Source organism: Girardinichthys multiradiatus, chromosome 10, assembly GCF_021462225.1.
Source record: "Girardinichthys multiradiatus isolate DD_20200921_A chromosome 10, DD_fGirMul_XY1, whole genome shotgun sequence".
Classification (NCBI taxonomy): Eukaryota; Metazoa; Chordata; class Actinopteri; order Cyprinodontiformes; family Goodeidae; genus Girardinichthys; species Girardinichthys multiradiatus.
Genome location: NC_061803.1, coordinates 2,653,918 through 2,798,096, shown reverse-complemented (window position 1 = coordinate 2,798,096; position 144,179 = coordinate 2,653,918). Strand labels below are relative to the sequence as shown.

The window sequence follows — 144,179 nt, the reverse complement described above, 5'->3', positions numbered from 1 at the left end:
GAACCAATGGGAGACCCATCAAAAACAGATATTCATTACTGAACAGCTGCACGTCAGTGTACATTCAGGCAGTTAATTTTTTCGTATGAAACAAAAAATGAATGAGAAATTGGATAACAAACCATTATCCAATTTGTTCCATGCCACTTCATCAGTACAGACCGAGTGTCTGCGTAGTGCAGCCTGTATAAAATGAACTACAACAATTAATTTCCCTTTGGGATGAACAAAGTATTTTTGAATTGAAATTAGATAAATTAATGTTATCATTGCCCCATTGCTGTGACATTTGAATAACATTTATGTAAATTTTGTAGTGGCGATTTCTATGACATATATTTACTGTGTCTCTGAGTTGGACACACATGCCAAAGATTTCTTTCTCCATGATTCCTTTGGAAGTCTGATTTAGTAGCAGATTGCGTTATATATTCCACAGCTTTAGATGCATAGACGAGCAAAGCTGTGTTGTTATTTACTTAAAGTATATAATCTTTATATGCCATTTTTAAGCCAGGCAGATATGTAAAACAGTGAGATGGGTAAAAGGTATAAAAAAATGCCAACATATTTTCCTGCATGGACATTGAACAACTGGACCACAGATTTAGCATACTATTCCCTGTTCCTTGTTTTTCATTTATAGCCACAGCTGGAGGCCATTTTCAGCAAAGATCGTTTCCACCTGCTTACGTGGAAAATCCTCTTCTATACACCAACGATGATGCCTTTCATGTTGTACTAATGGCATGAAATGATTTGAACTTCCTGCCTTGTAATGTGCACAGCTGAAATCCTCTGAAATTGTTCACAGAAAACTGAGTTTTCCTGTTTGATTTTATCCTGCTGAGTATAAGCAGGAATGTTTTAAATTTTGGAGCTTATATATGGTGCACATCTAGGCTTTATTAGCTGCATGTATTATATTTTTCTTAATTTTCTCTACATTCGTAGATCATTAGAAAGGAAGCTGACAACACACTGAAAGATCTCAAAGTTATTTTTCCCTTGTTTATCATTCTTAAAAGCATGAATCTAGAATAATGAAAGAATAGGTACACGATATTATATCATTTTTACACAGGAAATCACTCTTGATTACGATCCCTTTAATTTCTGAGCGTTTTGTTGGCCACTTCAAAACACTGACTTTGTTGTCCTTTAAGCCACTAATTTGGTGGTATGCTGAGGGACTTGTCCATTTGGAAGACCCATTTGTTTCCAAGCTTTACCTTCCTGGCTGATGTCTTAATGCAACGATATCAAAGTTTTATTCTCTCCTAACTATACCATTTATTTTGTCAAGTGCATCAGTCCCTCTTGCAGCAAAACACTCTTAAAACATAATGCTGCCACCCCCGTGCTTCACAGTTAGCATTGTATTCTCAGGGTTTCGAGCTTCCCCCTTTTGACCTCAAATCTAATGTAATGTATAGTTTGATTTGTTATAGAGTTGGTACTTAATTGACAAAATGAAACATTAACTTCTTAGATAGTTGCATAAGTCACTATAAATGTGTAGCAATGGACTGTTATCAATTTATTAAAAAAGCACCTGCAAGTAAAACATTATACTGCTACACTGCTCTTTAGTTACTCTCCTCCTTAAAAAGATACAGTTTGGCAGAATTAACATGACTTTATGTGTTTTTATTTGTTCCTGCTTATATGACAACAGATTTATAGTAAAGCCCTCAGAGGTTTACAGTACTTATCGCAACCAGAACAATTACTTGTGTCAGGCTGAATTTATTGACATAACTAACAACTTTTCAAAGCTGCTCAGGGCTCTTCTGTTTGTTCTTGTAATCAGTGATAGACTCATTCATCAAAGCTGTCATGATTTGATGTGTTGAAGGAATCAAATGTGGGAAGACATTTAATAGGTGTTGATAAGAAACTGAAAAAGAAAAAATCTTTAGAAATCGAGGAGAACACAGCTGGAAACATGGGGCAACAGCAAGGAGTAGAAAAAGGGTTAGAAACATGAGGATCTGACTATGAATGCATGATTCTAGAGAGAATATATCATGGGGAGAGTTATTCTTGGGATCACAACCAGACTACTTCACAGAGTGGACACAGCAAGACTGAAGACTAACCTGACTGAGAGAAACTTAAGGAAAATAAACTCTGAAGGGATGATGAAACCACGGTAATCTTAGAAAGAAGCTAAAGAGAACATGAACCCAACACAACTCAAAACAAAAAGTCCCAAGACTTAACAAACTATGTCACTGAGTGGTCCTTCAGTGTGTTACAAATGTGTTTAATCTATTGCAAAAACAACTATCCCGAGCCACATCTGAAGGTGGTCTTTGGGACACAGTCTTGAATGTGTTTTCAGTATGTTCACCACTTTATTTAGTGCTGCCTAGCCACAAACTGATCACTCAGGTAGTGTCAGCAGTGAACAGGTTCATTGAAAACATTGTTATTTTACTGTTCGAGGCTGAGATGCTAACATGCGTAAAAATGGCAGCACATGTGGAAATGGTGAAGAAAATAAAGATTAAAAGCCGTTATTGAGGAAGATGGGTTTTAAACTAATTCGGTCAATGCATTAGACCCATATCAGACACCAGAGATCAAATCTAGTCTGAATTATGAGTGCTTGGCCTGTGGAGAACATTTCCTATGTCCATAAGAACTGCTTGATGTTGTCAGTTTATATCTAGTTGGCATAAACTATCCTTTATTTTGTGCCCTAATGGGACATTAAACAAATTGTCCTAAACAAAGGAAAACATGTCTTCGGTAAACTACACTGCACTAAGCCTAAATTCAACATGTTCAAACTGTCTAAAACTATGAAATTCAGAGTTACTGTCAAAATGTTTTGTACACAATGTATATCCAAGACATAAGATAATATTTTCAAGCACTTTGGGTTAACAAATGGAAAAGTATTGCTAGGCTTACGCCTCAAAATAGCCCAAGCACCAGACTGGTGATGTCTAGAAAACCATTAACCACAGACATTCTGTAGACATAAATCATTTAAAGAGAACGTCTTCATCTTAATAATTTCCCTTTTAACCATCCCTATTTGTAATGAAGACCAGTTTAATTTTTATTAAGAGTTTCATCTCATCTTTTCATCTCTGGTTGCCACAATTTGCAGCTGTTCAGAAACTTCATTTTGTTAAAAAAAACAACCTTTGTGGCATCCCTCCTGGAGCAGTGTCTGGTTATCGCTCCGTTCTGTGTGTCCTTTAGAGCAGCAGACAGGAAGTTAGCTGACGTGCTTTTTTGCATCCTGTGTATTTTTTCTTTATTGTTGCCATTTATCAGTACTGATTAATACACCCCAAAACAGAAGTTTCTCTGGTTATGAAGGATAGTAGAGGAGTGAGAACCAGTAGTAGGTCCAGTATTTGTTTTGTGGAGCAGTAGAGTTGAGTTGGTCCACGACCATCTGGAAAAGTTCTTGTGTGACTGACAGCTGCTGACAGCTGTCACATGTTTGTGTTTATTCACCCTATATGTAGGTCAGGTATACCACAGTCACTAGTTGCCATGGGAACTGGACAACACAGGCGCAATCTTCTTCTGGCCACGCTCCCACATTCGCACCTCATGGCAGTTAACTCTTTCAGATTAGATCTGGCAGATTATATGAGGATATTAATATAAACAGGGAGCAGGCACGTGAAGCTCCACTTTAGATCAATAATCCAACTCACATCTGGTCAGAGCAGCTTCTGCCACCATTAAACCAGATGTGCAGAAGAAAAGTAAATCCTAATCCTGCACTCTGACCTGGAATATCAGATCTACCCATGAATGCTCAAATGAAGGGGTTGTCCCCACCTGTCGCCGTTTCTTATTGTCCTCTCATAAACAAATTTGCACGGTGCACGGTGATTGGATGCAGTGGGCTGGAGATGCATGTGGAATCCTGATGAAAATGCCTGGGTGCTTTTTGGGGGGAGGGGGGGGACTGAGAAGCTGCAGAAGAAAGCTTCCTATGTGCCTGAAAGAGCAAGAGGAAGGAAGGAACGGAGAGAGAGCAGAGAGGGAGAGAAAACAGACTTCCCCACATGATTCATCAATGTCAACCCCCACATCCCCCTACTGAGTTCATACATGTGCATGTGTGCGAGTAAAAAATGCCACACATAGGTGGAAGTATTTCGTCACGGCATCACATGACCCCTCCATGATGAATGGCTGCCCTTTCTGTTCATGACACTGATTGTCTTCAAGCCACTGCGAACCACAGCGTACCAATGCTTTCCAACGATACGGCTTCCGCCTGCATCCATCCCACTGGCCCATGCCTTCCTGCTGTGGATGTGTACACAGGCCTCCTTTGTCCTCACAGTGTCCCAGTTTTTATGTCTGTCCAGGCTAATGAGGTGAAAAATTAGCTCGAGGCCCACCAGGGAAGCTTTTAGGGTCAGTAGCATGCAAAGCTATTTATTGTGTGACACAGCTGCAGACTAGATGCTCTGAATTATCATACAGGACTAAAGCACAGAGTCTGAAAACTGATTTTAAGGCAGAGATGGCTACCTAAGAGAGGACATGTCACCAAAGCTCTGGTCATGCTTAGAGGGTTTGCTTGATTTGATCTTCATTTCTCTTCTTTGCACTACTTTTCATACTTCGCAGCAATTTCTTGTATTCTCAGTGTATTTCTCTTGTGTTTTAGTTTCAGACTTAGATAACCTTAAGTTCCTCGCAATAACCTTTATTTTCTTTAAACCCTTTAACATTTCCTCACCTTATAACCACAAACTTCAGTATGTTTAATTGGGATTTTAAGTTGCAACCAACTGCCTCCAGAAGTCACCTGTGTGTAAAATAATCTCAGTATAAAAGCAGATGTTCGGTTGCTGGCCTCAGAGGTTTTCTGGAGGACATTAGAGAACAAATAGCATCATGAAGACCAAGGAACGCAGCAGACAGGTCAGGGAGGAAGTTGTGTTTCAGTTTAAAGCAGAGTTAGGTTCTACAAATCCTAAGCTTTGAACATCTCACAGCACTCGGTTTAATCCATCATCTGAACATAGAGAGAGGATGGACCAGCTGCAGGCCTGCCAAGATATGGACGTCCACCTAAAGCAGCCAGAAGGCCCATGGCAACTCTGGAGGAGAAAGAAAGCCAAAAGAAGTTGTTTATGCAGTTTGCTACAAGCTATTTAGGAGATAAAGCAAATGTGTGGAAAAGGGTGTTTTGGTCAGACAAAACCGATATTAAATAATAATAATAATAATAACACATAAACAGGGACATTAAAATGCAGATAAAACATAGAATTAAAAGTACTGAGTGCAATAAATACAACAACAAATAAAAACAGGATATTTAAAGAGAGATCATTAAAAACATTCGGCAAATAAAGGTTTTCAAGCCAGTTTTAAAGCCCTGTGGAGCCCTCAGATGTGGAGGCAGAGTGTTCCACAGCTGAGGCAGTGCAGGAAAAGGCCCTGGGAATGTGAAGAAGGTTGGTGTTGCAAGAGCAGCGAGAGCATGATGGACAGTGAAGGGTGAGGAGGTCTTTTAAGAAAGATGGCACATTACTGTGCAGACAGCAGAAGGTAAGCAGGGAATTGTTGTAGGTGATCCTGGCAGAGACAGGGAGCCAGGGAAGTGAACAGAGAACAGGGTTGAAGTTTTTAGCATAATGCAAAATGCTATGTGTGGCTGAAAACATAGCGTAATGTGCAATGCATCACCCTGAAAACACTTTCTCGACTGTGAAACATGGTGGCGGCAGCATCATACTGTGGGATGCTTTAATTCAATAGGAACAGAGAAGCTGGTCAGAGCTGATGGGAAGATGGATGGATGTAAATCCAGGACAATCCTGGAAGAAAACCAGTTACAAGCTGCTGAAGACAGTGGGACGGATTAGATCAAAGTACATTAACATTTTACAATGGCCTAGTCAAAGTCCAGACCTAAATCTAATTGAGGATCTGTGGCAGGTTTCTAGATGTGCAAAGCTGGTAGAGATATTCCTCAAAGACATCCAGTAATATGAGAATAGAGGTTTTTGTTTGCAGTGTGCCCTCTGCTATCCAAGTCTTGACTCCAGATCGCCATGTCACCACTTGTTTTCTTATTAATTTCCCTGTATTCACTTCCCTAATTAGCCCTCCCAGCAGTGATATACTCTTTGATTGCTTCCTTGTTATTCAGCTGATGTCCTGTTAATTCTTGAGGGTGTCAGTCAGGCTTGTTTTCTCTCCAGTCTGGTTTCCAGTTCGTTTAGTGTTTCCGCTCCGAGATTTGCTCCTCTGACTGCATCTTTAGTTTGTCTTAATAAACTGGCTTACTTCTGCACGCTTCCTGCCTCTTAGTCCGGGATTTGAGTCCTTCTTTGCTTGCCTCAAGCTGCTAAGTTGTCTGCATTTCAGACGTAAAACCTGTAAAGAGAAATTGTCCTCCAGACTATAAAGTATTTAAATGGCCTTTTCTCACAGCTAACACTGGCTGGAGGGACTGCTTCCACACTAACAAAACATTCTCCGAAAGATGTGTTTGGATGGAGTTGAATGCATTTCAAACCCTAAATAAAATTATACTCTAAGCTGTCATAAGCTGTTCTATAAACAGCATAAAGCCTGGTTGACAAACAGACGAGTGAGCCCATGTTCTGTTGAGGCCACAGCGTGGCACTTTCATGAATGACTGAATGAATGCTGTGCAAACTTTGCAGCTTCTTGTATTTTGGTGACTCCTCACATTGTTATGAGATTATTGAGTGATATGATGATTATTATGTAGTGTGGAGTAGCACACAAGTTTAACAGGGTTGTTTAAATTAGAGGCGAAGAAGTGATGAAGTAGAGAAGGTTGACCACAATCAGCAACTTCAGGCAGGGGCTTCTATGAACAGAGACAGACGGGTTAGGTCCGGTGCTGATAATCTGGATCTCAGTAAAGGTAAAAGGTGATTGATTAACTAGAAGATGCTCAGCTGCTGCTTGAGATCCACATAAAAAGCCATATGGGCAGTGGTGGCGGTGAATCAAAGGCTACATGGTTTTCAAATGTCGGTAGGGTTAAACCTAGATCTGGATCAATGTTAGGAAACATTAAATGATGAGATTATAATGTAATATTGTGATATTGAGTGGGATTAACCCACCTTTTCCTCCCTCTTTCATCATTTTTCTATCATCACTATGACCCCACTGCTCTCCTTAAGTTTCAGCTTCTCAGTTACTGAGATCTAAATCAGGTGTGGGTATAGAAAGCAGTCAAAGTACATCTAATTGGCCAAAAGTATTATTTGAAAGCAGGAATATAAAAAAACGTTGAATATTATGAAATATTATGGTCTATCAAGTACTGTATTCCTGCAGTCCTTTATGTGCGATATTGCACATTAAAAGTTGTTATAATGGTTGCAATTAAATACATACTGTGCAGCTCTAACAGTGTTGCCAGATTGGGCGTTTTCACCCAGTTGGGCTTCATTTGAATACGTAGGGCTGGAAAATATGGCTTCGGGCTGGTTGCAAAACCTTTGGCTGCTTTTCACAACATTTGGTGGGTTTCTAGAAAGTATTTCTAGGGAAATTCTATCAAAATAGTTGTCACGATATACCACAAAAGTACAAACTTACACATTTCAATAAAATGTGTCCTTGCATTTATATCATTACTTCATTTATTTTGAAATGTAGAGAATCTGTCGAACTTGACATCATCAATCAGTCATTGATTAAACAAGTGCCACTATAAACAAGCTTTGACTTGATGCTGAGAGACAGCATCATGCTGAAAGTGGGAAAATACAAAGAAACATACAGAAAGGCATAGGAGGAGGATCTGGACCTAAAATCGTGGACTGCCCCTGTCCCAAAAGATGACTCGAAAGCTCCCTGCAAATATTGTAAACAGAAATCCGAGCACAACTTCATAATTTAAAAGAACATGGTGTCGCATTCTTTATTATGAGGTTCAAGAGGGGTTTAGATTTGGGCTGGTTTTTGCTCAGTTGGGCAGGTTTTACGTTGTGTTTGGGCTGGAAATTGTCAGTCAGATATGGCAACCCTGGGCTCTAATCCGAACCATCGGATTAGAGCCCATGTGTCTCTGGTTGTATGTTTAGGATCCTTGTGCTGCTGGAAGATGAACCTCTGTCCCAGTCTCAAGTCTTTTGCAGCCTCTACCACCACCATGTGTCCCAGTAGAGATGGCCTGTACTGGACAATTTGCAACACATAGCATCACAACTGGATGACAGACCAATGGAAAAAAAAACTTCGGAAACCTTGATTCCTGTAATCCATGTGCACGTTACTACAAGACGTACCACCTACCCAAGCATGAAGCCCCTTTTTAAGGGAACAGTAATTGTTTCCTATTGGCTGTGGCCTCTTTCAGCAGGATAATTTACCCGGCCACAAAGCAAAAATGGCTCAGGAATAGTTTGCGGAGAAAATAACCAGTTGGAGGAGCAGACTTAGTCTTCAAATTCCCCAGATCTCTGTCCAATCGAGTGTCTCTTGAATGTGCGGGATAAAAAATGTCATCCAGGGACTCCCTACCTCACATCCAATATGACTTAAAGGATGTTTTCTTTCCAGCTAATCAGTCTGCATCCAAGCAGGAACTGATGTGCTGTGTGTGGTTTTATTCTGCCATGTTTTCAATGATATTTAATCTATCCAGAAATCAGCCCAATATCCCCCCTCAGGTCAAAACATCCTGCAGATTGTAGACCTGCAGCTCCTGAAACTCATCCGAAGGCTAAGTCAGAAAGGATGCTGGCTGCCCTCCTTTCCAACAAAATGACTCAACGCTCACGTCCAATCACTGTCACAGCCCTACTGCAAACATGAAGGTGACATGACAGCACATCCATCTGGCATCAAATGTGAACTCTACTGAGCCGCTCAGATTTCATCTCCACCACTGTTGCAGTTTGGCTCGCTTTGACTGACGTGTAATTTATTTAAAATTCTCCACATCTGGTTTTAAAGGCAGTTCAGTTGTGGACAGTGAGGTGCCCTCTAAATATAAAAAGTATTTTTTCACTCAGACAGGAAACAGGACCTGAATCAGATACAGCAACATCAAGCTATGAGTCATCAAAATAAGGGAGTCAAAGAATGAGATGAACTCTATCAACCCAATGACAGAAATACAATTTCCCACTCTGAGCTGTTTATGCTGTGTGCAAACAAAATATCCACACCATTAACATTTTCCTCGACCTTTTCTGTGTCAGAATAAACAAACTATTGTCAAACAAAGCCATGCACAGCCTGCAGCTATCAGACTGGAATAAAAATCACCTGCAAACAGCTTCAGTTCATGGAAACAGAGCAGGGCTCCTTCTCCCAGGCTGACAGGTTGACTTTATCCACGGAATCAAACCAGACACACTCCTGTGCTTAGAGGGCCATCTAGTGGTGATGAAAGATATTTGCAATTGAATGCTGAAAACCGTTAATCCATGTTACAGAAAATAATATGTATCCATTTAATATTCTATTATTATTATCGTTATTATTTTGGTTAGGGTTTTAGGCTTTAAAAGATACAAACACTAAATTTGCATCCCTTTGTTTTAGAACACAGGAATAGCTTCTATAATTTTTTTTAGTTGGTTGGTTGTTTAATTTTGTTTTATGTCGTTTTCTTTTTTAAACTGCAGTCATTTTTTGTTGTTTTGAATGTGCTCAGGTGAAAGGTCATCACAAAAATAAATGTATTGTTCCCCTGAGCACGCTACTCAGTGTTTTTACCTCCTTTCAATCAGAAAATTAAAAAAACAAAACCTACTGGTTTGTTATTTTTATATCGATGCTTTGATGTATTTATATTTTAATGGCACCTAAATAGGCAAATGGCAAAATTTACCCTAAATTCATGCAGTTATCTTCATACTAGACAGTATGATACATAAACCAGATAACATTAATTTGGAAACATTTTCAAAGCTGAATTGGTTGTATGCAGAGTTTCTAATAAAATAACAACTAAAGGAGCTAATTTAATGTTATGGGAACACATTAAAAAACCTATCAAATCCCTGCTTTCTCTCTTTCCATCTTTGCTGGTGTTCTTATGGGTCTAAATGCCAAAACATTGTAGATTTTCTTGTCTTGTCATTTCTTTAAAGCATGTGTGTTGTTTTAGATGTTCTTATGTTCAGAATAGTGCATGTGTATTAGAATCAGAGGTGTGAATTCACTGTTGAGCTGCGTCAGGATTTCACACATTATCTTAGCATCCTGGCACCTTGGTGTGTCTGTTGATCAAATTGTGCATGCTACAGTGCCATATGTATGGTAATGTGATGATTATTGTCTTACAGCATTGGGCCTTCCTATGTCATTGGAACGAAAGCAGACAAGCAATAATGTGGCAGAGGTTAATTATAGATTCATATCTTTTTAATCTGCCTTTTATGGTTTGAGCAAAAGTCCTGCTTTCTGGTCAAGTGGCTGTATTTTTATTTTAGTTGTATGAGGAGGAGAATCTAAACACTTGGTTTTAAATCGGCACTTTACAAACATTTACCAGAAATTATTATTCCACTGAAAATTAAAAAGCAGCACGTCATGCAAAAGACGTTTACACATTGGTGAAGATTAAATAAGCCTTTCACTGAAGCTTTGGTAAAATGTGCCAGAGTGGAGAAACCAAAACAAGTAACGCTAAGTCGTTCAATTCATAAAGGCTAAAAATGCCTGAAACAACAGAAAGGTGATCGTTGAACATCTGATGCTTTTCCAGTGAGAGCAAATGTTTCTTTATTTAAGGTCCAAATGTGAGCTCTTCTGCTGAAATATAATTTCTTGCATCTATGCAAACCCTAATATATGTTTTGAAATTTTTTTTATTAATTACAAATCAATCCTGGAGGTTGTTATGCGGTCTTTTCCACTATAAGCTTGAATTGGGCCCCATCTCTAAAGTACAGGCACACACCATTAACAGTGCTTAATGATGCCCACTGTTTTATTTGGTGTAACAGAAATAATATAAAATGAAACGTTTAACCCAGAATAACACAGGTCTTTTTTAGTAGTAAAACACATCAAAATGTATAAAAGAAAAACACAGTCGGTCAGTTTAGAAAATATCACTAAGTGCAAGTCTGAAAAACGTAATATCAACATATTAACCTTATTGTTTTAAATATACGCATAAACAGTCTTGCAAAAGTATTGACATTTCGTCACAAACTTACATGTATGGGATTTTATGTTATAGACCAACACAAAATTGTGCGTAATTTGGAAATGGAAGTAGAATAAAGTAGAATCACAGATAAACGTCTTGTGGGATTTGTCTCCACAAACTTTGCAAATCTAGAAAATGAAAAGTTTCCACATTTGTTGCCAACAGCTCAGACTCAGTCAGGTTGGATGGAGAGTGTCTGTGAACACAAATGTATCGGTCCTCCTGCAGATTCTCAATTGGATTTAGATTGGGACTTTGACTAGGCCATTCTAACACAATAATATGCTTTGATCTAAACTATCCCATTGTATCTCTGGCTGTATGTTCAGGGTGGTTATCCTGCTGGAAGGTGAACTTCCTCCCCAGTCTCAGGTCTTCTGCAGCCTCTTACAGGTTTACTTCCAGGGTTGTCGTGGATCAACTCTGACCAGCTTCCCTGTTGCTGCGTAAGAAAAGCATCCCATAATATGATGCTGCCACCACCACCATGTTTTACTGAACAAAACGTGGGGGTTCGGCACGATGTGTATTATTTTTCCTCCACATTCTGCTTTTCATGTCAGCCAGAAACTTTTCTTTTTGTCTCATGTGGAAGAAGAACCAAATATCCTTCTTTCACATGTTTGCTGTATCTCCTACATGGCAAAGGGTAAATGTAACTCCTTGTGGTTTTCTTTCAACAATGGCTCTCTGCTTGCCTCTTATTGATAAAGTTGAGATTTTTAGAGTGTACAACAGATTCTCAGACCTGAGGTATGGATCTCTGCAGTTTCTCCAGAGTTACTATGGGCCTCATGGCAAGTTCTCTGATTAATGCCCTGCTTGTTCAGGAGGAGGTCCATGTCTTGGTAGGTCTCCAGTTGGTCCATCCTCTTTTCATGTTCAGATGATGGATTGAACAGAATTCTTTGAAATGTTCAAAGCTTGGGATATTATTTTAGAACTGAACCCTGCTTTAAACTTCTCCAGAACTTCCTCCATATCTTCAGATGCAGATCTGTCTGCTGCTCAGCGTAGTTATAGATTTTACCTATATTTTTATAAGTCAGCTCTGCCCAGTAATAAGATATATTAGCTGTAGGCCAGTGGGGTCGGAGGTATCTAGACAACGGAATGAGAGACCCATAACTACAAAACTAGACTAAAGGTTTGAAACAACTGACTCAATCTCCTAATGAAAGAAGAACCACCGTTTTGTTAAGATTAAATCAATCAGAGTGATTTTTGCCAATCTACATGCTGTTCAGGTTGCTGTGCTACATTTCATGTGTGCAAATGGCAGTAATTAGTAAGTAGGTTTATTGGCAAAATCTGCAAACTACCAACTGTTTGCAATAAACAAATCAAACCAGCTTTTGTCCTCCTCAGGAGTCTGTATACAGGCGCTGATAGCTTCCTCTTTCTGCCACCAGGTGGCACCCTAAACTATGGTTTCTATTGCATCTCTGGGTGCATTCAGGGCCTTTGCTCTCTTTTTGTGACATTTTCTAACTTGGAGGGAAGAAATTTTCTTAACCTTTAGAACAATTTCGTTGACGCAACAATATTTTTACCATGCAATGAAATCGTCAGCGGTCCAAGAGTTTGAGGAGTTCTGTCTCAAGAACGTCTTCATCTGAAGAATCAGGTTTTGCTCTTCTTAATATTTTCAAACTATTTGTTACTTTTTGTTCTATTGGGTGAAAATGGCTAAGCTGCTTTGTTCATTTTTTTCTGTACAACAAGCTGCAGACTGCCTGCAAAGTGACTGTTTTTATTGAGTTTATTTAAATCCAAATTCCTTGTGTTTGATGTGATTTAATTCCATGCACTTGCTTTCAGACATCCACTTATACAGTTTTATCATATCCTCTTTTTTGCATCCCTGTATCTTTGTCTATCTTGGCCAGGTCTCCATTGGAAAAGACGTTATTTTATCTCAGTTGGATGCTACTTAGTTAAAGAAAGGTCACATAAATAAAATAAAATCTTTGTCTATCACTTTTAATCCTATCAGATTACATTTAAAGCTGCAAAATGTGAGATGATGTGAAAACGTTGCGTGGGTGTGAATACGGTGCACGTAATGTAAAGACAATGAATCAAGTCTCTTAACACTGAAGCGAGATGGATGATGGGCGGGGCCTTTTCACAGGGTCAGGGGCCCCTTTAGGTCTCCTCCAGCGTCTTGGGATGAACTCGCAGATGTCACTTGGTGATAAAAACGGACATATTTTCGCGTCACAGATGCAACATCAGTGAACTTTATGCTCCATTTCCCTCCCCCCGTGGGTTTGGTGTTGTGTCGGTCTGTGGATGGTTGAGAAGGAAACTGAACCGCAGGAAAACAAAACAAAAAAGATCTCTTGTAAAGAGGGCACCCCCCTCCCTCTTCTTCTGCCTCTCAATGTGACCGCCCACAGCACGGAGCCGAGCCGAGTCGAGCCGAGCTGAAGCAGGGAGAGAGAAAGTTGAGCTTTGTGAATGAAGGAAGCGGCGGAGGGTGGAAAACAAACTTTACCACTTTATTTCTCCAGCCTGCGTCCATCTTCCTCTCAGCCACCAAAGGTGGACTCAGAAGAAGCGACACCGGACCGGCAGGAGCTGAGGAACCGCAGTAAGTTAAGGATCTTGTTTGCAGGGTTCCAGAGCAGATTGACAGGGTTTTTTTCGACTGAAAGAAGCATGCATAGCAGGCTGGCCGTGACTGGAATAACTCGAAGGTGGCAGATAATCCAGAGCCAGAATGGGACCACATCTTCCCAGATAGCGACGTTTTTCTGTGTCTAAACCAATAAAACCGCCTAAAGAGACATTTAAAGGCCATTCAAGAGATTTAAAATCGCACCTTGTCTGAAATGCATGCATGCAACTTTTGTTTTCAGGCTGCGTGAGCATTTCCTTCATTTCTCACATATGAAGCTTTTCCACATTTCAGGCAAAGTTTCCATTTGCTTGCCAAAGTGTTTCGCAACGTTTCATGACTCATGCATAGGACGTGGATTCCCACTGTCAACATCAGCACAAAACCAGAGACTACTTAAATACGCTATTGTAGGTATTCTAACAAAACTTTAATCTTAGATTTGTATGAAAATGGCTTTTAAATGATACCAGAATCTAATGCGAGTGAGATCAATAAAGTTCAGTTATTTCAGACAGTAGAACTCAAATTATTTAGCTCCATTAGACATAAATTGATATATTTCACGCACTTATTTCTCTTAATTTAGATGAGAATGGTTTAATGAAAACCAATTATTCAATTTATCTGAAATTAAGATTTTACAAGTGATAAAAAATTATTTTTAACTTTTAATGTCACAGGGAGGTCTGCTGACTTCCGTTGTTCAGCAAATAGTCATTTACACCCAACGTATAATGAGTTAGAACAACATCATTTTTCTTTGGGATTAATAAAGTATTTTTGAAATTGATTTTGAATACAAGAAAGGGCAGTGGTGATTTCTAAAGGAGCTGGCTGTTCAGGGTGTTGTATCCAAGTATTTTAATAGAAAGTTGAGTGGAAGGAAAAACTGTGGTAGAGAAAAGTAAATGGACTGATCGTGCATAGCACGTTTAGAGCCTACTGATCACCAGCTGCACTTTTACATTGCAAGTCTCATGCACCCAGACGCACGCACAAACAAGGGCACACCAATACTTGTGGGGTAGAAGGAATCAAACTTACAACCTGGCAATTGGAGATTACTGTTCAGGAATAACTGCAGTCTTGAGAGGATTCTGAAACAAAGTTCATCCAAGAGTTTCATGGAGATTCACAAAATGTGGCCTGGGCCTGGGGTCAGAGCTTTAAGAGCCACCACACAGATTTATGCAGGACATGGGCAACAACTGCACCATTCTCTGTGTGGTCCCAAGCTCTCTGGTCAGATGCAAGTAAACTTAGCATTTTATTTGGAAATCAAGGTCCCAGAGTCTGGAGAAAGAGTGGAGAAGCACACAATCCAAGTTGCCTGAGGTCCAATGTGAAGGTCCACCTTCAATAAATAAAACTTAACACTGGACTTCAAGCCCAGGTAAGATGTTTCTGGTGTTGCCTCTTGTTCAGAAACTGGTTTCCGATGCTCTGACTCCAGCTACAGTCCACACCTTGTGAATCTCCACCAAACCTCTTTAAATGGTGTTTGCTTTATCTCTTTCTGATCGTCTCAAGGTTATTATCTTCTGCGTTTGCACCATTTTCTACCTCACTTTTTCCTTCCACTCAACTTTTCATTAATATACTTTGATGCATTACTCCATGAACAGCCGGCTTCTTTACCATAACATTTTGTGGCATAACGTTGTTGTGGAGGACGTCAGTGACTGTCTGCATGACAACTGTCTCTGATTGGCCATAACATAACATTTCTGTGTTTTAAAACTCCCTTTTTATTGGTCCGATGTAATATTATAATTATGAGAAATTGAACTATGAGCTTTCATTATATGAGCGGTAAGGTTTAAAATAAGATGAGACCTTCGGGAGGAGATTTTAACTAGATTTTAAATGCTATACACTTTTAAATTGTGACTTGCATACACACACATTAAAAAATGTGAATATAAAAATCGCATTATATTTATGCCCAAAGGAAACAGGAATTTAGCGATTACTAATTAAAACGTTTGACACTTTGATCAACCAAAAAAGTAAAGTATGAATTAAAAGATGCCTCAGTTTGTATTACTTCACTGGAATTGGGTAAAGCGGATTTGGAAAATTGTGGCACTTAAACTGGGTATTTTTCCCTTTTAAATTAATATTCACAAATTAAAAATTGGATTATTCAGACTTTTTAAGGTAAAATTGTACTACTGTGACATTTCAAAATAAATTCTGGTCACTTCCTGCTGAGACATCTTTTGAAAATGAAATGTTAAATGTTGTTTTATTTATCAATTTAATTCATTTACAAGTTGAGCAGTCTTGGAGAAGAAAATGAAAATGCAGTTTGAATGAAATTTTTTAATTTCATTTATGAGTCAAAAAATGCAGCTTCATTTTGAAAATGAAAAAGCATTTCTGTTAATACATTTTAATTTGAATATTGGGACACATTTGCTTCCATAATTTGCAGCAGTTCGATTTTGGTTCTGCAATTTCTGGCGCCCCCACCTGGTTCAGCTCAGACTCTGGGGCATTCATTACATTCAGCTGGATCAGCTGTTCGGGATTTATGAATATATATCTAAAGAGATACAACAGCTGCCGATCCCATAAAACGTTAAAGTTTTACCCATCCTGTCTTTTCTGCAGTTCCTACCAAACAGACAAACATGGCGGCCACAGACTAAATAAAAAGCAACATACCTAATTATACGGTTCTTCCTCTTAATCTCTTGCTAATGGTTGTTTTTATGATGTATCTGCCACCTTTTTTCTCTCTCTTTAATATAATTAACAGTTTTATTTGAGTTTACTTTTTAAGTTATACTTTTTGATACTTTACTTTTAACTGGTGTTTTATTTTTCAGAAGCTGCTGTGCCATTGAAGCTTTCTAGAAAAACCCTAGAAGATGTTTCTTACTTTAGCTGTTTGTTTCTGCATGATGGTGTTAGTCAGTGCAGACCCTTGTCTCATTATCAGTGAGATCAACGCTGATAATCCAAGACTGGACACCACTGAGTTTGTGGAGCTGTACCACACGAGTGGACAGCGAGCCTCCCTTGATGGCTACACCCTTGTGTTCTATAATGGAAATGGAAATATAGCCTACAAAGTGTTGGACCTCAAGGACCACAGCACGGATGACAGAGGTTTCTTTCTGGTGGGCTCAGTGGACTTGGTGCCCAAGCCGGCCATCCTCCTGCCTCCAAACACAGTCCAGAACGGCCCGGATGCCGTAGTTCTCTACCGCACCTCTGCTGCCCGCTACACAGAGAAGATGAACGTCACGGCTGTGGGGCTGGTGGATGCTGTGGTCTACATGACCCGCCGCTCTGGAGGAGCTGAGTTCCTGGCTGAGATCCTGACCCCCGGGGAGCAGGCCTTTGTTGAAGATGAAGCGGCGCACGAGGAGGATGAGTCAATCGAGAGGTGCTTGCTTTCTGAAGATCAGTGGGGCTTCCAGTTGTCCCTGCCATCGCCAGGGCAACGAAACAACTGCACCCCGCCTGCCGCCCCATTGGCCAGCCCCTTCATTAATGAGCTGAAGCTGGGTGGAGGACAAGTTGACGGGTTGGTTGAGCTGACGGATGCTTCAACAGCAGGTCCTGTTGTGATGGTAGTGTGGGATGGAAAAACGGACCAGGTTAGTGTCAGCATGGATGTGGACACCTCCAGAACTGGACTCACCTACTTGACCGTAGGCAAGAAATACATGAAAGGTTAGTTCTCTGAATAATTTAATATCCCTGCAAACGTCAGTTCTTTGGGATGTGGAAGTGGGAATTATCCAGTATTAAAGGCTTTGCTGTAGGCATGGACTGGTGTGAGAAGCTCTTTGTATGATAAGTATATTGGTACTAAAAGTAAAAACAAATGTACAATATGCTCTTGTTTCTTTCATTTACAACTAAAAACCAATAGGTTTTGGTTCTCTGATGCAAAAATAATCTAAAATATTAATGACTGCAGTTATAAAGGTATCTGTACCATTTAAAATTGAAATATTTTCATGCTAGTGCATTCAAAAAGACTGTCTAAGATTAAATCAGAATAAAGGTTGTAGTTCAGATTGGATTTCCAACATCTTCCTATTAGCTAATTGCCGGAATAACGGGAGAATTTCTTAATCCATTGTTTTCCTGGAAAACACATCAATAGACCCAGGTGATGTCATGACGTTGTAAGCTGCTGATTCATTCAGTCACAACGTTAGTTTAAAATGGAGGAACACCTAAGAATGTATTTTAAGGAAACATCTCAAACACTTCTTATCCTTTTGTGATTTCTTGGAAAATCCAAAGAAATCAGCCGACATATCAGGAAGAGAACTGTGGAGCTCCATACGTCTGGTTCATCTCTGGGTCCAACGTACAGATGCTTAAAGAATTATGTATATTATAAGAATTACATAATTATATAAGAATAAACAACGTGGGAATGTCCAACCATCATACAATTCAGGAAGGAGACGGGTTCTGTATCCCAGAGATGAATGGGTTTTGGTCCGAAATGTGAAGATTCTGCTGAAGCTGGTGAGAGAGAGTCATTACCCACACTAAAATGAGTCCTGTGCCAACATGGGCTGAAAGGCCAATCAGAGAGGAAGAAGCCATTACTCCAAAACAATGGTAAAAAAAAAATCCAAGTTGCAGATGCACCCAGTTTTTGGAGACATGTCCAAATCGATAAAAATAAAATCATAGTGTTTGGACATAAGGACCATCGTTACATTTGGAGGAAAAGGGGAAGCTGGCAAGTATAAAGTACGGAGGTGACGGCATCATGTTGTGGAGGTGTTTTGCTGCAGGAGGAGCTGGTGCACTACACACAATAGACTGCATCATGAGGAAAGGGCAATTCTACTAAATGCTGAGGAATTCTTTGTAAATTTCAGATTTTTTTTTTTTAATCTCTAAAAACCTCTTTGTCTTATTACTCTACATGTAGGAAATAGAAATCACTTATTTAATCCTAACGGAGCTCAAAGAGGAAAGATTTAGCCTGATTTGATGTCAGTGAGAACAAAAGGTTATCTGTCTTTTTATTAAGTAGCAGTAAATATGTGGTTTCTGGTGTCTTACACTAAGGTGAAAATATACAATTAAAAACCTGCTAAATTAAGATTTAAAATAATTATTGGGCAGAATATAACACCTTTTTGCCATCCTGCTCTTTATCAAGCTGATACCTGCTAGCTTACAGAGGTTGGACAATGAAACTGAAACACCTGCCATTTTAATGTGGGAGGTTTCATGGCTAAATTGGACCAGCCTGGTAACCAGTCTTCATTGATTGCACATTGCACCAGTAAGAGCAGAGTGTGAAGGTTCAATTAGCAGGGTAAGAGCACAGTTTTGCTCAAAATATTGAAATGCACACAACGTTATGGGTGACATACCAGAGTTCAAAAGAGGACAAATTGTTGCTGCACGTCTTGCTGGCGCATCTGTGACCAAGACAGCAAGTCTTTGTGATGTATCAAGAGCCACAGTATCCAGGGTAATGTCGGCATACCACCAAGAAGGACGAACCACATCCAACAGGATTAACTGTGGACGCAAGAGGAAGCTGTCTGAAAGGGATGTTCGGGTGCTAACCCGGATTGTATCCAAAAAACATAAAACCACGGCTGCCCAAATCACGGCAGAATTAAATGTGCTCCTCAACTCTCCTGTTTCCACCAGAACTGTCCGTCGGGAGCTCCACAGGGTCAATATACACGGCCGGGCTGCTATAGCCAAACCTTTGGTCACTCATACCAATGCCAAACGTTGGTTTCAATGGTGCAAGGAGCGCAAATCTTGGGCTGTGGACAATGTGAAACATGTATTGTTCTCTGATGAGTCCACCTTTACTGTTTTCCCCACATCCAGGAGAGTTACGGTGTGGAGAAGCCCCAAAGAAGCGTACTACCCAGACTGTTGCATGCCCAGAGTGAAGCATGGGGGTGGATCAGTGATGGTTTGGGCTGCCATATCATGGCATTCCCTTGGCCCAATGCTTGTGCTAGATGGGCGCGTCACTGCCAAGGACTACCGAACCATTCTTGAGGACCATGTGCATCCAATGGTTCAAACATTGTATCCTGAAGGTGGTGCCGTGTATCAGGATGACAATGCACCAATACACACAGCAAGACTGGTGAAAGATTGGTTTGATGAACATGAAAGTGAAGTTGAACATCTCCCATGGCCTGCACAGTCACCAGATCTAAATATTATTGAGCCACTTTGGGGTGTTTTGGAGGAGCGAGTCAGGAAACGTTTTCCTCCACCAGTATCACGTAGTGACCTGGCCACTATCCTGCAAGAAGAATGGCTTAAAATCCCTCTTACCACTGTGCAGGACTTGAATATGTCATTCCCAAGACGAATTGACGCTGTACTGGCCGCAAAAGGAGGCCCTACACCATACTAATAAATTATTGTGGTCTAAAACCAGGTGTTTCAGTTTCATTGTCCAACCCCTGTAGATTACCGCAGGCTAGCTACTGGACCAGTTAGCTGCAGATATGCTGTTCATAGCTTTGCAACTGTCATTTTAAACCTTTGTTACTTCTAGCTAACAGTGATTGGGGCGCTCTTTTAGTTTTCACACCTTGGGTGCCTGGAAATATTTCTAATAGTCTAATTTGTCTGTCTGGCCTTTTTCAGCCAACTTATTTGCAATGCGCAGCAACAGTTTGTGGAGGGGCAGTGCTGTGCTGATACCTCACATCACTCCAGCACTCCTCTGGCATCTTATTTAATTCTCTTTAAACCATAGTTTAACCATGGACACGGACTTATGCTTGCTGAGTCGTTTCATTTGTAGATTCATGTGATTGTAAACTCTTTGTTCCTGTTACTGCTTCTCTTCAGGAGATGACCCTGGCGCTGTGGCTATTTACGGTGGCAGAGCTGCAGACTTTCCAGTGGGAAGCCCGCTGAGCCAGACTCAGCCTCTCGATGCGTTCGTATTCGCCGGTCCTGGAAACAAGCCAAGCGCCAACCTCACAGAGACACTCATCCCAGGCAGGCTGCCATACCAGCTCAGCAACAGGCAAGAACTGTTCCAGAAAACAAAACTGGGTTTTTTGAAGGGTTCTGTGGTTATTTGTGATGATTCATTTTTGTGAGTTGAGCAACTCATGAAGTGGTCGACATGTGACTGTAGTTCCTCTTCGGTTTATAGTGTCCGCCTCCTGCTCACTGCAACCCAGTGAAAATATATTTATGCTGAATTTGAATCTGTAGCAGCTCTGGTTTAAAATAAAAAGGTTGTCACCACAAACGTCCGATGCTGATGTCATCAATTAGAAGTGCTGAAAATGAGCCACAAGTGTTTAGACAGTCTGATCAATTCTGTACTTTTCCACGGCCTTGCAAACGTTCTCCGACCCCCTCAAACCTTTGCTTGCATTTTAGAGTTATAACCTCAGGCCCTAATGTATTTTACTAGGATTTTATATGATAGACCAACACAAACTGGTGCATAAATATGAAGCAAAAGCAAAAAGATATACGTTTTCCATTTTTTTTTAACAAATAATATTAGAATATTGTGAAGCCACCCTGAGTCCAAGCTTTGTGGAACCAGGTTTTGTTGCAGTTACAGCTGTTGGTGTTTATCAGTATGTCTTCGTCCGGTTTCCACATCTGGACACTGAAATGTTAATTTATCATTTCTTTATCTTTGGAAAACAGCTCAAGCTCAGTAAGAAGGGACGAGAGCATCGATTTTCAACAAATAGTCACAGATACTTATTTGGGTCTGGACTTTGACTAGGCCATTCTTACAAATGAAAATACTTTGCATTCATCTTCCAATCAACTCTATCCCTGCTGAAGAAATAAAACATTCCCACAACATGATACTACCACCACCATGCTTCACAGTGCAGATGCTGTGTTTAGGTTGATGTAACTTTTCTGCCACACGTAATGTTTTGCATTTAGGCCAGAAAGGCCAGTTTTGGGTATTTGCAAAACATTACGTGTCTTTGACCTGAGCAGTGGATCTCTGCAGCTCCTCCAGAGTTACCATGGGCCTCTTGGCTGCTTTTCTGATTAACGCTCTGCTTGCTTGCCTGATCTCGGGAGGTTTGTAGCTGTGCCATAAATTTTGGTGGTTTAAATGATTTTCTTCGTTAGGTTTTTTTAACCTGATGAGAGGTTTTAGAACCTCGCTTTAAACTTCTCCACTGCCTCCTCCCTGACCTGTCTGCTCAGTACCTTGGTCTTCATGATGCTGTTTGTTCTCTAACAAACATCTGAGACCAGAAGCTGCATTTATACTCACATTAAATTGCACACATGTGGACTCTAATTACTGAGTACGTGACTTCTGAAGGTATTTAATTGGCCTGTATATTATTTAGGGATATCAGCGTAAGCGGTGCTAGAAGCCACACTTCACAATCAAATGTCAGTTTGTAAAACAATTTGCAAACCATGCATCGCTGTCCTTCTACTTCACAGTTACTATATCAGAAATATGTTGTTTTTGTTTGTAAAGAGACAAAATGTGTGAAATACTTCCCCTCCATATTTAGCAGCCCCTCCCTTGTTATTATGTACTAAAGGCCTTAAAACAAAGTATTCTGTAGTACAGCAGGATCATCTCAAACTGAACATTATGTTGTAGTTCTCCAACAGTTTGTTTTTGACCTTTGACCTCCTTTATCATTGTTCTCACTGTGAATGGTGGCTGAACATCCATCAGTAGCCATTTTCTCATAGAGATGTCCTGACTTGTGAAGATCACTAATTGTCACTAACAGTTTTATGATCATGGGATATGTTTTCTGCCTCGGTCACAGATAAGACTTTATACCCTGAACTATCTTACACCTACATTCTTCTGCTTTTATTGTTATTGTGCTTTCAGTGACAATAAGAAAATTAGTTAATTTCCTTTCTACACCTCAGCAACACTCAGGAACAAAACTAATAAATCAGATTTTCTGTCAAGATTTAAAACAACTGCCTGCCACATTGTCTCATTCCTGGATCTGGGTTTAATATGTTACCTTGGAAAAGTTGCAAAGAAGTATGCAGGTAAAATGGATGCAAAAAACAGCGTTTGTACAGTGCAGAGGAACTTCATTTAAAGAAAATAGGATTCCTATTCTGTTTTATTAGAGTCTAACTTGATATTAACTTCCAAAACCTAAATATCTGCCTGCAAACATAGAAATAATTCTTCAGCTATTTTAAAAATGTACCTACATGTAAACTATTTTGAATTACAGATAGTTGATGTAGGCCCATACATCCTTTGTTTTTTTTATGTTGGACGCAGAAACTTGTCAGAGTCCAAGTTCCTGGTTTAGTTGGTCCATTGTCCATTCCAGCTGTTTTTCTTGCCATCCAGGTAAAGTAAGATAAGATATTTTACTGTCAATTAAATGTTTTGCTCCAACGTCTAGCAAGCAAAGAAAACAGAAATAAATCCAAAATATACAAAGTAAATAACCGAAATAGATGAATGTGGTTAGATAGTACAAACAAATCCCCAAAGCTATGCATATGCACATACACACAAAAAAACGCATTTAAAAAGAAAAAACGTCAAATTAAACCATTATTTCAACTTTTAAAAATTTTCTAGTTAAAGGAATAAAAGGCTTTTTAGTTAGTTTTTGTTTTTTGCTAAAATACCTTTTAAATCTTGTCAGACGGGGAAGGCTGAAACAACGAGTGAAGAAGGTGACAGAGGTCATTACAGACCTGACCTATATACAGAAATATGTTTGAGTTAATGTGCCATACATTGCTTGTTTTGCTCTTGATATTAATTTCACCTCAGTCCGGGTCGTTATGGCGTTTTATGATTTCAGTCTGCGAGAGGGAGGCTTCTATCTCAGTCGCTGCGGTGTGGCTACCTGGGCCAGAGATCCTGGTGTTTTCTGGGAGGCCCCACAAACTCCAGGGTTGCCCAACAAGTGCCCCTGGCCGAAGATCTGCCCTCACACCATTTGTAAGTGTTTTAACATCTCTCTGTGGTTATGTTCAGGTTTGCTGCAGCTTTTATGGATTTCTTCTGTTTCTGCTCTTTAGTCACTCTAAAATGTTTCAGTTGATGAGCGAATTTTTTTATATCAGACAAGATAATCTGAGTAAAAACAAAAAACTGTTTTCAAATGATGATTTCATTCAGAAAAATCCATCCTAACCAACCTGGCTGTGTGTGAAAAGTAATTGCCCCCCTAAACCTAATAACTGATGGTGTCTGTCTCTAAAGCAACAGCACAAATCGTTCTCTTCCGTCACTGTGGAGGAATTTTGGCCCACTCTTTGCAGTATTGTTTAAATTCAGCCACAATGAAGGTTTTTGGGACATGAGCAGCCTGTTTAAGGCCATGCAACAGCATCACAATCTAATTGAAGTGAGAACTTTGACTAGGCCGCCCAAAACCTTCATTTAGTTTTTTTAGGCATCCACAGGTGGACGTGCTGGTGTCCAACGTCCTGCTGCAAAACCCAAGGTCCTGAACTGATTTTCTGGTAAAGAGCAGAATTGACGGTTCCATCAGATCTGGAAGAAGCAAAGCAGCTTCAGACCATCACACCACTACTATGTTTGGTTGTTCTGGGATCTTATGTGACCTCCTGAATGACTCCTCAATGCTCTCTTGGAGTGTTATTGGTAGGCGGGCCACTCCTGGGAAGGTTCTCCCATTTCATTTCTTTCTCTAGTTGTGGATAATGGTTCTCATTGTTGTTCTCTGGAGTTCCAAAGCCTTAGAAATGGCTTGGGAACCATTTCCAGACTGATAGTTTGAGGCATGATGCGCTGCTTTTTTCATGACCTCCTGGATGAGTCGCTGATTGCAGTAATTCATTGGAAGGTTCACTACTGTTTCATGTTTTTATCCATTTCTTGATTATAGCTCATAAAAGATTGTAGCATCCTGAAGCCTTTTTGAGGTCTTTTTACCTCCTTCGTGTTGTCAGAAAGGTTCTATTCATAATCCTATTGGTAATCAGGCCGAGGTGTGGCTAGTAAAACTGAGCTACTTCACAATTAATTCAGGATTTAACATCTTCACACACGGCCAGGTTGGTTTTGATAGCTTGTTTTCCCTTAACAAATGATGTCATCATTTTAAAAACAGTTGTTATATTTACTTTGGGTTTCTTTGTCTGATATTAAAATGTGTTGGGAGGAGTGCTGGTATGTGGTCCAATAAGAAAACCAGACCCTCACATCAGATGAATAGATCTTTCTCTGGCAGGTTGAGCTGTTTACCTAATAATCACATTTATGGATCCTCATTTTACCGCTGATATTATATTAAAAACATACAGCAAAAACAGAAGTCAGTTTCATCAGTTATCTTTTTCCCTCAGAAGTTGGCGAATACATTCTGGTGATGTGGTTGGTCCAAATGACGTATTTTAGTTTTAAAAAAATCAAACTAATTAGGATTTTAACAACAGGAAGCATGATGGAGTGGCTGGTGTTAGGTTTCAGTCAATAAAACTACTAAATGATAACCAAGATGTTTTGGGAAAGTTTATTCTTACTCATCGCTGGAAAGTGAGAAGTGAGGAACAAAAACAAGTTGTGTTTTGAAATCGAGGAACATTTAGGCTTAACCTCAGAAAATGTTGATAATGCTTGATTTGCTGCTTTAAAAATGATTATATTACAGATTATTATCAGACGAACATTATTATTAACATTATTATTTGTATTACTAGGAAAACTAAGTATTTTAACATATAAGTTTAATAGTATACAAATTGTGTTTTAATGAATCTGCATTCAGTGGAGAATAATTCTGTCCAGGTTTAGCTTGCCCTTATTTTGCATTTAGTTTTTTGTCTGTCTTATTCTAAGGTAGTTCTAGTGCTGAAAAAACAGGAAAATTTCTCTTTTCTTGTGTTTTCACAACCAACATATTTACTTATATTATTTTAAAGAATCTGTTCAGTATAAAATTCTCAAGCTTTGGTTTGACCACTTTACATATTTTAGATTTTGCACAACTCTATTCCAGGTCCCTTAGATAAGTCTTTATCAACCATCATACAACCAGATGACGACTCAGCAACGACATCCTGTCTTATTTCAGAATAAGAGTCTGAAATAATGTTACAGACTATCAAGGTTAAAGCACTTTAAAATCTGCATTGATAGCCATTGAAATCTGATAGCAGTTTGTTATCAGACTTTGTGGCTTTTTACTGTATAGAAATATCCTTTATTGTCCGTCACTGAGAACATTCAGGTGTATCAACAGCAACGTTGCAGGCAACTAGAATAATAGCAATACTAACAAAAATAAGAGAGTGTACAGTAATATCGTGAGCTTGTGTTACACTCCAACAGATTATAACCAAATTATCGATCTTGTAAGTGAGGGATAAGTGTAGTAGGTTTCTGTCAACCTACTGACTGGCAGTGCACAGCAACGGGTGGGGTTGTTTACTCCAAGCTTTTAAGGATACTGTGGCAACTCTGAATTGCTAACTAGCTCTTATACGTTTAGATAAGGAACATTTTATTTCAGCAGAGTTTAAAAAGACAAAACATTTTAATCAGTTATGTCCACACAATGATCTTATTCATTAAGCAGCATCACAGCTGTAATGCTGCAACAGTTTGTTTACCTCATGACCTTTTCACTCCTCTGGACTTGGAATATCAAAGGTAATGATAGACCCACAGCTAGAAAGACAAACAAACAGGGAAAACTTTTGAGTTTTTCTAAAATAATCTGATGTAGCTGTGCTCATACTGGTGGTGGTAATGGAGACAAGAGAAGGCAGCCCCAAGCCATGTTCTCATTGAGCACCCAGATACCCTGGGGGTAAAGCTCCTCCTAGGCCTCACCATGTTGGTCCTCAGGCTGTGGGATGGTTTTGTCTTGGTGGGAATGGAGCAAACAGGCCGTGATCTAGTTGATTCAGGCCTCTGGCTATCTGCCGGTTGTGTTTCTGTCCTTTAGGGCAAGCAGGACACAACTGGTGGTCTTATATAACAGCCTGTTGGTGGTGCTTTACATAACACCCCGCTGGAAGTAAAAGACAATAAACATTCTCCACCTTCTTAGGCAGTTTTAAAAGTTATACCCTATATACCATAGTTGTAAAAAGTATAATGCTACCCTGCCCCACCTATCGCTAAGAGCTGTCAGTCAGCTGTGTATGATGACTGTAGATTGAAACAGAAAGTTAAAACTGTAAGAATATCTCATATATTTAGTTCAGCTGACGGGCTCAGGTGTTTGGCTAATGCTGGCTTTAAATGTTATCTTAATAAATCAGTAGCATTTTGTCTTTGTGCTTTAAAATATCTACAGCTAACATTGATTTCAAATGGTGTCAATCAACACCTTCAGCTGTGCTCTGTCTCTTACTCTGCAGTTGTGCAACAAATAATGTGTTTTGTCCCACACCTGGTGATGCTTAAGTGCAGTTTTAATAGCAGAAAAATATGGATAAAAAAGTTAAAAGTCGAAATCAGTTTGTGTTCATGTTGTGGCCTCTTTCTGCTCAGTTTTAGCTCCTGTTACTGAGGAGACACTTTAGAAATGTGGAGCAACATGACCATGTTGTTTTCAGTGTGAACGTGTCACAGCCTCTTGGGGCTGCTCTCTCATTGTTATTGAAGTCTTTTCTGTTGTGCACAGAAATATTCCATGAAAAGGATATTGTATTATTTAAAGTTGATGCACCGATCGGGTTCTTATTGGCAGATTTTTCTTTCTTAACATATTAATTAAATACAACCGCAAAGTAGTTTTAAATCCACAGAAAAGCGTTTTGCTATATGCATTTTTAACTGATGCTAGGTGCATCAGTCAACAATTCTGTTTCTTGATGTGTTAAAGGATGAAAAAAGTGGGAGTTTTTAGATTTAAACAAATGATGAACAGAAAATGACATTTTTCAGTGTTTGACACCAAATAATTTGGTGCAACATTAAGTATTTAGTTTATGTTCAGATTTAGGTGTCGCGTAATCTTCTTGCATTTGTTCAACTTTATTTTCTAGTAAATAATTAGAATTGTAAGCTGTTTTAGGTTTACATTGAAAGTGTTCCTGTTCTCGATCAATTTTCCATTTCATTGTCCTTTAGTGATTCCTGGAGGTACAGATTCACCGCCTCACCTCCCACCTCGGAGCAGTGGTGACTTCCTGATCAATGAGCTGAACACTGACACACCCGGTGCAGCCGAGGACGGAGAGTACATTGAGCTCTGGCACCCATCAGGTCTCAGGGTCTCCTTGCAGGGCATCTGGATTCTGCTGTTCAGCGCGCACAACAACAAGCCGTACCGCGAGATCAGCTTGAGCGGGCACTTTACCACCTCCAAAGGGTATTTCCTGCTGGGCAGCGACAGGCTGGTGCCGGCTCCATCACTTCGCCTTCCTCCCAACACCATCCAGAACGGACCGGACGCCGTGGCGCTCTACCGTAGCCTGTCAGGCCCACCGTCAGCCACTCAGAGGGGGATCCCAATGAAAGGCCTGCTGGATGCAGTGGTCTACCGGCAGAGGGGTTCCGATAGGGAGGCACAGGAGCTGTGCAAAGCTCTGACCCCAGGACAGCTGCCATTGTTGGAGGATCCAGATGTTCTGCCCGGAGATGAAGCCCTCAGCCGCTGCGGAGGCCTCTACCCCTTGGACCTGTCTGCTTTCTCGGTAACTGTAAATTAAAAACAACAGACTTGTGTTTTTTTCTTACAGTTACATGTTTCAGATCATCAACCAACCTTTAATATCCAAATTAAACTGAATAAATACAAAAAGCAGTTTGGAAGTGATGGTTTTTTCAAGCTAACGAAAAAAAAACCATGTGAACATTGGGCCGGGTCATCACTGATTAACCAAAAAAAGAGTTCAGTTCCTCCATCCACACCTAAACCTGATAACACCCAGATTAGTGGAATCAAGAAATTAGTTAAATAGAACCTCTATGACAACAGGAAGTAGGCTATAAGATCTGCAAATTTTAATCAAAAGAATCTAGGACAAAGAAATAGCCGTTGAGGTCTTTCACTCTGGGAATGGTTAAAATGCCGTTTCTGAGAGAGAATAACCGTGAGAACCATTATCCACAAATGGAGATAACATGGAACAGTACAGAACCTTCCTAGGAGTGGCTGGTCTACTATATGTTCTCCAGGAGAACCTTGATGACTCATCCAGGAGGTCACAGAAGAACCCAGAACAACATCTAAAGCAAGAAAACCTTAATTATCCCCAAGACGTTTGGGAGAATATTCTGTGCACTGACGAGACGGTTTAAACTCCAGCTCACTTGGGTTCTGCAGCAGGAAAACGATCCAAAACACACCAGCAAGTCCACCTCTGAACAGCTCCTTTAAAAACAAGGCAACATTTTGTACCGGCCTAGTCAAAGGCTAATCTTAAATCTGACTGAGATGATGAGGCGTGGACCTTAAACACACCATTCATGATTGAAAACCCTCTAATGTGGCTGAATTGAAAGAATTTTGCAAAGAAGAGTGGGCTAAAAATTCTCCCGCTGCGACATAACAGTCTGATTCCCATTTATCGCAAACAATTCATGCAGGTTGTTTTGATACAGCCAGTTTTTAGGTCTAGGGTGAAATTGGTTGGTCAGACAGGGACAAGTTTGTTTTGACAGTTTCTTTTAACTCAGAATTTATTTCTATGTAAAATTTGTTTGATCATCTTCTAGTCTCTGGAAAACATCAACCTTTGTCTCACCTCTAAAGTTAAGATGCATTAATCTATGTAGGTGGCTCCGCCCACACCTCTGCGGGAAAACATCTGCCCCCGTCCTCCTCCAGCGCCTGAAGGTGTTGTCATCAGTGAGGTGGCCAGTGGGCACTGGAGCAATCAGAGCCAACAGACGGCCTTCGTGGAGTTGCATGGGCCGCCCATGACAGAACTGAGGGGCTTGGTGCTCTCTGTGTTTGATCAGGACCTCAGTGGCACCGTCGTTGCTCTTCCTTTAAAAGGAGTTATTGATCAGAATGGGTTTTACGTCATTGGAAACGTCACTGAAGCAGGTGAGAGGAGTGGGGGACCTTGACTTAGAAGGATGCCAGCTGTCAAAAATCAACATGTATACAAACTCCTTTCATTTGTGTCTTTCTGCATAGATCAGATGTTCCCTGACGGCAACACGGTGCCGGCACGAGGAGCAGTGGTCCTGTGCTATGACTTGTTTAGTGTCTGCAGAGCCGGTACTGCTCTGACCAACTCCAGCCTCAGAGATGTGCTGGTGTTCAGTGAAAACCAGCGGCTGCTTTCCTCTCTGTCCACCACCAGGGGGAGACAAGTGATGCCTGCCCCAAGGTGAAAACAGACATATTACAATTTAATGGGAAATATTCTTTAATTTTACCATTAAAGTCAAAGTTTAGTCTGATATATATATATATATATATATATATATATATATATATATATATAATATATATATACAGTACAGACCAAAAGATTGGACACACCGTCTCATTCAAAGAGTTTTCTTTATTTTCATGACTATGAATATTGTAGCTTCACACTGAAGGCATCAAAACTATGAATTAACACATGTGGAATTATATACTGAACAAAAAAGCGTGAAACAACTGAAAATATGTCTTATATTCTAGGTTCTTCCAAGTAGCCACCTTTTGCTTTGATTACTGCTCCGCACACTCTTGGTATTCTGTTGATGAGCTTCAAGAGGTAGTCACCTGAAATGGTTTTCACTTCACAGGTGTGTCCTGTCAGGTTTAATTAGTGGGATTTCAAGCCTTATAAATGGGGTTGGGACCATCAGTTGTGTCGTGCAGGAGGTGGATACAGTACACAGCTGATAGTCCTATTGAATAGACTGTTAGAATTTGTATTTTGGCAAGAAAAAAGCAGCTAAGTAAAGAAAAACCAGTGGCCATCATTACTTTAAGAAATGAAGGTCAGGCAGTCCGAACAATTGGGAAAACTTTGAAAGTGTCCCCAAGTGCAGTCGCAAAAACCATCAAGCGCTACAAAGAAACTGGCTCACATGAGGACCACCCCAGGAAAGGAAGACCAAGAGTCACCTCTGCTGCGGACGATAAGTTCATCCGAGTCACCAGCCTCAGAAATCGCAGGTTAACAGCAGCTCAGATTAGAGAACAGGTCAATGCCACACAGAGTTCTAGCAGCAGACACATCTCTAGAACAACTGTTAAGAGGAGACTGTGTGAATCAGGCCTTCATGGTAAAATAGCTGCTAGGAAACCACTGCTGAGGACAGGCAACAAGCAGAAGAGACTTGTTTGGGCTAAAGAACACAAGGAATGGACATTAGACCAGTGGAAATCTGTGCTTTGGTCTGATGAGTTCAAGTTTGAGATCTTTGGTTCCAACCACCGTGTCTTTGTGCGGCGCAGAAGAGGTGAACGGATGGACTCTACATGCCTGGTTCCCATCGTGAAGCATGGAGGAGGAGGTGTGATGGTGTGGGGGTGCTTTGTTGGTGACACTGTTGGGGATTTATTCAAAACTGAAGTCATACTGAACCAGCATGGCTACCACAGCATCTTACAGCAGCATGCTATTCCATCCGGTTTACGTTTAGTTGGACCATCATTTATTTTTCAACAGGACAATGACCCCAAACACACCTCCAGGCTGTGTAAGGGCTATTTGACCAAGAAGGAGAGTGATGGGGTGCTGCACCAGATGACCTGGCCTCCACAGTCACCGGACCTGAACCCAATTGAGATGGTTTGGGTTGAGCTGGACCGCAGAGTGAAGGCAAAAGTGCCAACAAGTGCTAAGCATCTCTGGGAACTCCTTCAAGACTGTTGGAAAACCATTTCAGGTGACTACCTCTTGAAGCTCATCAACAGAATACCAAGAGTGTGTGGAGCAGTAATCAAAGCAAAAGGTGGCTACTTTGAAGAACCTAGAATATAAAACATATTTTCAGTTGTTTCACACTTTTTTGTTCAGTATATAATTCCATGTGTTAATCCATAGTTTTAATGCCTTCAGTGTGAAGCAAAATGATTGACCACATAAGCAGCAAAGAGTATCCCTTGATCTTCGGGTAACTTGGTCTGAGCAAGAAGTGGTTTAACAACAAGTCTCACAGAACCTCCTGCAAAAGATACAACAGTGATGGGCGAGCTCACCGAAAGTTAGAAAATGGCGGTCTTAATGTGGCTGAGGGCTGGATGTATGTCAGTGTCTTGTAAAAATCTGACGATTCACATCAGGAAGCACTTGTTGTAATTAAAGTCTGCCAAACCCTGTAGAAATGTTCATTCAAAATGGTCACAATGTAAGAAATTAAATGAAAAGATCTTCTTTTCTATCTTAGCAATCTTACCCAGCCGTTGTAAATCTGCATGCATCTGTATCTGATGGTGTTCCTGCATGTTCTGTTTGTGCAGGTCCGTGGGGAACAGTCCCATCTCACTCAGCCGGTGTTCATGCTGTGAGGTCAGGAACCCGTCCTCGTGGACTAGCTCGTCCCCCTCGCCTCACAGCAACAACCTCTGTCCAAGCTCCGCCTACTCAAGTCAAATCGATCTCTGCCTTGGACCCCTGTCCACCGACTGGCCAGAGCAGTCGAGAGGTAAGGACCCGTCAACTTATTGTTTACAAAGAGACATTTACATAAATAATAGACTGAAAGGTTGACAGGAATGTGCATTAACTGCTTTGTTTTAGAAGGGAAAAAGCATTTAGACCTTCTGTACATGTAGTCTTCAGATTCTCACTTATCAGAATAGGAGAAACGTATTTTTGCACCAGAAAAGAAGAGATTTGCTTCCTTTTAGTTCTCGAACACGTTTCATGTTGATCATCTGAGCTTTCGTCCGAAGCATAATCCCTGAGCCTTTTTCAGCCGAGTGCTGAAATGTGCTTTAAAACCAGAAATAACCCAATTTTCCTTCCCTTCAATCACCTAGAAGCACTAAGCAGAGAATTAGTTTGCATGATGAAAATATCTTTGCTCTCATTTAATTTGTATGTATTTTTATATAAGAACAGGCAGCACTTTGTTTCATCTCTTTTTATTTCTTACAGCGAATAATTTCTAAGACCAGAATAATTAAAACTCTTTTTTTTAAAGCAGCAACATTGTGTGCAGTGTGCATTCACCGCATTCAGCGGAGTCAGGGCAGGAGGCAGTTAGGTGTGTTGAACTGCATTGTGACTGAGTCATCTAGGCTTGCATGGACATGAGATGAGGAACTTTAATTAATGATGGAATAACACGACCCACCCAGTTCTGTTATTTGTTCCGATTAAATTCAGAAGCACATTGCAGATGTGTTTTTGTTTAAATGTCAACTTTGTCTCAGGCTGAAGGAGAGCGAGAGCAGGGGGAGGCTGTCTGAGGTCACTTTTTAGATGCACATTTCCACCAATCAGGTACAAGAAAGAAGAGGGACATAAAACAGACAGAATTATTCTCCTCTTCCTCCTTCTCCTCTTCCATGCTGACTTGTAATTTAGTGACTCTGCGGAAGCTGAATATTAAAGCCAGGATGCGTCTGGAGTTCTGTTTCCATTTGGTCAACCAGAATCTGGTCCCGTTTTAAGGAGCAGTGGACAGAGGGCGACATCCTCTGTAGAGTTAGTGGTGGTGGAAAATTAAAGGATACTGATTTGTTACTGTGAGCATTTGTGTCCTTGCTTTAACTGTTTCCTAGTTTAAAAAATCTAAATCTCCTCCTTCCTCTTCTATTTTCTTCTTCAACTAAAACAAATAAAATCACAAATAGACATTTTAGTGTATTTTTGGCTTTCATGTTCATTTAGTCTGTTGTTTCCAATCCACGCTGGTTACATGGAGACATTGCTCTTATCCTTTAATTATAAAGTTTGCCTTTTAATCCATCACCCTGGTTCCATTGGTGAACAGATTGGTCTTTTTTTTATCTTCTGCCCTAAAATGTTAAAATGATTAAAGTTATTTGTGACTCGATAAGTTGACCCTCACAGACATTTCCTCTCGGTTTTCCCAGACTGCAGCGATCTGAATCATGGAAAGAAGATGGCCGACGTGGCCGACTACTTGGAGCAGAGGTGTCACTGTGGGATCTCTGCACTGTATCTACAAGGTGAGGCACTTTCACTTCTCTTCATGTAAAAGATGAGACTGTGGACTTCAACAGATGCAGATCATGTATTTTCAGCTGAATTCATCAAGTCTGGAAAATATTTTTTTTTTATAAAATCAGCTGTACCATCATGGGTCTCCCACTAGCGATTCCTTTATTTTTTATAGTATATTTAAAAATTTTTTTAGTTAAAGTGGTAAGATTTAAATTATCCATGACTTCTTATGGAGCAGCACGGATGCCCAATATGGCTTAGGGTTATTTTTCAAAATGGCAAAGACGAGAGAAGATGTGATTGAAAACTTCATTTTCAAGAAAAGGCTTCCAGAAAATGGCTATTTGCCTGAACTCGACCATATCTACAGTCAGAGCAGTTATTAAAGGCTGTAAGTGGCGTCTCTTAAGCAGATGATTAATGGACATAGATGTAGTCTGAGAACTTTGAAATCATCTCTTGGTGTCTGGTCACCACAGCAGCTCGAAGTAGTCTCTCTATCTCCATCTGATTTTCTGTTCTACTGGTTTACTCCGACATTCAGAACAACATGCTGGCAGTTCTGCCTTGTCTATGGCAAACCATTTTAACACTTAATAACCAGGGAGGATTATTATACCAAATTACCTAGAAATCTGTCTTCTTGTAAAAATAAACATTTGAGATATCCACTATGCCCTTCTTCTTAAATATTCCTAAAATAGACAAATGTTGTCACATTTTGCATTTATCTCTGAGGTTTACAACTGAACCTATCCACAATTCTTCCTATCTAAAATGAACATTTTGGACAGCTGAAATTAACTTTTTTTACTATAAGAACTTTAGATCTCTAAAATTCAAATGGGAATTAGAAATAAGTGAGTTTTTAAATGAAATGTTAAAACAGCTTGCCATACAGGCTTGCTGCTCATGTGTTTTGGTCCACTTTAAGAGAAGCAGTGTGAAAGTGAACCGAACCAACTAAAGGTGTGAACTTTTTCAGCACTTCTGGCCTGATCGAAAGAGTCCTGGTAAGAAAGAACCTATTAAGACTGCAGAGTAGCAACTTTGGGTCACCAGTCACCATAATGAACCATTAGATGCTGTCTACATCTCAACATTTCCTGTTCTACCATCACAAATATAAACATGAGGAGTTTACAGCTGCAGGCAGTTAGGTTGGATGTGAAACAAGGGATAAATAAGTTTTTCCACTGTTAAGTAAGGTAGAGGTTATGTGTTGCTGTGGGCCCATTTGTCTCCCATAAACCCTGAAAACTTTGTTCACTAAGCCCTCAGTGTTTATAAATGCGACTTGCTTGGACCGGGAACACGTCCGTATTCACACTTTTTTTAACTCAATTGATCCACTCAGAGGTGTACAGTTTTTATTCCAGCCTGAAATGGGGAAATTTATGGTCCGGGTTGGAAATCGGTGCAGTTTTTTTATTCTTGTTGCTCTTGCGAGATACACGATCTAAACATTATTGTTTTTCTTCTTATGATCCGATCTGTTGTTTTCTTTATATACAGGTCCTTCTCAAAATATTAGCATATTGTGATAAAGTTCATTATTTTCCATAATGTCATGATGAAAATGTAACATTCATATATTTTAGATTCATTGCACACTAACTGAAATATTTCAGGTCTTTTATTGTCTTAATACGGATGATTTTGGCATACAGCTCATGAAAACCCAAAATTCCTATCTCACAAAATTAGCATATTTCATCCAACCAATAAAAGAAAAGTGTTTTTAATACAAAAAACGTCAACCTTCAAATAATCATGTACAGTTATGCACTCAATACTTGGTCGGGAATCCTTTTGCAGAAATGACTGCTTCAATGCGGCGTGGCATGGAGGCAATCAGCCTGTGGCACTGCTGAGGTCTTATGGAGGCCCAGGATGCTTCGATAGCGGCCTTTAGCTCATCCAGAGTGTTGGGTCTTGAGTCTCTCAACGTTCTCTTCACAATATCCCACAGATTCTCTATGGGGTTCAGGTCAGGAGAGTTGGCAGGCCAATTGAGCACAGTGATACCATGGTCAGTAAACCATTTACCAGTGGTTTTGGCACTGTGAGCAGGTGCCAGGTCGTGCTGAAAAATGAAATCTTCATCTCCATAAAGCTTTTCAGCAGATGGAAGCATGAAGTGCTCCAAAATCTCCTGATAGCTAGCTGCATTGACCCTGCCCTTGATAAAACACAGTGGACCAACACCAGCAGCTGACACGGCACCCCAGACCATCACTGACTGTGGGTACTTGACACTGGACTTCTGGCATTTTGGCATTTCCTTCTCCCCAGTCTTCCTCCAGACTCTGGCACCTTGATTTCTGAATGACATGCAGAATTTGCTTTCATCTGAAAAAAGTACTTTGGACCACTGAGCAACAGTCCAGTGCTGCTTCTCTGTAGCCCAGGTCAGGCGCTTCTGCCGCTGTTTCTGGTTCAAAAGTGGCTTGACCTGGGGAATGCGGCACCTGTAGACCATTTCCTGCACACGCCTGTGCACGGTGGCTCTGGATGTTTCTACTCCAGACTCAGTCCACTGCTTCCGCAGGTCCCCCAAGGTCTGGAATCGGCCCTTCTCCACAATCTTCCTCAGGGTCCGGTCACCTCTTCTCGTTGTGCAGCGTTTTCTGCCACACTTTTTCCTTCCCACAGACTTCCCACTGAGGTGCCTTGATACAGCACTCTGGGAACAGCCTATTCGTTCAGAAATGTCTTTCTGTGTCTTACCCTCTTGCTTGAGGGTGTCAATAGTGGCCTTCTGGACAGCAGTCAGGTTGGCAGTCTTACCCATGATTGGGGTTTTGAGTGATGAACCAGGCTGGGAGTTTTAAAGGCCTCAGGAATCTTTTGCAGGTGTTTAGAGTTAACTCGTTGATTCAGATGATTAGGTTCATAGCTCGTTTAGAGACCCTTTTAATGATATGCTAATTTTGTGAGATAGGAATTTTGGGTTTTCATGAGCTGTATGCCAAAATCATCCGTATTAAGACAATAAAAGACCTAAAATATTTCAGTTAGTGTGCAATGAATCTAAAATATATGAATGTTAAATTTTCATCATGACATTATGGAAAATAATGAACTTTATCACAATATGCTAATATTTTGAGAAGGACCTGTATTACTATGCATATTATTCAATAGACATTTTAAAGCCCTGTGAGTTATTTTGAGCTTGTCTACCATCTAAAGTGTGTGTTGCTTTTGGTATTAGTGAAAAAGGTGCAACATTACAAAGGAACACAAAGGGAAATTGGTATTTTCCTACACTTATTGTTTTCTCAAACTTCTTTCTGAGGAAGGGCATTAAAATAAGGTCAAGTGCTAAAATGATTAAGAGATAGCTAGGATTTTTTTAAACACTGAAATAATATGACCAATTAACATTTTACCAGCAGAGGATAACTCCATTTATTCTAAATCCTGGAGGCTGAAGCTAACTGCTGGTTAGAGAAGGGCTAAGACCAAAACATACTTCCACCTTCTTAAATAACGTCAGTCTCTTAAACAGAAGTATACATTCAAGACTGTGTGAAAAAGTGGAAAAAAGTACTGGGTTTTCATGAGCTGTATGCCAAAATCATCCGTATTAAGACAATAAAAGACCTGAAATATTTCAGTTAGTGTGCAATGAATCTAAAATATATGAATGTTAAATTTTCATCATGACATTATGGAAAATAATGAACTTTATCACAATATGCTAATATTTTGAGAAGGACCTGTACTGTGTGATTTGCGCCATCTTTGGCTGGATGTTGTATTGCCAGGGTCGCCTGTTTTTTAATATACTGAATATTTAATAACATGGAATTTTTCCCTCACTTATAAATAAATGTGCTCAAATTCTGTTACTACAATAAAAGCCACAAAATCCCTGAAGAACCTAATTTACCTGCAGAAGCTTGTCTTCCAAGGAAGCGTTTAGGTTAATTGGACTACATTTATCTACTGAACAGTTCAAGTGCTTTTAGACTTCTCGCCTGGCAGCATCTTTTGTCCCTTATTAGAAATAAATCTCAGAAATGTATTTCCTCTGTTCACAGAATGCTGAAACTAAAAGCTCCTTTTGTTCTTCTGTCTCTGTTGAAGGAACCAATTTTTCCTGTGTGTCCGGATGGCTGCGAGTGTGGGGGGACATCCAGGCGCTGTCCGACCACCAGAAGGCGCTCATCATCCAGACCTCCAGCATGAACTCCTCTCCTGCTCAAGCTGAGGCCTGTTCTTCTCCTACCACAGACCGTTACACAGGAACAGGTCAGAACACATAATGAATATCTGTCACTCCCGGCGTCGACAAAGTCTTGATTAAAATGCAGCGTTGCGGTTTATTTATTTGTATTTGGAGCAAACCACAAATAATCAGCCAAATTAACGATTTAACAGTCTGTGCTCCGCTATGGAAATCCTCCTCAGCATCATCTGCTCTGAATCTAGGCTGTAAACACACAGGCAGCTGATTTCATAGCACTACATGTTAAACACAGAAAGGCAGTTGTTATTGTTGAAAAGACGAGGCTTTGTTTCATTTATAAAGGTGTATCATCAAATGCTTTGATGGCTTCAGCATTTATCTGCTAACAACATTTACATATCATCAAAAAGTTCTTAATTTCAGTTCCAAAACTAAAAGTTATATGTTATATAAAAACATTACAGACACATTGATATATTCCAATAATTAGCTCCTGAAAACCCAACACTCAGTTTCTCCTGAAGTTAGAAAATATTACACAGAAATCTTAGCCTCTGTACCTCACTTTTTCCTTCCACCTAACTTTCCATTAATATGCTTGGATACAGCACTCTGTGAGCCGGCAGTTTCTTTAGGGTGTGATTGACTTTCTGCTGGACAGCTTTCATGATTGTGTTGGACATAACGTTTCATTTCTGGGTGGAAGTGCTTGTTTCTAATGTAATATTTTATGGCTGCAACTAATGATTATTTATGCTAATTGATAAATCAGTTGACTATTTTTTTGATTAACCGGTTAATAATCGGATAGCAAAATGTGCTTAATAGGAGGTTTTTTATAGGATTTGGACCTGTACCTTTAAATGCTAAATGTATATATTGGATGTAGTTGTGGCTTAATTACTCTGAGTGGGTTGTTCTTTTAGAGTCTGTATCCTCCTGGTAACGATTATGCAATTACTAAATTAGCTGTAATTAACCAATTAAGCCCATTAATTGTTTCAGCCTTATAATATTTACATATTTGTTTTTTTTAACAGAAATATATTCTATAGGTTAATATTACTATGTGTGTTTATCAATCTATGATGTTTAACTTTTTGAATTTCATTCAGACTCATTTTTTCATGGTTTTCTCATATATTCATGTGCTCCTGACAAACCAATGAGATTATGAGAATAAAAGCAGATGGAAATAAATAAATATTCTTTACGATGTCTGTGTTGCTGTTATGCTGAATAATTTGGTTTATCGTCCACCCAGCATCATCGCTGGGCTTGCAGATCGGGCTGATCATAGCGGTGCTCCTGGTGCTCGGACTCGGAGGTGCTTTGTTCACATTTCTCTACAGGAGGAGGTGAGGACCTGGAATCGTTGTGCCTTTATCCTCATGCTGATCACCATTCAGCACCTCAAAACATTTAAATGTTACTAATCTCAGCTGGCAGACTGAAAACATGAAGGGCGTATTATAAATATATTTATTTATTCACTTTGAATAATAAAGGCTGCAGAGCTTGTTTCCTCGTGTTTTCAATGCTGTTGTTTGTTTTCTCAGGCGTCCTCTAGACTATTACACCATGGAGCTGAGCGAACACGCAGAGGGGCTGTCAGACCTATAATCCAAGCTCTGAATCAACGAGTTTGCGTCTGAAAGTTGAAGTCTGGACTTCAGGAAAGCGAATGATGGATGAGGATGATCAGAGGCTTGTTTCAGGTACATGTCACCAGTGCTGCTGCAGGCGACCCTCTGTGTGCCGGCAGGGGATCACTGAGGGAACTGACTTTGTAAATGTTCGTGAGCGGTGCATTCGGATGCGGTTTGCAGCATTTTCTGGCTCCAGCAATGCCGGATAATAACAGATTTTTCTAAGGACTCATATGTGACCTTTGCCTTGGAACACTGGTGGTTACTGTTTGTAAGGAAAATTAAGAAAGAAATTGCTCGTTTTCTTATTATTTGAGTCATAAATACTCATTTTGATGATTTATTTGTTCCACTTTGCGTAAACTTTTTAAACCACAGACTTTTGAAACAACTATATTTTGCATCATCATTTTTGAAGGAAACTCCTAAATGAAATTTGTTCTGCTGACATTTGTTCTTAAAGACAGTCCTGCTTTCTCTCCTGTCTTATTTTAAATTGCAGTTAATCCAAGGTTTTGACTGTCCCTTAAATGTGAATGGCTTTTAATGTCACATGTAGCCTTTAACCACTTTTTATATGCTTGCTTAAAGCAAATTGTTTACACGTTCCTAATTAAGAATTAGAAGAAAAATGTGCAAAGCTGATAAATACGTTTTTTAAATGATGAGTGTTTGCATTTGGGAATAAGGTTGCTTTGTATTCAGAACTGAATTCCTGATGGTTTACATGTAGGGATGCACCGATTGCTCAGCTGTTTATTGGAATCGGCCGATTTTCTAGCTTGAAAAATGTCCGGTCTTTTCCTCCCCATCAGTGAACACAGCATAATAATTACATTTACATAAATATCCAGAGGTGAACTTTAAAAAGTTCTCCAACCTGGTTTTATTGTAGAGAAGAAATTGGCAGCAGCAGTCAGATGTTTACATACACTCATGATGAAAATGACAACTGGAAATTTTTTATGCATTTGAACTTTTATCAGGGTAAAATTATTATGCACACACATCTTCAGTGGTTTTTGTTTATTTAAATACAAAAGTCAACTTTCTATATTTCCTTTTTTTCATCTGCAGAGGTCTGCAATAAACACAAGAGATATAAACGCTCCTCCACTAATATTTATTTTATTGTCCCTTAGTAAGTTGCATCTTGACCACACCATTCCCAGGTTCTGGATATTTGACCCCTTGGGGTGTATTCACAGCAGCCACATTTGGTTCACTTTAAATGGACAAGGGTTCATTTACCCGTTCGTCCGGACATTGTGTGCAGATGTGAATACAATCAAGCAAACTCAAGTGCGCACCAAACAACTGACTGAAACGCACTCGGACCGCTTGCAAATGAACTCTGGTGTGGTTCGCTTCTTGTGTAAATAGAAACCAGCCTCGATCTGACCCAACTACAGCTCTTGACCCTCACAATGATATAGCAGCATTAATGACGGCACAGATATGCAGAACAGAGGTGCTGCATGCAGCACATCTACAGTTGTTTTCCTGCATTTCCTGGTCTGTGGTCTGTCCCGCCTCCATCATTTCTGTCCAATGGGAGCAATGATCGTCACACCTGTGGCTTTATAGTTATAGTTCGCTTAAAAAAATTAAAATGTGGAAGCAGATCGCACCAAACGAGAAACATAAAGTCCTCTTTTGGTCCGGACCAATCAAGCGGACCAAAGGACTATCCTGGTGTAGATACACCCTTATTTTGTTAGGAAGTGTAGTTTAGTTATTTGGGTTGGTTTATCCACAGTATTGTTTAGATCAGGGTTTTCCAAAAGCTTAATGCTAACCTGGTTTATCTATTTCAGAACCAGATTTAATGTGTGTGTGAGCCACATATGGCTTCTTCTCAGGCTGCATGGTCACCATGTTCATTTTTCACTTTGTTAAATTCATCAGTACCTATATCAGCAAAATAGCCCCACAGCATGATGCTGCCACCACCAAGCTTGACATGTAGTGTAGTTGTCAGAACTTTAGAAGCTTTATCAAGGATTCCTCCGATATACTTCTTGTCATTTTAGCCGAATAGCACAACCGTTGTCTCAGCTGACCATAACTTTTCCCCCCATTGCATTTGGCTTCTTTATGTGGGCAACTGCAGCTTTCAGCCGTTAGCCGTGTAAAACTGGCTTCCAGCAGTTTCCTGGTTATGATCCGCCTGGACCTGGTTCTTGGGCGGTTCCTGATCCTTCTGATGGGTCAATCTGGGCCAAATGGTTGAAACTTGGTTCCAACAGGACAATGAAGTTGTTGTCGAGCAAATAAACTGTTTAAATGCCCCAAATTAAGGAGAATTATGAATTTATGCAGAGTACTGCAAATGTTACTTTACAATCAGAATCAGAATCAGAAAAGCTTTATTGCCAAGTACGTTTTTGGACATACAAGGAATTTGTTTTGGCGTAGTCGGTGCAATACAATACAAATTAAACAGTATAAACATATCTACAATATAATATAAATATATGTGCACAGTTTTAAGTGAGTGAGAGTAAATATAGAGCGGTATAAGATGCAAGAGCAATACAACAGTGCAGATGATCATTGTGCAAGTAAAGCAGGAGTCCAAGCTGAGCGTTAATGTAACTCATAGAGTTACAGGTTACAGGTGTCCTGTCAGCAAAAAAAGGGGGGGTGTGGGGGAAAGGGAGAGTGTCAGGGTGGTTTCTGGGCTTTGTTAACCAGGCTGGTGGCAGATGGGAAAAAACTGTTCTTGTGGCGTGAGGTTTTGGTCCGGATGGACCGCAGCCTCCTGCCAGAGGGGAGAGTCTCAAAGAGTCTGTGACCAGGGTGGGAGGGATCAGCCAGAATCTTCCCTGCCCGCTTCAGGGTCCTGGAGGTGTACAGTTCCTGGAGCAACAGTAGACTGCAGCCAATCACCTTCTCAGCAGACCGAATGACACGCTGCAGCCTGCCCTTATCCTTGGCTGTAGCAGCGGCGTACCAGATGGTGATGGAGGAGGTGAGGATGGACTCAATGATGGCTGTGTAGAAGTGCACCATCATAGTCTTTGGCAGGTTGAATTTCTTCAGCTGCCGTAGGAAGAACATCCTCTGCTGGGCTTTCTTGATGAGGGAGCTGATGTTTGGCTCCCACTTGAGATCCTGGGAGATGATGGTTCCCAGGAAGTGGAAAGATTCCACAGTGTCAATTGTGGAGTCACAGAGGGTGATGGGGGCAGGTGGGGTTGGGTTCTGCCAGAAGTCCACAACCATCTCCACTGTTTTTAGAGCGTTGAGCTCAAGGTTGTTCTGGCTGCACCAGTCCAACAGATGGTCCACCTCCCATCTGTACGCGGACTCGTCACCATCAGAGATGAGTCCGATCAGGGTGGTGTCGTCCGCAAACTTCAGAAGCTTGACAGACTGGTGACTGGAGGTGCAGCTGTTGGTGTACAGGGAGAAGAGCAGAGGAGAGAGAACACAGCCTTGGGGGGAACCGGTGCTGATGGTCAGGGAGTCAGAGACGTGCTTCCCCAGCCTCACGCGCTGCTTCCTGTCAGACAGGAAGTCAGTGATCCACCTGCAGGTGGAGTCGGGCACACTCAGCTGGGAGAGCTTCTCCTGTAGCAGAACTGGGACGATGGTGTTGAAGGCAGAGCTGAAATCCACAAACAGGATCCTGGCATAGGTTCCTGTGGAGTCCAGGTGCCGGAGGATGAAGTGAAGGGCTAGGTTGACTGCATCATCTACAGACCTGTTGGCTCTGTAGGCAAACTGCAGGGGGTCCAGGAGGGGGTCGGTGATGTCTTTTAGGTGTGAGAGCACAAGGCGCTCAAAGGACTTCATCACCACAGAGGTCAGGGCGACGGGTCTGAAGTCATTAAGCCCTGTGGTCCTTGGCTTCTTGGGAACAGGGACGATGGTGGAGGACTTGAAGCAGGCTGGCACATGACATGTCTCCAGTGAGGTGTTAAAAATATCTGTGAAGACTAGAGACAGCTGATCAGCGCAGTGCTTCAGGCTGGCTGGTGAGACAGAATCCGGACCAGCAGCTTTCTGGGGGTTCTGTCTCCTGAAGAGTTTGTTGACGTCCCTCTCCTGGATGGAAAGAGCCGTCCCCGGCGTGGGTAGGGGGCTGGTGGGGGGGAACTTCAGGGTGGGGGTTGGAGGTGCCAAGGCCCCTCTTGAGGTTGGAGAGATGGGGGTGGTGGATTGTGGCTGCAGGTGTTGGGGGGCGTCGTGGGGGATGGTTGCATGACTGTCCCTTTGTCTTTCAAAGCGGCAGTAGAACTCGTTCAGGTTGTTGGCGAGGCGTCGGTCGTTGATGGAGTGGGGGGCTTTCGGCTTGTAGTTGGTGATTTGCTTGAGCCCTTTCCAGACAGACGCAGAGTTACAATATAATTTTATTAAAAATAAAGTAAAATTTTGAATTAAATCAGAAAAACATATGTGTGCTGTCATAGCTCCAACAGAGAAAGCTGTATTATGTTACATCAGGCTCACCAGGCCTAAGCTTTACAGAAATCAAAAATTGGACCCGACCCAGCAGCTGCAATCGGTGCATCTCTACTGAGAAACCCCTCTTATGCCTTTGTGTGTTATTCCATCAGCTGATCACTTAGTCCCATAAGAACTACAGCTTGTGTCTTCTTGCCTGCCTGATTAATCTGAACCAGTTTGCTTCTATCTACATTTATTTTATTTCTGTCGAGATCTAATCTGAATGTCTGAAAGTAGCCTTGAACCAGTGAGTTCTGCTGCTTTCATGTATTTGGTCCTGTTACACCTGAGAAATTATTGCAAATTAGGCCACTCTTTCTATTTGCAGCAATCATTATGTTGACTTTTTTATGTTGTTTATGACAATTGAGTAATTTATGGAGAATTTCGTTGTTGGGTTTTCATGTAGTGGATGTAAATTATAAAACAGAAGACTTTAATTTCTTGTCAAAATGTCAAATTGTTCTGACTTCATGCACATTTATCAGACCTTCATTTAATTTTGATCTATTTTTTTTTTTTTTTTTGCTCACATTGCATTGTCAGGCCTAAAACAATACAAACTGTTGCTCTTCAGATATTAAAAGATTGATTCTCTGCAACTGAAAATGTCTCCACTGAACATGTCAGTAAAAACACTGGAAAAACATCTTTGCATCATCAACACGTCAAGAATGAAGGGTTTATTTTCTCTCCAGTGTTTCACACATTAAAGTCAAATACCTTCACTGCTGTCATTTGTTTTTATTTGCTTATTTATAGTTCTAGCTCTCTTCTGAATTACAGGTTTGTTTCACTAACACATATGTCATTACATATGATACAGATGATTGATTTCCGTATATCTTATTTTTAATGCATGAAGGTCATCCTACTGTACATTGTCTGCCCTCAGTACTTGTTTGGGGCTCCTTTTGAATTAATTACTGCATCAGTGCAGCGTGGCATGGAGGAGATCAGCCTGTGGTTTTGCTCAGACATTTAGAAAGCCCAGGTTGCTTTGCTTCTGGCCTTCAGCTTGTCAACATTGTTGGTTCTGGTGTCTTCCTATATATAACAGCCTATAGATTAACCATGGGGTTCAGGTCAAGCCAATTTGCTGGTGTTACCATGGTGATAAATTCAAATTTATAGAAAATGATCAAAGCGTGCAGTTTGTAGCTTATTGACAAAATAAATTACTTGATAAAAAAAGAAGATTCTTCACTTATTAGTCATGTTATGCATATATTGCATACAAATGCCTAGAAAAATTGCTAAAGCTAGGATCTTTAATCACCTGTACATTTTAAAAACATTGGTCAATTCTTATTTTTTTTTTAGCATTTTTGGCTAAAGTTATTAAGAGCCACAGTGGTGGGTCTGAAGAGTCACATGCAACTCTGGAGCCACGGGTTGCAGAACAGCTGTAGTCCAGGTTCTGGGTCCATCTGGGTGTGGTGGATCTTGAAGCTTTTACTCCACCCACAGTCCACTTCTGGGCATGGTTATCCATGTTGCTTTTCTACAACACTTTTCCTTCCACTTAACTTACAATGAATATGAACAAGAATAAACACTTGATACATATCACTCTGTAAGGAGTCTCTGAAATGTGTATTGATTGATGAGTTTTTCTTCCCTGCCAACTTCTTATCTCCAAGCAGCAGAAGGTGTTGAAAACCTCTGCACCTTTTCTCGTGTCTCCCCCCTGATGTACCTTAACAACGTGTCATTCTGACTGGCAGCTGTGGTATAACACCAGATGCAGAGGCAAGTACCTGATTAACACATACAAATAAAGCGTGGTTAAGCTCTCTGGTTAGGGTTCATGTCACAAGGCGTGCAGGACTACAAAGCATGCTTCTCTTCTCTCAGTTCAACCTTCTCTCACCGCAGCACAGGAAGCCAGACAGGAAAATGCTGCAGCATGAAACTCTCCAGCAGCAGAGCTGCTGACTTCATTCTGACTTTAGCTGCTATTTCTGCTGCAGCTACTGCTGCTGCTTCATCCTCTGGACTTTTTGATTATGCTCGACTAGATTCAGATGTTTCTCCACATTTTTCTTTCTTTGTGTGCTTTTACCAAGTTTCATGGAGTTTCTGTATAGGACATCTGTGGGGTCGGCATTCTTCTCAGACTTTTAGGCAATTTGAAGGAATCTATGGTGAGTTAAACAGTTATTTGCCTTTATACCTTCAGGGTTTTAAGCTTAAAGTTGCACGTTAAGCCCCGAGTGTCTCTGAGTATTTCTGCACCATAATATTTAACATGATGCAATGAGTATTACTGCTTCTTATTATACCTTCTGTCCTTCCAAAGTTTGTAAGCATACTTCCTCTATTTCTGCTACAGTAATATTATGCAGAAATATTAAGCTAGTAGTTTAGTCTTAGTATCTGAAGCTGGCATGCTGTTTCCTGCTCGTCTAAAGGCTCTGACTCTCTTTGGTTTCCTTTGCGTGACTTTTCGTGATGAACAATGAACCACAGAGGAAGGTTTTCTCAGTAAAGCCCCAAACATAGTGAAAAAAACGCAGTTTAATCAACTTTGACTTGTTTCACCGAATGCAGATTCATTTGAGCAAAAAGCTAAATTTCATGCATAAACCTGTTAAATGACAGATGTGCAGAGATGGACAATATGATGTATTAATGATGTTGGCATGAGTTTGATTGATGCTTCAGACTGTTGAACTGCTATCTTATACTCATCATCATTATCCATGGTGTCCCTACAGAAGACACGTCCCAGAGGAGATGTTCAACTAGTACATTTAACTAAAGCATCTGTTTGTGTTCATGATTTTCATGACAATGAGGAACTGAAGGACTTGTAGTGAATTAAAAGTTCTCCTTAGATTTTCACTTTATGCATTTATGGAGGTCATATCTGAACCTGTCTGAGGTGGAGAACAAATAGCTTGGGGATATTTTCAACCACTCAAAGGACCAATCCCATCACTAGTAAACAATTATCCCACTATGCTTGTGAGTTGGTAAGGCAGTCTCGGGTTTGAAAGACTGTCTGACATTAAAACAAATTAAACTTTTCCTGTTTTATTAAATTATTTCTATTTGCTAAACACCGGAATAAAGAGAGAGAATATTTTATAGAATTGTTAATTTATCATAATCCAAAGTCATCTCCTCAGTATTTGGTAGAATTTCCTTTCTAACTAAAATGGTTCTAACTTGGCTCAAACATTCCGGGTTTCCTCCTTTAAGCTTCTCATAATAGTTTGCAGGAACTTTGGCCCATTCTTCTTAACAGAACCGGTGTAACCGGGTCAGGTTTGTGTGCCACCTTTTCAGCTCTGCCAATAAATTTCCTCTTGGACTGGCATTAGGGCTTTGTGATGGCTACTCTAGAACATGGACTCTGTTGTCCTTAACCCACTTCATAACTTATCATTGTTCATTTGGAAGACCCTTTTATGTCCAAGCTTCAACTACCTAATCATATTTTTTTCATCATGATTTGCATTTATTCTGTGATAAAACCACAGAACATGATGCTGCCGCCTCCATACTTCACAGTTGGGATGCTAATCTTAGGCTTGCAAGATTTCCCCGTTTACGTTCCAAATGTAACAACTGCCAAATACTTCAAATGTAGTTTCATTACTACTTATTAAAATACTTAGGGGAATATATGAGCTTATATGTGTAACTTTGGCCTTGTGTGGGTCAGAGAAATGCCACAATAAATTCAAACGTGCGGCTTGTTCTTGCTTTTAAAATTCATTGCAGTTTAATATTTTCTCCCTGGAAACAGAACGCATTAAAAGAAAAAATAACCTTAAAAGCCCCAAACTGACGTTTATGTTCCTGATGATTTTTGTCCCCTTTTTTATGGTAGAACATTCCTATTAGACTTTAGAAAAATGTCACTAGAAATGTTTTGTGCAGAACTGAAGCTTTGAGTGGCTGCAATAGACGACTGTAAATAAAAGTCAATGTGAAAAGGCTGGAGGAAGATAAAGAAAGCTTGAGAGAGCTGCTGGTGAATAAAAGCAGCATTGAGAACGTTTAATAGTGATGTAACATTTGGTGGCTGGTGATAAAAGATGAAGCTTAATAAATATTAGCCTGTAAGAAAATAGTTTATAGCCTTAATATTTGCATTTATTTAATGTTTGTTAATGCATCCTCTAAGTATTAAACTAGAGTGTTAATATACTTTCCTTTTAAATCCTAGGATTTAAATATTAGATAAAATACAAAAATCCTCAATAAACACATCTTAAATAAAGAAATACATGATTTTTAGGACACTTAATGACAACAACAACCAGCATGTCTAAACATGTAAAAAAGACCATATTTTTCATGCAAGTAAAAACTGAAGCAGGAGTCAAGTTCTCCTAATGAAATATATTTAACTGATTGTCAACAACTCTGTAAGGAAAACAAGAAGCTTGTTCCCTCAGAGAAAAACGTTTAATTAAAAAGTCAAGATTAACCTTTATGCAAACACTTGAAAATGGGGTTTAAAAGTGAAAGATGAGAAGATCACCTAAACTGGATCACCTAAATTTGTCCAGACTGACGGTCTGGACAAGGAGAGCCTTAATCAGAGAAGCAGAACTAACACCGTACACCATCATCACACTGAAATATGGTGAGTTCTGTTCAATCCATCATCTGAACATGCAGAGAGGATGACAAAAGAGAGGCCCAAGAGACTCACAGTAACTCTGGATGAGCTGCAGAGATCCACAGCTCAGGTGGAAGAATATCTTAACAGGACAGGTACTAGACACACACCTTTTGACAAGAGGAAAGCCATGAGAAGTCTTGTTTACAGTTTGCCATGTAGGAGATGTGGCAACATGTGGAATAAGGTGATCATATGAGAAAAATAACTCTGAACACACAATTCTCATGGCTACATGTGCTGGCAGCATCATTCCTGTAGAAGGGACAGGGAAGCAGGTCAGGGTTGATGGGAAGATGGATGATGCTTAATCCAGGACAATCCTGAAAGAAAACCTGTTAGAGGCTGGGGTGAAGGTTCACCTTCCAGCAGGACAACCTCCCTAAACAGATAGCCAGAGCTACAATGGCTTAGATCAAAGCCTATCCATGTGTTTAAATGGCCTAGTCAAAGCTCAGACCTAAATGCAATAAAACATTTGTGGCAAAGCTTGAAGATTTCTGTTCAGATATTTTCCATCCAACCTAAATGAGCTATTTTGTAAAAAGAAAAGCGCAAAATGTCAGTCTCTTGATGTGCAAAGCTGGTAGAGACATTCCCCTTAAAACATGAAAGGTGGTTCTGCAGAGTATTTAATATTAGCGAGCTGAATGCTAATAATGTCTAAGACATTAAAACCATGTATCATTTTCCCTTCACTCATCAATTATTGATTTTTCAGAAAATCTGTCAAGGTTTTCAGGTGTGATGGGGCAAAATGTGAAAATGTTCATGGGGTATAAATACTTTTGCAAGGCGACGTAAATACGGGCTCCATTATTCATTCATTTGTGCATTGGTAACTCAGAAGGTTTGCAACATACAGAGCAATAAAAGAGAAGTCCATTATGTTTTCTACTGAAACCAGGGTGGAAACAGACCTAATCTGTTGACGTATGAATGATCATGTACATTAGAGAGAAGAACTGCAGAGAAAAGCTGCCTCTGACTAAAAGAAACCAAGCAAGCTTGTAAACTTGGATCAGACCAAACCACAAGACACAATGCTCTTTAGACAGACTAGACCCAAGAGAAGATGTTTGAACATGAAGCTTACAGCTATTACTGGCCCTTGAAAGTAGACAATACAACAAAACCTGCTCCTGGTAGCCATGGTGATGTGCTAGCAGCTTTGGCCTGTTTAAAGCCACAGAGTTAAACCTGACAGTTGCTGATCGACCATTACCTCAACCAACACTCAGGCAGCTGAAATCGGGTCATACAACAGTAAAAAGTTCCAAGCGATATTTATAAGAGAATGACATGATGCAACTTCCTGACGTTCAGCCCTAAACTGAGCTGAAATGTTGCAGCTGGAGCTGCCATAAGAAGCTCAAATGCTCTGCAAGGTCACTGAATATGGTACCAACATAACGAGGAGCCATCCAAAACACCTAAGCTGTGGGTCTCTGCAGCTCCTCCAGAGTTGCCCTGGCCCCTTTTGGCTGCTTATCTGATTAATGCTCATCTTGCAGCTGATTTTATTCAGGGATGTCAGAGTGAAAGGGGCTGTTTTATTGTCCCGCAGCTAAACAGTCTTGCATTACTTTGTGTTGATCTATCACCTAGAATCCCAATAATACAATACGTGAAGTTTGTGGTTATGATGTGACGAAATGTGAACATCTAGGGGTGCGAATATTTTTGCAAGGTACTGTACAATATCACTGTAAAGTTTATATTCATGAACATTTTATTAAGTCTCCATGTCCATATTGTTGCATTTTTGACAGGCTGAATGATTATTACGTTTATTTATTGTTTCTGTTTTATTTAATTGAATTCATCTCACACAAGGAGAGGAGCACTGAGGGCAGAAAACATCAAGATTCCTCGTGTTGTCATGAACAGGAAGGAACATTATGATTCAATCATGGACCGTAGCAAGCGCATCATGTGGCAGGACGACTGCTACATGGACCTGCAGTCTACGTCCTGCTCTGCATCATCACAGACAGAAACGCAAAGTAAGAAAATCAGTGCTCCGTTCTTCCGTTTTGTATCTGTTTATCTGGGCAAAATTCAAAGCGACAAAGGCTTATGATTTAAATTAGAAACAAATACTTTCTAGGCTGCACGGTGGCGCAGTTGGTAGCACTGTTGCCTTGCAGTAAGAAGGTCCTGGGTTCGGTTCCCGGCCGGGGGTCTTTCTGCATGGAGTTTGCATGTTCTCCCCGTGCATGCGTGGGTTCTCACCGGGTACTCCGGCTTCCTCCCACAGTCCAAAGACATGCCTGTTAGGTTAATTGGTAACTCTAAATTGCCATTAGGTGTATGAATGAGTGTGTGCATGGTTGTTTGTGTGTTGCCCTGTGATGGACTGGCGACCTGTCCAGGGTGTACCCTGCCTCTCGCCCATAGACTGCTGGAGATAGGTACCAGCTCCCCCGCGACCCACTACGGAATAAGCGGTAGAAAATGACTGACTGACTGACAAATACTTTCTCTGTTTATTGAAATCAGAGAATGTTTTCGAAATGTTCTAATTAAACTAACTGATAATAGCTTTTATTCTTACTTCCTTCTTACTAAGGGTTATTTCAAGCTTTGCCACATTTATAATCAAAGTCAAGTAACCTTGGGGTTGTACTCATCCTTCTTCTTCCTCCAGACACTGCAAGTGGACTTTAAACTAAGTCAGTTTTTTGTTTCATTTTAGATCTACATTGGATCCAAAAGCATAAAGACCAGCTCCAGAGCTTTGCTTCACATTCCTTCCTGGAGGAAATAGTAGGACACCTCAGAAATCTGGATATCCTGACTTCAGCTGAAGAGAACAGCATCAAGGAAGCAGGCCAGTTACAAGACCGGATTAAAATGCTCACCACTATCATCACGGGCAAGGAAAGCCAAAGCTCAGATGCCCTGCAGGCATTCATAGAGAGCTCAGATTCAGAGGTTGCCCAGCTTATCTTAAACTACGGTAAGACTCGAAGAGTGAAAACAAAGAAACCTGCTCCCAAATCAAAAATGTGAGATGTTGGACTGACTCAAGTTCATTTTTTCCATAGATTCCATGGTGAAAAAGCACAAAGAGGTGCTTCTACAGCAATATGAGAAGCACAGAGACAGAGATTCAGTCAGCTGCCCCAAACTGAACATCTCCTCAAGAACTTTACTGCTGGTCGACGGACTTTCTGACTTCCAACAAAAGGAACACGACTTGATGCAGGTGGGAGTGACTCGAGGAGGGAGAAGAAACCATCTGAGGCAGCTGGGGCTCGCTAAGCTCTTTGAGCCCCTCACGCGGGTCAGTTTGCCTCCCAGAGTAACACTCACAGTTGGGGTGGCTGGTATTGGCAAGACAACCTGGGTGCGACACTTCATCAGACAATGGTGCCAAGGGACCATCTGTCCAGATATACACTTTGTCTTGCCGTTGACGTTGTGCGAGCTGAACTCACTAGAGAAAGTTTCTGCAGAGAGACTGTTGAAAATGACTTTCCCTCATTTGCAAGTTCCCAGTTTGGTTCTGAGCAACGCCTGCAGGACACTGCTCATCCTGGATGGTTTGGATGAGTTTCGCAGCACTTTAAATTTCTCTGATGCGGCTCCTTGCAACGAGCCAAAGAAGGAGGTTTCCATTGACGACCTAGTTACAAATGTCATCCGAGGAAATCTGCTCCCAGATGTAGCAGTGTGGGTGACGTCGAGACCAGGAGTGGCCTCCCTGATCCCAGGGGGACTAGTTGACCGGGTTACAGAGATCCCAGGATTCAGCCCAGAGGACATCCAGATCTTTCTGAACCACCACTTCTCTGAGAAGGATTTTGCAAGCAGAGTATGGGCTCACTTGGAGTCCCAAAAGATACTGATGGTGATGTGCTACATACCATGCATTTGCTGGATGCTAGCAGAGACTTTGCTGTACATTATGCAGAGCGGGAGACAGGAAAGCCTCCCTAAGACCTGTACTGAGCTGTATGCCCATTGCTGCTCGATGAAAGCAGAAGTAGGTGAACCAAGAGGCAGGGAGCCTGTAAAATCTGAGCAGGTTCATGCAACTAATCGTAAACTGCTGGGCAACCTTGGACGTCTGGCGTTCTACAGCCTCCTGAAACACAAATACACATTCAGCGAGCAGGACCTTCGGGCCTATGGGATAGATATACTTCTAACTCAAAGCAGTCTTGGTGCTGGAGTTCTCATTCGAAGGGAGTCCAACATACACACCACTTACAGATTCACACATCTGACTCTGCAGGAGTTTCTTGCAGCTACATTTTATCATGTTTCCTCCAAGCGGGCCATCTTTGACCTGTTCTCTGAGAGCACAATGTCCTGGCCCAAGATTGGCTTCCAAAACCACTTCAGAAGTGCCTTTCAACACTCACAGCAAGCTGAAGATGGTCATCTGGATCTGTTTGTGCGCTTCTTGACAGGCTTGCTGTGCCCAACAACGATAAAACCTCTGGCTGGACTCTTGGCTCTCGGGAAAGACGATGGAAGTCAGAAGGATTGGGCTGCAGGGTTTTTACAAGGCCTCCTGTCCAGCGTGGGTTCGGTGGTGTCCCTCCGAGCAGTCAACCTGGCCTATTGTTTACAGGAGCTGCAACATACAGAGCTGCTCCGGAGTGTCGAGGAGGACCTACGGCAGGGTAGCCTGGCTGGAAAACTGACGCGGCCACATTGTGTGGTGCTGGGCTACCTCTTGCATGCTTCTCCAGAGTGCAGTGAACAAACCAACCTGACAGGGTGTCTGAACTATTCGACGGTGAAAAGCTTACTCCCACAGCTGCTGTACTGTACCCATCTGAGGTCAGTTCTTGGGGTCAGTTTCTTTCAGATAGCTAAAGCTCAGAGCCAGGATTGCTGAAGCTGCTTGCTTTCTGTTAAACAGGCTGGAGAATAATAACTTCAAAGACGACGTCATGGAACTGCTGGGAAGCCTTCTGAGTGCCAAAGACTGCCACATCCGGAAAATTAGGTTGGATCAAATTCAGAGAATAATGGATTGTTGATCATTACAGTGCTGTAGGAGGTGATTGTGGGATTGATGCCACTTTTCTTCCCTTCAGTTTGGCAGACAACATCATCAGCAACAAAGGAGCCAAAGCCCTGAGTCGAGCCCTCTTGGTGAATCGAACACTAACGTCCATCAAGTGAGAAACCTTTTTAGCTTTAACTGAAATTAAAGTTACTGAAGGATGAGATTCTTGTTGATTGTTCAGCAAAACTGTTATTTAAGAGATGGAAGTACAAATGTGTTATTTTTTTAATGTGTCTTAATGGATAAAACTCCAATATATTTACTTTGTAATGTCTGGGTCAATTATTCATACTGCCTTAAGGGTTGTTTTATTGCAAATGCAAACATAATTTATTTTATTAGGATTTTACAGTTAACCCCAAAATGATTCATACCCCTGGCATATTTAGCTCAAAAACAAAATTAATATTAATGTCTTGAAGCGACTGAGGGATAAAACACTGATAATTCTTCACATTGTTTGTCCTATTTCCAGTCAGAAATAAACTTCTTTGCTGAATGAAAATAATTTTAAATCTTAATTTGCCATGGGTATGAATCATTTTGGGCTTAACCATATGTAGCGCATTACTGTGAAGTGATAGGAGAAGGATAAATGGCTTCCAATTTGTTTTACAAATAAAAAAAGTGAAGTGTACGTTTGTATTCAACCCCCTTCACTCTGATATCAGTAAATAAAATCCAGTGCAACAAATTGCCTTTAAAAGGGGAAAGACAGGAGAACATGTCATCAAAGTAAATAAGATGTAAACTGATCTTTAAAGATCAGGAAATGGCAACAACAAAATAATGATTGAAGTCAGAAAACTGACAAACAATCTGGATGAGGATCCAGTTTTATCTTCTATCACACAAGCCAAGGAAGATGATCTGGGAGGTAAAAACATCTCCAAAGCCCATCAAAATTACAATTTATTCAAAGGCTTTTGTAGCATATTTACCAGGGGTGCCGGTAGATGTATAACGTTTAACCTCTCATTTTAAATTCAGCTTAAAGAACAACAACATTGGATCAAAGGGAGCCAAATTCCTGGCGGAGGCTCTGAAAATGAACCAAGCCTTGATATCAATCAAGTGAGTATAATGGCAATTAGCTTTTTGTACATTTATACATTAAAAACACAACAAAACACACATTTGCCATTTTATGTCCCATCCTTAGCTTCCAGAACAACTCCATAGCGGAAGAAGGAGCTCAGGCCATTGCAGAGGTCCTTCAGTGCAACCGCAAACTGGTGTCTCTAAAGTACGATTTCTCCTGCTTATTGTCTGTGTTCATCAGATGTTATTCCATGTTTCTATATGTGAAATATGCAACATATTTCCATGCATGTGTTCTTTCAGCATGCGGAAGAATACAGTTGGAGCGGGTGGAGCCAAGAAGTTTGCAGAAGCGCTGAAGACAAACCGAACTCTTACAAAGTTGATGTAATCACTTAAAATATTTTCTTTCCCTCCTTTTATTTGTAAAATCATGTATTTCTTAACCCTGAGCAAGAAGGTTTACATACAGACATGGTCAAAGGTTTACATACTCTCATCATCTGCATGAATGTCATTAATTTTGAGTTTTTGATAATGATGCATAAAGAGAACGATAAAGATTCAGTGGGCCATTAAATCTAGCAATCGATACGGTGTCTTAAATACATTCTGGTGTTAAAAATTATATCAGTCGCATTAAAGAAATAATTTTACTATCAGTATTAAATCTATTAAAACTTGAACTGAAACTCTTGCTTAATCAGTGAGCCCTAGTGGCACATTTTACTGAAAGAAACAACAGGACTAAATTATGAAAATGTATTTATTCTCAGGCTAAAAATATTTATGTTTAAAAGAGAAAGCGACTGAAGGAGAGCAGCAAACCAATCACCTGCTGGAGGCACTATGTGTCTTCTGAGACACATAGTGTATTAAAAACGTTGCATTCAGTTTAACACTTTAAAAGTTAGAACTGATCATGAATTTACGACTCTTACGATTGTCATGTTGGAACAACCTATTTTGTCCAAGTTTCACCCATGAAAGCCAGTTTAGGAAAGGTTAAAGCAGGAGAACATTTAGCTTCTGAAATGGAAATTAACGATTTTCTGATTGTACCTAAATGCCAGGTGTGTGACAGAAGACTGAACAATTTAAATGAGCTCCACCATTTCTGTTACGCAGAGCGGTCAGACATCCAGCCAGAATTATCCCAAGACCTCACGACTGCTTCTCACATAGTTGTGGAGGTGTATGTATGATTTTGTTCATGTTTGAATTAGTGAAAATCCACATGAACTCAAACTTGAGTATCTAGTTCAAAAATAATTCAAGGTATTTGCTTTATCATTTTTCCCCCCTGAGAAAAGAACAGTTTAGATGCATTATTAAAACCACAATGAGTGTATGTAAACTTCTGACCACACCGTATTTTAAATTAAAGACAACCCTGCATAATAATATTTGGTTATACAAAAATGCTGTGGAGGTAAAATCTGATGTTTAAAAAGGAAATACATTATATTTACATTCATATTTACATGACAGTATGTTTTACTGAACAGCCAATTAAATGCTGACCTGAGGTTTTGTGGAGCTTTCGAAAAATGCATATTTCCATTTATGATCTTCATGAAGCATGTCGCTAATAAAAAGGTCAACTGGAAACGGGTCACCAGTATTATTACGCTAAAAAAACTGTCTTTCTTTACGGTATCTGAAAAGAAATGAAACAAAGTGGAGATTTTGCCTTCAGTTTCTCATTTCTTACAGATTTCAGAAAACTTTATTCTGCCTCTGAGGTAGAAAGAAAAAGGACCATTCATCTTTCAGTACACGGTTCAGAAAACCAGCCTCTGTAACATTTTCACTAGTATAATATATAGTATATAACTGAGTGTGCAGGCACCATTAAGGATGAAATGAACATGTTTTGAAACAATATATGCTGCCTTTCAGTTATGGTCTTATTCCACCCTGGCTAACATTACGTGAATATTTTCTTTTTGAAAACTACAGAAAAATATTATTTTTTGTTATTCCTCGGAGGTTCATTTGTTACCTCTGTTGTGCAGACTCTGCAGCAACCAGCTTGGGGATAAAGGAACAGTTGCTCTGGCTGAAGCTTTGACGTTCAACCACACTTTGCTGTCACTCCAGTCAGTATCACATTCTCCATAACCTCGTAACCAAAGAGACCTTCTGATAATGTATTGTGATGTATGAAAACTGCATTCATTATAGTTTTATTTAATTGTTTTTCCTTCACAGACTTCAGAGTAACTCGATCAGCAACAAGGGCATGACAGCCCTGACCAAAGCTCTTAGACTGAACCGGGGTCTTGTCTCTTTGAAGTAATAGTTGGATTTAATTCTGATTATCTGGATGCTAACATGACGCCAACCTCACCAAAATGTCCATAAATCTTTTTTATACATGCAGTTTAAGGGAGAACTCGATTGGAGTGGAAGGAGCTAAGAACATGGCCCACGCCCTGCAGGAGAACAACTCTTTGCAGAACCTCGAGTGAGTGACACTCTGCAGCCTTTACATTTATCCACCAGTCAGCTCATAATAATTATCACTTTTATCTAATTAAGGTTGAGTTCACACTGCAGAACAACACGAAAAAGCACTAAGAAGACAGATAGCGTTAAACAATGATGACTCTGGTGCTCTCTGCACAGTTACGCCTGAACTATGGGGGTGTCTCTTTCTTGTCTTGTGTCATTGTTGTATCAGTAACGAGTGTGTGTGTGTGTGTCTGCATCCCAGTCTCACAGCAAACCTGCTACATGATGACGGGGTTCAAGCAATTGCTGGAGCAATCAAGTTTAATCAAGGGCTTACATCTCTCCAGTAAGTTGAGTTTACAAAACAAGCAACACATAAATCTCTGACTCATTCAAATTTTATATGACCACTAACACTTCAGAATCAGAATCAGAAAAGCTTTATTGCCAAGTACGTTTTTGGACATACAAGGAATTTGTTTTGGCGTAGTCGGTGCAATACAATACAAATTAAACAGTATAAACATATCTACAATATAATATAAATATATGTGCACAGGTTTAAGTGAGTAGAGCAGTATAAGATGCCAGAGCAATACAACAGTGCAGGTGATCATTGTGTAAGTAAAGCAGGAGTTCAAGCTGAGCGTTAATGTAACGCATAAAGTTACAGGTTACAGGTGTCCTGTCAGCAAAAAAGGGGGGGTGTGGGGGAAAGGGAGAGTGTCGGGGTGGTTTCTGGGCTTTGTTAACCAGGCTGGTGGCAGATGGGAAAAAACTGTTCTTGTGGCGTGAGGTTTTGGTCCGGATGGACCGCAGCCTCCTGCCAGAGGGGAGAGTTTCAAAGAGTCTGTGACCGGGGTGGGAGGGATCAGCCAGAATCTTCCCGGCCCGCTTCAGGGTCCTGGAGGTGTACAGTTCCTGGAGCCACAGTAGACTGCAGCCAATCACCTTCTCAGCAGACCGAATGACACGCTGCAGCCTGCCCTTATCCTTGGCTGTAGCAGCGGCGTACCAGATGGTGATGGAGGAGGTGAGGATGGACTCAATGATGGCTGTGTAGAAGTGCACCATCATAGTCTTTGGCAGGTTGAATTTCTTCAGCTGCCGCAGGAAGAACATCCTCTGCTGGGCTTTCTTGATGAGGGAGCTGATGTTTGGCTCCCACTTGAGATCCTGGGAGATGATGGTTTCCAGGAAGCGGAAAGATTCCACAGTGTCAATTGTGGAGTCACAGAGGGTGATGGGGGCAGGTGGGGCTGGGTTCTGCCTGAAGTCCACAACCATCTCCACTGTCTTTAGAGCGTTGAGCTCAAGGTTGTTCTGGCTGCACCAGTCCAACAGATGGTCCACCTCCCATCTGTACGCGGACTCGTCACCATCAGAGATGAGTCCGATCAGGGTGGTGTCGTCCGCAAACTTCAGAAGCTTGACAGACTGGTGACTGGAGGTGCAGCTGTTGGTGTACAGGGAGAAGAGCAGAGGAGAGAGAACACAGCCTTGGGGGGAACCGGTGCTTCTGTGAAGCTGCTCTTCAAAATGATGCATTTACAGCATCAGAGCTTTTTAAATATTATTTAGCTGAATGAATATGTCTCTAAAAACTGGTAAAAGTATTCACCCACATTAAAACTGCTTTATATTTAAATTTTATGTCAGAGACCAACACAAACAATAATATAAACTCATTCATCTCCTTGGGTTGAACCCTGCAGAACCAGCTTTTGCTGCAATTACATCTGCCTGTACTTTATGGGTAGGTCTCCTCCAGCTTTGCACATCTACAGGCTGAATTTCATGTCCATTCTTCTTCACAAATCACCTCAACTCTGTTAGATTGACTGGAGAACGTCTCTAAACAGCAATCATCATTTCTTATCACAAATTTTCAGTTGGATTTAGATTTGGACTTTGACTAGGCCATTCTAGCACATGAATATGCTTTGATCTAAACCATCTCATTGTATCTCTGGCAAACTCCAAAAGTCTATCTTTATGACGTTCTTTAAACAGTGACTTTTCTGCGTGGCTGTTTGATTAATATTTATCCAGTTAACAGATTATCCCACCTGAGCTGTGGATCTTTGCAGCTCCTCCACAGTTAACAGGGTCCTCTTGGCTGCTTCTGTAATTAATCCTCTCCTTGCCCAACCTGTTATTTTAGTTGGATCTCCATGTCTTCGTAGGTTTTCAGTTGGTCCATCCTGTTTCCATGTTCAGATAATGGATTGAACAGATCTCTGGGATTATAACTTGGTATTAAATGACACACAGGTGGATTTACTAGCTAGATGACTTCTGAAGGTAGTTCATTACACTGGATTTTTACTTAGGGGTATCAGAGGAAAGAAGGCAAACACCTTTCAGGTTAAGATTTTTGAAAATAAGCGTATCATGTTCCTTCTGCTTTATAATTATGAGCGAATTTGTTCCAGGACCTAAAATAATTAGATCTTTGTGGTTGTTGAAAAAGGAAATGTTTAAAGTGTGTGTATACTTTTGCAATGCAGTGTAAGCAGATACACCTTAAGACTGGAAGCCAGTCCTGAACAGCTGGACACCTCAGGTCTTGTAGTAGATTTTCAGGTCTCTATGCTTCAGTACAAGACAAATATCTATGTTCATTACATGGGGAATACTATTTTGGTCTGGAGTTTGAACTTGTTAAACTGTAGAAGAATTAATTGATAAGATGTGCCCTATAAGGTTATTTTTTTTATAGAAAACTCCTAAAGAAACTAAAATCCTGAATTGTTGCAAAATAGAGGACCAACACTGCAAAATGCTGCCATAGTTGACCCAAAGTGTCTATTTTTCTCTTTCTTCTACAGCCTCCAGTGGAACTTTATAAAGTCAACCGCCACTAAAGCTCTGGCCCAGGCCCTGCTCTCCAACACCACCATTCAACTTCTGGAGTAAGAGCAGTTTTATAGAAAAATCCTCCATCAGCACTCACCTCTGACCCTCACAGAATTGCTCTCTGGCTTTACACTGATTAGCTATGAACTTCCAAACAGTATCTCCAAGAAGAAGAACGTACCAACATCAGTGTGAGCAGAAGCCCTTCTGTCGGTCGATCAGTGGTTCTGTAAAGTTTCTAGCTACAGAACATATCTTGTGTTTTCTTCTTTGGCTGCAGTCTACAAGAAAACACCATTGGGAACGAGGGTGTGACTTACCTCGCCGAAGCCCTGAAAGTCAACACGTCTCTGCGTACCTTATGGTTGGTGAAACTTAATTATGCCCATATATGGGCATAATTAGTATTAGAACGGTTCAGCATGTTTGATGAAGAGCTACATGTATTCAGTGTCTTTTACGCCATCTGCTTTAGTCTCCAGGGAGTCTCAGCAGGGACGAGCGGCGCTGTTGCAATGGCAGAAGCTCTGACGTCCAACCAGACTCTACAAACATTAGAGTGAGTCCGAGGTTTCCCTCGCGTCTGCTTCTTTTATCCTTTTGTTCCTTCATGTCCGTTGCTGCCATTAGCAGGTAAATATTTCTTAATTAGGCTTTAATGACACTTGGATGAGCAAGACGAGGTTAATGTCCTTATTTTTGGGACCATTTTCTTCTTCAGATTACGTGTTTTTTCATGCAGTGAAACTTATCTGACTGTATTAAAGCTTCACGAATTGTTTGTTTTGATAATGGAAACTTTCTTCACTCAGTAAGGCTTCACAACAAAGAATGTTCCTATCACCATAACCTGGTACTGCTTAGCTATGGTGTGTTCACTGATCTGGAAAAAACTTCAGATGTTTGAGTTTCCTACTGGCTGTTCATGGGTCAGAACCGATCAAGCTGAAAATCTTCCAGTTCTGGTCACCTGCTGGTCTTTCAGTGCATTTCTGATTTTACTCACTTTGTGCTGCAAATATTTCACTGTCAAATTGAGATGTCATTCCCATATAAAACAAAAAACAATAAAACAAAGACAGTCAGATATATACTCCTCAAAAAAATAAAGGGAACACTCAAATAACACATCCTAGATCTGAATGAATGAAATATTCTCATTGAATACTTTGTTCTGTACAAAGTTGAATGTGCTGACAACAAAGTCACACAAAAATCATCAATGGGAATCACCTGCAGAACTACTCCTTTATTGAGTGTCTTGATAATCACCAAAGATTTCCTCCTGTTGTCTTTTCCATTTGAACAACAGGATGTGAAATTGATTGTCAATCAGTGTTGCTTCCTAAGTGGACAGTTTGATTTCACAGAAGTTTGATTTACTTGGAGTTATATTGTGTTTTAAGTGTTCCCTTTATTTTTTGAGCAGTTTATATATTAAGCTTGATCAGTTTTCTATGAGTTTTTACAGCTCTAAAGAAATGTATTTACAAGAAGCAAAGCGAGAGCAAAAATGTCGCTTTGTGTTGAAGCGCCTGCTGACCTGAGGTGTAGACTAACACTGGAACTTAACGAGCTCGTTTATCTATCGGCTGATTAACAGACATACAGCTTGTAGTTCCTAACTGTAGTTTCACCTTAATAAGAGGGGTTCCACACCATGACTTTCTAGTAAAGGAAAAGTCTAGGAGACCTATTTCAGCAAGCTAAAGAAACTCCTTTTCTAAAATTAAAAATTAAAATCAGAAAACAAACCCCCTTGTGGGAGAATGTGATGAAAATATATTTGTTGAAAGATAAGCTGTTAAAAATATAAGGTGGTGTGAAATAGAGCGTATTAGGAAGCTGCTGCTTGTTAAGATGCAGTTAAAATGTCTTAACATCTGCTGTAACAACATGAAGGTCACTGATATACCTCAAGGCTAAAACAGCTTATCCACTGTTTCCAGTGATATGTTCTGTTCCTTCAGCATATTTTCTGCTCTTTGTTTTCAGTCTGCGTGGGAATGCTGTGGGAATGAAGGGGGCAAAAGCCTTAGCCAATTCTCTGAAATGCAACAGAAGCCTTAAATCATTAAAGTAAGTCTGAACTATTTGTCATCGTGTTGAAAATGGACCCTTAACTTACAACATTCTGACATTTCCTCTGTTTTATTCCATCCTTTTTCCTGGTGTTGAATCAGGTATTTCTTATTATTATTTGCATTTTTATAAGAATTTCATTATAAAGTCCTGGTTTTTAAAATAGATATAGAACAAACTTCACAAATTTTCTTACACAGAACCAATTGAGATTTTAAAATGCTGTTTCTATAGAGGTTCTGGTTCTATTAGTTTAAATTGGTACATTTAAAGTTAACATTTAGTCTCTGAGTTAATGCAAACACGTCCAAGGAAGTAAATAACTTAAAGTGACCAACCCTGCTTCTGCAAAGCTGTCTGCCGAGGGTGGCTCCTCTTCTTCTGCGGCTGAAAACTTGTCATGTTTCTTTATTTGTAAGGAAAGCACTACAGAAGCTTGGAGCAGAAATCAGAGTTCAATTCAATTCAGTTCAGTTTATTTCAATAGCGCCAATTCAAAACACAGATTGTCTCAGGGCACTTTACAAAGTCAGTTCAATTGAATCATTCAAATTTTCAGTTGGGTACAATTAATTCTAACTATCAAACAGTTCAGTCAGATTCAGTTTATTATTCAAATAAGTTCAAAAGGTTTTCTATCTAAGGAGAACCAGCAGATTGCATTAAGTCAACGACTTGCAGCATTCACTCCTCCTGGATGAGCATGTAGAGGTGTGTGTCAGCGAGGAGGCCTACAACCTCGACCCAGTTACACCGGTTCTGTCAGGAGGAATGGGCCAAAACTCCAGCAAGTTATTGTGAAAAGCTTTTGGAAGGAAACCGAAAATGCTTGACCCAAGTCAGACGGTTTTAAATGTAATTCTACTAAATAATGAGGAAATTTATGTCAACTTCTGAAAATGAAGAAAGTAACAAAACAATTATCTACCTCATTATTCTGACATTTAGCAACTAAAAGTCAATTTGAATAAACAAGCAGGTTTTTATTTCTCTTACTGTAATCAGTCTAAAGAAATACTTTAACTAGATCTTCCAGTAGACAGGTTTTCAGAGAAAGTATCATGTTTGTTAAAGAGCTAGATGTCTCAAAAATATGTGTATCATAAATGATGTGTTTGGGTTTATCGTGAAACCCAGAAGCTGTAATTTCTTTTAGTCTGGCTTGTAAAAAAGATTTAAAATGTGTGAAAATCTCGCATTCCTGAAAAGCAGCAGGAAGCTTGTACTTAGCTCTGAAAAGAAATGATTTGAACTCTTAATTAAATGGAAGAAAGTGACTTATTCTGTGTCCTCCCAGTCTGCAGGAGAACTCGTTGGGAATGGATGGAGCCATTTTCATTGCTACAGCTTTAAAGGGAAACCACCAACTAGCATATATCAAGTAAGTTTATATATTCTGGGTAATAGCCAACGTGATTGCTCGTTAATCAGAAAACATAAAAGTCTTTTCCCTCTAGTTTGCAGGGAAATGGAATCGGAGAATCAGGAGCAAAGGTCATATCAGATGCAATAAAAGCCAGTGCTCCCAGCTGCGTAGTGGACATCTAAGCAAGAATAGAAGACTGAAGAAAGTCAATAGAAGAAGGCTTTTAGTCATGACTCCCACTGTGCAGCATTGTTGGAGATAACCCTCTGGTCATGGTTTTATCATGGATGATAGTTGGTTTATATGGCTGATGGCTTCTGGGAATCAGAAGACTGGTGTTTCAGCTGTGAGCCATGTTGGCTGGACTTTTTGGAAAGATCCAAGTATTTCCTCCCCTGGATATAAGCATTGTTGCCTGAGTCCATAGGAAATGCTACACATGGAGCTCAACATATAAAAGATGAACAAATGTGTTCGTTGCACTTCGTAAACTTGGACAAATAAAACATTTTTGTGTTCACTGCATTTTTCTATATACTGTATATTTTTATGCATTATAGATGTAAATTGCCACATTAAGTAAGCTAATGATAGAAAAGAGGAAAGGATACAGAGTTATTTATGTTCAGCAGCTTGAGTAATGTTGCTTCTTCTCGTCTGGTATAAAGAAATAAAATGTATCAAACAGACAAAACCAGCATTTTTTTATCCATTTCTGCAAACACAAGTTAAAACATAAAACTATAATGATGTTAAGATTCAAATTGTATTGAAAATAGTATTTATGAATTTTCAAAACTTTTTCCAATGTGAGCTTTTTTGTCTGTTAAATAGGTAAAGACCAGTTAAAGATTGAGTAATTTGCTTTGTAGCAACTTTTTCCTTCTATGTCTCCCAACATGCCAATCTCTTATTTTTACAGCTCTGCATGAGTGCTTTATAATACACGTTTTGATTTAGTCTTACAAACAAATGCACTGAAAGGAGTGCACTGTAATGGGGGAACTGTGCATAAAGGTAGGCCTGATCACCCTGCATGAAAGCAAAATAATCTGGCATCTGCCTCAGGGACTCTGCTCCCCTTTATGCTTCTCCTGATTAGACTTGGTGAGTTGCAGCTGCTGGAGCACACCTGCCAGTCACATCCTGCAATGAGAGGAGGTGAGGAGAGACAAACATACACACACCAACCTGCACAGCCCTGTGGATATGACACATAAAATACATCCTGCTGTTAACTGATCCAAACGGTTACTTTATGACACCTTAGACGCCTCTGCCACACACCGAACGTGTTCGCTCCAGGTGTCACAGTGGATAAATACATCATCCAGGTGGGCTGCAGTGTTAGTGCAGAGACAGGACCCTATCTAGAAGCTGCCTGTGGAAAGGTATGACAAAATGTCCAAGCCGGCATTTTTGTCCTGAGATTTATAAACCATGGGAATCTGTTCGAAGCTTTTAGTCATCACTATGACTTGTTAGTCATAAATATGCTTGTTGACTGATAACATCAGATGTGGATCACACTGTAACACTGGTCCAATGGGTCTACGACAAGTCCTGTCACTGCTGTCACCAGTACTGAGTTCTTGAGTTCAAAAATGTTTTCTGTTGTGTGTTCAGTTAAGCTGTAAAGCAGTGATGATATTTTCCCTCTTGGCAAGGAGGCAGAACCTGTAGAATCCATGAGCATCTTCTCTTAATATGCGTTCTCCAAAGGTGAGCAATGGTGATCAAAATTCTGATTAATAGCTTTGTAAATCTCAGCGTTGCTACATTTACTGCTTGTTGTCAGGCTCATGGTCTAAAATGTATGAGCAGAGATTGATGAAAAGAGAAAACATGAATAATATCTAGTATATCAGTAAAGTGTTTAGTTTTGGTTTTGCCTTCAAATATGATACATTAATTATGAAATATTATCATGGCCTTCTGGGTTCATAATTGTATTAAAAAAATGTCTTTATTGTTTCCATTATTTGTGATTTGATTGAGTTTGACGCTTATTAAAAGTGTCTTTGTCTTCACAGCTTTGGCTCAAACAGCTGATGGTGGGCTTCAGGACTTCGTACACTGACGGCTATTCTTTGTCTCTGTCCACACTCATAATGGCTCTAATCATTGTCCTGACCTTTAGGTGAGCTGTCTGGCACACTGTATGCAGTCCTTCATATTTTAGTCGATCTGGAAGTTCTTAAACACACTACAAACGTTTTCCCCTTCCTTTAGGCAGAGGCTGTCCCTTAAGTTACTTTGATGGTACAACTTAGCCAGCTATGCTCAGCTAATTATCAGAACTTTGGGTACCATGAACCATGTACCATCTTTGAGCACATCGGGACAACACAGTTTTTGTTTACATCCACTATAACAAATTGTCTTGGAGGTCAGAGTTCAGATCTGGGAATGCTATTGCAACCATGAATTTTGAGTGGATTTTAGTTGCAAGTTGTAAAACCGGTGGGATTTTGTCATTCTTGTCATGCTAACTACTAGTACTGCTACTAGCCAAAAAAATGTTCTCTCTATTTTATGGCTACAGTTGCGGAAGAATTCGGAAAAACACTCCAACTATTCGGTTCTATCTTATATTCTTTCTGTATTTCTGGAAAATAAAGCAATTTAACTGCAACAGAACCGAACTTTGTTTTACTCATTAAACAAAAGATATCAACAAAAAAGCATTTCAATCCTGTAGAGACTCACAATAAGAAATACAAAATTTTATTAGAGAAGTTATACAATGGATGTCTATTTGTTTGGCGCTCAGACCCCAAAGGAAGACATGAATGCTGATAATGCATGAACTGATGAACGTCTTAGGATTTGAATTAGAATTGTCTTCCCCCAGATCTGGTACTGGTGATGGAGAGGAGGCCTGATGGTAATGGAACTGAGAATCCGATGGAGACGATGGGGTGGAGGAGGGTCGAAGCTTGACTGACAGCTGGGAGATCCATGATTGGGAGACTTTATATGCGGAGCCTTGAAGGATCATTCGCTGAGAATTATTGCAGACTTGAAGCCGATTGGTTGGCGCGGAGACGCACGGAGAAGCCATTGGGTGAAGCGGAAGAAGGGGTGAGTCTCCCAGATTGAATTTTCGTCTTTACTCCATTTTCTAGCTCAGGACAAACATAAGAAACCTGAATACCTCTAATTGCCAAAAGCTAATCTTACCCCTCTGGTTTAATACTTTCAGTGAGCATCCCAAACCATGACACTTCCACCTCCATGCTTCCCAGCTATTAGGAGGTTCTTTTCCAGGAATGCTGTACTTGGTTTAACACATCTGGGCATGTAGGCGACTGTGGCTCAGTAGGAAGAGTAGTCGTCTTGCAATCAGAAGGTTGTGGGTTCGATTCCAGCTTTCTCCTGCCATATGTCGATGTGCCCCTGGGCAAGGCACTTAACCTCAAGTTGCATACCGATCTGTGTATGAAGCGTTAGTGAGTGCAATTGGGTGAATGTGGCGCTAGTGTAAAGCGCTTTGAGCGGTATGTATGACTGGAAAAGCGCTATATAAGTTCAGTCCATTTACCATTTCAGATTTAGTGTATGCCAACAGGAAACTCCACTGCAGCAGAAACTACATCCATGCCAACCTGTTTCTGTCCTTCATCCTGCGCGCCGTGGCTGTCGTTGTTAAGGACACAATGCTGGATTGCCACTTGGGGAGAGAAATTGTCAAACATGCTGACGTAACTGAGATACTCAGTCATCAGGTGGGTCTCCAGAGCTTTGCTGCCATTATTCAGCACACACTCTTTTTTATATATGGTATTCCCCTCAGCAGATCACTCTGAGGAATGTGTTTTAGTCAGCCTCGATTCTCAGGATGTTAGCCTCATCTCAGCAGACCATTTGTCTGCTCTTTGACGATGGGCTTCAACATTTACTGTGTTACAGCAAAGAGTTCTGCCTCCTAGATGCAGTTACACATCTGTTTCTTTATTCTAACACATTCTTCCTTTCTCCTAGCTGGGTCAAACTCCTGATGAACTTATACAAGGGATAGAAACATGTTCATACATCATTTATGTTAACTCCAGATACCACACACTCTCAGATCATTTTTTATTTTGTCCTGTCCTCCAGGCTGCCATCGTCTGCCGGATTGCCCAGGTTATGATGCAGTACTGTGTCCTGGCCAACCACTACTGGTTTTTTGGAGAGGCGATATATTTGTACTCTGTTCTCATTTCTTGTGTGTTCATCAACAACAATAAATACCTGCCTTACCTCTGTCTTGGCTGGGGTATGTAACTTTGTCTTTGTCCAAAATCGTCCTTAGATATTTCATGGAGCTAAAATGTTCCCCGTCACCATTTGCTGCAATCTTCTTCCCATGTTTCCCTCACATCTAAAGTACATTAAGGTTCATTAGAACTAACACTATCACTTACAGGTCCTTCTCAAAATATTAGCATATTGTGATAAAGTTCATTATTTTCCATAATGTAATGATGAAAATTTAACATTCATATATTTTAGATTCATTGCACAGTAACTGAAATATTTCAGGTCTTTTATTGTCTTAATACGGATGATTTTGGCATACAGCTCATGAAAACCCAAAATTCCTATCTCACAAAATTAGCATATTTCATCCGACCGATAAAAGAAAAGTGTTTTTAATACAAAAAACGTCAACCTTCAAATAATCATGTACAGTTATGCACTCAATACTTGGTCGGGAATCCTTTTGCAGAAATGACTGCTTCAATGCGGCGTGGCATGGAGGCAATCAGCCTGTGGCACTGCTGAGGTCTTATGGAGGCCCAGGATGCTTCGATAGCGGCCTTTAGCTCATCCAGAGTGTTGGGTCTTGAGTCTCTCAACGTTCTCTTCACAATATCCCACAGATTCTCTATGGGGTTCAGGTCAGGAGAGTTGGCAGGCCAATTGAGCACAGTGATACCATGGTCAGTAAACCATTTACCAGTGGTTTTGGCACTGTGAGCAGGTGCCAGGTCGTGCTGAAAAATGAAATCTTCATCTCCATAAAGCTTTTCAGCAGATGGAAGCATGAAGTGCTCCAAAATCTCCTGATAGCTAGCTGCATTGACCCTGCCCTTGATAAAACACAGTGGACCAACACCAGCAGCTGACACGGCACCCCAGACCATCACTGACTGCGGGTACTTGACACTGGACTTCTGGCATTTTGGCATTTCCTTCTCCCCAGTCTTCCTCCAGACTCTGGCACTTTGATTTCTGAATGACATGCAGAATTTGCTTTCATCTGAAAAAAGTACTTTGGACCACTGAGCAACAGTCCAGTGCTGCTTCTCTGTAGCCCAGGTCTGGGGAATGCGGCACCTGTAGCCCATTTCCTGCACACGCCTGTGCACGGTGGCTCTGGATGTTTCTACTCTAGACTCAGTCCACTGCTTCCGCAGGTCCCCCAAGGTCTGGAATCGGCCCTTCTCCACAATCTTCCTCAGGGTCCGGTCACCTCTTCTCGTTGTGCAGCGTTTTCTGCCACACTTTTTCCTTCCCACAGACTTCCCACTGAGGTGCCTTGATACAGCACTCTGGGAACAGCCTATTCGTTCAGAAATTTCTTTCTGTGTCTTACCCTCTTGCTTGAGGGTGTCAATAGTGGCCTTCTGGACAGCAGTCAGGTCGGCAGTCTTACCCATGATTGGGGTTTTGAGTGATGAACCAGGCTGGGAGTTTTAAAGGCCTCAGGAATCTTTTGCAGGTGTTTAGAGTTAACTCGTTGATTCAGATGATTAGGTTCATAGCTCGTTTAGAGACCCTTTTAATGATATGCTAATTTTGTGAGATAGGAATTTTGGGTTTTCATGAGCTGTATGCCACAATCATCCGTATTAAGACAATAAAAGACCTGAAATATTTCAGTTAGTGTGCAATGAATCTAAAATATATGAATGTTAAATTTTCATCATGACATTATGGAAAATAATGAACTTTATCACAATATGCTAATATTTTGAGAAGGACCAGTAGTAGCACCAGAGTGACACATTTGCATGGCAGCAGAGGAGTTAATGGAAATTATAGAAACATTTACTCGGCATCCTAGTTGTTTTCTTCCTTGTTTTGCTGTTTTCTTGGTGATTTGGGGTGTTTTCTGTCATGGTCAGGTATCCCTCTTCTTTTTGTGGTTCACTGGGTGGTGATGAAGGAACTGAAGGAAAACAAAGAGTGAGTAACAATCTTCCTCTGTGTAACAGCTCTGTGTGCCACAGATAAGGAGCTGGAACTCTAACTCTAACATGTGTCTTTTCTTTCCAGATGTTGGGCCGTTAATGAGAACATGAACTACTGGTGGATCATTCGCTTCCCAGTTCTTTTAGCCTCACTTGTTATGATGACTTATGCAAATCATCTCCCTTGTGTTCGGTGATGTGCACTAAACGTGTCATTATCTAACACTGTTTACTCCAACAGTGACTTGTAAATGTATTAGTAACCTTCCTGTGTTGATACATTACAACCACACACTTTAATGTATTTATTTAGGATTTAATGTGACTAAAACAGTGTAGTGTGTAGTTGACTGATGGTAGTTGACTGATGGTTTTCAAGATTTTTTACATATAAAAATCTGAAAAGTGTGGTGTGCGCTCATAATTAGGCAACCTGAGTCTACACTCTGTAAAAGCACCTTTCTTCTTGATTTAGATCCCGCAGCATGATGCTACCACCACCATATTTCAATATGGGACTGGTGTTTTTAGGGTGTTATTTTTTGCCTGAAGACCAAAAAGAGAGTCTTGCTCACATTATTTGATGTCTCCTCAATGGTTTGGCACAATGCAAATGGGACTTCTAGTAGCTCTCATGCAACAACTGCTTTTTGATGTTTTTAACTTAAAATGCATATTTTTGGTTTGGCCGTTACTTGATCAGAATAAGACAATTTATTGCTAATCTCAAGAATTACACTTGACTTTGTATTGATAATAAATAATTGTATTTAGCTTATTTAATTAGTTATATTGTCATGGTAATCAACATTGTATTAATTGTTGTGTGAATTACTTTACTCCTGTCTAGTTTAAAACTTTTATTTTATTTTATTTTATTATTTATTTAACAAGTAATTTTTTATCTAGTTTTTTGATTACTATTGTTTTTTATTTATTTTATTAGTTGTGATCTTAGTTTAAAACACATCAGGATTTTAGAATTTATGCTTCTTAGAGTTTGTTTTGTCCACCTCAAGAGTCTGTGGATCTCTGCAGCTCCTCCAGAGTAACTATGGTCCTCTTGGCTGCTTCTCTGATTAATTCTCTCCTTGCCCAGCCTGTCAGTTTAGGTGGACCTCCATGTCTCGGTAGGTCTGCAGTTGGTCCATCCTTTCTCCATGTTCAGATGATGGATTGAACAGAACTCAGAGATGTTCAAAGCCTTGGTGTATTGTTGTGGAACCTCACCCTGCTTAAAACGTCTCCACAACCTCCCTGACCTGTGCTGTGTTCCTTGGTTTTTATGATGCTGTTTGTTCTCTAATGTTCTCTAAAGAACCTTTGAGGCCGATATCAACAATCCTGTTATGGCCAATGGCCGATACTTACTGATATTACACTGCTCTAAAAAATAAAGGGAACAGTCAAATAACACATCCTAGATCTGAATGAATGAAATATTCTCATTGAATACTTTGTACTGTACAAAATTGAATGTGCTGACAACAAAATCACACAAAAATGATCAATGGAATCCAATTTATGAACCAATGAAGGCCTGAATTTGGAGTCACACACAAAATTAAAGTGGAAAAACACACTAGAGGCTATTCCAACTTTGATGTAATGTCCTTAAAACAAGTCAAAATGAGGCTCAGTATTGTGTGTGACCTCCACGTGTCTGTATGACCTCCCTACAACACCTGGGCATGCTCCTGATGAGACGGCGGATGGTCTCCTGAGGGATCTCCACCCAGACCTGGACTAAAGCATCCGCCAACTCCTGGACAGTCTGTGGTGCAACGTGACGTTGGTGGATGGAGCGAGACATGATGTCCCAGATGTGCTCAATCAGATTCAGGTCTGGGAAACGGGCAGGCCAGTCCATAGCTTCAATGTCTTCATCTTGCAGGAACTGCTGACACACTCCAGCCACATGAGGTCTAGCATTGTCCTGCATTAGGAGGAACCCAGGGCCAACCGGACCAGCATATGGTCTCACAAGGGGTCTGAGGATCTCATCTCGGTACCTAATGGCAGTCAGGCTACCTCTGGTGAGCACATGGAGGACCATGCGGCCCTCCAAAGAAATGCCACCCCATACCATTACTGACCCACTGCCAAACCGGTCATGCTGAAGGATGTTGCAGGCAGCAGATCGCTCTCCACGGTGTCTCCAGACTCTGTCACGTCTGTCACATGTGCTCAGTGTGAACCTGCTTTCATCTGTGAAGAGCACAGGGCGCCAGTGGCGAATTTACCAATCCTGGTGTTCTCTGGCAAATGCCAAGCGTCCTGCACGGTGTTGGGCTGTGAGCACAACCCCCATTTGTGGACGTTGGGCCCTCATACCATCCTCATGGAGTCGGTTTCTAACCGTTTGTGCAGACAGATGCATATTTGTGGCCTGCTGGAGGTCATTTTGCAGGGCTCTGGCAGCGCTCCTTCTGTTCCTCCTTGCACAAAGGTGGAGGTAGCGGTCCTGCTGCTGGGTTGTTGCCCTCCTACGGCCTCCTCCACGTCTCCTGGTGTACTGGCCTGTCTCCTGGTAGCATCTCCAGGTTCTGGACACTACGCTGACAAACACAGCAAACCTTCTTGCCACAGCTCGCATTGATGTGCCATCCTGGATGAGCTGCACTACCTGAGCCACTTGTGTGGGTCGTAGAGTCCGTCTCATGCTACCACGAGTGTGAAAGCAGCACCAACATTCAAAAGTGATCAAAACATCAGCCAGAAAGCATCGGTACTGAGAAGTGGTCTGTGGTCCCCACCTACAGAACTACTCCTTTATTGAGTGTCTTGCTAAACACCACAGATTTCCTCTTGTTGTCTATTTCATTTGCACAACAGCTGTGAACTTGATTGTCAATCAGTGTTGCTTCCTAAGTGGACAGTTTGATTTCACAGAAGTTTGATTTACTTGGAGTTATATTGTGTTGTTTAAGTGGTCCCTTTATTTTTTTGAGCAGTGTATATAGATTTATATATAAACATCAGACATTAATGTCAGCCCAGTTTTACTTATGGGACTGATACCAATATGTTAAAGACTAACATGGGCCAGTTAATGGAGATATTTTGTGCATTCTTAATTTAGTTAACAAATGAAAACCATGTATCATTTTCCATCTCCATTATACTCTACTTTGTGTTGGTCTTTCTTTTAAAATCTTAAATACAATGATGCTTGTGGTTGAAATGTTCCAAAATGGAGGTTTTACGGGTTTGAATACTTTTCTGTACTGGGTATCAGAATGAATATGCTGGTCTGGAATGTGCAGATCTCCATGTTGTAATTGTCTGACCAACAGATCAACCTTTTGATTTTCTGGGGGTAATATTCTCCAAACTACGAGCCAACATCCACAGTAGATATCCAGATTACAAACCACGGCAAGTTGTCTCAGCAATACTTAATGTCCTGCAGAAACAACTGGTTGAATTTCTTCTTAAAGAGGTCAAAGTCTGTTCAGAATAAAGTGTGAGATAAAGCTCAATGTTTGTTTGACAAAATGTTCTGTCCGGTTTGATTTGTGCCTTCAAACTTGCCAAGGCTACCCTCACCCTCATTCCTTTGTTCAGGATTCATGAGGTAATTTTTATCTTCGCCACACATGTACAGACAACAGGGGTTCTACGCTACATAAGGGTTCTTTACTCTCTTTATCAGTTCATTTCAGGTAGGTGCAGCTAAACATGAAAGATTATGGATTCAACAACAGAATCTGACCATCTGTGTTTTTTCATCTGGAAAAAAGCAGGATTTTTGATGAGTTTATTTCTCTACAGGGCTTACTAGTGGCTGTGCTCTACTGCTATGCAAATAAAGAGGTTTGTGACTACAGCTTTTGATTTAATTTCAGAAGTTACTGATTATGAGTTTAAAGAAAACAGATGTTGCCATATAAAGTTCCAATGCATATTTTTCTAAGCAAAAAACAACATATGACAAACCAGTGGTGGTTTTTCATTTGGGGAATATGGGCAATTGCCCAGGGCGGCATTAGAAGAGGGACCCACCAGCAGCAGATTTGTATTTTTCATTTCTCATTTGCATGTGCAGTCAGACGGGAGTTGGCGCCCCACCCAGACTGTGTTGAGAAGGCATACCCTGTCTGCTGCCAACATTAGAGGAAGCAGGTATCCCTGCTGAGGCTGCGAAGAATTTTAGAGCTACGTTTAGCTATATGGAGGAGGTGGATACCCAGGGGGGTATTTATTCAACACCCACCACTGTGAAAGACTCATGAGTTGGCAGGTTTTCAGGTGTGAATTCAGGTGTACTCAATTATTTTCGATTGGAGGATTTTACACAACAGATCATGATAGAAATGTTTTTTAAATCTAACATTAAAAAGTAGATAAACCACACAAATTATTTCCCTAGTTCATTATTTTGTCAGTTGGCAGATCTGGAGGATACAGATTTGTGATCTCTACATGCCAAGAAGGACACACTTTGCCAATGTGTCAAGGTCCTTCTGTGTTTGTGTTTTGGTTTTCATTCGTGTTTACTCTCTGATCATTCCAGGGTCAATAATTATTGTAGTTTAGGACTTCCCATACTTCACTCTTTTGTAGTTTAGTTTCTACTTATAACTTACGTTCTGTTCCATTTATATTTTGATTTATACTCTGTTCGTGTTAGGGATTTCCCCTTTTGACTTCCTTAGTTCCTTGGCCTTTAGTTTGATGTTCATTCCCAAAAACAGCATTTCAGCAAAAATACTTTATACCAACTATCATGCATGGTGGTGGAGTGGTGATGACAGTTTCTTTAGAAGCACAAAAGCAGCATGATTTATTTGTTGCCCTTACATTTAAAACATTGCTCATTTCTTTATCGTTTTTGACCAAACGTATTTGAAACCACAGTGGAGGGTCCAAGGAGCCACTTGTGGCTCAGACACCTGAGCTAGACATCTTGAGGTCCTTGAGTCCATCATGAACTCATCTGTATACCAAAGTATTCTGGAGCACTTGAATCTTATTCAAAACTGGGTCATGTATTTGATGATAGTATATTGTATATAGAAGATTCCTCAATAACTACAAGAGAGACTGTTAAAGTCATCAAGAAAATGACTTGATCAAGTTATTGCTGCTAAATATTGTTTTACTACTGTTTTTAATCTTGAGTTTTAGATCATTTTGTCCTATGTCAGCCTTTTAATGGCTTCCTTCTTCTCTGTTTGCAGGTGCAGACAGAACTGAGGAGGAAGTTTCGCAGCTGGAGAACAAAGACAGAGATTGTAGTGCAGTGACTAGCTGTGCGTAACTCTCAAGTTGATACTTTCTCCATTGCCACACTCCCAGATTGTAATACGACTGTTGGAATAATTTAATGTCAGGTTTAACCAACCTAACAACGACCCCTGGCAAAAATCATGGAATCACCAGTCTCTGAGGATGTTCCTTCAGGTGTTGAATTTGGTAGGAAAAAACAGATCACAGACATGACAAAAAACTAAAGGCATTTCAAATGGCAAGCTTTAAGAAATACTAAAAGAAATCATGAAAAATAATTGTGGTAGCCAGTAACATTTACATTTTTAGAACAAGCACAGGGAATAAATTATGGAATCACTCAATTTTGAGGAAAAAAATATGGAATCACCCTGCAAATTGTCATTACAAACAACACCTGCATCAGATTAAATCTGCTCGTTAGTGTCCAGGTAAAAAGGAGTGATTACACCTTGGAGAGCTGCTGCAACAAGAGGACTGACATGAATCATGGCTCCAACACCAGAGATGTCACTTGAAAAAAAGGAGAAGATTATCAATCTCCTTAAAGAGGGTAAATCATCACGCAGTGTTGCACAAGATGTTGGTTGTAGCTGTGTGTAAAACCTGGACCAAGTACAAACAACATGGGAAGGTGGTTAAAGGCAAGCATACTGGTAGACCAAGCAAGACATCAAAGCATCAAGACAGAAAACTTAAAGCAATATGCCTTGAAAACAGAAAATGTACAACAAAACAAATGGGAGGAAACTGGAGTCAACGTCTGTGACCAAACTATAAGGACCCGCCAAAAGGAAATGGGATTTACATACAGAAAAGCTAAAAGGAAGCCATCACTAACACCTAAACAGAAAAAAACAAGGTTACAATGGGCTAAGGAAAGGCAATCGTGGACTGTGGATGACTGGATGAAAGTCATATTCAGTGATGAATCTCGAATCTGCATTGGGCAAGGTGATGATGCTGGAACTTTTGTTTGGTGCCGTTCCAAAGAGATTAATGCAGACTACTGTCTGAAGAAAACATGCAAATTTCCACAGTCATTGATGATATGGGGCTGCATGTCAGGTAAAAGCACTGGGGAGATGGCTGTCATTACATCTTCAATAAGTGCACAGGTTTACATTGACATTTTTACACTTATCCCATCTATCGAAAGGATGTTTGGGGATGATGACATCATTTTTCAAGATGATAATGCATCTTGCCATAGAGCAAAAACTGTGAAAACATTCCTTGAAGAAAGACACAAGGTCAATGTCATGGCCTGCAAACAGTCCGGATCTCAATCCCATTGAAAATCTGTGGTGGAAGTTAAAGAAAATGGTCCATGACAAGGCTCCAACCTGCAAAACTGATCTGGCAACAGCAGTCAGAGAAAGTTGGAGTCAGATTGGTGAAGAGTACTGTTTGTCACTCATTAAGTCAATGCCTCAGAGACTGCAAGCAGTTATAAAGGCCAGAGGTGGTGCAACAAAGTACTAGTGATGTGTTGGAGTGTTATTTTGTTTGACTGTTTTTCATGATTCCATATTTTTTTCCTCAAAATTGAGTGATTCCATAATTTATTCCCTGTGCTTGTTCTAAAAATGTAACTGTCACTGGCTACCACAATTATTTTTCGTGATTTCTTTTAGTATTTCTTAAAGCCAGAAAGTTGCCATTTGAAATGCCTTTAGTTTTTTGTCATGTCTGTGATCTGTTTTTTTTCTACAAAATTCAACAACTGAAGGAACATCTTCAGACTGGTGATTCCATGATTTTTTCCAGGGGTTGTAGATCCCCTATGTCAGCAGCCAGGGTAATGCCGGATGATTTCCCAATCCTTGACAACTCACAGATTTTTGGACGTGTTGTTAGGACAACTTCTCCACCAGCTGATGCTTTGTTGGAGGAACCTCCGCTAACAGAAGGTGAAGGAAACACTCTGCAGCTCAGTGATCTGAGGGAGAATGGACAGCGGTCTGCAGGAATTCAGGTGTCCTTACTCATTCATCTGAAAGACCCTTTGGAGTTGCACCCTCATGTTGTTAAGACAGACTCAGAGTGAAAACAGCATTTTAATCGTTGTAGGTCTATGTCTCATGTTATTTTTAATTTGTGGTGAATGTTTTAAAATATTTACATTGTCAAGCTGTGTTTAATTACAATGAGAGCTGCTTTGCGACTCATTCGAAGTTTAAGAGTGGTTCTAAAACATTTAACAATCACAACCTCAGAACATCCCAACAGGAGTCTAGCAAAACTTTTTACAAGACTTTTTACAGTCTGTGGTGTTACATCATAAAAAAACATTATTTTAGCATTGCACGATTCAAAGAAAATAAAAATTTCCAAGTCTGACGTCAGAAGATTTTAAGAAAGTTCCCAGAAATGTGATGATTCCCACCAATCTTTAAAATTAGCAAATAAAACTGTGTAAAAAATTTCTTTGCACATCTGATAGTTTGTATCTCTTCCCATCTTTTTAGAATGCTATACAATATAGTTCCAAATTCAGAGAAAGCATTATTAGCTTATATTGCTAATACCAGTTAGCCTGGACACTGAGTGCAACGGTTAGCAAATCCCACTGATTATCCAACTTGAAAATAATGCCATTCCTAAATTGAAGTTCTGACATAAAAGGCTAAATAAAGCACACATATAGCCACCAGCCCTGGTTTCAGGTTTGGTGTTGGGTTCTTCAGTTTGTACAGAAGGTTCTCACATTTTTTCCACTGTGCTCATCTTTTGAAAGGTTTCTGATAAAGCAAGGATAATTAAGGGTAGTCGTCATGCAATTTGAAAGTTGTGGGTTTGATTCTAGCTTCTTTCTTCCACATGTTATCATTTCAAGTTACGATCTTCATTATCAGTGTATCAATGTGTATTGTTTGTTAGTGTCACATCCGAGTAAAGAACATCTAGTAACAAGTCAAAAAACGGTTGGATTTGCTATTTGTTTTGGTGCCACTTACTATTTGCAGTAGAAGCCAGTACCAATATATTTCCATTAATTAATACATTCAAACACAAAAGGAAACTGTTCACAAGTAGATATTTTACAGCACTATGTGTGCCAGTGGTGTTATGAGATAAAACCCGTCAGAAGTAAATAGTTTATGTGGTGATTTGGTCACAACAGGCTTCCGTAGCACAGGGTGCTTCTGGTCATGTGCTGTACATTAGATGTTCAGTGTAAAATAAATGGAGATTTCTCCTAAATTGCAACCATATAGTCCTCCTCATTTTTTCCAAGTAGAATACCTCCATTCATGACAGTTTATATCAGCAACTTTCTCTACATTGTACATGCACGGCAGCCATATTGCATTCATAGACTTTCCCAGTCTGAATCCTAATTTCAGGGGGTGTTTTTGTTCTTTTTCCAGTAGGAACTCCCAGATCGAAATACGAAGAGATCTCACAATAAGCTAATTATAGGCTTATTTTAAGCGTATTTAACCCCCAATTCATGGGGGTTAAATAAAAACTGAGACTCTTAAACAATCAGTTTAACGTTAAGTTAAATCTCTGGGTTTTGAATTTTCATTATGGTGCTTTTATATTTGAAATGTAATTGGTGTCTATGCCAAGCTTTGTTGTTCGGAAATCTGCTTTTTGAACTTCATTGCCCAGAATCACCTCGGTCCTGCGTCATGACGTCACGGTGATCTTGTCGTTGGAAGCGGCGGAGGCTGAAGCGGGAAGAGAAACATTCGCTGAAACAAGGAAAGTTACGTGCAGCGCTCACACAGCGTCAGAAGAACCGGAAAGATGTAAAGTTTTATAAAGTCGTGAATCCGGAACATTCTTATGTAAAAGAAGAGGAGCAGCTTTGTTCTCCCCGTTCTTCCGTTAACTGGCTGTTTGTTTGCTAGCTAAAATAAACGGAGTGAAGCGTCAACAGGTTGCTCGTTTGCAGCATCTTTCAATGGCCTCAGCAGGTAAGAGTTAACATGTCATCTCTCAGGTAAAGCCTCATTTCTGATCCTGTTGACGGCAGATACATCAGCGGCTTTGAAATGGTCTCCTGTAAAAGATGTGACAGCTAGTTATTTATGTTCATAATGTGAAGTCTGTTTTGATTCGTGCAGGTTGGCAGCATCCTTACGTGAATATATTCAAACATGTTAAAGTTGAGGAATGGAGAAAGTCGGCCAAAGCTGGAGATGTGTCCTCTTATATGGTAACTCCTGTGCTGCTAAATTGTTACAGTTTACATCCACTTATCATGTATATGAGGGTCGTGTTTATTATTAACTTTTAATGATTTACTCTAACCGTTTTTTTTTTTATCCATCTTGAAATTATTATGTAATATTATCAATACCTTTTAGAAACATTTGATCACTAGAATTGTTCTTTGAGGAGACAAATGTGACATTCAGACCTAAGAATACAGAATCAACAGTCTAGCAAGGTGGTGGTACCATCATGCTGTGGGATTGTTTCACTGCCACTGGCTCAAAGCAGATGGCATAACACAGACGGAAAGCCTCCAAGTTCCTGAAATTTACCTCGGAACAACCGCTACATGATTGAAACTTGGTCACCACTGGGGGTTCCAGCTGGGAAATGATCACAAGCACACTGCAAAACTGTCTCTGGAACGGATAAAGCATCAAGCTTCTTGAAGAACATTCTTTCCAAGAGCTCCAACCTCAACCTCGTTGAAAACATGAGCACCATGTTTAAAACCCAGGTCAGGAAATTAACCGCTGCAAATAAACTGCCAGTTCTACCAGGAAAAGTGGTTAAATATCCACCCAGAATTACATCAGTTTGTAAGTTTGTTGCTCATGTTTGAGGTGCAACCTGTAAAATCTGTGAAGTTAAGATGTCCACCCATCCATCATGGAAAAAATGGTTTGAAATAATCAATAAAAAAGCTGAAAATAGATTGGTTATCTCTGCAGAGGAGGAGTGTATGTACACCTCTGTTGAGATTATGATTATTGACAAATTAATATTCATCAAGAATTATAATTAAAAATCATAATTTAAAAAAAATAAGTTTCTTAACCAAAAATCCTCATTTATGAATCAAAGCCAGAGATGTCTTCTGGTGTTGTAATTGTGGCTCAACGCCTTTGATAATTACAACCGTTAAATACTCAGTAATAATTAATAACTATTACTCGATGTCACTGTTTAATCGATCATTTCTGCCGAAACGTGGGGAACTTTAACCGTATTTTGACTGACGAATCACTCTTGTAGAAAATAAACACAAACGACTTCTCTTTACGTGAATATTTATTAAATCACAGCCTGATCCCCCTCGCTATGCTGATCCAATAATCTTCACCTAATCAAACATGCAAAGTTCTACACAGAAGGGTAAAAAAATATCTAAACAAAATAAAACAAAACAGCAGTGAGTGTGTATGAGATCAACCAGCAGTTATGGCAAAAGAGATAATCTGACAGGAATATGGGTTTGGGAGCGCAGCCCGCCAGAAAGTGTAGCTCAGTGAGATACAGGCAGTCATAAACCTTCCCCCCAGCAAGGTTGTAAACCCAGAGGACAAAGGATAATAAAACGTTTGGCGGCAAGCCAGTAAGCAGTAAAGTTGGAGACAAAGAAAAGGGTGAATTTCACCATAAGGTTATTATAGCGGTCCAGTTTCACAGCGCACTTACGTTCAGGCGTTCGCACGGTAAAAACACAACTTGAGAAGCGCGGCGGCTTCAGAGTCCAACAGCAAGTTTCAAAACAATGGCCTGCACATACAATTTAGAACACATCAGACTATAAGTGGCAAATCTAATCGCACTAAACCCTACTCTACCCTGCCCACGCTATTCCTAATAAATAAATAAAAATAAAATAAAGGATGGGTTTTACTTGCTGAAGTTTTCCGTCTGGGGCGGTGAGTGAGAGAGGGGGAGTTGCTGCGCGTCCGCAGTTAAACTCCAAGAAAGCGGTCAATCTCCGTCCTTTGACCTCCTTGGCAAAAGGGAAAAATATGATCTGACCGTCAGCAGTCGACTGGAACAAAACAAGGTGGCGATCCGTCTCCTTGAAACCTCTAAGGTTTTTCTTCTGTTACGTGTTAAACTCACGTCTTCAATCGGCAAAGTGAAAGTTCTGGCCTTCTTATTCCAGAAACCTCTTTCATGAATTTTTCTTTTCCGTTGGCCATACGAGGAGAATAAATGAAATCCACGTGGGACCTCTCCTCCAGAATGATGCGCTTCAGTTGCTGGTCCGGTTTCCAGCGTGAAAAGCAATGGTGGGCCGTCTCATACTCTGTTATATAGTGGACTGTGGCCTCAGAGCTGCGACGCCCCCGTCCTATCAGCCGCAGTGGCCGCTGGGATTTGTAGTAACGGACTGTCCTGGGATACAAAATGGCCGAAAACGACGCAAGGCCTGGTAGCGTCCAGCAACGTGCAAATGGTCCAACACCTCAGACTGCAGCTGTATGTTGACTCCAACATTGGCCTCAGCACTTTTAGGCTTTAACTGTAATTTAAAAGCATTTCTAGCTTGACATGCAAATCTGCATAAGTCACCTGTCTACTTTCTTGTATATATTTATTGTAATAACTCTTTTTGTTTCTTAGAAAGCAGCTTTTATCTTAAAAAGATGTATTATGATGACCACTCAGATCACACTCCGGTGACTTTCCATTAACAACTTTGCAGGACAAGACATTGAAGTGTCCGGTGTTTCGGATCAAGGGTCCCGTTCCCACCAACAGCTACATCCTAGTACCCAAAAACACCGAGCACTCTCTGGGGCTGACCGGGCACTACTTCTATCTTCTCTTCAGGCCCACTCCTGGGAAATACTTCATGGTCCACCTTGATGTCGCTGTGGAGGTACCAGACCTAACTCTACTGGATTAGTCTGATAAATGCACAAGTGTCTTTAGGTTTTAGTATCTAAATGACATATCCTGTGCTTCATTGTGTGCTGTAGGAGGGCCAGGTGGTCCGGATCTCCTTCTCCAACATGTTCAAAGAGTTCAGGTCCACGGCTACATGGCTTCAGTTTCCATTCCTTTGTGGAGCGGCGAAGGATTCAGTTTATGAAAACACCTCGAGATCTGCACGGCATGGTAAAATACGCGTTCACACGGGGTTCTACACTCAAGCTATGGTCCAAAGGTGCAGTGTACTGGAAAAGTATTCATACGACTTGATTTAGTTTTTTCACATATTGTCACAATTTAACCACACGTTTGAATATCTGATAAACCAATGTGAAATGCAACAACCTTTAATCTTCTGCAAAATTTAAAATTCCTTTAGGTCTGGACTAGGCCATTCTAACACATAGATTTACTTTGATCTACCATTTTAAGGAAGCTCAGGCTTTATATTCAGGGTGGTTGTCCTGCTGGAAGGTGAACCAGTCTCTATTCTTCTGCAGCCTCCGACAGGTTTTCCTCCAGGATTGTCCTGGATTTAGCTCCACCCCTCCTTCCAACTTTTACTAGCAACCCTGTCCCTGTGGAAGAACAGCATCACCACAACATGATGCTGCTGCCACCATGATTTAAAGTGGGGATGGTGTGTTCAGTGTGATGTGCAGTGTTAGTTTTTCACCTCACATCAGACAATTTGTTACACTGGATTTAATTTAAGGTTGATAGAGTAAAGGAAGCACATCACAAATGCACATACAATCCAAATGTGACAAAATGTCAAAAAGTGAACGGGGTACGAATATTTTTGCCAGACACTGTGGTGCCTTTATGTTTATTTATGTAGGAACATGTGCAGAAAGCATTAAATTCAGAGAGCAGAGATGGTCTCCACCAGTTCCTACAGTCCCAGTGGCAGGAACAGGTCGTGTTGCAGTGCAGACAGTATCTGTGTTTATCTAATCCAGGTTTAGTGGGTCCTGCTCCCACCTCAGTGCGTTGGACCTGCCTGATGATGGATCTGCGCTTCACTCTTTCTGTCTACCTCAATCGTCGCTACAGTCACCTGAAGAGCATCAGGCTTTGTGCAAACATGGTGGTGAAAAACATGTTCACCAGCGACCTGCTGCTGGATCCGGGTGAGAATCAAATCCAGTATACAGATTTTATAGAAAAAGTGAAGGAGCCACTTCTTTCTGTGAGCATGGAGGAACTCAGAGTGGCATGATATGAAATTCACTAGGAACAAAGGAAAAAAGACATTTCTGAACTGTTTACTGACTAAGAATTTACCCTTCAACTACATCTTTATTTTTCCTCAACAGGAGTTTCCTTCAGAGAAGCAAAGCAAAGAGGTCTGTCTTCCTCTCAGGGAACAGGTCCGATTCCCAGAGAAATGTCATTCCCAGTTCCTAAAGGAAGCTCCTGGGAGGACCTGTATGATCACATAAAGTACGGCTACCACACCAGGACACAATAAGCGTAACACAACGTTCAGGGGAAATAGACTGTCAAAATACTTGTGCAACTTATCCAGAGGCACATCATGAATGTGTGGGTGTTTGTGAGTGCAGCTGGGTGAATGCTTGAAGCGCTGTGAGTGGTTGGTAGCTCTAGGAAAGTGCTGCATAAAATCAGTCCATATACCGTGTGTAATAATTTTAATGTGAAGCATTCTGATTTGGCCTTTTATCTGATCTATGATTAGAAAGGAGTAAATTAATCTCTCAGACTTAAAGTAATGGTACACTCTAGAGATGCATGTGATTGTATAACTGCAGAGTAGATTTAATCATCTCAGAACCCTGAGAAATAAAAACTACAGATCAGGCTCTTTTGTTTAACAGGTTTCCCTCAGAAGGCACAAAGCTACCATTTGACTCCATTCAAAAAGACGATCTAAAGCCAAAAGCTAGTAAGTAATGTCAAGCGACTCTGACTTCTTCTCCCTTCAAACAGGACTCATTGTTTCAAAAAATGAGCTTCATTTCTTCCACTTCAGTCTCACAGAAAGCAGGGGTTTGCCTAGACCAACATCTGTGGTGGGAACTAGTTGCCAGAGCCTTTACTTGTAGTTGTGTCACTCAGTAATTGCCTGACTGCAGTTTAAATTGGTTCAGAATACTTTGTCATTGAAAAGGTCTGTACTGTTTTTCTGGGAATAAACAAAGCTTGTGAGGTCCTGCTAAATAATTTAATCATAGCAGTTCATTCTTGGCTGGGAAGTTTGGATTTTGAGGGATTGCTTTTTCCTGAATTAAACCCTTTAAAAAAGGCTTTTTTATGTCAAAAACGCCCATTTGAATCAGAATTCATAAGAGGCCTGTCAAAGTTAATGAGGCAGTGAACTCACCTACATTGTTCAGTCCAACGAAAGCTATTAACTTGTTTTTTGTTGAAATTGTGAAAACTCTCCTAAAAATGCTTTTTAAACCACTGATTTCCAGTTTCTTGTTTTTCCAGGAAGTTCTTCAAACGAAAGAAGCCCAGTAACAGACGAGTGTCACTTTGCCAAAATCAGCAGATCGGTTCAAGACCGAGTTTCCCTCAGTCAGCAGATCACCATCCCAAAACTAGTAAAAGCTTTTATGCTTTCAGTCTGCGCACGTTTGTGGTTAAAAAAGATCTAAAGATGTTTAATTGCTTCGTCTTCTCAGCCACCAAGAAATCAAACAGCTGTGGTGTCCAGCATGCTCAAGTTGAGTATGTTGTCTTCTCAGCCGAAGGACTGGCCTTGCCTTGATGATGGCCTGCGACCGGATTCAACCCACTTCAGTTCACAGCGTGTCTCATCCCGGCCACGCCGTGGGACAGATGATGGTGGAATTCATCTGTATGTGCATCCTGAAGATGCTCTCAGCGTACACGGAGAAGAAAGTGAAGATGAGGTGAAGCTTCATGCAGTTATTGACCTGATTTTGATCTAAAAGCTCAAGGAAATCTACAGGGATGTGAAAAAGCTTTTTGACACTTTACAGATTTTTTGTCAGGCAAATTTTAATATCAGACAAAGATGAGCTGGGTCAATATGAAATTCAGCTCTCAATGAAGGAAATAAAAGCTGTCACCGTCCCTGACTGACAACATGAAGTAGGCTAAAAGATCTCAAAAAAGCAACATGTCCCGTCCCAATCTGCAGAAGTTAAAAAAACAAATAAGAAACAAAGTCAATGAGTTCTATCAGTCTGGAAAGGGTTACCGAGCTACTATTTAGCTTTTGGTACCCCAGAGTACCTCAGTGAGAACCATCACCACACATGGAACAGAACCTTCCCAGGAGGGACCGGCCTACCAAAATTACTCCCAAGAGCTTATCGCCAACTCATCCAGGAGGTCACAGAGGAATCAAACATGGTGGTAGTTTGTTGGTCTGATGACTTGTTGTAATTGATAGAACCATGAATTTGGCTCTGCCAGAAAATCCTGAAGGAGAAGCTGCTCACTTGGATTACGCAGCAGGACAATGATCCGGTGAAACAACCAGTTAGTAGATTTTTGCTGCAATGACTTTTTCAGATAGGATCCGGTTGCTTTGGATAGCTGTTTTCTCCTGATGAATAAAACCGTAAAAATTATTTACTTAGATTATCTTTCTTAGATATTAAAACTTGGGACAAAGAAGCAAACATAAAAGAAGTTTGTAAGGCAGGAAATACTTTTTAACAGAATTTTTATAACGTTTTACCTACATTGTGTGTTTATTTCCTTGCATAACATCCTGTTCAGTAATAAAACAGATAAACTTCTTGTGTTCCAGGTGGTGTGTACTACCGAGTCACATCCTGTGTCTTTGCCCTCTTTCAAAGAAAGCAAACAGCAGGTACACTGTTAAGTACCAAGAAATACTTTGATAGTAATTAAATAGTGAACGCTTAATGTAAAATCACTTTATCTGCTGCTGTCTGCATTAGAAGCTGCTGCCCGACCCAATCCTCAGGCTCAGTCGAATCATTGGCTTTGGAGGAGCCACTACTAGACATGTATGTTAAACCCACTTTACTCTTTTTAATGAATAAAATACGAGGTTTAACTTGTACCTTACTGTCCTGCAGGTTCTTTGGACCAAAGCGGGGGATGCAGCGGTGTATCCATGTCATGCAATTATTGTATCTATGAAGATTCTGTCTAACGAGCAGAGATTCTTCATCGGCCACACTGATAAGGTACTTCACTTGTATCGGGTCGCATTGTTTTAAATGGGAACTCATTCTTGTCTGATTTTTTAGGAAATTGGATAGTTTCTGGTTGTAGTACCAGCTAGATGTAGTTGGACTCACCTTCACACAGCTTGGGCTCTGGAACCCATGTCATAAAGAAGGACCGGGTTCTCCGGTGGTGGTCCATGGTTGCCCTGCGTTGAGGGGAGACTTACAGGCACCCATCTGGGTACCTTGGTGTTGGGGTTCTCTCCAGTGACTCAGTGGGTCGCCTCTTTTGGTTTTAAGTTGTAAAAGGGAAGGTTCTGACTGTGCTTAGGTACCAAACACCAGTTCAGATGGCCCGGGTGGATAGTGCTCTGGAAAGCGTGCCCTCTGGGAAGACACAGAACTCACTGGAGGGATTATATTTCCCTTGTGACGCCTTGGGACCCTTTAGTATGTGCTGGACAGTGTTGCTGGGAAGAGAAATGTCCGGATTTCCCTCCTGGACCCGATCATAGATGGATGGATTAATTTCCCCATGTGTTCTCTCTGTAGATTTCTGCACTGACCTTTAATGGAAACACAACACTACTGGCCTCAGCACAAAGTGGCAACAATAGCATGGTCCGAGTGTGGAACTATAATCAGGGAACCTGTCTGACGATGTTCAGGGGTCATGCTCATTCTTTATGCTGTCTGAGGTAAGCTCAAACCTAAACTCACTTAATTACTTGGACAGTGAAGTCTGACCCTGCTTTCTTTTCTTAATCTGCTCCTGTTATGAAGTTTCTCGTATGGAGGTGGCATTCTCTGTGGAGTGGGTAAAGACGGACACAATAAAACGGTACGTTCCTCTAATGTAAAACATCCCAAGTGAAAACTCAGCACATTTAGTAGCAGCTGCAAGCCAAACTCGGCTAACAACACCTGGATCACGATATTAAATAACATGCTCAGGTACGCTAACAGGGTGTTTTCTGGTGAATCTAAACGTCACATTTTCATCCAAAGATAGCAGTTCTGGTTTAGTTCGTTTTTCTCAATAAACCCACATTTAGTGCATACCAAGGAATAAAATTTAGACAAGGTTTGCAATTTAAAGTGTGAAATATATGTAAAAATTGCTATGTATGGCATGATAAAAAACACATGATTAGGCAATAAATGCTCGTTTTTCCTGAATTGAAACTGGATAATGAATAAAAACCAAGTGTTAACTGAAAGTATTGATGCTGATGGACTGTTGTAGCTGACGTCACTGATAATGTCGACAAACCTTTAGCTGCTCTGTCCATTATGCACCTGTTTATTACATCGCTACCAGCGTTTTGTTCTTAGATGGTGGTGGTGTGGAACACTATGAACGTTTCTAAAGGTGGAGATGTGACCATCATAACCAAAGCGCACACAGATGTGGACATTACTACCATGAAGGTTGCCTTCTTTGATGATACCAGGTATGCTGCTTATTCCTTCTGGGGCATCTTTGCTCTTTGGAGAACGTTCTAAATAACACGTTGACTCATTTGATTGGAAGCGATGCATTATAAGAACATACAGAACCATCCACACTTACTGCCCAGTTCTACACCAAATTATTGTATGTTTCTGGTAGGAAAGACAAGGGTTGCCTCTCACACAGCTGGTTGACATGTAGAAATTGCCTGATGTTTTTCTGTGGCAACTTGCTGACCCTAAGATGCTGATCTTTGCTGCAGGTCTCTAACAGTGAGTCCAGGAGGTTTAGCATCATGTTTAAATCAGGAGCTCGAGCAAATTAAAACGTTCTCAGGCATTCTGATCAACTTCAAAAAGCAAAGAATACATTTTAAGAAGTTACGCAAGTTTTTTAGAAAGTGTTACCTGGTGCCAGTAGGTGTGGTGCACATGTCTAGACGTTGAATTTATTGGTGTCATGTTAAGCTGCTGCAAAAATTATGTTTATTTTCAGGCTCTTTACCAGCAGAGAGAGAGTCCTGTGTTCGCTATCTGCTTTTTATCCAAAAATCTAATTACAGCTGATATTTTGAGCTGCCTGTACATCTCACTGTTGGATGTGGAAAGTGTAACCTGAATTTTTATTTCTACACCCTAGTTGTCCTTTCCATTGAGATAAAGAGAAAATCCTTATTGCATCATTAATGACGACTTCTGAATATTCTGTTTGCTGAAAGACCGCCATGTTGAAGTGCAACACCAAGGTCATTTGTGGCTCTGCTGTCATCAGGATGGTGTCATGTGGTCGTGAAAATATCCGTCTGTGGAGAGTTCGGAACGGAACCTTGCGGTCCTGCCCGGTCAACCTTGGCGAGTACCACTCACTGGACTTCACCGATGTGACCTTTGAGGAGGGGATCTCCTCTGATCAGCATATTGATGACCGAACGCTGTGAGTGAACGCACCGATCCTTTATAAATATACTCAACATGAACCCGTGTTTAATCAGAATCCATTGAATTATTCTTCTTAAAGTTACTTTGTTCTTCCATCCTTTGCCTCGCTCAGATTCGCCTGCACTCGAAGTGGCCATATTTTTGAGATAGACTACAGCAGAGTAGCCGTTAAAAATGTAAGGAGGTTGTTGCCTGGACCCCAGCAGCATGCAGACCGCAGGGAGAAACCCACTTTTAACACTGGTAGGTTTAAATGTATCAGTATTTTCTTTAATTGTAGCCTGTGAGGAATGTTGGATGTCCTTAGAGCGGTGTGTAACTAATATTTCTGCCTGAAGGTATCTGAGCTTCCATAACGTGATTGATTTAACAGATTTCTAGCATTCCTTACAGGATGTGTAACTCAGGCATGTATTTTTGTATCCTAGGTCCTGGAGTCGCCATCAACAGCATCAGTGTGTCTCCATCATTCTGTGCTACCGGCTCTGAAGATGGCTTCCTGCGGCTCTGGACCCTTGATTTCTCTGCTGTCATTTTAGAGGCTGGTAGGTCAGTTTTTTTTACCTGTAGTAAACTAACCGTCCCAACAGTTTCAGCTCTGCAGGCGGCGATAAATGCTCAGATTGAGATTTTCTTGTTTGTTGAAAAGGTCGACCCTGTTAACCTCTGGAAGTAGTTTGTGGGATCAAAGATGATCAAGGTGCATCGGCTTAAAAGCTTCAACCAGCGGTGACAGGCTGGTCACTTATCTGGTTTCTTACAGATCATCCTTTTAGTTTCACAGAAACAGACTCGACACCACAGAGCATAGAGGATTTCATGCTTTGCTCCAATCGTTTTCTGTATTTTACTGGTGACTTGCATAGTTCCTGCTCAGTCTTGAAAAGTCTTGAATTTGCTTTTATCGTTTCCAGGTTTGGATAAGTGCAGTGGGTTTCACATTGATGTCTAATATCTTATCTTTCATTCACCAAATTACACCTTGATTTTAACATTTTACCCATCAGTATTTCATTTTTTGACTTGGTGAATAATTAAAAAAATGCAAAAAGGACTATTTTACTACCTGTTTTAGTCTCTAGTCAAGTTTAATTTATGTTGAGCTCAAATCTGTGGTTCTTACAGTTGCACTAAAGTGCTAAACTAAGCACTAAAACTGCATTTTTTTAAAAATCTTTTCAAACAAAGTAAAGATACAAAAGTTCCTAAACTATGCTTTCCAGAGTCTGCTTTTATTTTAGGATCATAATTCCTTATTTATCTAAGAGTTGTAGATTTTGAAATGAAGCTGATCTACATTAGTTCAAGTACCACAAAAGCAATAAAATTTCCCTCCTCCTTAACAATCAGAAACCAAGTTGTTGATGCCTTCATTATTTGTGGAACCTGCAGATAATAGGACCTGACTACTGCTCAGACAGATCCACAGTTAAAACATGCAGCAACAAATCTAGAAATTTGAGTCGGAAATAGATTTTTGTCATGAAAAGGAAACCTGGACTTGAATGTTCCAGGAGGGTTTGACATGATACACGGTTTGGACTCTTCAGCTGATTTTTCGTTTTTTTTGTTTTTTACAAAAACCCAAAAACATTTAATCTAGCGTCTTGGCCAAGAAGTTCAGCAGCTGCAGATGAAGAAAGAAATAATCTGAATCATTGATGGCGAGGATGAAACAGGAGGAGGAAGAGTCATTAAAACTTCTGCTGGTAGAAAATAACACACACCATAAAACTCTGATTATATAGAGCTGGTTTTACCCTGGCAACCTTTCCATGCGAGTTATACTGCACCTGTTGACCTTTTCTAACCTCACTGTTAACAGATGGAGCCGTGTGGCGCGCAGCTCCTCGCAGCTGCACATCCACACAGCCTCAATGTGAACCTCGTTGCATTTAAATACCTGGATAATTATGTTGGATAATATTTCTGAAGGATGTTTCTCACTGAAGAAAGATTCGAATTAAATTTTCCCCTCAGTCATATTAAAGCTGTGAACCTGGTAATAATCCCAGTGCCGGTGGTTTGCTTCAACGCATATGAATCTACTTGTAATGAGCCCAGTTCTGGGAGCAGCCACATCTAGGGACGTACATTTATTTTCCTGTTGATATTTTAGTGAAAACAAAGTTGGATAAATCTTCCAACTAAATCCAAACCGATGGCTTCATTGTGTTCCAGAGCACGAAGGAGCAGTGAGCAAGGTGATGGTGTCATTTGACGGCCTGCAGGTGTTGGCAGCCACATCCACGGGAAACCTGGGCTTCCTGGATGTGAGCAGCCGCGGCTACAACACTCTAATGAGGTCCCACGCAGACACCGTGTTGGGCTTCAGCGTGGACGGCATTCGGCGCCATCTAACCACAGCCTCCGCCGATGGAACGATTCGCGTGTGGAACATGGATTCCTTGCATCAGGTTCATTGACGCTTTATAAAAGGGTTGTTTTTCAGTGCCTGCTGTTGGCTTCTTCAATAACAAGATACAGGCAAGAAAATATCAGGACACCCCATTAAATACATTCATGTTTACATAATTCTTTTCCTTCCCATAGAAAGTATTCCTGGATCAGTGCTTCTTTGTTCTCTTTGTGTCTCTGCTCTGTTCTCTCAAACCTCCAGTCGGTCGTGGCAGATGGCCGCTCACACTGAGCCTGGTTCTGGTTCTGCTGGAGGTTTCTTCCTGTTAAAAGGGAGTTTTTCCTCTCCACTGTCGCTACATGCATGCTCAGTATGAGGGATTGCTGAAAAGTCAACACCAGTGACTGTCCACTGTCTCTACATGCTCATCCAGGAGGAGTGAATGCTGCAAGTCACTGACTGGATGCAATCTGCTGGGTTTCCTTAGATAGAAAAACTTTTTATCCAATTTGAATAAATAACTGAATCTGACTGAACTGTTCAATGGTTACGATTAATCAGAATGTATGAACCTGACTGTTGTGAAGAACCTTGAGACGATGTGTTGTAAATTGGAGCTATATAAATAAACTGAATTGAATTGAAAAATAATGATGTCCGGTTTTAAAAACCCTGGTAAGGAAATGTATTTAATTCCAGGTGAACACCAAAAATAAACAATTTTCCATCCCACTTTCAGCTGTGAGATGTTTGAGGGCTTTCTTGCATGTTCAGCTAACAGTATCTAAATGAGATCAATGTCTGGACTTTGACTAGGCCCAGGACTTCCCTTTTCTTAATTCTCAGCCACTCCTTGGTGGATTTACTGGTATTTTGTGGACCATTGTCATGTTGCAGGGTCCAGTTCTGCTTCTGCTTTATGGTCTCATATTTTCCTCAAACATCCTCTGAAACATGGTAGAGTTCACGGTGGTATCTATCAATGGGAGCTGGCCTGGCCCTGCTGCAGCAAAGCATCTTCAAACCATGACACTTCCATCTCCATGCTTCAAAGTTGGTATGAGGTTCTTTTCCTGGAATGCTGTGTTTGGTTTAGCCCAAACATCTCCACTGTTCTGGTGTCCATATACGTCAGTTTTAGACTCATCTGTACACAGAACATTATTCCAGAGGTTCTGCTCTTTACATTCTCTCTAGCAATCTTCAGTCTGACCTTCATGAATGTCCTCCACCGGTAGACTGTTGGAATGGCTGATTTCAGATGCTTCTGAGACTTCTTTAAATTCCTGACCAGACTCAGAAGCTGCTCCAGTCTTTTCTCTGTGGGTCTGAGACTGACCTTTGGATCTTTGATGTTCACTTCAGCAGTCAGGAGCACCAAACCTGATGTCTGAGGTTTAAACTGACCAAACCTCCTTCTAAATGACCTCATTGTGTGCTCCGGGTTAAATACACCAATCACAGTCTGGGTGATTTTAGCCACTTTAAATGGAAATAAATGTGGGGTGTCCTAATTTATTCCTGACCAGAAATTGCATTTTTACAAATTATTTGAAAAGATCTTCAGTCTTTGTTATTTTTATATGTTTCCTGAATTTCTCATTATTGTTATACCGTTACCGTATTTCTAAATATTTTTGAGAAATACACAGGCTGTCGTAGGGTGTGCTAATATTTTCACATGACTGTAGGCTTGTTTACATTTTCTTTGGTTCAGTTAATGCCCGTTCTCCTTTTATTGTTCGTATAAATCCACTTAAGGTTGTCACCATGTATTACCACTAATAACTACCAGATGATCCACTGTTTGCAGTGGGACCTGCTGTTCTGCATGTATTCAAACATAAAAAACTCACTCTGACAAAGCTGCTTTCCACCTGAGTTACATCTGGGTTTTTATTCTTTTTAGCTGTATGATTTTGTATCGGAAGACAACCCTTGCTCCGTGGCGTTTCATCCACATGAGCAGACCTTCTCTTGTGGCTTCAGCTCCGGAACCGTCAGAGTTTTTGACATTTCCAGTGCCAAGCTGTTGGCCGAGCACAAGTATGCACCATCACTGGGAGTAGTTTGACCTCACTGAGGTAAATGGCTTCATAACTGGTGATTTTGTTTTCCTCTCAGGCAGCACCGAGGGGAAGTGATTGGTCTGACCTTTTCTTCAGATGGGGAGTTCATGTTCAGCGCTGATTCAGAGGGATCTTTGGCGCTTTATACCGCCTCTGAGGAGGATCACAGTGTAACCAGAGTGGCATGTATGTATTCTCATGCAACTAAATTGTATCACTTTTTATAGACGCATAAATGCAAATGTAATGTAAATTCAAAATACTTAAAGAATGCAGTAAAACCTTTAAATATCACTTAAAGACAAGAGGAGCAAGCTTTTATTTCTTTCTTTTAATCTGCCATCACCATTCAAACCTCATATGAACCATGCATCCCTTTTTAGACATACAAATATATTGATGATTGATCATATGTCCATAAGAGATGTAGATCTGTCAAGGATTTAAAAAAAAAAAGGAAGCTTTGCCTCTCTCAAATGTTTGTTGTTTTTATTTGTAATCTTTTCAGAGTCTGAAAAGTATTTTCCCTTACATAATTTTCTGCCTTGCCTTTGAGTGCCTTATAAACAATCAGATCTTTTAGGAAAGAATGTAACCAAGATAAAAAGAAATATTCTGAATAACAAAAAGAATGTGATTTCCAGCTAAGCCAGGCTGCCACAGATTTTTGGGACAAGTTGAAATACTACATGACAAACTTAATAAAGCCATATGTACCAGATTTAAGGACCAATTGCTGCAAAATGTCCATAAATCCAATGCAAACATAGCTTCAATGACCCACTAATACTGCTCTGCTATGTAGATGTGTCTGCACTAACGAAGATTCGCTTTCCTTGATGTACCTTGCTTGAAGCGGCTCCCACGGCAAGGCAGTCCAACCTATAGAGTTGTGGACCCCTTGGGAAGTCATCAAAGACTGTTCATAGGGCATTGACCCAAGATGGTCATTTGTAGGGCTGCGCGATATCAAAAAATCTTGCAATGGTTAATAATTATTATGTTGACGATATCTGGTGTGAGTCAAGGCTATTTTCTTCTTTCCTCTCCTCCTCAGCTGTTCTTCCATCACTCTTTGACCTTTAGCATTCTGGGTAATGTCATTAGTGTCCGGTATGAGCATCTGCAGCTGTGAGACTCTCTCCAACATAATATTACATTAGCTAGAAATATATATGAATATTGTGCCTACTGATATTGCTACGATGATATATTCGCGATATATTGTGCAACCCTAGTCATGTAATCATTAACTGTGGAGAAATACATTTTTTTTACTCCTTCCTGTATGTTTTACACCCTTGATTCCAATATACGCTGAACTCACAGAACCCGGCAGCATGATAAACACACGCATACTTCATACCGTGATACAACTTGATGTTTCACAACATTTACTTAATTCCTACACATTTAAACCCTCATTAAATATGTGTCTAGACTTGCTGACATACAGGTCCTTCTCAAAAAATTAGCATATTGTGATAAAGTTCATTATTTTCTATAATGTAATGATGAAAATTTAACATTCATATATTTTAGATTCATTGCACACTAACTGAAATATTTCAGGTCTTTTATTGTCTTAATACGGATGATTTTGGCATACAGCTCATGAAAACCCAACATTCCTATCTCACAAAATTAGCATATTTCATCCGACCAATAAAAGAAAAGTGTTTTTAATACAAAAAACGTCAACCTTCAAATAATCATGTACAGTTATGCACTCAATACTTGGTCGGGAATCCTTTGGCAGAAATGACTGCTTCAATGCGGCGTGGCATGGAGGCAATCAGCCTGTGGCACTGCTGAGGTCTTATGGAGGCCCAGGATGCTTCGATAGCGGCCTTTAGCTCATCCAGAGTGTTGGGTCTTGAGTCTCTCAACGTTCTCTTCACAATATCCCACAGATTCTCTATGGGGTTCAGGTCAGGAGAGTTGGCAGGCCAATTGAGCACAGTGATACCATGGTCAGTAAACCATTTACCAGTGGTTTTGGCACTGTGAGCAGGCGCCAGGTCGTGCTGAAAAATGAAATCTTCATCTCCATAAAGCTTTTCAGCAGATGGAAGCATGAAGTGCTCCAAAATCTCCTGATAGCTAGCTGCATTGACCCTGCCCTTGATAAAACACAGTGGACCAACACCAGCAGCTGACACGGCACCCCAGACCATCACTGACTGTGGGTACTTGACACTGGACTTCTGGCATTTTGGCATTTCCTTCTCCCCAGTCTTCCTCCAGACTCTGGCACCTTGATTTCCGAATGACATGCAGAATTTGCTTTCATCCGAAAAAAGTACTTTGGACCACTGAGCAACAGTCCAGTGCTGCTTCTCTGTAGCCCAGGACTGGGGAATGCGGCACCTGTAGCCCATTTCCTGCACACGCCTGTGCACGGTGGCTCTGGATGCTTCTACTCCAGACTCAGTCCACTGCTTCCGCAGGTCCCCCAAGGTCTGGAATCGGCCCTTCTCCACAATCTTCCTCAGGGTCCGGTCACCTCTTCTCGTTGTGCAGCGTTTTCTGCCACACTTTTTCCTTCCCACAGACTTCCCACTGAGGTGCCTTGATACAGCACTCTGGGAACAGCCTATTCGTTCAGAAATTTCTTTCTGTGTCTTACCCTCTTGCTTGAGGGTGTCAATAGTGGCCTTCTGGACAGCAGTCAGGTCGGCAGTCTTACCCATGATTGGGGTTTTGAGTGATGAACCAGGCTGGGAGTTTTAAAGGCCTCAGGAATCTTTTGCAGGTGTTTAGAGTTAACTCGTTGATTCAGATGATTAGGTTCATAGCTCGTTTAGAGACCCTTTTAATGATATGCTAATTTTGTGAGATAGGAATTTTGGGTTTTCATGAGCTGTATGCCAAAATCATCCGTATTAAGACAATAAAAGACCTGAAATATTTCAGTTAGTGTGCAATGAATCTAAAATATATGAATGTTAAATTTTCATCATGACATTATGGAAAATAATGAACTTTATCACAATATGCTAATATTTTGAGAAGGACCTGTACTCTGCAAGACAAGAAACGGTGTGACAGCAGGTTTGAGTTCATAGGGCAGGGTTCATAACCAAAGACTCTTGAACTGGGTTTCAGTTTGGGTGCCCATCAAAACATTGATATTTTTAATGTTTGGGAATTTGGGGTAAATTATGGTACTCCAGATTACAGACTGTGATTTTTAAGGATCTGAAGGCCCATCATGATTTTGCAAGCATTATAGCTCAGTTCAGCTCAGTGTATTTATGCCGATTCACAACAAAAGTCGTCTCAAGACACTTTATACAAATAAGCATCCAGTTTTTATTCAGTTTAATCCAGTCACTCAGACTCATCCCAAGTCAAAATATTCCAGTTAGATCCTAGTTATCAAACAATGCAGATATGTTCGGTAAACACGTTTTCTATGCAAGGTAACTGTCAGGTTTAACCAACCTAACAATATTTATAACAACACAAAAAGAAAAGAGAGACAAAGTATTAGTTCCTTTTACTCGCTTTGCGAGGAGAAACGGTCAAGATTTGCTCAGTTACAGATCCCGCACCGCTCTGAACAGCATCTGTCCGCCTCCTCTTTTTATTGTCTTTCGGGGGTCCCTAGTTTACAAAAACATTGTTCTCTAAAGGATGGGGGAAAACAACAACTGCATCGTAAACAGGTCATAAACAGCTTTATACATTAACAACACATTTCCCACAGTCCCCTCCAACTTTGTAGGGTCAGCTGTGACTTTTGTTGTTGAGTGTAATCAGCCTTCATCTTTATGACCTCCTCAACTGGACTGCTTCCTTCTCTGCTAGTTCAGCTCCATTTATGATCTTTGCCTGCAGACAAACTCATCACATCCTTTCTCACACATACATCATGAAAGGTTATATAATCAAATAGTCAAGTTAAAGAATAGGAGAAAATATAAGATAAATCTATATTCAATTATTCCAACAGTAACCCAGTTGATTTTATTGAGTCATTAACTTTGCTGCAGACACTTATACTGAGCAAGCATGTGGTTGACAAATCCAAGCTGATCTAAGCTTGTCCATATGTCAAAAAGAGTGAAATAGCCCTTTACCTCTGCAGGTTTGTAAAAGTAAGGAGTGTTTTGAAAGAACCAGTAACAGTTCTAATTGACCCTATGCCTGATTCTGTAGGTAACGTAGTGGCTCGAGGCACTGAGCGTGCTCCAGACGCCCTCGCAGTCAGCAGTGACAGCAGCCGGCTGGCGTTTGTTGGTCCCTCGTCGTACATCGTCACCATCGCTGATGCTCGGTCTCTAGATGAGGTATTCTGCCTTTCAGTCTCATTCCAGTTGCTTTATTAAAATTAAAGTGCAAATAATTCTTTTTGCATTTCAATTGCATGCTAGTGTCCCTCTAGAGCAGGGGTCTGCATCCCCTGTCCTGCAACATTTGAAAGCATCCCTGCTCCAACACACCTAAATCAATAGGCTGAATTACCTCCTTGGCAAGTTCTCCTCTGCCCTGGTCATTAATTAGTCTTTTGATTCAGGTGTGTTTTAGCAGGGATGCAGCCAAATGTTACAACACAGGAGCTCTCGAGGAATGGAGTTGCAAACATCTGCACCATATTGTTTCATGTAATTTTCTCAGTCGGACCATCTTTTACAGTCATTTCATCTCCTCAGCTCTGAACGTCTTGGACTAGGTTCTCATGTCTGTCTGGACTGATGCATGTCTCCTCTATCAAGCTGCTCCATGTAGATGTGAGTATTTTGGATGTGGAAAGCCCCCAGTTGGATTCAGCGCTGAAGGTCTGCTTCTCTCCGGCCTCCGCTGAACTTTTGCTCATCACCACATCTGCACACAAGATCCTTTGGCTCAGCACCAAGACAGGCCGTCTGCTCAGACAGGTAACCGCTTGTATTAGCAGGTTGTGTCAAATACGATCAATATGTGCCTCGGGATCTAAGAATGACATTAAGTAGCTCAGTTTTATCATGAAACCACACATAATGGACTACATTTAAATAAACATTTAAAGATATTAATATTTTTAAAGATGGATCATCATGTATCCAACAGAGGATTAAATGGTAAAAATCCCAACAATACTTTTTCGTTCATTTTGCGAACATCATACCGTTGACTTAATCACTCTATACATAAATCTCGTGGCGATAAAAAACATTTTCACAATAATGATACTTTTTCCATCCTTATTGAGTGTATATGTGTGAAGGATTTTTACTACATCTGGTTCTGAGTCCCTGGCTGCTTAAATGCATTCAGGGTTTAATATATAAGCACGCCTGTGGACTCCTGCTGCTTCACACTTGTTCCACCGTGTTACGTCTGGTTCTGAGAAGCAGTTCTCATTAATCGATTATAAAATGTTGATTGTTTATGCTGTTTCTTGGTATGTCCTTTGTTTATTTTGGCTTCTAAGCAGTGATGCACCACTCAGGGGGTTAGTAATAGAAATTAGCCAGTTCACTGACTCTGACCATTGATCAGCAGGTCCGATATGAACAATCTGAGTATTTTCTTGTTTATTAATTAGATCAAAACAGAAAACTAGCATTTTTATCATTATGCAAACACATAAACAAACAGCATGTTCCTTGGTGCACCTCATTTTGAATTTAATAAGGCAGAAAATCAGATAAAGGTTGGAGACAGATGCTTTGATTGCTTCATGTTCTGTTGGATTCAAAGCTGCTGCCCATCATTGGCACATTTTCCACCTTAGCAGCTTTAACATGAGCGTTGCCTCTGTGTGTCTGTGACTACCTCCTGAGTGGGATAACAGCTCCAGGTGGGATTCACCCCGTCTCATGAATGCTTGATCTAAAAAAGGCTGCTTACAACTATTCCTGTTGTGAAGCTTCCTGCATTTCCACCACATCTTGGATTATTTGGTTCTCACCAGTATTTCTCCACAGGTGTCCAAGGTGCACCAGCATCCATGCTCTTCTCTGGCTGTGAGTGAAGACAGTCGCTTCCTCCTGACGTCTGGACACAATGCTGTGAAAGTTTGGGATTATAACATGACTCATCACGTTAACTCACAGGTAGCTGGGAACTGAATATGTTCTGATCTCTGCATGTTTACTGGCACCAGAACAAATAACCATCAGTTCATTTTTATCAAATAGGTTATTTTCTACATAAGGTCAGCTCATACTGTAATTGCCATTATGATTCTGAGTGTAATTACTGAGGAAACCATCTGTAGATGATTAGTATTGATGTTGAATATTGTACCAGATGTTTATAGGCCACAGTGAGCCTATTCGCCAGGTCCGCTTCACCCCTGACCAGCTCGGGGTCGTCTCAGTGGGAGATGCCATATTTCTTTGGGACTTCCTGGCAGATCCTGTTGAATGTTTAACTGACAGTAGGTAAGACGTTCCTCTGTCAGCTCCTCTGTCACAGATTCAGCTTTATGAATGAATTACCAATCCCTTCTGTTCCCACAGCTCCCAGTTTAAAGCAAGCCCCAGCTCACCTCTGGCAGCAGGTAGTGTTTGCAGTTATGATCAGTTCATTAATGAAGTGAAGTGAACTTAAATTAGCAGCTATGGTGCAAACATCCATTGTTGGGTGGATTTCTTACCCCTGTAAACCCAGACACTGAAGTGAATAGAGCACAGCTGTCCAATGGGATGCCCCGGCAGACGGCTCCCCTCCCCTCCTCACAGCACCAACTGGATGCCAGCGCTATGGACCCAGTTATTCAGGGAGGTATGGTTGCTCCGCTTTAATGATCCACATCTCCCCTGCTTTACGCTGTTATTAGTGTCGAGGCGGTTCTGAACGAGTGGGTGGATGAGAACTTGAGGTGTGTTTATATAAATCTGCTCATTCATTATGTTTGATTTTCGTTCTTTTTTCTAAAAGCTGTGATAAAGTTGGTTAAAGTCACCGCCTTTAATCAGAATGCAGCTTTCATGTTCAAAGACCTGCGTGGGAGCTACTAGCCTAGATTACGACGTGTAAAAACCAGGTGGATGCAGTAGATAAATTAAAGTCAACTTCAGTATCTAGTTAGCTATATAAACAGGCCTAGAGCTGCATTATTTCACACTCACTTTAATTGAAAAATGAAAAACTACAAGCAATTAAAGTAACTAATAAATACATCATAGAAATCTGTTCTTATTTCCCACCAAATTTATATTTAAATGAACTAAAGTCAGATTTCTTGTTTGTGGGCACAAACAGCCTGTGAGGTAGTCTATTGGGACAGGTGGTGCTCCACTACTAGCAGCTCCAGCCTCTCCAGGAGGCTGTAGCTGCTGACCTCTTCCACAGCTGTGGGACGCCCCCCAGCTGAATGGGTGTCCCATGATGCCACACAGTTGGTCTGTGCAGCACCTGAGAAGCCTGGAGCTGATGCCACAGATTGGTCATTGCAATAAATAAAGTTTCTCCAGTTATATTAGCATTAAATGTCCTTTGTTTTCATTCAACATATACAGAAATAAATTGACTATTCATTTGACCATTTTAATATAATATCAATGATGGTGTTTGATGCAATATTAACTGAATTATTCACTTGGCCGAGATGTTTTCGTTTGTATTTAGTTTGTGTCTCTCTGGTGTGTCTATTAAGAACCTATAATTATCAGCTGTGGGTAAAACTGAAACATCTCGTCTCAGGTCTGGGTTTCCTTTCTGTTTGTGAAGATGACCCAGCAAAGCCAGTTCAAACTACTGGTCCAAGTCAGAGCTCTGATTCCAGACCTGCCGTTTCCTTTCTCAAAGTCACCAACCTGGACAGCTTTTCCCCCCTGAATGCACATCACATGGACACCAGTAAGTCCCCCAGTCCTTATCATTACCAGGGAACCGAATTTCTCTGTTTGTTTGTCTTACGTTTAAAGCTTTTATTTCTAAATATCTGTTCTCAGTGGAGCTGAGTCAGAACAAACCAGTGCGTCCAGATTGCTATAAACACTATATTCCTCATTTAAAGACCTCCTCTCTGGATCAGGTGAAGAGTTATTTATTCCTAGTTGGATCAGTAAGATACCTCTAATCTATTTAACTCTATTTTCTGCTAATTTAGTCCATTGCAGCTCCTCAGCCTCAGGATGAAGGCATAAAGCTTAAAGCAGTGATTGGCTACAATGGCAATGGTAGAGGCAACATGGTCTGGAGCCCTGATCAAGGTTGGTTTTTTATTTATTAGAAGGTTTTCTCATCAATGTTTACTTTACTTCTCACTAACTTTATCTTTATGGTACACTGAACTCTGACCATGGCTACGTTATTCTATTAAATGAAGATAAACATGTCTGTAACCAACAATTATTAATGTTGCAGGGTTGTTTGCATACTCTTGTGGCTGTGTGGTGGTGGTGGAGCATCTTCATACAGGAACCCAGAGACACCTGCAGGGCCACAGCAAGGAGATCTCCTGTCTTGCTATTTCAAATGATGCCCAGGTACTTTTCTCAGTTCTGTACTGTTTCATAGCGGTGAGTTTTACCCATAGGATGCTTTGCAACCCTAGTCCCAATGTGCATGAGAATAAAATAACTATTAAAACAGGACACACAAAAAACAGTATACAATATTGTGAAATAATATAAAAAGACAAAAATAATAGATTAAAAACAGTTTAATGTTAAAATCAGCTAAAAAATGTAGCACACAATAACATGTTGAGTAATCTGATATTGTTATAAACTACAGAACGTTGCAGAATCGGGCTTGAAACTTGACACTGTCAATGAAATTTGCTCCATTTTCTGTATTCCAGACCATGGCATCCGCAGCTGGAGGTCCTAACAGCAGAAGCCTAATCTACATCTGGGATGTTCAGGCTGGAACTTGTCGTAGCACCGTCTCCTACCATAAGGGGGCAGTGCAAAGCCTGGCCTTCTCTAGGGATGACCTCTTCTTCCTCTCTGTTGGTTCGTATAACTCTTGTCTGATTTTGTGCCTAAATGCAAAGTTTAACTGCAACATTTAAGTCCTGTTGCTGTGTTACCACATAGGAGACTTCTCAGATTCAGGGTTGGCGCTGTGGAGGACGGAGAACTTCCAGTTGTTATCTACAGTGAATATGTCTGGACCAATCCACGAAGCAGCTTTTAGCCCCTCAGCAGCCAGTCAGATGGCATGTGTGGGGAGTCATGGGGTCTACTTCTGCCTCATCCACACACACGCTTCAAACGCAGACATCAAGGTAAATGGCTACACATTTCTTACAGTTTTTAAGAAAGCAGTGTTGTAAGTCTACCGACTTTCTGTACCTCCACAGGTCCAAAGGGTGTCGGCTCCGTCAGAGGTGGGTGATGTGGAGCTGACAGCACTGTGCTACCACATGGACTCCTTTCTGTTAACAAGCTCAAACCAAGGACATGTTTGCGCATGGGACATTAGCAAGCAGAGCTGCTTTATGATCTGGAAAGCAGATGATGGAGAAATTGGTACACATTTGTTCTCTGTATTTTTAAATATGTGACATAGCCTGCAGTATGTATCTCTTTTCTTAAAAATGGATTCTTGTTTTGCAGGAGTGCTGCTTTGTCGAGGGAATCGCTTGCTGACGGGCAGTAACACCCACTGGCTGCGGTTATGGGAAGTAGAAGCTGTACAGGGCCTGAGGTCTGCAGAAAACATCTGCAGGATAAATGGGTATAAAGCTAGTTTGGGGCCATTTGGTGTCAGTGTACATTTCCTATTTCATTCTATCTGCATGGGTTTCATCTCATGCATTTTCATGCTACCGTTTTCTGCATCATATCTAGAGATGGCGACTCTAGTTTGACACTCTGTAGAAAAACTCAACAGAAGCAGCTCAGGAAACACGATAATGAGGGTTGAGTAAAGTATCTGCTCAGGGCTTGATGAAGGTCTTAATTGTACAATTCGTCCTTCCTGCACTGTAGGTCTGGTGATGATCACAAGCATGAAATGTTCGAGCTAATTCAAACTGATTTCCTGTCAAAGACCCAGATTTAAACCTTGTCCACACATTTCCAACCAGGGCCGTTTCAGAAGGTCAATGTTAGCCTGCTTCATCTGTCCCAGGGGTCTGCAACCTGAGGCTCTTTAGGTCCTCCACGCTGGTTCTTCATGACTTTGGCCAACAATGTTAGGCCTGAGAACGTTTCTCTCCAAAAAATGTGTTTTCTTTTTTTTTTTTGTTTCTTGTGAAAGTTTGAGATGTTTCTTTGATCTAAAACCTGAAATTAGATTTAAACGTTTTTAGTTCTTTAGTTTAACTAAAAAACAAAAGGAATTCATACAGAAGGAGTTCATAAAATGACAATAAAAACAGATTTTATCCAGTAATAATAAGTGTAAAAATAAATTGTAAAGGTTGCCGACTGCTGATCTAATCCAAAGCCAGTCTGGATTTATAAACTCATATAAAACTCAGTCATGTCTCAGTTCCAACCATCCAGCTGTTGATTTGAGTTGATGTTGGAGAATGTAGATTTATTCCTCTATACACTTTGAGCAGTGCACTAGTACGTGTTCCCCAGCATGATGCTGCCCCCACCATGCTTTACAATTAGTGCCATGTTCTATGGTTTGAAAGCCTTACTAAGGCTCCTCCAATCATTCATCTTGTCGCTGTGACCAAACGGCTCAATCTTTGTTCCGCCCATAAAACAAAACACATTTGACCCAAAATCCCAATTTCAACAACATTGAAAAGTTGAATACTGTGATTAAAAACCGGGAAACTAAACTTGTCGTGTAAACTCTACAAATTCTGCCTAGAAAGGTCAAGCATAGTGTTGAAGGACAACTCCGTAGGGAATATTGAACCAACTATTTTTACGAGGGTGTTACTTTGTTTTAAAACTTCCTACCGAAGCTCTATATTACCTGTATGATGGTTATGATGGGCAGAAATAACCTGTAACACCTCTTACTGCTACTTCCAAGCATAAGTTGTTGGCTGTTTGTTTCAATGAAGCTCTTTAATGAGATTCAACAGGCACTGGAGTCTCCCGAATGTCTGTCATGTTCCTGTGACACATATTGGATTCCCAGACGTCCCTAATTTCCTTCTGTGTTCTCGTCTGCACTCGAAGCTCATCAGTGATGATGAAATGGTATCAGCTGGATTCTCCCTGTTCTCCATTTCACTCTTACCCTAGATTAGTAATGTCATCTCCCCAGATTGTCTAGGATTTGAGGTCTCGGTCTGTTCTTCTGCTGTGGGTTTGGGAAGTTCATTGGGCCGGTCCTTTATGTTGATCATGAAACCACTTGTTCAGAGTGTCAGAGGAACCAGCGTTAATCACCGTAGGGAAAAACCTATGACCTTAGCTGCTGCAGTGAGCCTATTTATTTATCCTTGTTCATTAAAATAAGGGGTTCACAATTACACAGCATGCATATAGTTCTGAAGACCTGAATGCAGGTTTAATCTGTGGCTTCCTTTATATGCATAGGTGTAATTATCCCTACAGGAGATGACTTGGACAGCTTATTATTGTTATTTGAAGCTCTAAAAACTGTCTCATCATGTCAGTTTGTCTGACTTTTGTTCACTTGTGAACCTCAGTGAGACAAAGGTGGTCGTGGAGCAAGAGATAATGCTGGACGGGACGATGGTCAGTGCAGCCTTCGATACCTCTATGGACATGGGCATTGTGGGCACCACAGCAGGAACCCTCTGGTACATCAACTGGTCCGACAACAGCAGCATCCGTCTGGTCAGCGGGCACAGGTCAAAGGTAACCAGCGGGAGCTGCTTAGACGTGTTAATGTGACTGATATTAAATCAAATGTTTGCATTACAACCGCAGACCTCAGTGTATTATATTGTGGTAACTCCATGGGAACTCTGGAGGAGCTGCAGAGCTGCTCTGGTTGGAGATTCTGTTGACAGGACAACTATTCATCAACATAAACAAAGCTATAAGGAGTCCCTTTTGCAGACTGCCATGTCGAAAGCACAGCAGCATGTGGTAGAAGGTGCTCTGCTAAGATGGTGGTGGCAGCATCATGCTGTGGGGATGCTTCGCTTCATCGAGGACAGTGAAGCAGGTCCGAGCTGATGGGAAGATGGATGGGGCTAAATCCAGGACAATCCTGGAAGGAAACCTGGTAGAGGTTGAAGAAGATTAGAGAATGGGGTGGAGGTTCACCTTCCAGCAGGAGAACCACCCTGAACATACAGCGATAGCAAAAAGGAAAACTCCCCTCTAGCAGGAAGAAACCTCCAGCAAAACCACAGCCTGACTCAGTGTGAGCAGCTATCTGCCATGAACAACTCTGGGTTTGAGAAGACAGAAGAAACACAGAAGCTCTGATCCAGGAATACTTTCTATGATAAAAAAGTAGACAGTTAAAGGCAGCAGTAGCTCCTCTAGTGGCTTCATCTAGGAGAAAACACAGCTGAGCACATAATATCTGAGCTACATTTCAGGTCTAGAGGATGAAGAGACAACATACAGTCAGTCACAGTCTCTAGATGTCTCTAGATGTTTTGGTCTGGTACAGTTGGACCTCATTCTTAAGATCTTTCTTTTTGGATCACATAAGATCCCAATAAAGGCCTCTCTGGACCACGTTTCTTCTCGGCCATGAAGGGTTCAAGCTGATTGTTGGTCTGTGGACTGTTGCTGTTTTTCTTGCTCATGCACAGTCCAGTTGGTCTGGAACAGTTAATTAAATGATAAAACTGCCGTCTTAGGATCATTTTATTCTTTATTGTAATAATCATAGTTAACCTGTATGTTTGATTCTGGTTTAACATAAAAATATTACCAACCCAACAGGAACACATTCAGCCAGGACTAAATAGTTTCTTCTGTGGAGCATCTCCATGTTTATGCTCTCCTCTGCCGTGCAGGTCAACGATGTTGTTTTCAGCTCTGATGAACACCACTTTGCCACCTGCAGCGAAGACGGCAGTGTGAGGGTGTGGTCAACCTCCAGCTATGAACTGGTGGTGCAGTTCCAGGTGATCAACCAGGTGAGAGATCATCAGCTACTCTTTCTACTGGTTTATTTGGTGGGACCAGGTCATCACTCTAAGGAATACTGGATATAAATCAAACATGACGATCACTTGTCGGACTTCCTTTAGAAGAATTAAAAGGAAATGATGTAAAACACGTACATGAATCCCTCTTCTTTAAATCTCAGGCCTGTGGCTGTTTGTGTTGGAGTCCCTCTTCTAGCGGAGACAGCTCAAGTATCGCGGCAGGATACGGCGACGGGACTCTGAGGATTTTCCGGCTCGCTTCGACAGACATGGAAATGAAGCTGCATCCTCATTATGTGGCTGTTACTGCTGTCACTTACTCTGCCAGTGGTGAGAAAACAGCTGTTTTATCTACACTGTTCATTCCCCTGAACTATTTTAAAACATTTTCTCATTTTAACACCACAAACTACTGTTTTATTGAGATTTTATTGAACGTGTCAAAACCAAGTAAAGTCTGGCATGTATTTATATTCGCCTTCCTGAGTGAATACTTTATAGAACCACTTTTGTCTGCAGCTCTGGCCAGTTCCTCTGTCCCTACTGACTTAAAAGCATCCCCCACGGCATGATGCTGCCAAGACTGTGTTTCATAATGATGTGCACTGTTAGATTTTCTCATGTACGGCTTTTGCAAGCAGAGCAACGATGGCATTCTGTCATTAATGACTTTCTGCCATAAAGGCAAGATGTGTGGAGTGCACAACTAATACTACTCATGTCAACTGATTATCCCACCTTAACTGGGAATCCCTGCAGCTCCTCCAGAGTTACCATGGGCTTCCTGGCTGCTTCTCTGATTAACTCTCTCCCTGCGTGGTCTGTTAGTTTAGGTGGGCGGTCTTTGGGGCTGCACAATATATCGTCATCACAATGTCGAGGTGCGATATTCATGTCACAAAGGACTGCTTGGAGTGGTTGCTGTAGTTGATGATTTCATAAAGGAGCTGTGTAACAGGTTACCGTTGGAATAAAATAAAAAGAGACCAAGTTGGTTGTAATTAAAGGCCTCTTGCTTGTAGGAACAAACTGATCGAGTGAACCTGACTTTCCTCCATCTCTGGGTCGTAACTGTTCTTTTCCTCCTCCAGGTCACGTGATCCTTTCAGCAGGAAAGAACGGCCTGGTAGCTGTGAGCAGCTCAATAAGTGGAGCAACAATTCGTGTCATCAGGGACCATAAAGGAGCAACAATAAACTCAGTCCAGTGTGTGAATGAACAGGTCAGCTCACTGCATTCAAACCAAACAGAGTCCATATGGAGGGATAAAAGTACCATTAGGATTCCCAGTGAGTCTGAAAATAAACTGTCTTAAGGCAGGAAGCACAGAATTGATGCTTGAAAGCCGGAGCTCTGACAGTGAGGTCCAGGTATAGTTGGACACTGACACAGCTTTAGTTGTTACCTGTTTACTCAAATATATTCCAGTTATAGTTGTATAATGGACATAATATGCAGACTCTCAGCTTTCATTCACATTCAAATAGGACAAAGGGTTTGCAGGTTTCAGCTCCTCTGCCACCCTCTTTTAAAGGGACCAAAAGTAATTAGACAGTTTACTCAACTGCTGTTTCATTGGCAGGTGTGTCATTATCAATGAGGCAGATAAAAGGCCTGGAGTTGATCTGAGGTGTTCTTGCATTTGGAAGATGTCTGTAGACAGACATGTGTTATAAAGGAGCTCTCCGTACAGGTGAAACAGGCCAGAAAAACCCATCAGAGATATTCCTACAATACTAGGAGCAACAGAACCAACAGTTTGGGACACCCGGAGAAAGAAAGACAGAAAGCACTGGTGAACTCGGCACCAAAAAGGACCTGAACGTCCACAGAAGACAGCAGTGGTGGATGTTCACACAATCATTCCCATGGTGAAGAGAAACCCCTTCAGAACAGCCAGGAGGTAGGCGTATCAATGTCCAAGTCTACCATTAAGTGAGAAGACTGCATGAAAGTAAACACAGAGGGTTCGCTGCAAGGTTTAAGCCTCAAAAACAGGCTTCCAGCAGAGTTCTGGAAGAGCATTTTTTGGACACATGAAACCAAGATCAAGGTGTGGAACAGCTCATGATCCAAAGCATACCACATCATCTGTAAGACACGGTGGAGGCAGTGTTATGGCTTGGCCATGCATGGCTGCCAGTGGCTCTGGGCTACTGGTGTTTACTGGTGACGTGACCCAGGGGAGAAGCATCCGAATGAATCCAGAGGTGTTTAAATCCAGCTAAATGCAGCCACACTGATTGGGCTGCGTTTCATTATACAGACGGACAGTGACCCAAGACACTCAGCCGAAGCAGCTCAGGAGTTTATTAAAGCAAAGAAGTGAAATATTGTTGGATGGCCCAGTCTGAGCAGCATTTCACCTGTTGAAGACTAAGCTTCAGACAGAAAGGCTCAAACAAACAGCAACTGAGAACTGCTGCAGTAAAGCCCTGGCATAAACCAGCGTCTGGAGATGCCCACCAGTTCAAGACTGCAGGTCATTGCCAGCAAAGGCTTAAAATCCAAGTATTAGAAATGAACATTTTATTTCCATTTCTTTAATTTGTCTAACTACTCTTGAGCCCCTGAAATGAAGGGATTGTGTTCCTCGTATTTTTATGTAACCCACTGAATCAAAGCTGAGTTGTTTCAATCAAAATGAGAAAAAGATCTCTGTCTCTGTCCAAATATTAATGGACCTGACGGCATTTCTCCCTTAAAAAGAACCAGTTTATAAGGCAGTATTTTACAACAACGTGTGTGGATTAACAGGGCTGACTGAGTTCATTGTTTTATACTGACAATGTTCACCATGTTCTGCATGCACGCAGCCACATTAGATACTAAACTACTTGAACTCTGAGTTTCCCCCTAATTCTGACTTCTGGTGCCGTTCTTGTCGTTTCAGTTTAACGCTCAGTCCATGTTCTGTTGATGTTTCTGCTGAACTACCGCGACTCAAACCCAGTCTGGGTTTTTAATCTGCTGTAAACAAAACCGCCTGATGATGCGGGTTAAAAAGATTACAGGCGACACCAGCAGTGGAATATAAAATGCACAATAAACTGGTCAGATCTGGTTTTCAAGCAGTGTTTAAATATTATGCATCTTTTTAACAGAAGACACTTTGACCAGTGTAGCATTCTGTTTCCATTCAGAGTTAGTTTGGGTTTAAAAACTGAGTTAAACACTAAAAAACATGAATGGAAACAAAACCAGTTTACTTTAGAGGAAATAATGATCTAATTGTCATGTTTTTAGTTGTTTCAGTTACTGCATGGGATGATGTTTCTGGATCTCCAGACATCATCTAGTTTGATTTACTCTTCATCCTCAGTGCAAGAAGTTTGGACTGGAAGGAAATGAGATGTTTCTGGCTGCCGGTGCCGACAGACGGGTCAGTGTGTGGGCCACCGACTGGTCGAAGGAGAAGTGTGATCTGCTGGACTGGCTGTCGTTTCCTGCTCCGTCCAACTCTGCGGTACTGCTTCTAGTTTGAGTTTGTTCAGTTTTAAAGTTGTTCTCAGATGATTCTGGAGACATCTTCGGTGACGTCACTGAGTAGAAGGTTCTAAACCTGTTGTACTTTCTACAGAACAGAACCATAAAACCTGCAGCCTTAGAGACAGTAGTTTATCCACAGAAGGTGACAGCCTGCAGTGTCTTGCACAGGTGTTCACATCCCTTCAGCTTTGTGATGTTACAACCACAGATTTTATTGTATTTGATTTGAATTTTATTTAATGCACCAACAAATAAAGGTTCTGCATGACTGAAGAAAGGAAGCAGATGCGTGGTTTTCAAATCCGCCCCCTTTGCTCTGATACCCTGTAATAAAATCGGTTACCCTTAGAAAAAACCCAATTAATAAATAGTTCATCTGTGACAGCAGGCCACTCTTTAATGATCAATCAGTCCATCCTTTTTCTTTTTCTACCCTAAAAATCCCCAAACGTGCTGTAATTTGTAAGGATTTGATGTTACAATGTGAAACTTGTATAGAAACAACAATCAGTCTTTGGTTTTTATCTAAAGAAATCCTGTTCAGTGTGACCACCTGATCACCTCAAAGCCTTTAGATACAGGTCCTTCTCAAAATATTAGCATATTGTGATAAAGTTCATTATTTTCCATAATGTCATGATGAAAATGTAACATTCATATATTTTAGATTCATTGCACACTAACTGAAATATTTCAGGTCTTTTATTGTCTTAATACGGATGATTTTGGCATACAGCTCATGAAAACCCAAAATTTATATCTCACGAAATTAGCATATCATTAAAAGGGTCTCTAAACGAGCTATGAACCTAATCATCTGAATCAACGAGTTAACTCTAAACACCTGCAAAAGATTCCTGAGGCCTTTAAAACTCCCAGCCTGGTTCATCACTCAAAACCCCAATCATGGGTAAGACTGCCGACCTGACTGCTGTCCAGAAGGCCACTATTGACACCCTCAAGCAAGAGGGTAAGACACAGAAAGACATTTCTGAACGAATAGGCTGTTCCCAGAGTGCTGTATCAAGGCACCTCAGTGGGAAGTCTGTGGGAAGGAAAAAGTGTGGCAGAAAACGCTGCACAACGAGAAGAGGTGACCGGACCCTGAGGAAGATTGTGGAGAAGGGCCGATTCCAGACCTTGGGGGACCTGCGGAAGCAGTGGACTGAGTCTGGAGTAGAAACATCCAGAGCCACCGTGCACAGGCGTGTGCAGGAAATGGGCTACAGGTGCCGCATTCCCCAGGTCAAGCCACTTTTGAACCAGAAACAGCGGCAGAAGCGCCTGACCTGGGCTACAGAGAAGTAGCACTGGACTGTTGCTCAGTGGTCCAAAGTACTTTTTTCGGATGAAAGCAAATTCTGCATGTCATTCGGAAATCAAGGTGCCAGAGTCTGGAGGAAGACTGGGGAGAAGGAAATGCCAAAATGCCAGAAGTCCAGTGTCAAGTACCCGCAGTCAGTGATGGTCTGGGGTGCCGTGTCAGCTGCTGGTGTTGGTCCACTGTGTTTTATCAAGGGCAGGGTCAATGCAGCTAGCTATCAGGAGATTTTGGAGCACTTCATGCTTCCATCTGCTGAAAAGCTTTATGGAGATGAAGATTTCATTTTTCAGCACGACCTGGCACCTGCTCACAGTGCCAAAACCACTGGTAAATGGTTTACTGACCATGGTATCACTGTGCTCAATTGGCCTGCCAACTCTCCTGACCTGAACCCCATAGAGAATCTGTGGGATATTGTGAAGAGAACGTTGAGAGACTCAAGACCCAACACTCTGGATGAGCTAAAGGCCGCTATCGAAGCATCCTGGGCCTCCATAAGACCTCAGCAGTGCCACAGGCTGATTGCCTCCATGCCACGCCGCATTGAAGCAGTCATTTCTGCAAAAGGATTCTCGACCAAGTATTGAGTGCATAACTGTACATGATTATTTGAAGGTTGACGTTTTTTGTATTAAAAACACTTTTCTTTTATTGGTCGGATGAAATATGCTAATTTTGTGAGATAGGAATTTAGGGTTTTCATGAGCTGTATGCCAAAATCATCCGTATTAAGACAATAAAAAACCTGAAATATTTCAGTTAGTGTGCAATGAATCTAAAATATATGAATGTTAAATTTTCATCATTACATTATGGAAAATAATGAACTTTATCACAATATGCTAATATTTTGAGAAGGACCTGTAATTGGTCATATCCATCAATAAGATCCAGTGGAGGTACAGATGGTGTCTTCATCACTGAAGGTGTGACCACCATCTGTCCACAGCTTAGTTTGTTGTTTTTTTTACGCCATTTAGTTAAAATTAACATGATAAAACAATCTGTCTATTAAAGGTTTATTGGAAAAATAAAGTTCAAGATGAGTCAGAATATTTTCACTGTAGAAGAAGAAACAAACCAACCGAGGTCATATTGTTTCCTTACTTTCATTTCATTTCAGTTGGTTTAAAATACTTTTATTGAACCTTCATTTATCGAACGGGTCTCCTGATGATGTTCCCTCAGCTGAGGTTCTTCATCATCAGAGCAGCTGTTTGTGACATGAAGCTGGCAGCAGCAGCAGCTGTGTAACTGAGGCTCGATGCTGGAATTCAAACGTTTGTAATCTCATTGGTCATTTATACACTCATTTTAATGGGTTAAACCAAAAACCTCGGAATATTTTACAGCACTTATGTTCCGAGATACTAATTAAGAACCAAAACTGCGCAAATATGTGGTTTGACACCAAGCTGCTGTTTGCATGTGTGGTTAAGGCTTCTTCGTCACACGGCTTAATCGCTAAAAATCAATGAATGATAAAAACTTTCTCTGACTAAGAAGTGATTTTAATTGAGTGTAATCGTTGTGAAATTAGCACCAACCAAGGCTGCAGAACGTTGACTGAAGCTTTCTCTCATCTGAGCACAGAGATGTAGTTACACCTTTCCATTGCATTTGTAGTGACTTTATACATGTTATAGAGTGTAATCAGTCATGGAGTTTTATTGCTGAAAATTACAGCTCTTTATATTCACAACTCGACCTCTTTCCCTCTGTTTTCTGCACGCGACTGAACAACCCATCAGAATCAGTTTGCCGGGCTTTACTTGTAAACCCTAACTGCTCTTCAGTCCAGTTCTGGACCTTGCTGTTGCATCAGTAGTGACATGTTTCTCCACCCCACAGAACCTTCATGTTTGAAATGTTATATTTTTAGACACGTTCCTTTTAATGGCTGGGATTACACCAAATAACAGGCAATATTGTCAGCAGGAGGAGGAGGAGTAACCTTCTCAAAGTCAGTCCAGTTTTAACCCATCAGTGAAAACGCACATAAAAAACCATCCAGGGTAAAATAAAAGCTTCTGGGAAACGAGGTTTTATGGAGAAAAATGTTCCAGGTTGCATAGTAGTCGTCAGTTTCTGGGGCCCTTCCTGCCCAGACTTGGTGATGACACATGTTTAGCTGGCTCAGACGTCAGGTTTCCTCCTTTCTGCAGTAGGTTGTCCTACATGCAGGTTGTTGATGCAGGTGATAAAGTTCACTCAGAGCGACCACAAACATTAGCCAGTGTGGAAAAACAGGATAGACTGAAGAATGGTTAGAGGAAAGCAGTTTTACATGTTCAGGTACAGGTTTATTTTTCTTTCTGGTTTGTATTTTTTATTCCCTGGATGTTGCAGGATGACAGTTTGCCGCCCAGCCTGGCTGCTTTCTACCCAGCAGATCATAGCCTGCTGGTCTATACCGGCTATGGAGTGGAGAAGGAGCTCTCGTTTTACAGCCTGGCTAAAAAACAAGTAACCCAGTTCAATTTCTCTTATATGTTGTTTTCCTCACATTTATGTGTCTGAACCGTTTATGTTTTCTTCCCCTCAGATAATTAAAAAGATCTCCCTGACCCACTGGGCCACATGCATTAGCCTGTCTTCTAAGAGTCGTCTCCTAGCTGTAGGATCCAGAGGTGAGGGTTGATGCTGTATCGTAGATATCTCTGTATCTGCGTAGTGTGAGAAATGTGCAACAAATTCTCACTTCGTGTCTAAACTCCCATCAGAGCGAGTGTTGAAGCTGATCAAGTCAACCAGTGGAAAGTTTCAGGACTTCCTGCAGCACAGCGACTCGCTGCAGACGTGTCGTTTCTCTCCCTCTGGGATGCTTCTTTTCTCTGCAGCATATAATGAGGTTCTGCTCTGGGAGGTGCCGGGCCTCTGACCACATCTTCTATTTCTGAACATGTAGCATTGTAGAGATTATTGTTTTGATTTTATCGTTTTGTGGAGTTTTTATGAATCTATTTGTGATTTTTACATGTACGGTTTTAAAAATAAAGCCTTTTTATAGGAGAGATTCTGCTGTGTGGTTCGACAGTTTCCATGTTTGGGTCTCGCTTTGGTGTTTGATGCATGTTTTGTCCTTCAGGACTGAGAAGAGATTTCCTGCTCCTGATTGTAGGATCGTGACTTTTAGCCCCATAATGATGAAAATATAGAGCAGGATGTCCTGTATAATATAATAGATGACAGTAAAGCAAATATTCTTGGAAAAAGTTGTTTGTAGTGAAACTAACGCTGCACAATGCCATGAACACACACAATCCCCGAGGGGATTTAACCCCAAGGGTTTCTAACATGATGCCATGCTACCATGGTAGTGGCATCATCATGTTGTAGAATGCATACAGCCAGAGTCATATATACAACGTCAGTACATAATAAAAACAGTTATGTGCAATTAGCTTGTAATTAGCTAATTACTAGCTAATTTATCATTTGAATAAAAATAGGTTGTTGGCAATGTGTCCTCTTCATCTATAAACAACCCCGTTTGGTTAACTGGACTCTAGATTTCTCAGGTCTACAGCACACCTTCAGGAGTTCATTGGATCTATTGGCAGAAAAGGAAGGATCTACCCGTTATAAGACAACGTAATGCTATGCATAGTTGGTTGGTTAGTTTAAATGTGGCTGATGGAACTTGTGAAATAATTTAATCCATTTTTCAATTTGTAAAAATGGTATTCAATTCATGTCAACACAAAATATCTTCAGTGTATTTCACGTTATGGCTTTTTCACCTTGTGTAATACATGATTAGTTGCGACCAAAAACATTTTGTGCATAACCTATCATAAATGCAAAATAATATATTTTTTAATTTATTTTAAAAAAAAATCCGCGTGTGAAATTTGAAGGTTAGAGCAATTTTTTGCGTGTATAAATACATTTTTTATTCATAATTTCTTATTGTTTTTGTGTGCGTAAGTGTTGATTTTCTCCCCGTCCTCACGTGTGGTAAACAGTTTATCCAGCAGGGGTCGTAGTTCTGCGCTCTCTCTCTCCTCCCTGAACCGGAACAGCATGGGTTTCACCTTGGCTGCAAATCAGGGTGGAAAGACGCACGTTTAGTTTGGTTTAGCGTGAAATTTTGGCGTTCAAATGAAAGATACATGTGTGTGTAGCAGCACGGCCCGGCTAACTGTTCTTCTAAGAGCGAGGAAACATGAAGCAAGACGTCAGGATACTTTTATTGGGGGAACGTAAGTGTTCAACACACAGCTGGTCAGAAGCTACACGGTTAGCAAACATTAGCTGTAGCAGCTAACTAACTTACCAACTTGTGGCTAAATTAACTTCGTTTGTTCCGGAAGCTGCTTTATGAGGAACTTGTATTGTTGCGATCAATAATTTCCTCAATTCCAGCTTTTAGTGTTTCAGCTGTAAAGTTTGAACTGAGTGAAGCTAATAGTTTGCATACTTTCAGTGTATTTCTATAACAATTACTGAAAACCGGAGACACAAATCATATCTTATGTGCAAATGCTTCCGAATTTACTTTGAATGAGAAGATTTGAAATAATAAAAACATTAGTTTTAGTTTCAGTCAGCAAACATCTACTAGAAATACACCCTGACAGGTCGGTTCAGCTGAATAAACACTCTGGAAATGTTCATTTTCTACCGCTTATTCCGTAGTGGGTTACGGGGGAGCTGGTGCCTATCTCCAGCAGTCTATAGGCGGGGTCCACCCTGGACAGGTCGCCACACACTCATTCATACACCTAAGGGCAATTTAGAGACCAATTAACCTAACAGGCATGTCTTTGGACTGTGGGAGGAAGCCGGAGTACCCGGTGAGAACCCACGCATGCACGGGGAGAACATGCAAACTCTATGCAGAGAGACCCCCGGCCGGGAATCGAACCCAGGACCTTCTTGCTGCAAGGCAACAGTGCTACCAACTGCGCCATCATGCAGCCCACTATGGAAATATTTCATTACTATTATGGGACCAGAGGTGGCTAGAGTAATATTACTTCAAAATATTTTGACTCAAGGAGAAATAAAAAGTTGTCATCCATAAAATGATTTTAATTAGATTACTTAGTTCAACTTCAGTACCAGTAAAAGCAATATATATTATTAGCCCCTGAAAATGTGGATTAAAGCTGTTTTGTACCATTGACTCAGCTTCACTAGTTAGAATTCAGTGAAATGATGAGACTCTTAGATTTCTCACAAGGATTCATAGATTTTTAGATTTCTTAGAAGGATTGTAATATCATTTGATTTGTTTTTCTGTGTCTGTATCTGTGTTTATTTTCTTTGTGATTGTATTGTAATTGTACGTACAGCGCTTTGAGTGTCTCGTTACTGAAAAGCGCTATATAAACTTACCTTACAAATACTGAGTTACTGTTTGATCTAAACCTGTAATTTAATTCAGGAAGTGACTATAAACTATACAATTCTATGCAAATTCTGGTATTTAAAAGAATATTTATTTATTTTAACTAGAAAGAACCCCTATGCCTTCAACAAATGTTGCTGCAGTATTGAAAATGCTATTGAGTATTTTTCTGAGTATTAGTAACAAGTTGGATATTTTATTATCGTGACAGCCCTATTTTTACAGTAGGTAACGTATACACATTAGAACAGTGCAAAGTACCTCCTGTGACAATATACACTATTTACTGTATTCCCTCTAAATACAACAGACTCAGCAGATAGGAAATAACATTAAAACAACAAAGCTTGAGCACAAACAAGAGGTCTCACTTTGACATAAACGGTAGGTGTGTTACTATCTACCTCTGTATGGGACATATTACAACAGAATCTTGTTTTCCAATTGGAAATATGGGTGTTATCACCACTTAAAAGAGTTTGTGCTTTATGACCGTAGACCGTTCTCAGGTTCAGAGGTGAGAAGGTTACCTAGGAACAACATCTGCTCTTCCAAAGGCATCACCCTAACAAATGGCCTTAACCATTAAACTTCTGATAATGGCTTTTACAGCTTCCTCCACTAAAAGATGTTCAGGGGAGTGAGGTAACCCAAAGGTCATACACTTTGGAACACTTAATAAAATAATTTCCATCACAACTCCTTCCTTCTGATACTGAAAGCAAACAATTTTTTTTCTCACAGAAAACAAATTATAACAACGGCGGAAATGAACACATTTCAAATTTGTGCCATAATGATAGATATCAAGCAATAAACATGAAAGTTAGATAAAAGCATCCAAGATTTCCTCCTCAGAGTCAGTTTCGCTGTCAAAGTGGGAGAAAAGAATTTGGCTGATCCTTGCTGTCCAGGCAAAGGAGCCTAATAGCCACCAAATATTAAGAAATTAAGGAAAATAAGCATCATGGTGCATATTTGACTGTCTCTCTGTTGCAGACGTCGCCAGTCCATCATCCAGAGAAAGGTTATGTGCAAATGTGTAGAAGTCTTCCAACTGTCCTGCATGCTTAAATACATTACTTGTATTTGAAACAGCATTTGGCTCAAGTGTGGCTTAGAAGGAAAAAACTTGCAGGACAATTGGTCGTGTTGACTGGAATTGAAAAATTACTGCGATTAAAAAGAAGAAAATCAGTTAAAATTATGCCAGAATAAAATTTAAAACATAAATGAAGGAGGGTGAATTTACACCCCCTACTGGAATTTAAGCAGCAATACATCAAGACTGTTTCTAAATCTCAAACTAACTTTCTTAGGATTGAAGACCCAGTTTTCAGCCCCAACTCTGGAGGTCTTTGCCTTTTCTAACCAGAAATATCTGCATGCATCCATCTTATCTTCACCATCATCAGCCCTGACTGACTTGCTACACAGATGAGAACATTGTGTTAGTTAGACCAATGTCAGATTGAGCTTCCCGTATGCAGATGTGCCCCCTTACAAACAGCCCCCGTCCACAGATGCAGCCGCTGCTCATCTGTCTCTCTTTGTAGCTCTGGGTCATATTCCTGACCTTACTGTATGTTTATGTCAAATTGGTCCAGGGTACCTGGTGCATTTGTTCACTTCTATGTTTAGTCATGCCTCATCTTTTTACTGCATTTGATGTGTCTCCCTCCCCCAACAGCCAAGGTGGGGAAGACGTCCCTCATTATGTCTCTGGTGGGAGAAGAGTTTCCAGAGCAGGTAGGAGTGAGCTCAGGTCATCAGTTATTCTGTGGTTTAACGTTTACCTGTCTGTTTCTAACTCCAAGCAGCTGTTGGGGTTACTATTTATTACACCCAGTGAACTTCAGTCAATCAATGATGTTTGAGTTGTTACTTTTTAATAACTCATAGAAAAGACAAATTGGTAAAATATCAACTTCCTGGTGTGGTTTAGGCCTTGGGTGGCTTTCATATTTCTCTTGCTTTTTTCATTAAAAAAATTATTCAAGGGACTTGGCAGCTGGGACTCTCTGATTGGTTGACTTTTAATGGAAGTGTACGCAAAATAAATGTGTATTTCCAGATTTTATTCCCAGTTCTACTATTCATCCATCTGTCTGTCCATCTACCATCCATCCGTCTCCTCACAGTTTGTGGTTTTTGCAGATTTGTTATTTAAAACTTGACCTCTGTAGAGAATTCATGTTGGATTGTTTTGGACTGAGAACTATAGAATGATGTTCTGACCTGAAAAATGTTCAGGAACCCAGTTAATCCGTCTCATGTTGCCTAATATTTTGAAGGTTCCCCCCAGAGCGGAGGAAATCACCATCCCTGCTGACGTGACTCCAGAGAAGGTTCCCACTCACATTGTGGACTACTCAGGTATTGGAGCAATGACATGTGGTGCCTTCAGCGTTGGTTAAATGAGCTTCTGTTTTGATTTATAGTTTTGTTTGGTCTTCTCTTCAGAAAAGGAACAGAGTGATGAAGTCCTCAGAGATGAGATCATCAAGGTAAATTCACCACAATCCCCAGTGATAAAATCATCCAACACCTTCAGCTCAGCAGTGGAGTTTTACTGTAATCTAACTTGTCGTGTAACCTTGCACTAACACTTCCAGCATGTTTCAGTTGACCAGTGGTTCTGCTGGTTTTGACAACCTTATCTTCTTTTTGTAAAGCAGGAAGGAATAACATTTCGGGGTTCATCAAATATAGGATCTTTGTTTGAAAATCAACAAAATAACATTATTTGTAATTGAGTTGTTATTGGAGCTAGTCACTAACAGGATCAAGAATTATTTAATAAATAATGACACTTGTCTATTTTCTAATTATGTAATTAAAAAATAAAAAAGAAGACGGAACAATTACTTTAAGAGAGATTACTATGAGCAACTCCTATCCTTAAAGTCTTGAATATGTCCAAAATGTCCATGTCCTGTTTTAAATTTGCCTTTAGTGGTTTTAGTTATGTTGATGAATTCAGAATGAATATTTGGACAAGAGACATAACTTATGTTGGCCCTACAAATTTAACTTCCCTGCTTCAGGGAATTAAAATCAAAATGTCGATATCTTACATTATCTACTTCCTGAATCTCCCAGCAACCCTGGTGGACATTTGTAGCATCATCTTAAACCTCATGTCGTCTTCATGTGATCCATGAAAGTTCTGGTTTAAAGTTTGTCATCTTGCTCTGTCCAACCCTCGCAGGCTAATGTAGTGTGTGTGGTGTATGATGTCACCAATGAGGACACAATAGATAAGGTAAGAACTGAACATGTAGCTTATATTAACCAGCATTAACAGCCTTCCATGTAACTTTGGATCTAAGTTATCGTCTCTTGTTTTTCAGATTAAAACCAAGTGGATTCCTCTGGTCAATGGGGATGCAGAGAAAGGAAACAAGTATGTATCACTTGTTAATTATTATATATTGAAGGAATTTGGTATCCAGTGTTTCCATGTTTATCCTGTTAGGAAGAGGGGCGGAGCTAAAGGGGTGGCCAGGGTAGCATTGGCCACCTCTGGAACCTGATTGGACACCGCAGGGGAACGTATTCTCATTTATGCCTGGGCTAAAAACAAAAGCACCTTGGAGAGGAACGCTTTACTGCAACTCATAATATTGCACAGTGGGCTCACCTGATAACTGACTATAATTATGGGCTGTTTTGGATCAAATCACCAAGCGTGGTCGTCCTAACTGAGAGACGGCCTGATGCACATAGCAGTGCCGAGTAGAGAGTCGTCAAGAAGGAACCAGATTAGAGAAATTAGATTTCCCCTATAAGTATATGGACCCCTGATACCCGCCCCTGGTTAGGAACCTGCTTCTTCTTAGTTTTACAGTATTCTGAGTCACATTGAGAACATCAGATAAATGTATGAAAAATGGACTGAATCCATTCTGTTACAGTAACGATCATAATAATACCGGAGATTTGTTCTGTCAGGGTGCCTATCATCCTGGTGGGGAATAAATCCGACCTGCGCAGTGGGAGCTCAATGGAAACCATTCTACCCATCATGAACCAGTTCTCTGAGATTGAGACGTGCGTTGAGGTGAAGGTCAATCTTCTTATTGCTCCAGGCTGCTCATTTCATTCACTGATATTCTGCTTTAACTTGGAATACTTGATGCGTTTCTTCCCAAGTGTTCTGCAAAGAACCTGAAAAACATTTCTGAGCTGTTCTACTACGCACAGAAGGCCGTTCTCCACCCCACTGCTCCCCTTTATGACCCCGAAGACAAACAGGTGAGCCCTTTTTATTTTGCCATCTGTGTTGCATTTGCACGCTTTTAACTTTGGTTTTAAAATGAATATGTAGAACCTTGTACAGCTATGAACACCAGGCTTTAATGAGCCGTTTTTCCTGCAGCTAAAACCAGCATGTGTTCGAGCTCTGAGCAGAATATTCTACATTTCTGACCAGGACAACGACCGCATCCTTAGTGATGATGAACTCAACAGCTTTCAGGTTCCACATAAAATCGCTTTCAGTGTTCTCTCAGCCTCTGCTCCAAGCAAAGTTTGATGCCAACTTGAAAAGATTTTATACTTTCCTTTTAGAAATCCTGTTTTGGGAATCCTCTGGCACCACAAGCCTTGGAGGATGTGAAGACTGTAGTTTGGAAGAACACCAGCGATGGGGTGCAAGACAACGGCCTGACCCTAAACGGTAGGAAACGGCCTGAATGGATTTAAACAGACGTTAGGGGGACCGCATTCATGCTGACGTTCCACTCATTCCTTATTTTTCAGGGTTCTTGTTTCTTAACACCTTATTTATCCAAAGAGGCCGACATGAAACCACCTGGACGATCCTCAGGAAGTTTGGTTATGACGACAACCTGGAGCTAACTGATGATTATCTGTACCCTGAGTTAGTGCAGTCAATGCATTTCTTATTATTTCTGAGATCGTGTGGCATTAGAGGTCTTTATTTACCCTAATCAGACAGGAAATGGGCAGAGAGTCAAATATATGGAATCTCCGTATGTAGGAACCGTGGTATACAGTTATTCCACTAATTCTGTTGTCTGGTTGCTTGGTTTTAGTCTGAAATGTGTTTTTTTTTTAATCTGTTTCCAGACTCAGAGTTCCTGTGGGCTGCAGCACAGAGATAAACCAGTTTGGCCACCAGTTCCTCCAGCGGTTGTTTGACAAGTACGACGAAGTGAGTTACAGTCTGAGCCGGTCAGTAAAATGGTTAATTGTAAAGGATCATCTTGTTTTCTGAGGCTGGCCTGTTTTTATCACAGGATAAGGATTCTGCCCTCTCACCGGCGGAGCTGAAGAACCTGTTCTGTGTTTGTCCTTACATGCCCTGGGGCGCCGACGTCTATCTGACGGTACCCACCACAGAGCTGGGCTTCATCTCCAATCAAGGCTACCACTGTCAGTGGATGTAGGTATCATTTGCAGAGATTAGCAGCTCTTGCACTTATTGTCTATGATGTTTGAAACTCACGGCTGTTCTCACATGCAGGCTTTCTGCATACCTGGACATCCACCGTTGCCTGGAGCACCTTGGATACCTAGGCTACCCGATCCTTACCGAACAAGCGTCTCAGACTGCTGCAATCACAGGTGTGTAAGCGTCACTCTGCTTGCAGACACACTTGGTCTATAACATGAGAGTCTCACCCATTTCTCAGTCATGCTGAAGCATTCTGGGGATTTCTTGTCTTCATCAAGTTAACTGTGGCCCTAATAGATTTTATTATAGTGTATTTGTCCTTTAAAGTGGGCTTTGGTGTAAAGAAACTGAGGTTTTTCCTGGTATTTTCCTATTTTCTCTGACTTTTGGATCAAACTTGTTGAGTATACACACCTCATTATGACCGTTTTGAAGCTATTGTGACTTTTAACATCTCATTCAGTATTTGTTGCAGCCTGTTGAGCTGCAGATTTTAGATCCGTTTCTTTTTCTAACATGCAGTGACCCGGGAGAAAGAGGTGGATTTGGAAAAGCATCAAACTCAGAGGTCGGTGTTTCTCTGCAAGGTGATCGGACCACGAGGGACCGGCAAGACCGCCTTTCTCCAGTCCTTTGTGGACCGCAGCGTTGTGGTACGTGGTCATCAGCTTGTCTGGACCTAAATAAAAAAGGCTCAGGTAAAGTGTGAAAGTTTAAACCTGTCTGTTTTTCCTGTTGTGATTTTATCAGAGTAAAGAAAATTCCAGCAGTGCCTTCTCACCATATGTCATAAATAGAGTTCAAATCAGCAACCAGGAGAAATACCTGATTGTAAGTATCAAACATGCTGATCTTGATGCTGACCTTTAACCTCTGACCCTAACTGACACCTGATTGGCCCTCACTTCTGTCCTTCCTATGCAGCTTAACGAGGTAGATGTGGAAACAGAGTTCCTGAAGGCCTCAGATGCTTCCTGTGATGTTGCTTGTCTCATGTATGACACCAGTGATCCCAGTTCTTTCGACTATTGTGCCAGTATATACAAGGTTAGTCCCACAGCATGAAGGCTGCTGTGCTGGAATGTGTTTAATATAATAATGAGAGCCGTTTTAGTTCTTTTTAGCCTTCATATGTTTCAGTTAGGGTTCCTCGACATATCTGCGTTGTCATCGGTACCAGCTGACTTTTTTTTTTTTTTACATATCGGTATCGGTCCGATGAGTAAAATGAGGCCGATATTAACAACTGATGTTTATTTACATCTTGTTGCCGTTTGTGTTTCTGGAGGGAGAGGCGAACGGGGGTGGTCATGTGGTCTTTGTTTGTTCATGTGACGGTGATGCAGCACAGGATTGTGGGTAGTTTAACTGAGACAGCGAAGCAATGTCCGCGGTGTGGTTGTTTTTTCACTGTCGGAAGAGTAGAGAACTATATATAATATTGGTAAATATCGGCCCAAATATTTAATATCGGTGCATCCCTGGTTTTTATTAAAAACTCAGCCGTGCTGAAACGGATAATTAGATCATGTATTTAAACCTTATAGCATTCCTAATATGCAGCTCGGGGTTTTAAATCTCTGATCTGTGGCCGATACGACGCTCCGACTCGTTTTAGATACACGGAGAAACGACGCAACGCCATCCACCTCTCTGTCATGATGCAGTTGGGTTCACTTATTTTAGGGCAAACACGGTGTGATTCAACACAACTCGTTTTTATTCAATGCGACAAGTTCTGGAAATGATACAATTCATTAAATGCACCTAAAAAAAACCAGCAACTTTTATGATCAACAGAAACACTGAGGCTCAGAGCGAAGCTGTGAAACCTGTCAGGCTGCAGATTAACAGTCATTTAGTGACTCACGTTGGTTTTCTCAGTCATGAAAAATAAAGCATGAAGTTAGTTTAGTTTCTTTTTTAACTTCCTGATTTATGATTTCTTATACATTCAGCCTCAGCATCACTTGTGAAAGTTAACTAATGACAGGGAGGAATATGAGTTCCTAGGATCTTCTGGGATCTGGAGGAGGCAACTAAAGATGTTTTCTCCCTTCCATCCTTGTGTCCTTCTCTCTTCCTTGTTTCCACACTTCCTTCCTTCCTTCCTTCCTTCTTTGTGTCCTCCCTTCCTTCCTGTTTTTCCAGGTTTCTTGCAACCTAATCTCTTGAAGTCTGTCAGCCACTGTGAGCTTCAGTATTTCATCCTTTAAAATCAATCTGTGGAAACTTGAACCTGGAAAAGTCTAGACGTTTTCCTTGGAAAGTCTGTCAGAATCCTGAAGTCATGGATTACTAACTAGAAGCTCTTAGACACTTGAAGGGAAATATAATTAAAAAATAGTTTGAAGTATATTAATTTTGAAGTGATTGTTATGGGAACCAACAACTGCCACCATCTTTTTTTTCTCGCTCACTAAATGTGGTCAGATGATAAAAACAGAATTTATTTGAAGGCTTTTATGCCAATAACTGTGGCCGCTGCTGTATCTGTAAAAGGTGTTGTATCTTAAATGAAGCTTCTCCATATCTTCCACCTTCAGCAACATTACATGGACAGCAACATCCCGTGTGTGCTGGTTGCCTCCAAGGTGGACCTTCCTGAAGCCAAACAGTTCCACGGCATGACTCCTGCAGAGTTCTGCTACAAACACCGACTGCCTCCGCCGCTGCCTTTCTCCAGCTTGTTACTCGACTCCACCAGCAAGAACATCTACACCAGGCTTGCCTGGGCAGCAACGTACCCGTATGTTTCTGTGCTACACCTGAGCAGGAATAGAAGTGCTGCTAATTTGGCTTTTTTTGGCTCATGGATATTTCTCCTCTTATTTTCCAGCCACCTGAACGGTTCAGACATGAGCAGCACCTCCTTCTGGCTGAGGGTGGCTTTGGGCTCGGCTGTGGTGGCAGTTCTGGGTTTTGCCGTCTACAGAGCTGTAGCCAGGTTAAAATGAGCTGCATCGGATTTTATCTTTTTTTAAACGCGATGCTTCATCCATCAAGACCAAACCCGATGACCAGAACCACTGAAGTCTGGACTAGATGATGTCCTTATGCCCTCTAGTTTTTCATCTGAAGACTTCCAGGAACCGGTCCACCTTCCTGCCGGACCTCTTCGCTTTGAAGTCATTTGATCATACCGGTTCTGAAGCAACTGGATGCGGGTGATCCTATTATTCCCTCTGCTGCTGTGCCCAGCTATGTTTGCCTTATGCCCAACCAGGCCCGGTTGGAGATAGCCTGAAGAACATCCAGGAATGTCCTTTATCACAGGAAGATGGTTCAGCTCTCCTGCTTCCCCACTGGGATATCTGAGTGTTAAAGATGATGTTCTGCATGCATGTAGCGTGTGCATCTGAAAATAATGCCAAATTAAACAGAATCAGAACCCTTCTTCATAAAGAGGACATCCAGAACAGTTGCTACCAAAACTGCTCCATCAACAGTGTTTTTCTGACCAGGACATCCCTGATGGGAGATTCTGACCCGATGGCCAAATAACTCCTGCAACTATGAGCAGCAGGAACATCCGCTCCCATCCAGGCCACCCTATCATCACATTTATTATTGAAATATTTAAAGCAGAACTTCCATGGAAATTCTGCGCTGTGGTAAGGTTGCTTCTGTTGCATGAAGATATTTGCTTTTATCAAGAAGATGAATTATTTTAATAATGTTTGCTGAACATTCAGAAACGATTCACCGTCATTAGAGCAACCCAGGTGAACACTTAATAATGTGATTGGATTATTTTACGTGCCTCCGTTCACCTGTTTTATTTAGACTGAAGCCAGCTCTGATTTTTCTGTTTCTTTTCCCCCAACGTGAATCATTTATGGATCTGTGATTCTGAGAAACCTGATGGTTCTGCAGGAGACATTTGTCATTTTTCAAACGCTTTTCTTACTGAAAGTGAACTGATTTAGATGCTTAATAAAAGACCAGACTGGGTGGAAACCTCTGACCAAATGTCAGTTATGGTTACTCAGATGACTGATTCATGTCTCACAGCTGCTTTATTAAATATACCTGACCCATTGGTGTTCCTGCCTTGTATCGGGGCTCCAGGCTGCTGGTGTTGGTGTGGGGGAGAAGTTCTCAGCTACACATTGGGCCTCTTAGTTGCCGATTATATCCAACCCATCTTCTGGTTGCTACTTCCAGCAGGGTAAAGTCACAAAGCTCCAATCATCTGAAACTGGTTCTCTGAACGTGACACGTGAGTTCACAGGACTCCAGTGGCCTCCACAGTCCAGCAGAGCAGCTTTGGGATGCGGTGGAACAGAAGGTTCTCATCATGGATGTGCAGCCGATAAATCTGGAGCCACTGGGTGAGGCTGTGGTCTCGTTATGGACTAAAATTACAGCTCCAACACCTTGTTTATTTATGCCACGAAGAATTAAAGTAGTTCTCAAGGCAAAGGATACCAACAAGGTGTACCTAATGAAGTGGCCTCTGAATGTATTTTGCTACATTTAATTTGATTAGGTAATTAGTGAAAGTGTTTGGTTTTCGGAGCTTTTACACACAGATGTTGACTTAAACATGAACGTTTTGTCCTGGTCTCTGCTACACGAATAGTTAATGCCGGGCCTCATTGGCACCATTTAACATTTGTCCAAACATCTTAACCTTTTCAGAGTTTCTCCTCAGGTTTGGTCAACTCTCAGGTAGGAGCTATTTAACAGCTGGATCATCTGACTAGATGATGTCCATCTTTAACCCTGACTGGTGTTTGTGTGTCTAACTGGAGGGAAGAGGCTGCTGTTCCCCCAAGCCACCACAAGGTGGCAGTGTTTGTGGGTCAGGTAGGGAAGCTGAACATGGGTGTGTCAACTGAGACACCCTCCCTCAGTCCTCTGCTGTGGTGCTGAGATGATGGTGAACAAGATGTCTCCTGCACCTGACTTTAATTAAATGTTTGCTCGTATCAGTTCAGCATTAATCTCATTATTATATTTCAATTAATCTCTCTGATATCTTTAGTATCTGGAAAAAGTCAAGATAAATTGATTACTTATCCTTCCTAAATGAGTCATTAGTTATGGTTGGCTCCGCTTGCCTCATGCATAATATTTATGGATGAATTTAAGTGAGGAGAGTTCAGGGTTTTTATTATTCATCCATTCACTCATTCCTGGTCAAAAGTTAGGAGAGTTGTATTATTTTAAAACCAAGTTCACTGAAGTATTTATATTTGAAAATAAGAGTTTACACAATGAATAAAAAATTATTTTTATGAACCTACATTTCAAGTTTCACCATAGAAACATACCTAAATAAAACTTCTATGGCTTCCAGCGTATAGATGCCACCCCGAAACCATCATTAGCCTCCACCTAACCACCCCAGTTTTCTAATAAAACATGTCATTTTGTATTTAATTTAGTTAGAGTTCATTATTTTGGTGTAGACGTGATAACTGAAATGGAGAGCAATAAATTCCAACCTATTTCTATGCTGCAGCATCATAACTAAACCAAACTCCTGCAATGCTGTTAGAGCTTTGGCTTCGGGGTATATTCTCTAGCAGCTGATCAAAGTGTGAGAATTATTATTGTATTTATCAGGAGAAATTAACAGCTAAAGTAGCTGAAACCCAGTTATTTAAAATGTACTTATTCAACAAATGGAGTTATATTCAAGCTCCACCAAATTAAATTCCTTAAAGTCATTTCTTTTCATTGTTTGATTACTGCTTCCCCTGTTCATCTGGTCCGCCCTTATAAAACTTCCTGGAGGCGCTCCTGAAACACAGGAAGTTTCTCTAAATTCTTTTATTAAGGGCTTTTATTTCTCCCTGTAATTTTATGGACATCCCGAGGAGAACTAATAGAACCATGTGTAAAATGAGGACGCTACGTTGAAACTTGTTTTTATTGACATACATTGCAAAAAGTCTTAAAGTGGCTGAAAACAGGATCATAAATGAAACTTGGGAGTGATGCTGATGTTTACTGTCCATGGTCTTTACTCTGGAAAGGCTCCACTTGTTTTCTGGATGCACTAACAAGTTCAACTGGATATTTACACGTTTTTCTTGTCTGGAACATCCCAGAATCTCAAATATGAACAGAAATGGAAATGTTCAACAATCAGTTTTACAGTCTATTAATGCTATGTTGCAATGAATGGAAATAAACTACAGGTATAAACAGACTTTTGCATGAAATCTTACAAAAATAATACATATACGAAAATGAAATCCTCCAGTATTTACAGTGAATTGGTTAGAAAGTGTCCCTTCACTTCTTTTTTGAAGTCTTTGCTGCCTTCTTGGGTGTCTTCGCCTTGGGCTTGGCCGCCTTCTTCACTGGTTTCGCCTTGGTTTTGGCCGCTTTGGGCTTCTTCGCCGGCGCTTTCTTGGCTTTCGCAGGTGTCGCTTTCTTTGCGACCTTCTTCACTTTCTTGGCGACCGCCTTCTTGGGCTTCTCGGGCGTCTTGGTCACTTTCTTGGGCTTGGCCGCCTTCTTGGGCTTGGGTTTGGCCACTTTCTTGGGCTTGGCCACGGACGCGGGCTTGGCGGTGGTCTTCTTGGAGTCCTCCGGCTTGGTGAGCCTGAAGGATCCGGACGCGCCGATGCCTTTGGTGTGGCGCAGCATCCCGGACGCCACCAGCCTCTTCAGGGCCATCTTGATCTGGACGTCGGCGTTGTCGCCCACTTTGTAGGTCTTTCTCACGTACTTCTGGATGGACTGACGGGACGCTCCGCTCCGGCTCGCGTCGTGAACAATAGCCGCTTTAATCATGTCCGAGTATTTTGGATGCGAAGTGAGCTTCTTTGGATTTGACGCCCTTTTTGCTTTGGCTGGAGCGGCCGACGTCTCTGCCATGTTTGGCTTCTTTTTCCCCCCTTTTGAATAAGTTAATAAAAAACTCTTGGAGGTGTAATTTCACCCAGCTCTGGACGCTTGACCCGCAGAAAATCGCTGCGATCGGGAATAAAAAGCGTCTCCTGGAAGTATGACGCCAGAAAAAGTAGTTTCTGCTAACAAAGGATAAAAAAAATGATAATAATATGAGCGTCCAAGAAAAAGTGAGGCTTCAGTGTCCGGGTTCACTTTAAGTGTCTTATTCCACAGGCGCTCATTGAGCCTATGAAGCCTATCTGCGGACGTGATTGAGAACACCAACTGCCAGCAGCTGATCTAGCGGACTCCATGGAACTGGCGCCGTCCCGTTTGTGTTTCTTCATCCTCCATCTCCCGTCAAATGTGGAAACTCCGCGCCCTTCCCGGTCCGCTGAACGCGACGGGCTGATGGTGAAGACATGCGGCTTCCCCGCCGCACACTTACCTCCCTCGGTTTGCGCCGGCGAACAACTTTTATTCCGGGAAAACCCGCTGGAAGCAACGCGCGCCGCCAACACTTTTGCCCAATTCCCGTCAAATTGACCCGAACCGACGGAACCTGGCGGGATGTCACGCGATGCACATTGAAATTGAATCTTTAACTGAACGGATGCGCGACGTTCCGACTGCGCACGGCTTCGTTTATCCTTTTAATACTTTGAAACATTTTCCCAACTAACACAGCCCGGCCATTGACTTTGAATGACGTGTTCGAGATTATTTGCTGTTAAACCTCCTGTAAATTAAATGTCACGACCTCTAAGCCACAGGTGACAGACGGGACTTCACCAGGGCTTTATTCGGGTTGCAATGCAATAGGTGGGTTCGCTTTATTTCTCGGTTTTCAGGCAGATTTGCTTATAACTATCACTATGGCAGTCGCCTCTGGAGCTCCATTGTCAGGAAAGTTGACAGCACCTCCAAAGACCAGGTGAAGTTAAAGCTGGTCATGAAGTTGGTCACATTATTTTTCACGGGGGGTCAAAAGTTGGGTGATCAGGTGCGGGTCCAGCTGCGGTGGTGGGGGGCGGGGTATGGCGTGGGGGCGCAGACTGGAGCTGGAACCAAAGTCCTTCAGTACACAGGGCGCAGTGATGGCTGTCTTTTGTTAAGGAAGTGGCGCATCAGAACCCAGTCATCTCCTACTCTGACATCTGGTTTTCCATCGTTATTACCAGGCTGAGCGCACCGACCCAAAGCAATATGACGCCCCCAAATAAAAGTTTACCCTTTATGCGCAGCTTCATTGCTTATTTTGTTTGCGCTGATGTCCCTCCCTGCAACGCCATTTTGATTCCTATACATGAAAGTCACAGACACAGAAGTGCTGATTCCCCAAGACTTTTGTGCCACAGTTATTAGTTATTTCAGTCCTTTTTTTTGGATAATAACCACATTTTCATCACGAGTTGTGCATATATAGAACCAGGTGGCTTTTATAAGGAGAAACTCCTCCACAATCCAGACTCATGCAGATTTCAGTTCACTTTAAGCACTGAGATGTTCACTATAAGCTTTTACATTTGACACATATTAAACATATTTTAACTGAAGATTATAAATGGCGTCACCTGTAACAAATTATTGCCCTTCATCAGAGGAAGTAGTTTTGTTTGTGGGTGAGGCTGTTTACATGAAGGTGGGCACAGGGAATGAATGAAGGAGTGAATGGGTGGATGGATGAGGGGGCTGATGAAGAGGAGGGAGGGATTGGTGTGAGGATGAGTTATTAATGAGAGAGGGACAAGTGCCAAAGGGACGGAGGGAGGGAGGAAACTAAGCTGAGGCGATGCTGGGTGAATAGAAATATAAATTTGAATGGAGAAATTTAGGGATTCGTAAAGGATTGAGAAACAAACTCCATCATTTCTACTGGTGCTATAAAACATGGACGACATGGTCCATTGTTTTCCACTGCTCTTCAGGCCGTGCGTAAACAACATCTGTCGGCTTGTTTCTGGGATATTTTGGGAAGTAGATATTAAGTGGTTTTTGTTTGGAGTCGCGGATTATCGGAGGGATGTGGGGCTGTTTTTATTTATTTATTCATATTTATTTTTTTCACCGCCTGTGCCGCGTTTTGGAAGCGGTGGTGAAGGGAGGGAGGCTGGGCAGACTTCTCTCCAGGTTTAGATCACTCCTTGCGGCCACCGACAGAGGGACCTCCTCCACAGGGACTGGACCTCTGCGCCTTGCACGTTGTTGTGGCTACCGGTGTTATGATCTGATGACCTCAAGATCCTGACTCTACTGAGTCCTTTTTAATAATAGGAACATATTTATTATGTAATAGTTGATCTGCCATCAGTAGAGTAGAGCTGTTTTTGTCTTGCCTGCATGTGTTTGCCTTTGTGATGGAAATAGATTTAATAACTTTATTGTTAAATTGTATAACTTGTTGACTGTTTATCAGTATAGAGAGATCTCACATTTATTTATCTCTCCGAAAGAAGATATCTTATTTCTATGGACCTCCGGGTAAAATAAAGGTTAGATAATTGCGACGCTTGTGGTTATTAAATCTCATTAAATTACTCAATCTGCCACATTTCTGACATAAAATGAAATTTAAGTGGCATTTTTGGGAATTTGGGGACAGTTGGATTGATAACATTCAGTCTCTGGTGCAGCAACAAAACCAAGGGGGGTCCCCTCCGTTATATTTGCATAATATGTTTTTTCATGAATTTATGATATGAAAGGAAACAATTAAATGATGTATTTATTTAAATTAATGCCATTTCCCTTTTTGCCGCTTTTTAATTGCACACACACCATCCATCCTGGAAAGGCTGCAAGCTCCCTGGTTCGAAACACAGACTGGAACTCTAGGACCCTGAGCAAGACCTGTAGCCCCAACATGAATCTTGACATGGCTTGCAAAGGGTCCTGACCTCAACCTTCTTGAACACCTTTCAGGTGAATTAAAACCAAGGCTGCAATTCTGGTTTTCTCATCTAACTTTGAACACACTCCAAAACCTTGTGGAAGATGTTTACACAACAGTTAAAGTTGCTGTTGCCGGCAACGGTTGGTCCATCAACAAATTGGACCTTGTAGATTGAGAATAGGATGTCATCAAAGTTCACGAAAAAGTAGACAGACAAATACTTTTGGCCATTTAGTGTATTTATATTGTTATAGTTGTCTAGGGAACCACAGTTGATTGCATCATTGACTTAGCAGCAATCACTCATCCTGAGCAAGCATGTGGCAACAGTAGGCATGAATTTACTTGTTCTTCCTTAACAAGCATAAAAACCAATGTCTGCTGCTGGACAGATGACTGATTAATGGCACAGAAAGGCTTAATAAGTGATTCATGTGACGTACAGTGGTGGAAAACAGTAGCCATTCTGAGAAAATGGGTGGTTGACTGGAGTAGTTCAGATGTTTACAGGATCTGATTATTTGTATTTTTATAACTAATTAAATGTTAAAAGTCAAGTTGGAAACGGCCGGGAAGGTTCTGAAAAGATGCAGGCATGATAAATAAGGAACTGTCACTAGTTTGTATGTTTAGGTTGTGTCTGTCAGCGCAGAGAGCTTTGGCTGTCCCTTTCCTGCTGCTTTTTAGGAACCATATACAGTTATTCACTTGTTCTGCACTCCGACTCACATCAGCGCCTGAGGTGAACGTATATCCAGATTACATCATGCTTGACCCAGTTATGGGTTATTTCACCTGGAGTCAAACAGCAGGGTGATTTATATTATAATATATGCATATTTAAAGACGACGCCAAGCCATCTACGTGTCTGGTTTATTTTAACGCTGCAGCTCTAAATTTATCTGAGGCTGGTTTGTAATTTTAGCCGAGCAAGGCTCTCTGAAGTCCGATCTCTTTCCCAAGGCGTTCTGGGTATCCAGCGTTTATCTTTCAAAGGTTCAAAGGCCCCATCAGTGCTGTCAAAGAGTTTGGGCCCATCCTGCACATAATCACATGTTCTGCTAAATGCATTCTTGCTTTCTTTGATGTGCAGACTGTTGTCTGCTGCAGCTTTAAATGCTAGATGAGGCTGGATGAAATCAGCTAGGGTTGGGTTTGCTTTAGTGGCCAAACAAGGTGTGGAAAGAAATGAGACATTTCAGAGTTTAAAAGATTTAATTTAAGGCTGAACGGAGTAGAAGACAATCTCATTATAGACTATTGTTGAAATAATAGAATCATAAAAGTATAAATATAATCTAAAAAGCAAAAAGGAGACGCAGAACTGAACTAAACAAAAATCGAATCTTTGAGTCACTTTCAGTCACTGTAAGGAAGCTCAAAGGCTTCTTCTGTTAAGGATGTAAACATTATAATGAAAAAAATAAACCAAACCAGTTCATAAACTATGAACCTTCAAAGTGATATTTCTTTTCACATTAAAACCACAACCTTCTGTGCATTTTAGTGGGATCTTAAATGACTGACCAACGCGAAGTGATGCATGGTAGTGAAGTGGAAGAAAAAGTATGCAAGGTTGCTGAATCATTTTCTGCAGATAAGAATCTGAACGTGTTCAGAACTTTATAAAGTTATTTTCCCCTACAGGTACGTCTCTGCCAGCTTTACTCATCTACAGACATGTCGGCTCATTCTGCTGCTCAAGATCAGTCCAGCTCTCAGGATGGTTTCTGAACATCAGTTTTAAACTGGGCCACAGATTCTCAGTTGGGTTTGGGACTAGACTTTGACTAGGCCATTCTAAAACATGAATCTGCTTTGATCTAAACCATCTCATTGTATCTCTGGCTGTAGGTTCAGGGTGGCTGTCCTGCTGGAAGGTGAGCCTCCACCCCAGTCTCTTGAGGTTTTCTTTCTGTATTGTCCTTTTTGTAGCTCCACCCTTCTTCCCATCAACTCTGAACAGCCCCTCTGAAGAAAAGCATCCCTCAGCATGATGCTGCCACCACCATGTATCACCATGAGGATGTTTGCTGTATCTATGTCTTGTGGCAGACTGATTAAATGGTACAGATAAATCTGTACGTCCCACTTCTGAGATTTTTACTGGTAGAAAAGGTAGAAAAATCATTTTCCTTCCACTCCCTGGCTTTGCACAACTTTATGTTGATCTCCAAAGAAACTCCAGTAAAATAAGTTGAATTGGTTGTAATGTGAAAAAAGCATGAAAGGGTCCAGGGGGTGTGAATACTTTGCAAATTACTGTTTAGTACATTTTCCCACTTTATCTTAGAAAAGGTAACCAGATGTTTCTCCTCTTTAAAGTGTTTAGCAGACATTTGGACAGTAATAAGTTTATTTTCTGCACACTCTGTTTCAGCAGATTTACTTTAACGTTAAAGTGCATTGAGCTTTTCATTATGCATGTAATGTTTGTCAGTATTAACAGAACAGATAAAGTGCAGAATCCTCCTTTTCTAAAAATAATTGTCCAGTAATGTTAAACCTGTCTTTTAAGCGTTCTGTAATTTCAGAGATGCATTAATATGGTGCTCAGGCTGCCTGATGGGATCTGGTTGGACGGTAACCACAGGTGTTGTAGACGGGTTGAAAATCATTTGCATTTTTAGTTAAACGTTCTTCATTTGAAGAGACAGAGTGCTGCATGGAAAGAAATAGGTTTTCATTGTCATTAATCAAAACAGTAATTATTGCATCAATTAAAGTCAAAATATCTTAAATAATTTAGGTAGAATAATTCTTTATGAAACTGTTAGATACATTTTTTTAATACACCAACTTTAACCAGATGTATGTGCAAACTAATATTATGAATATATTTATACATGGCAGTACAACTGGTACTCCTAAACCCTGCAAAGATGAGCCATTTTACTGCTTGTGGAACGCAGGCTGTCAGGTTATGTGGAGGACCTGTTAGGAATTGCTATCTTACCTGTGTTTGACTGTTATCTCCCAAATCCATTGAAAGCATACGTGGTAGAGACACCCCACGTTTTACACATAGCAACACTGAGTGAATGAAAAAGATTTTTGAAAATATAAAAACCTGTAAAAAGTGAGGAGAAGAACTATGTGTTAATTAAGCAGCTTGGACATTTTTCCATTTGTGGTTTTTACGTTTTCTCTGAGTGAGTAGCTTTTCTGTCATTTTCTCTAACTAGATCTGCTGCTTAAATTCCTCTTATACAGGTTAAGTCAGATGTTTATAGACACAGTATAATAATAAACCTTTTATCTCTTTGTCTGAAATTAAATCAGACTAAACTTTTCCTCTTTTTGGGTCAGTTAGGATTCCTAAAATTATTTCTATTTGCTGAATGATGAGAGGGAAAAGTTTTTATTATTTTTTTCAAACTCAGCTTACTTTCCCACTCCTTAGTATAGGTTTTCTTCAACAAGTTTCTCACAACAGTTTGCTGGAAGTTTGGCCCATTCCTCCTGACAGAACCGATGTAACTGGGTCAGGTTTGAAGGCCATCTTGCTTGTAACTAATTTGCTGGTATGATGGTCCTTCTTGTCTCTCTGGAAGACCCATCTACTATTTCCTGACTGATGTTTTGAGATGTTGCTTCAGTATTTCCACATAATGTTATTTCCTCATGTTGCTATCTAGTTTGTAAAGTGCGCCAGTCCCTCCTGCAGCAAAACACAGCTACAAAACATGATTCTGCCCCCTCCGTACACCACAGTTGGGATGTTGTTCTCAGGCTTTTAAACGTTTCCTATTTTTTCTCCAAATGTGACAGTAGTTGTTATGTCCAAACACTTCTATTGTAGTTTTATCAGACCACAGGACATGTCTGATATATGTTCTTGGGTGCATTTGCCAACTCTGATCTGGCATTTTATGTTGCATTTGCAGCAATGACTTCTTCCTTTCTGAGTGGCCTGTCAGTTGACGTGGATTTCTTTGGATTTTGCCATGATGTCAGACGAGGAGGGAGTGTGTTTGAGGTGTTGCCTTAAAATACATCCACATGACCTCCTCCATCTTACTCTAATGCTATGAATGAACCTGTGAGGAATTTACCAAGCCATGACATCATTATGTCCCAAAGTGTTTAAAGGCATAGTCATCTCAACGTATGTTACTTCCTACTTACAACAAAAGAATCAATTTTTCCGGCATTTAGAAATAGTTTTGGTCATTCTAACTGGCCTAAAGTAGGAAAGTTGAGTCTAATTTGATGTTGTTTAGTAAGATAAAAAGTGTATGTACCGTTTAAACGTCGTGTTTCAGCTGCGCGCCCTCCACACCACCAACGTTAAAACTGACATTACTGACTTGTAATGAAACTTGTTCCTGTTTGTATTACTATGCAGCTGAAGGCCAGGACAGTTGGTTTGATGGTGCTCCATGGAGCTTGAGTTTGCAGGTCTCCACAGTTGTTTTTGCCCTCGGTTTTCTGAGCAGGTGGAAGCAGAGGGTTGCTGTGTGCTGCTGCATTCCATCAGAACCGAGTCAACATAAGCCCGTCTCTTTGCCACACAACAAAGTGCTCTTTGTGAACATGTCAAAGGGACTCTTCTCTCCTAAGTAGAATATAACCATTTCCACAGTGTCAGCTGTCAGAGCACCTCTCACATGACCTGACAGGCATCCACGGCACCTGTGACCTGTCACTCAGACCAGCACAGATGGACACGGATGTTCTGGAAATACTAAACACCATGTAGATCTGCTGATGATTTCCAACCTTCTCCTGTTTATCTCCACCCAACTTAAGCTTGGAATCACCCTGAAATTCCTGCACACGAGGTGGAAATATCTAAACTTTTCTGCTTTTACTGTTTGCTTTGCAAGAGTTCACAACTCTTCCCTTAATCTGGAAAAATAACCTACTGTTGTATAAAAAGACACTTCACCAAGCTAGAACAGCTTCTTTCTCATCATTAATAGAAGAGAACAAGAATAATCCTAGGTTTCTCTTTAGTACAGTTGCTAAACTTACACAGAGTCATAGCTCTGTTGAGCCATCCATTCCCTTAGCTCTCAGCAGTCATGACTTTATGGGATTCTTCTTAAATAAAATGTATTCTATTAAAAATAAAATCTTTGACATACACCAGAAGATGATTACTTCATCCTCACCAAGTGAGACAACATTGGAAATAACTGTAGAACCTGATCTGTGTTTGGACTGTTTTGATCCTGTGGAGCTTCCTGAGTTATCAGAAATATTAGCTTCATCTAAACCTTCAACTTGTATGTTAGACCCAATCCCAACCAAATTATTTAAGGAAGTGTTCCCTCTGATTACCAGCCCCATTTTAGATATGATTAATCTATCTTTAGTAAATGGAAATGAAATTTTAGCTTCCCTTCATTGGCTCCCTGTTAAATCCAGAATAGAATTTAAAATTCTCCTCCTCACATATAAAGCCCTTAATGATCTAGCTCCATCATACATCAGAGATCTGATTGGTCCATATGTTCCTAACAGAGCACTTTGTTCTCAGACTGCAGGTTTACTGGTGGTTCCTAGAGTCTCTAGAAGTAGAATGGGAGACAGATCCTTTAGTTATCAGGCTCCTCTCCTGTGGAACCAGCTCCCAGTTTTAGTCCGTGAGGCAGACACCCTGTCTACTTTTAAGGCTAGGCTTAAAACTTTCCTTTTTGATAAAGCTTATAGTTAGAGTGGCTTAGGTTATCAGGGAGGGAGCCTTCCTCCCTGTTAGATGGAGTAAGGGGGAGTCAGGTTTAGCCTAAACCGGCTCAGTTATGGTTGAGATGCAAACACACCCTCCATTTCTGCTACCTGTATGACCCCTTCTCTTTTCCCATGGTTATAATCAGTCTGACAGAGGGAGGTATCCCAATCCTTGTGGTTTTTAGTATAACAATGACCATCAGTGGGACCCTTTGTGAGGTTCCTTGAGACGACATTGTTGTAAATAAGCGCCGTTTAACTAAATAATCTGAACTGAAACTATGTGTAGTTATGCTGCTATAGGCTTAGGCTGCTGGAGGACATAATGACCACTTTCACCCTCTTCACTACATTCTCACACTACTCTCCAATTTTGCATTATTTGCTGTTATTTCAGCTTTTAACTTTGTTCTCTCTTTTCTCTTCCTAGAAGCTACACCTGGCCTGACTCTGTGTCTACCTGTGACACCATTCTGGAGAGGGGCATCGTCCGAGCTTCTGCTGGCAACAACTTAATGCTCACCTTCTACAGATGATCCACATGGCCCTGTCTTTTAGTGTTTAACCCTTTCTCTCTCCTAGACATGGCTACTGACTGAGCTTCTACTGTAACTAACTCTATGTGCTCTCTTTCAGACTCTAACCTTGAAAACTGGATCAGAGTTTATGTGTTCTTTCTTTCTAGATGAAACAACTAAAGGAGCTACATCCATTAACATTTACTTTTCCTTCCCATAGAAAGTACTCCTGGATCAGTGCTTCTTTGTTCTCTTTGTGTCTCTGCTCTGTTCTCTCAAACCTCCAGTGGGTCGTGGCAGATGGCCGCTCACACTGAGCCTGGTTCTGGTTCTGCTGGAGGTTTCTTCCCGTTAAAAGGGAGTTTTTCCTCTCCACTGTCGCTACATGCATGCTCAGTATGAGGGATTGCTGCAAAGTCAACACCAGTGACTGTCCACTGTCTCTACATGCTCATCCAGGAGGAGTGAATGCTGCACGTCACTGACTGGATGCAATCTGCTGGGTTTCCTTAGATAGAAAAACATTTTATCCAATTTGAATAAATAACTGAATCTGACTGAACTGTTCAATGATTAGGATTAATTGGAATGTATGAACCTGACTGTTGTGAAGAACCTTGAGACGACATGTGTTGTAAATTGGCGCTATATAAATAACACTGAATTGAATTGTTTTTTATTGTTTTATTTCAAGCAGAAAATCAACTTATTTTTGATACGTTATTTTCTTCCAGCCAAATTCTGATTTCCCAGTTTTTATTGAATGTCGTAAAATAATATTATATCACAACTCTCTTGTTTTTGCTTTTCTATCATGCTTAAATGTTTCAGATCAACACAATTTTATTTCAGTCAACGAGTAAATATAAAATGCAGGTTTTAAAAAATGATTTCAATCTCTGAGAGAAAAAAGCTTCCAAACCAATCTGGCCCTTTGTGAAAAAGTAATCCCCCCCTTGTTAAATTGTGAATTAACTTTGATTATCCACACTGCTCACACCCAGACCTGATCTCTGTCAGACCTGTAGAATCGAGAGATCACTGAAATAGAGCTTATCTGACATCATGAAGTAGGCTAAAAGATCTCAAAAAGTACCGCCTAATGCTCTGGTGTAAAGAAATTAAAGAACTGGTGAGAAACACAGTCTGGACAGGATTACAGAGCTATTTCTACTGTTTTGGACTCCAGAGAACCACAGTCAGAACCATTATCCACAAATGGAGAAAACATGGAACAGTGAAGTACCTTCCTAGGAGAGGGCAACCTACTGAAATGACTCCAAAAGAACATCCATGACTCATCCAGGAGAACCCAGAACAACGTCTAAAGCTCTGCAGGCCTCACTGCCTCAGTTAAGGTCAGAGGTCATGATTCAACAAAAGGAAAGAGAGACTGGGCAAAAGTGGTCACAAAGGCCCAACTATCAATTACCCTGAAATATCCCGAAGACTTCTGGGAAAATATTCTGTGGACTGATGAGATGAAAGTGGACCTTTTTAGAAGGTGAGCATCCAGTTACATCTGGTTTAAATCTTACACAGCATTTCAGAACATCATACCTACAGTCAAACATGGTGGTGGTAGTGTGATGGGCTGGGTTGTATTCCTGCTTAAGGTTTTGAATGACTGGCGATAATTGATGGAACCATGAATTCTGCCCTCTGGGTTGTTTATGCTGGGAAAACCTCCAATGTGGCTCAATTAAATCAGTTCTGCAGAGCAGAGTGGGCCGAAATTCCTCCACATTGACGTAAAGGCCTCGCTACCAGATATCAATTATAAGGTTTAGGGGGTAGTTACTTTTTCCTATAGAGTCAAGTTGAATTGTTTAGCTTTTTTCCTTTAATAAATAAAATCATCATCTGAAAAGCCTAAAGAAACCCCAAATAAATGCCAAGAGAGTAAATGTGAGTGATCAGTAGCTTCCATCTGTCGGTAAACTAGAGATTAGAAAAGTTAATCAAAAGAAATGTTAAGGCTTTTGAAAGGTGAAAGATGTCTGCTGGTGTCTAACTGTGGTTGAAAACCTGATGGGTTTGTTCTGGTGGTTGAAACAAGCCTGACTTTCAGTGTCTTCATTTGTTCTGGATTTAGGCAAGATGATTGGTGAACAAAGTCCCATTTTTCTGAGCTGAATAGTGACCGACTGACCTAAAATAGATGCATGTAGAGTTCCAGTGTTTAGAGGAAACTGTAAGAAATATCCACGTGTGTTTGCAGAGATCTTTATACTCTGAAGAATAGGTGGGAAACATATGGTTTGGTGCTGAAGCTCTGTGTATTTGGACTAGACCAAAGAAAGGTGTTTCTCCAGGGAAGTTCTTCACCAAAACAGGCAAGCAGCCACAACTTATTCTTTGAGTGAACTAAGGTTACATCCTTATGAATTATGACTAAAAGCTTCTAACAGACTTATTTAAACCATCCCACCTGATTTGAGCTCTTGTTGAGTAATCCTGCATTTAGCCCTAATCCTGACTTTGACCTTTGTCCCTTTAACACGCAGAGTTAGAGGGAGTCCAGGAGGACAAACTGCTGCAATAAGCAGCCACTAGATTATCACCAAGTTCTGTGTAAACAGTTTACTTCAACTGCTTCTTTGAAGAATAAAAAACATTCTTTAACTTTATTTAAACTTAAAACTTCTTGAAAGGCTTCACCTAATAATTGACTAATGTGAAGAATAATAAAAATGCATCAGTGACTTTATATTTTTTCCTTTGAATATTTTCTGTGGTTTCGAGATCTGGACCAACTGGACCTCTGCTCATAATTTTGTGATTCTCGGACCTGAAATATGACTTTTGATCAACAGAGGGCAGTAGTCCCTACCTAAAGAACAAATAGCTAAGCTGTTACATTTACACTTTACTTCCAAAACAACTGATGTGCTTCTCTTTACACACTATGATGACAGTAATATGGAGATGTCTCACCTTTTGCAGCTATAACTATTCCACTTCTTCTAAGAAACATGTTCAGCCTGTGTTAATATTTCATTTGTCTCCACTTTAATTGATCACAAAGGTGCTCGGTTGGGTTCATGTTCTTTCAAACCGAACCCCCCCCCCCCCCTCCATGTCCCATCGAATCAGATGGGACATGAAGAGGCCATTCCCAAACTCTTCTCACAAAGTCAGGGAAAGGAAATTGTCCCGAATGTCACTCTTCAGAGATGATCTTTATAATACGATTAAACCTGATTTAATATGCATGAAACATCTCCAGGTGTTTCAGCACACCTTCATAATCTCTATTATAAGTCTATTTTAAGGAGCTCATCAGAAACTCTCTGCTTTCTCTGCAAGGAGACACCTTGTATCTTTGCAGGGTCAAAATGACCTCCTATTGCCTTACAGAAATAATCCCCTTCAGTGGGATTTCAGTGTTGCAGAGGGCGGGGCATCACCTAAATTAAATAGTATTGGCATGTTTAACTTTATTTCAAATATATCCTTCCTTTTTTAATTACTTGATATGTTCTCAGCTCGACTGTCTCTAATTTTAGCCTCTGCTGGAACTCTCTGCTTCCTCCTTCCTGTTTGCTTTCCCCAGGAGATGCTCTAAGTGGAGCGGTTTGGGATAAAACTGTGTCATTCAGTGACCCGAATCCTTTCCCTGTGTGTGTTCATTAGGTCGGTGATTCCCTGTATCACTGCTGCAATATCATCTATTGTCATTTGAATGACTGATGGTGGCGACCAGCAGGTTTGGAAATCCCCTGAAGAGCTGCAGTTTGACGGCTGAGCAACTTGTGATTGAACCTTCAGTCTCAATATGCTTCTCATCAACTTCCTGAACGCTTTTGGCTAATTTATTGTCTGATTTTCACCAGATGACTTTTTTTTTGTTTCTGCTTGTTTCTCATCATATTCCTTATAGTCTCTTGGAAGTCCACACAGAAACATCTTCAGGTATTTATTGATGTGGCTCCATCCAGCCCCAGAACCAATCCAATAAAAATTTCATGAAGTCCTTTTTTCTTAATGTTTTCTGTGGCAGAACTTTCATCCTTCTTAAAGGGGTGGATGCTTCTTCAGAATAAAACATTCAGCTCAACCCAAATAAAATAATTGTATATAATTTGCACAAAACAGAATAGAAAACGAATCAACTGCTTGAAGATATATTTTAACCAATTCAATTAAATTGCTGCTATAAGAACTTGAGTGTCGTTCTTTAAACATTTGCAAAAATGTGTGGTCATGAAGTTATCTCTAAGGATTTTATTACAAATTTATTTATTCTTTAACTGTCAGATTGGCAGCTCCACTTGATGCTCTGAGATAACATGAAGGTATCTTTACAGTTCTGGGTCCATTTGTTATTTCCTACCCTCATTTTGTTCCAATGTTCTTCCATTTTAAACCAGTAAACTATTTTAACTGCTCAAATTAAACTACCATCAGTTTATTTGGCTGATCTCTTTGATTATTTTAATTGTAATATAATCAATAACGTGGCAACTTGCCAATAATCTAATAATGTTTTTATATTATTGGTGCAGCATAAAAATATCTTATGAAATATAATAAATGATGTGATACATGAATATGACTACATTTCTTGATAGTTGTACCTTCATATTTATTCATGAAGGATAATATGTAGCTTCTATCTTATTAATTATTGTTGCCAGAATCCATATGAGAATAATGTGTTGTACAAAATCTTTTTACTTATAAAAATTGTTTATCTGACTAAATACTGTATGTAAATTCATCATTTCATGCAGGGTTGATTATTTAATTAATTACTATAAAGAGCATCTGGTTGTGAAATAATTTAGTGGAATGGGCCTTCAATTAGGAAGACAGTCATGTGACCTACATGTTTTTACTTTTTTAAAGGATTTTTTATGCTGGTCAAAAGGTTTATGACATTTTGGCTTCATCACATTTAAAATGGCTAAAATGACGTAACTGACAGGCACACTTTTAGCATTACAGCATCGATTCTGCTCCAGAAAAAGTCAGAAATACATGTTGTTTGGCCTAATGACCCTAATGACCATGGTACGGTGCTGCCTTCTACCTGAAGACTTGGAATACCCAATGAAAAATCATTCTTAAGTCTCATCCATCCATGCTCTATACCAGTGTGTCCATGCAGGGTCCCGGGGGGCCTGGTGCCCATCTCTTGATGTCAGTGGGTGAGAGGACATCCTGGACAGGCAGCCAGTCCAATAGAGGAGCACAGAGAGACACAGCACAGATAACCCTGCATGCACACACTCACTCTCATACCTAACGCCAGTTAAGAGAAACCAGTTAACTTAACAGTCATGTGTTTGGACTGTTGGAGCAATCTAGAGTACCCGGAGAGAACTCATGTATGCACGGAGAGAACATGCAAACTCCATGCAGAAAGACCCCCAGCTGGAAGCCTTGCTGTTGCAGGGCAACCTGCTACAAACTGCAGTGCCATGCAGTCCTATCTGGTTCAGAGTTCATCTGCTTAGCTGTTCTTTCTCTCCTAGATGAAGCCACTGAAGGAGCTACTACCATTATGTCTTACTTTTCCTTCCTATAGAAAGTACTCCTGGATCAGTGCTTCTTTGTTCTTTTTGTGTCTCTGCTCTGTTCTCTCAAACCCCCAGTCGGTCGTGGCAGATGGCCGCTCACACTGAGCCTGGTTCTGCTGGAGGTTTCTTCCTGTTAAAAGGGAGTTTTTCCTCTCCACTGTCGCTACATGCATGCTCAGTATGAGGGATTGCTGCAAAGTCAACGCCAGTGACTGTCCGCTGTCACTACATGCTCATCCGGGAGGAGGGAATGCTGCAAGTCACTGACTGGATGCAATCTGCTTGGTTTCCTTAGACAGAAAAACGTTTTAATCAATCTGAATAATAAAATGAATTCAACCGTTTGATAGTTAGGATTAATTGGAATGTATGAACCTGACTTGAAATCTGAAAGACTCGATGGAACTGACTTTGCAAAGTGCCTTGAGACGACGTGTTGTGAATTAGTGCTATATAAATAAAACTTTCAACTAATGAAACTGTTTATTAGCCGGCTGCATGGTGACACAGTTGGTAGCACTGTTGCCTTACAGCAAGAAGGTCCTGGGCTTGACTTCCGGCCGGGGGGTCTTTCTGCACGGAGTTTGCATGTTCTCCCCGTGCATGCGTGGGTTCTCTCCGGGTACTCCGGTTTCTTCCCACAGTCCAAAAACATGACTGTTAGGTTGATTGGTTTCTCTAAATTGCCCTTAGGTGAGAATGAGTGTGTGCATGGTTGTTTGTCCTGTATAGCTCTGAGTTGCCCTGCGATGGATTGGCCACCTGTCCAGTGTGTACCCCGCCTCTCGCCCGTAGCTGGAGATGGGCACCAGCTCCCCTGTGACCCACTATGGAATAAGCAGTATAGAAGATAATTGAATGAATATATATAAGCCAAAAGGTTTAATTTTGATGTCATCTGACAGGCTGGTGCCTATCTGCAGCAGTCATTTGAAGAGAGGCGGGGTACACTCTGGACAGATCTCCAGTCCATCACAGGTCATCTGACCAGAGAACCTGCTTCCACACGTTTGCTGTGTTCCCCTACATGGCCTCGAGCAAACGAATGATGGATTGATCAGAGCTCTGTGAGATGTTCAAAGCTTGGGATGTTGTTGTGGAACCCAACCCTGCTTTAAACTTCTCCAAAACTTCATCCCTGACCTGTCTGCTGTTCCTCAGTCTTCATGATGCTGGTTGTTTTCTAATGTTCTCTAGAGAACCTCTGAAGTCAGAAACAGAACAGCTGCAACGCTCTGATGGAACTACACACAAGTAGCGTCTTATTAACCTATTAGGTGACAAATACTGTTTAAATTTTATTTGTAAAAACATTTGCAAACCATGTAACATTTTTTCTCCACTGCATGGTTCTGCGCTACTTTGTGTCGGTCTATCACATAAA

The 144,179-nt window shown here is 40.8% G+C and overlaps 5 protein-coding genes and 1 pseudogene across 12 annotated transcripts; 5 read left to right on the top strand and 1 right to left on the bottom strand.

The window, feature by feature from the left end:
* The first annotated feature begins 13,347 nt into the window (after positions 1-13,347).
* On the top strand, positions 13,348-42,103 carry si:ch211-183d21.1. Of its 2 annotated transcripts, XM_047377833.1 has the most exons (12): positions 13,616-13,754; positions 16,619-17,471; positions 20,613-20,793; positions 23,573-23,712; positions 27,823-28,388; positions 29,473-29,746; positions 29,840-30,035; positions 32,111-32,295; positions 33,695-33,790; positions 37,881-38,045; positions 39,248-39,341; positions 39,543-42,103. In XM_047377833.1, the coding sequence occupies exons 2-12, from the start codon at positions 16,661-16,663 to the stop codon at positions 39,604-39,606; spliced, it is 2,772 nt and encodes a 923-aa protein (XP_047233789.1). In that variant the 5' UTR covers positions 13,616-13,754; positions 16,619-16,660; the 3' UTR covers positions 39,607-42,103. The 2 variants fall into 2 exon arrangements, with proteins under 2 accessions (XP_047233790.1, XP_047233789.1); XM_047377834.1 differs by lacking the exon at positions 16,619-17,471 and having other exon boundaries at positions 13,348-13,754.
* Positions 42,104-46,037: 3,934 nt separating this feature from the next.
* On the top strand, positions 46,038-64,254 carry nlrc3 (NLR family, CARD domain containing 3). Its single transcript, XM_047377381.1, has 19 exons — positions 46,038-46,234; positions 50,563-50,732; positions 51,425-51,688; positions 51,777-53,523; positions 53,606-53,692; positions 53,784-53,867; positions 54,746-54,829; positions 54,918-55,001; positions 55,100-55,183; positions 56,815-56,898; positions 57,011-57,094; positions 57,183-57,266; positions 57,516-57,599; positions 60,085-60,168; positions 60,393-60,476; positions 60,588-60,671; positions 62,108-62,191; positions 63,492-63,575; positions 63,652-64,254. Exons 2-19 carry the CDS (start codon positions 50,609-50,611, stop codon positions 63,740-63,742), a joined length of 3,405 nt encoding a protein of 1,134 aa, XP_047233337.1. The 5' UTR covers positions 46,038-46,234; positions 50,563-50,608; the 3' UTR covers positions 63,743-64,254.
* A 1,013-nt stretch (positions 64,255-65,267) lies between these two features.
* On the top strand, positions 65,268-74,991 carry LOC124875369 (annotated as a pseudogene).
* Positions 74,992-78,639: 3,648 nt separating this feature from the next.
* On the top strand, positions 78,640-113,566 carry wdr90 (WD repeat domain 90). Of its 5 annotated transcripts, none has more exons than XM_047377896.1 (43): positions 78,640-78,903; positions 79,054-79,145; positions 81,612-81,788; positions 81,889-82,027; positions 82,804-82,974; positions 83,161-83,287; positions 83,683-83,750; positions 84,299-84,411; positions 84,556-84,723; positions 85,593-85,655; positions 85,747-85,815; positions 85,888-85,998; positions 86,533-86,678; positions 86,764-86,821; positions 87,316-87,434; positions 88,205-88,366; positions 88,484-88,614; positions 88,800-88,916; positions 90,553-90,788; positions 92,640-92,776; positions 92,855-92,985; positions 96,964-97,094; positions 97,521-97,682; positions 98,715-98,843; positions 99,040-99,173; positions 99,252-99,292; positions 99,403-99,516; positions 100,438-100,593; positions 100,689-100,771; positions 100,847-100,949; positions 101,104-101,225; positions 101,543-101,696; positions 101,781-101,971; positions 102,047-102,215; positions 102,303-102,423; positions 104,312-104,483; positions 105,605-105,727; positions 105,901-106,069; positions 106,831-106,961; positions 109,062-109,205; positions 112,902-113,018; positions 113,098-113,182; positions 113,276-113,566. In XM_047377896.1, exons 1-43 carry the CDS (start codon positions 78,891-78,893, stop codon positions 113,431-113,433), a joined length of 5,457 nt encoding a protein of 1,818 aa, XP_047233852.1. In that variant the 5' UTR covers positions 78,640-78,890; the 3' UTR covers positions 113,434-113,566. The 5 variants fall into 5 exon arrangements, with proteins under 5 accessions (XP_047233852.1, XP_047233850.1, XP_047233849.1 ...); XM_047377894.1 differs by having other exon boundaries at positions 84,493-84,723; positions 100,465-100,593; XM_047377893.1 differs by having other exon boundaries at positions 84,493-84,723; positions 101,784-101,971.
* A 989-nt stretch (positions 113,567-114,555) lies between these two features.
* On the top strand, positions 114,556-125,330 carry rhot2 (ras homolog family member T2). Of its 3 annotated transcripts, XM_047377116.1 has the most exons (19): positions 114,557-114,757; positions 117,599-117,657; positions 118,203-118,284; positions 118,372-118,415; positions 119,120-119,173; positions 119,262-119,314; positions 119,863-119,971; positions 120,064-120,165; positions 120,290-120,388; positions 120,481-120,589; positions 120,673-120,793; positions 121,003-121,087; positions 121,173-121,318; positions 121,400-121,500; positions 121,853-121,983; positions 122,081-122,161; positions 122,255-122,377; positions 123,877-124,079; positions 124,170-125,330. In XM_047377116.1, exons 1-19 carry the CDS (start codon positions 114,721-114,723, stop codon positions 124,285-124,287), a joined length of 1,857 nt encoding a protein of 618 aa, XP_047233072.1. In that variant the 5' UTR covers positions 114,557-114,720; the 3' UTR covers positions 124,288-125,330. The 3 variants fall into 3 exon arrangements, with proteins under 3 accessions (XP_047233071.1, XP_047233073.1, XP_047233072.1); XM_047377115.1 differs by having other exon boundaries at positions 114,556-114,757; positions 123,877-125,330; XM_047377117.1 differs by lacking the exons at positions 123,877-124,079; positions 124,170-125,330 and adding an exon at positions 123,482-123,836 and having other exon boundaries at positions 114,556-114,757.
* Positions 125,331-127,192: 1,862 nt separating this feature from the next.
* Positions 127,193-128,422, bottom strand: LOC124875171 (histone H1.0-B). Its single transcript, XM_047377118.1, has one exon. The coding sequence runs from the start codon at positions 128,165-128,167 to the stop codon at positions 127,580-127,582; it is 588 nt and encodes a 195-aa protein (XP_047233074.1). The 5' UTR covers positions 128,168-128,422; the 3' UTR covers positions 127,193-127,579.
* Positions 128,423-144,179: the final 15,757 nt, after the last annotated feature.

Coding starts and splice junctions, on each gene's coding strand:
- si:ch211-183d21.1 (XM_047377833.1), top strand. CDS start 16,661: ATGTTTCTTACTTTAGCTGTTTGTTTCTGCATGATGGTGTTAGTCAGT. Junction 23,713..27,822: donor GATCTGCCCTCACACCATTT/GTAAGTGTTTTA, acceptor ATTGTCCTTTAG/TGATTCCTGGAGGTACAGAT. Junction 32,296..33,694: donor CTGGCCAGAGCAGTCGAGAG/GTAAGGACCCGT, acceptor CGGTTTTCCCAG/ACTGCAGCGATCTGAATCAT.
- rhot2 (XM_047377115.1), top strand. CDS start 114,721: ATGAAGCAAGACGTCAGGATACTTTTATTGGGGGAAC. Junction 118,416..119,119: donor TCAGAGATGAGATCATCAAG/GTAAATTCACCA, acceptor CAACCCTCGCAG/GCTAATGTAGTGTGTGTGGT. Junction 119,315..119,862: donor GATGCAGAGAAAGGAAACAA/GTATGTATCACT, acceptor TTGTTCTGTCAG/GGTGCCTATCATCCTGGTGG.
- nlrc3 (XM_047377381.1), top strand. CDS start 50,609: ATGAACAGGAAGGAACATTATGATTCAATCATGGACCGTAGCAAGCGC. Junction 53,693..53,783: donor TGCCACATCCGGAAAATTAG/GTTGGATCAAAT, acceptor TCTTCCCTTCAG/TTTGGCAGACAACATCATCA. Junction 57,600..60,084: donor CAAGGGCTTACATCTCTCCA/GTAAGTTGAGTT, acceptor TTTCTTCTACAG/CCTCCAGTGGAACTTTATAA.
- LOC124875171 (XM_047377118.1), bottom strand. CDS start 128,167: ATGGCAGAGACGTCGGCCGCTCCAGCCAAAGCAAAAAGGGCGTCAAAT.
- wdr90 (XM_047377892.1), top strand. Junction 106,962..109,061: donor TCCAGTGTGTGAATGAACAG/GTCAGCTCACTG, acceptor CTTCATCCTCAG/TGCAAGAAGTTTGGACTGGA. Junction 109,206..112,901: donor CTGCTCCGTCCAACTCTGCG/GTACTGCTTCTA, acceptor TGGATGTTGCAG/GATGACAGTTTGCCGCCCAG.